Below are 122,321 nucleotides of genomic sequence, written 5' to 3'. Positions count from 1 at the left end.
TATGTGATCCCTAAGCTCCATCAGGAGTGATCCCTGAGTGCAGAACTTGGAATAGGCCTTGACATCACCTTGAGCATCACCCCCCGCCAAAAAAAAAAAAAACCCAAATACTATTTAGGGGGCGGGAACAGAGGCTCAGCGACTGCATAACTGCGGGGGCGGAGCTAAGGTCCTGGGGGGCGGGCCTAGGTCTGATAAACACGGGTTCTAATCATTGTGCTAGCACCTTATTCCAGGGCAGATCTGAGGCTCTGGGTCATCGGGCGAACCCCAATCTTGCGATGCGAGAGGCTTGGGGGGAACCCTGACTAACAAGAAGTCAGGAGGAAGATTTGGGGGGTGTCCTGGGAGCATCTTTTACCTGCCCATCATCTTCCCAGGATGAAGGTGGGGCGGGATGCTCGTTTGGGCTGGAAAGCAACAAAGGCCACGCCCCCGACGGCGCCTATTGGTGGAGGGGCCTGAGCGACAGACGCTCATTGGCCCAACCGGGAGAAGGGGCGGTGCCAGGCGGACGGTGGGCGGGGCCAGACGGTACCCAAGCGAGCATCCTCGGCTCAGCCAATCCTGGCGCGAGGATCGTGCGGGGAGCTCCCGGCAGGGGGTGTCCCGGCACCCCCACACCCACCTCCCGCCTTTCCGGGCATCCTGGAGGAGGATGACCCCGGTGCCAGGCCCGGCGCCGGCCGTCTGATGCCGGGCAGGCCGAGCCGGGGATGCTGGTACCCAGGGCGTTGCTATGGCAACGGGAGGCAGGGCCTGGGGGGGGGACCGGGCCCGGGCTGGGGCCGGGGGGGCCGGCGGAGGCTGTGTCGGGGCGATGGCGGAGCGCGGCCCGGCCTTCTGCGGCCTCTACGACACGTCCTCGCTGCTTCAGTACTGCAACGGTGAGGACCCCCCACCCCATACACACCCCCAAGTTCTGGTCCTCTGGGCTCTCTGATCCTGGCCGCACCCCAGGCCAGATGCTCAGCATCGCCTCCCAACTCTCCATCTTTGCTCCTGGCTAGGGATCCCTTCCTTTATTCCCTCCCGCCCCCATGAGCATCCAGAAATCTGAATAAGATCCCTGAGCCCCCCCCCCCCCAATGCTGATTCCTACTCCACCCTCTTGGATCCTCCCTTGCTTTTCCCTGGTGGGTAGGGGGGAGGGCGGGGTACCCCAGGCAGTTATTATGCCTTCCCGATGTCCTCTCTAGCTTCTGGGACTCTCCTTGGGAAGGGGGTACTTTGAGTTGGGGACCAGGGAGGGTAACCCAAGGACTCTCCTAAGCCCCCCAATTTTGTCTTTCTCTCTGCTTTGGACCACCCCTTCTCTTTCGATAAGCCAGGAGATACTAGAAAGATCCCTGGGGGGCGTTTGGGCCAGAGCAGGGGAGCTGAGGGAGGGGTTTTAGGTGAGATGGGAGGTGTGTGTGTGTGTTTGTGTTGGGGATCTGAGCAAATGAACAGAGGGCGCAGAACAATACATGAAGGGAACACAGAGGGACTCCAGGAGGCCCATATCTCACTGCTATCACTAGGCAGGTGTGGAGGGTCAGATGAGCAGGCCCCCATCTCCACCAGGGGGTCCCCAAGTTGGAACCCCCAATGCCAGAAAGCCCAGAATGCCCAGAGACAACCCCCCAGATCCTTGTTTGGATACAGGAGGATTGAAACCAAGGACCCCACACCTCACTTTTAATAACACCAAGCCTCTGGGGTTCAGTCCTCCTCCTCCTAAAAATGGGTGTGACCTTACTGGTAAATGGGGGTACTGCCAGGACCTGAGCACCAACCCGCTAGATCTATTTCCATCTTGCTGAGCACTTCTTAGGAGTGGGATTGGGAACCTTGCACGCCCCTGGCCCACTTGAGTTAATAAAAAAAACATACTTTTCTTTCTTTTTCTTTAAGGGGTTGATTTACGAAGGGTGGGTCAGAGGGGGCGATTCATCCCTCCCGTGCCACCCACCTCATTTGCAACTCTCTGCACACACACACACCCCGAGTCTTACTTTCCTTCTTTGCAAAAATAACGTGCCTTGCAGGGTGGGGAGAGACCCATCACCCTTAAAAGTTTTTGACAGCGCTCTCATCTGACCTCTGGGATGCCCCACTATTTCTTGGCACGGGTTGGTCCAGCCGGGGCATAGTGGTGCTTGGTAGTGGGCAGGGCCGGCAAGGCGGGGCAGGCAGCGATTGGGCAGGGCGGGCACGGAATGACAGCTGCACTGCAGGGCCCAGCGGATGGAAGGCAGGCCGGGCGGGGTGGCCCCGCAACGCAGGATGGCAGGTGCGACCTCCCTGCCCTGTGGCCTTGGCGCTTGCCCCCTCCACTTTGACTTCCAAGGGGCTGGGAAGCCATGGGGGGCTTCGGCGATGGGTCTGAGTGGTCTGAAGGCGAAGGGGAACCCACATTTCGGATCTTGTCCCACTTGGGGAAAAAAAGGAAAGGAGGGTGATGGATGCAGGAGTTAGTTCTGGCTGCAGAGAAGAGGAAGAGCTAAATTCAGGGCATGGCTTAAGGGTACTGGGTGCTGCAAATAGAAGCAGAATAAAGAAGAGGGAGAGAACCTGCCTGGGGGTACAGTTTGAGACCCCCAAATCTCCCTCTCCCGTCTTTGGCTTCCCAGGGTCATCAGATGTGCAGAGATGTAATTCTCAAAATTTGACACCAGGGGCCGCCAGAGCTCCGTCCTTATTCTCTGGCTCCGGGGCTCGAACCCGGCGCTGAGCCAAGCCTGCAAAAGCAGTGGCTGCGGGTGGGAGAGTCCAGGCGTGAATTTTGGGGTTTGGTTTGGGGGAAAGTCCTTCCAGACCGAGTTGGGCGAGGGATTAGCTCCCCTCCCCAAAGCCACGAAATATCGAGATGAGTCAGAGGCAATGTCAGAGATTCCTTCCAGAGCATCCTCTTAGCATCACTCATAGCATCTGAAACAAGCCCGAGTGCAGGGAGGTTTGTGCTTTGGAGAATCGGAGAACTGGAGAATCGGGGGGACAGAGAGAGAGGAGAGAGAGACAGAGAGAGGAGAGAGAGACAGAGAGAGAGACACACACAGACAGACAGACACAGAGAGAGAGACAGAGAGAGACAGAAAGAGAGAGGACAAAAGAGAGAGACGAGACAGAGAGGAAGGGACTTGCCCAAGAAAAGAGAGAGAGAGAGAGAGACAGAGAGGAAGGGACTTGCTCAAGGTGCCCAAAGACCCACCCTCAGCACACACACACACACACACACACACACACACACACACACACACACACACACACACACACACACACACACACAGAGAGAGAGAGACAGACAGACAGACAGACAGACAGAAGATGGAGACAGACAGACAGGCAGACAAGGAAGCAGACAGGAAGGGACTTGCCCAAGATACCCAAGACCCACCCCCAGCCCCCAGGGGTGCTGCAGAGCCCAGGGACATGCGTGTGGGTGCCAGGACCCAAAGCTGGCAGAGGGAATTTCCTTTGTGCCTTCTTTCTCCCAGGCTGCAGGAAAGGAAGAGGCGTGGCCGGCTCCTCCGTTGCAAGCGGACCCCCACAGACTGGCAGGTCCCCGGGGTGGGTGCGCTGAGGCCCCCAGCATTCATCTGCATGCCTCTTCCTTGCAGATGACAATCTGTCGGGCACGAGCGGCATGGAGGTGGACGACCGCGTGTCGGCGCTGGAGCAGCGTTTGCAGCTGCAGGAGGACGAGCTAGCGGTGCTCAAGGCGGCCCTGGCCGATGCGCTGCGCCGCCTGCGGGCCTGCGAGGAGCAGGGCGCGGCCTTGCGCTCGCGGGGCACCCCCAAAGGCCGGGCCCCTCCGCGGCTTGGCACCACAGCCTCGGGTGGGTGTCACCTCTAGGCTGGACCGGGTGGCTTGGGGCAAGGGGTGAGGAGAGGAGGATGCTCATTGCCAAGACTTTGATCTCATGCCTTCTGCTCTCTTGCTCTCTCTCTCTGAACCCCCACTTTCCATCCCCTGTCCCCCCCAGTGTGCCAGCTTTTGAAAGGTCTTCCCAGCAGGACGCCCCTCAATGGCTCCGGACCCCAGCGCCGGGTGGGCGGCTATGCCACGTCCCCCTCCTCCCCCAAGAAGGACACGACCACCGTGCGGAGGTGAGTGGGGTATCTCTCCAAGATCTTGTACATGCCCTGAGTTGGATATCAGGCACCCCATATGGCCCCACCAGGAGCCATCTCTGAGGGTTTACAGGAGTAAACCCTGAGCAAACTTACCCAGCTCCAAAATCAAAGGACTTATAGGAGATGTGGGAGATGCGGTGGTTTGTATAGGAAGGGCTGGAACCCCAGCAGCCCAAAGGTGCCACGAGGGGTCTCCTCTGCCTCTGTCCCAGCCACCCATTTCAGCTTACTCCTAACTCTGCTCTTCCGTCTCAGTGCTCGCCGCTACTTGTCACCAGAGCGCCTGGCCTCGGTGCGCCGTGAGGACCAGCGCAGCCGCACCACTTCCTCCAGCAGCAATTGCAGCGCCAAAAAGGAAGGGTAAGTGACTAAGCAAAAGCCATGACACGGGGACAGGGTGGGGTGGGGCCTCAAATGGATATGGAGAAGGATGGGTAACAGAGGCTGAGGCCCCAGGTCCCAGGCCACGAGGTGACCACCTAGACTGGGGGTCGTGTCATTCAGAATAGCAAGGACAGAAAAAAAAAAAAAAAAGAATAGCAAAGACAGGGGTCGGAGAGATAGCATGGAGGCAGGGCATTTGCCTTGCTTGCAGAAGAACGGTGGTTCCAATCCCGGCATCCCATACAGTCCCCAGAGCCTGCCGGGAGCGATTTCTGAGCATAGAGCCAGGAATGACCCCTGAGTGCTGCGGGGTGTGACCCCCCCCCCAAAAAAAAAGAATAGCAGGGACAGAGCAGACAGATGGGATGGGGGGGGGCTTAACCTTGAGGTCCTGCGCTGAAGGGGATGCCTGGAGAAGGGGAACAAAAAGGGAGGCTGGTGGGCCCGGAGAGATAGCACAGCAGCGTTTGCCTTGCAAGCAGCCGATCCAGGACCAAAGGTGGTTGGTTCGAATCCCGGTGTCCTATATGGTCTCCCGTGCCTGCCAGGAGCTATTTCTGAGCAGACAGCCAGGAGTAATCCCTGAGCACCACGGGGTGTGACCCAAAAACCAAAAACCAAAAAAAAAAAAAAAAAAAAAAAAAAAAGGGGGGGGGGGCTGGTAAACCTCAAGGGCTGGCAGGGATTGTAATAGTCTGGAGGGTAAGCCACTAGACCACTGGGGTAATTGAGTCCCACTTAGCCAAGGGTGGGACCAGGGAGAAGAGGGGCCATCAGAGGAAAGGGGTGAGCGAAATTTGAGGTGCTGGCTGGGCAGAATCAGAGCCTGGAGACTGACAGCAGGTGTCAAAAGCAATGAACCTTATAGGGGCGGGGCCCCGTTGGCGAAGTGGGCGTGGCCGAACACAGTGAGGACCGGTGGGTGTGGTCAGCACCAGGTAGCATAGTGTGGGCGTGGCCCTGAAAGGGTGTGGCCTGTGAGGCGGGCCCATATATAGATGTCGGCGTAGCCCTAGAGAGGTGTGACCCGGTGGGCGTGGTCCACGAGGGGATTTGTGGGTTGTGGGTGTGGTCAGAGAGGGTGGAGCGTCGTGGGCGTGGTCGGCGCGCTGCGGGCGGAGCGACCTGGGATTTAAACTGTGAAATTGAGTTTCTCTGCACACAATGGTCCTTATGGCCATCATGGCCTGCTGGTGGAACTGAGGGCGTAAAGTCCAAGGGGAGGGGAAAGCTGTTCATAATCGAAAGCTGTGGAGCAGGTGGGATCAGAGGAAAAGGTAGATGAAGTGCCATCATTCTGGAGTGGGGGCGGTGATGCTGAGGCTGGAGAATCCCTCTAAATCAGGACCAGGTTCAAAATCCACACACACGCCTCCACCCCACCCAAAGAACCGCAAACCCTTAGGTCCAGAGCCAGGCACCACTGGCTCTAGTATTACACAAAATAACCAATTTGCTCCTCGCTGCCGCCCTGGAAGGTAGGTAGGTGTTCATAGTATCCCCATTTCCTTTTTTGTTTTTTAAATTTTGGGGGGGTGCTCAGGGCTGACTCCTGGCTCTGCACTCAAGAACCAATCCTAGCGGAGCCTCTGGGGACTGTATAGGCTGCCGGGGATCGGACCAGCTCGGTCCCTGTGCAAAGCAAATGCCTCCCCGCTCCGGCCCTGGGTATCCCCATTTTTCCCATAAGAGAAAACTGAGGCAGGAACCGAGTCATTGGGCCACACCGCTAGGAAGTGGCTGATTTGGGCTGGCACTCTGGCAGACATGCCCCCCGAGAGCAAGATCTCAACCCTCACTTTCCCCTCGGGCTCCGGGCTGCAGAGCCCCAGAGGGCCCCAGCCGGGTTCCCAGGCGGCCTCGTGGGGCGGAGCAGGGCACAGCTCGTCCCCGGGCCGGAAGCGGCGGGGCCGGTCCCAGCTCCACCCCCGGTCCCGGAGCTCCTCCAGCCGCCGCCATGAGTAGCTTTGGAGCCGGGTGAGCCCCCCTGGGAGCCCCCCTTCCTCCCTGCGACCCCCCGGGACCTGCTCCCCAGAGCTGCCCTAACCCCAGCAAGGCGCCCCAGCCAGCATCACTTCCCCCCCACTTGCCACCCGTCCGTGGGAATGTGGAGACACACCCACCCTCTGCTCCCCGGCTTTAAATCTGGGCGCCTTTGGGGTGCAGGCTAAGGGGGCTCGGCTTCTCGCTGCTGTGTGTGATCTCTGGCGCTCGCTGCCTCTCTGGGCCTGTGTCTTAGGCTCTGCACCATCAACCGAGCAAGCACACGGCCTGCAGAGGGGCGGCGCTCAGCCCCTGGCACCCGAATTCTTCCTCCGAGACCCTCACCCCTCCATCCCGGGGCGGGGTGGGAGTGGGGGGCAGCGTGGCTGTCCCTTTGCTGCAAACCCTGCTAATTCAGGTATTTCTTTTATTCTGCTTTTGCTCTTGGTCTGGATTGCCTCCGGGACAGCAAAACCAAAGAAGTTATGTTCAGTCTGGGTAAGTTTTGGGGAGCCTGGATGAAGGGGGGTTGGGGAAGCGGGAGAGAAAGGCCAGAGCTCCAGGTTGGATGTTTATCTCACTTGGCCTCTCCCCCACCCTCTGTAGTTCAGAAAAGGCTGGAGAGATAGCACAGCAGGGAGGGCCTTTGCACAAGGGTTCCATCGGCTGCACCCTCTAAGTCCCCCACAACCTAGGCACTGCTATGATTCCTGAGCGAAGAGCCAGGAGTGACCCCAGAGCATTGGCCCTAAAACAAAACAAAAAGTGAAACTTGAGCATGGAGAGGTAGCTCAGAAGGCTGGGGGTCATGCACATGGGACCCCAAGTTCAGCCCCTTCATACCCTATACCCCTGCTGGCTGTTATAGCCTTAAGTATTCCTGGGAGCTGCCTCCTCCACCTCCCCAAAAAAGAAAGAAATCAGCCTGAGTGGGTGAGGAAGTAGGAAGGGGGCCCGCTAGTGTTGGCTCCTCACATCTGGAGACTGGGGGTGCCCTGCAGAGGATGGCGCTGTGAAAATGTTCCTGCGGGGCCGCCCGGTGCCTATGCTGATCCCTGATGAACTAGCACCCACATACAGCCTGGACACCCGCTCGGAGCTTCCTGCCAGCAAGTTCAAGCTGGACTGGGTGTATCCTTCCTTTTATCTCCCTCCTTTATCTCCAGTGCTCTGCAGGGTGAGGGGGGCATGCGGGGGGGGGGGGTCTACAGCTGGGCCGGCACATGCAAGTCATGTGCCTCCCCCATCCCCAACCTCCCCATCCCAACCCTCATTGCTTTCACCCGTCCTTTTCCCTTCTTCCAGCTTACTGTGGTCTCACGGGGGAGCCTGGGGTCAGGATGGACAGAGAATTGTTTGTTTTCATTTTTTAATTTTGGGGCCACAGCCAATGGTGCTCAGGGGTTACTCCTGGCTCTGCACTCAAAAATTACTCCTGCAGACTCAGGGGACTCTAGAGGATATGGGGGTTGAACCGGGTTCAGCTGCATGCAAGGCAAATGCCTTCCCCTACTGTGCTTTTGCTCAGGTCCCAGATTAGGGGGTTTTCTGAAGGTGCCTTTGCTGTGTTTTTGTTTTGTTTTGTTTTGTTTGTGAATCACACCCGGCAGCGCTCAGGGGTTACTCCTGGCTATACACTCAGAAATCGCTCCTGGCAGTCTGGGGGGACCATATGGGATGCCGGGATTTGAACCAATGACCTTCTGCATGCAAGGCAAATAAATGCCTTACCCGCATGCTATCTCTCCGGCCCTGCCTTTGCTGGTTTTTTAAAAATGGTTTAGGTTGGGGCCGGAGAGATAGCATGGAGGTAAGGCGTTTGCCTCTCATGCAAAAGGTCATCGGTTCGAATCCCGGCGTCCCATATGGTCCCCCGTGCTCGCCAGGAGTGACTTCTGAGCATGGAGCTAGGAGTAACTCCTGAGCACTGCCGGGTGAGACCCAAAAACCAAAAAAAAAAAAAAAATGGTTTAGGTTGGGGCCAGAGCAGTGGTGCAAGTTGTAGGGCGTCTGCCTTGCACGCGCTAACCTAGGATGGACTGCAGTTCGATCCCCCGGCGTCCCATATGGTCCCCCAAGCCAGGATCGACTTCTGAATGCATAGCCAGGAGTAATCCCTACACCAGGTTTGCCCCCCCAATATGGTTTATGCTGTTTATGCCCTCCACAATTCCTCTGAGCACTGACCCCGCTTCCCCAAAAGGGAAAGACTGTGACTGGGGAGATAACTGAGAGGGTTGGGTGCCTGTAATTGGTCCCCAACATCACATGGTTTCCTGCCCCCTCCTCAGCTGGAAAGAAAAGGAAAAGAAAGTAGGGAGCAGGTGGCACTGATGAGGCAAGTGGGGAGATCAGTAAGGCTGGAGCCATAGGTCAGCAGTAGGACATTTGCCTTGCATGTGCCTGACATGAGTTTGATCCCTGGCATCCCATATGGTCCCCAGAGCCTGCCAGAAGTGATTCCTGAGTGCAGAGCAAAGAGTAACTCCTGAGCACCCTTGGCTGTGGCCACAAAAAAAAAAAAAAACCATAACCAAAACCAAAAAACAAAAAACACCTGTCTCTGTCAGCCAGAGGGCAAAAAAAGAAAAAAAAACCAACAACTCAGGGAAATTTGTTTTTCTGTAAGAACAGGACAGGTAGGAGAAGATCTCCTGGGGAGGCTCCCAAGAATGTTCTGGAATGAGGATATTCTGTTAAATTAACCTGTCTACAAGGCCTATGTGACCAGAGTTTGATTTTGGGTTTTTTGAGGTGGGGTGGGGGGAATGTCATGGTCAGTGTTCAGGGTTTTAGCTTACTCCTTACTCTGTGCTCAGGGATCTGGAACTCTAAGGACCAGATAGAATCGGGGTTGGCTGCATGCAAGGCAGGTGTCCTCCTCACTGTGCCATCTCTGCCCCTTGGAGAAACAAAAGCTAGTTCTGGCTGAGATCCTGCTCTTTCAGTGTGAGGAAAACTGGGTGAGACCAAACCTGCCTCTCCTGCTGCTTTCTGGGACGCTACCTATCTCCTTGTTGCTCCATGGCCCAGTTACCCCTTGTATAAAAGGTTCCTGGGGCCGGAGCAGTGGCACAAGCAGTAGGGCATTTGCCTTGTATGCGCTGACCCAGGACAGACTGTGGTTTGATCCTCTGGCCTCCCATATGGTCCCCTAAGCCTGGAGCGATTTCTGAGCGCAGAGCCAGGAGTAACTGCTGTGCATTACCGGGTGTGGCCCCCCCCAAAAAAGTGCCAAACTCATTTTATATTCTTACACGTAGGGCGGAAGAAATTGCAATTTAAGAAGTCCTTTTTTTTTTTACTGTTGTTCTTTTTTTTTTTTTTTTTTTTTTTTGCGGTTTTTGGGTCACACCCAGCAGTGCTCAGGGGTTATTCCTGGCTCCATGCTCAGAAATTGCTCCTGGCAGGCACGGGGGACCATATGGGACGCTGGGATTCGAACCGATGACCTTCTGCATGAAAGGCAAGCGCCTTACCTCCATGCTATCTCTCCAGCCCCTTTACTGTTGTTCTTGGGCCACACCCAGCAATGCTCAAGGGTTACTCCTGGTTCTGAGCCAGGAACTATTCCTGGCAGGGCTTGGAACACCATATGGGATGCCAGGATCCTACCCAGGTCAGCCACACCCTACCCACTGGACTATCTCTCCTGCATTTGAGAAGACTTTTTTTTTACAAGCAGTGGCCTGTCCCTGAGTTTTCTTAACCCTGCAGGTTAAGTAAGCAGCTCTGTTTTCTGGAGAGTATATTGAGGCCAGCAGAGGGGTGAGAGCACTGTTGTAGGGAGTCTACATATGAAACCAGAACCCAGAGCCTGGGCTCAGGTCTTTGTTCCCCCAGTCTCTAGGGTCCTTGGCCATTTGGCATAGCCATGGTACCTTGCCCAGGACAGGGCAGGGCTAGTGACCCTAGGGTGGCCTTCTTAAAAACCCAGAGCTTTGGGCCAGAGAGAGTATGGAGGTAGGGCATTTGCCTTGCATGCAGAAGGCCTGTGGTTTGAATCCCAGCATCCCATATATTCCCTGATCCTCCAGGAGCGATTTTTGAGCATAGAGCCAGGAGTAACCCCTGAGCGCTGCCGGGTGTAACACCCCCCTCCCCCCCAAAAAAGAAAAGAAACCCAGAGCCTCCAGGAGGCGGTAAGACAGATGCCTGCTGGTTCCATCAGGTACAATGCAGCTGGGACTTCCGGGTCAGCTGGTCTCCAGATTATTGTCTCCAAGGTGACCCAGGGTGGAGCCATTTCCAAGGGAACATTTGTTCAGTGTTTTTTTGTTTTCTTGTTTGCTTTGTTTTGTTTTGGGGGGGCCACACCCTGTGTTGCTCAGGACTTTCTCCCGGCTCTGCACTCTGGGTTTACTCCTGATGGTGCTCGGGGTACCCTCTGGGATTGAATCCTGGTTGGCAAGGCAAACGCTGCCCCTTGAGCTATGGCTCCAGCTCCTAATGTTCTTGCTTGGACCACACCTGGCAGTGCTCTACCTCCCAATATGTTCTTTTTGGGGGCCACACCCATGATGCTCAGGGGTTACTTTTGGCTATGCACTCAGAAATCGCTCCTGGCTTGGGGAACCATATACGGCGCCAGGGGATTGAACCAAGGTCAGTCCTAGGTTAGTTCATGCAAGGCAAACGGCCTACCACTTGTGCCACCACTCCGGCCCCTTGTTTTTGTTGTTTTTGACCCACATCCAGTGGTGGTCAGGAAATCACTCCTGACAGTACCTGGGGGAGCCTATGGGATGTCGGTGTCGAACCCAGGTCAGCCACAGGCCAGGCAAGTGCCCTCCCCACTGTACTATCACTCTGGCCTCTCGGAAGCTACTCTTGGCTTTGTGCTCTCAGGGGTTCACTTCTGGGGGTGCTCAGGGGATGCTATGTGGTGCTGGCAAGTGGCCATGTGCAAGGCAAGTGGCCCCCCACCACAGCTTTCTCTGTGGTTCTCCACACCCTTATGATCTGTCCTTGAGCTCAATTTCATCTCAAAGACACCTTTGTCAAAACAGCTGACATTGAAAAGTGCCAGAGTTATTATTTTGGGTTTTATTTGTCTGTTTTCTGGGGGGAAGGAGGGCACACCCAGTGTCACTCAGGTGTTACTCCTGGCTCTGCACTCAGAAATCGCTTTGAGCAGGCCTGGGGACCGTATGGGATGCCAGGGATCAAACCTGGGTCTGTCCTGGGTTGGCCATGTACAAGGCAAACACCCTACTGCTGTACTATCACTCCAGTCCCAGAGGTTAATATTTTGGGTTGGCAGGGGGTGGACATCACTCATCCCCACCTGGAGAGACCAGAAGCAGGTCCCTAGGTCTCCTGAGCTCAGTGGCGGGGGGGTGGTTGCTGCTCCCCAAACTCCTTAACCAGCCTGGGCGTGCCCAGCTATGGCTACCGGGGCCGTGACTGCCGTGCCAACCTCTACCTGCTGCCCACGGGCGAGATTGTGTACTTCGTGGCCTCCGTGGCTGTGCTGTACAATGTGGAAGAGCAGCGACAGCGGCACTACCTGGGACACAATGATGACATCAAATGGTAAGGCCTGTTGGACTCTCAAGCCTGGCACGCCTCATCGCTTGGGGGACCCCCAGCGTGAGTGGCCCGTCTAGGGTGACCTGAATCAAGGCGCGGGAAGTGTACGTGGATTTGATTACAGATCGCCAGTGAACTTACTCGCACGCCTGGAATCTGAAAGTTAGGCCTGGGGTGCCAAGGATGGGGTGGCAGATCCCCAAAAGCCTCTATGTGTTTCTGATCCCTCTTGGGAGGTTTCAGATCTGTTCCCCATACCCCTAACTCCATCCACCCTAGATATCTGAGTCAGAGACTACCAAGTGTGTGTTTTTTGTTTGTTTTGAGGCAATGCTCCCATCTCTGAGTTATGGGGGGAGACCAGGGTGTCACTCCCAGTGGTGTTTCTGGGGGAATCATTTGATTTCTTTTCTTTTTTTTTTTTGTTTTTGGTTTTGGTTTTTGGGCCACACCCGGCATTGCTCAGGGGTTACTCCTGGCTGTCTGCTCAGAAATAGCACCTGGCAGGCACAGGGGACCATATGGGACACCGGGATTCGAACCAACCACCTTTGGTCCTGGATCGGCTGTTTGCAAGGCAAACGCCACTGTGCTATCTCTCTGGGCCCATCATTTGATTTCTTGCATGTAAAGCATGTAAATCCCTCAGTCCATTGAACTGTCATATCTCGGACTCTGGGCCTGAGCCTTGCTTCTGACGCAGGGGACCCACTAAATAACTGCTTGTCAACTCATTCAGTCAGTCTGGACAGTGACCCGGGCTATGTCCAGGGGTCCCTGAGCCCCCTTCTTCTGACATCCTCCCATCTGTTGCCCTCTCTCCTCAGCCTGGCTGTCCACCCAGACATGGTCACCATCGCCACTGGCCAGGTGGCCGGCACCACTAAGGAGGGGAAGGTAACAGTGGGGTGACCCCGAGGCAGGACTGGGAAATGGGGGGGGGGGGTACCAGGGGGTGGGGTGCTCAGGTCTCAGGTAACTGATGTCTCTTTTTCTACAGCCGCTGCCACCCCACGTGCGCATCTGGGACTCAGTTTCTCTCTCTACCTTACATGTGCTGGGCCTGGGGGTGTTTGACCGGGCTGTGTGCTGCGTGGGCTTTTCCAAATCGGTAAGCCCGCCCCTGCCCCATTCTGCCCCCAATCAGGAGCAAGCAGCGCACCTTACACCCGCCCTCTTGTTGATATCACACCTGGAGACCACGCCCCCATAACAATCCCCTCCCAATCAGAAGCAAGCAGCACACCTTAACACCCGCCTTCTTGGGTTGGAGGCTCCTCCCTCTTGGTGACATACACGTGGAGGCCACGCCCCATACATATCCACTCCCCAATCAGGAGCAAGCAGAGCACCTTACGCAGCCCTTTGGGCTGTAGGCCACGCCCTCACTGTGATGTCATCTGGAGAGGTCATGCCTCCTCCCCAGTTGCATTCCAGGAGCTGGGACTGGATCCTACGCATTGGTGGCCTCACAGTCCTGCTTTGTTTGACCTTGGATGTGTCCTCGCATTTCTGATTTGCAGCCAGGCTGCTGGGTGTCCTTCTAGGCCCGTGGGTGCCTGTAGATTGCTCTCCCTTGGCCCATCTCCCTTCCTGAGGCTCTTGGAGGCCTGGTAGGCCCAGGGTTTGCCCTCTGGCCCATCCCTGTGCCAGGGCACTTGGCAGGGGGGCACAGTTGGCAGGTACCAGCGAGATAAGTATAGCAGAGGCAAGTAAGCCCTTAGGAATTTGTAGAGCAATTTGCCATGCCGGCAACAGCCTGGTGTGATTGGCGGACCTGCTGTTTTTCTATTCCTAGTTTACATTTTTATCCAGAGTTTACCCAAGTATCGTCTGCAAAGGATTAACAAAGTGAAAACAACCCATCCACCCACACTGATTTTTCAAAAGCCTCTCCTGAGATCTCAGGAGACGTTTGAGAGCTTATTTTTTGGGGAGAAAGCAATTTATTTGTCAAGGTGTGTAGGTGGAGGGAGCCTTGTAAACTCATAATCATTCACTGATGTTTCACAGAAGACTTAACAAACCCACACTGTTATGTGGATATAACAAATTCAGCTTTATTATTTGGGGGGAGGTTGGTGGGTGGGTTCACGCCCGATGGTGCTCAAGGCTTACTCCTGGCTCTGCATGCAAGGATTACTCCTAACAGGGTTCAGGGGTTCTGATGGGATGCTTTGGGGTTGAACCCGAGTTTGCTGCGTGTTAGGCAGGCGCCCTCCCCTTTGTCATATCACTTCAGCCTTTAGAGTATATTTTAGGATATTTCATGTGATGTGAACCAGGGCTTTGAAAGTCTCCAAGCAGGCCTGAGTGGGGAGGTGCTGGGATGAAGTCTTCCCCTTACACCCCCTTTTCTCCCTTCTTCTCTCCCTAGAATGGAGGGAACCTGCTCTGTGCTGTGGACGAATCCAACGATCACATGCTCTCCGTGTGGGACTGGGCCAAGGAGACCAAACTGGTGGATGCCAAGGTGGGGCGATCATTTGCACCGTTTGTCTCTGGGGTGCCTCTGTGGGGAATGGCAGACTTGTAGGGGTTAGCTTAGAATTAGATCAACCTATGAGCATGTTCCGACTTTGCCTTCTTGGAAGTCATGTGATGTGGGGTGAGTGGCTTGCTGACTCTGAGCCTCAGCGGGGTCACCGGACCATGCTAGTAGTGGGATAATATCTTATGGACTTGGAAGTTGGGGTGCAGAGTGGGTGGGCCTGAGGTGACAGCTGGCAGGACGGCTGCTGACTTCTCATCTCGAGATGACCTGAACTCACATCTCTGGTTCTTACATGGATGGAAAAGGTCAAGAAGTTGCCCTCTTTGAGCCTCCTTTCTCTGACCCATGTAGCTTGAAGGAACTTCATGTCTTGGGGCATTCTGGAGGTTCACTGTTGGGGTATGACTGCATCTTCTTCCTGTTCCTCTACTGAAGTTTTCCCCCAGAGAAAAGATAAAGACACAGGCAACTGTGCCCAGCCCTCTGGCTGGTCCACAGATGGGGTTCAGAGCTTGTGATCCCCAATGGCCTCTCCTCTTTCTCAGTGTTCCAACGAGGCTGTGCTAGTGGCCACCTTCCACCCTACCGACCCCGCGATGCTCATCACCTGCGGGAAATCCCACATCTACTTCTGGAACCTGGAGGGAGGCAGTCTGAGTAAGAGGCAAGGCCTGTTTGAGGTGAGTGTCCCAAGGGTGGGGACAGGCTGGGGCCCCCAAAGAGAGCAGTGTGGGGACACCCAGATCAGCCGGGGAGATTGAGGTACTGAGGTGTTCCCTGCTCAAGGGGAGATCAACACTGCGCTCTGAGGATGGAGCTCTGAAAGGGTTTGAAGACTCAAGAACTCAGGAGCATTTGGGAGGCCATAGAGTGAGGTGGTGCTGGCCTAGTGGTGCCTGCAAAGTAAATGGATGGTGGCCAGGATTTGGGATCAACAGTGAAGAAGCTGGAAGGCAGGAGTGGAAGGGATAGAACAGCGGGAGGGCCTTTACCTTGAACACAGTCAACCTGGGTTCGATCCCCAGCATCCAATAGGGTCCCTCAGAGCACTGCCAGAAATGATATATATATATTTTTTTTTGGTTTTTGGGTCACACCCAGCAGCACTCAGGGCTACTCCTGGCTCTACGCTCAGAAATCACCCCTGGCAGGCTAGGGGGACCATATGGGATGCCAGGATTCGAACCACCGTCCTTCTGCACGCAAGGCAAACGCCTTACCTCCATGCTATCTCTCCGGCCCCCAGGAATGATTCTTAAGTGCAGAGCCAGGAGTAATCCCTGTGCACTGTCAGGTGTGGTCCAAAAACAAAACCAAAAAGAGCCAGAAATGGAGGGCGTGGGGGGAAAGTTACAGGGACCTTGCTGACACAGCTTCTCTGACTCTGGTGCAATTTGAGGCTCACAAGAACACCAGAATAACACAGATGGATGGTTTCTGTTTTTTTGGTTTTTTTGGTTTTGGGTCTCACCTGGCAGCACTCAGGGGTTACTCCTGGCTCTACACTCAGAAATCGCTCTTGGCAGGCTCGAGGGATCATATAGGATGCCGGTATTCGAACCACCGCCCTTCTGCATGCAAAGCAAATGCCTTACCTCTATGCTATCTCTCTGGCCCCCTTGGGATTATTTGATTTTTGGCCACACCTGCCGGTACTCAATAGTTATTCCTGGCTCAGCACTTTAGGAATCACTCTTGGAGAGCTTAGGGGTCCCTATTGGATGCTGGGGATCAAATCCAGGTCAGCCACATGCAAGGCAAATGCCCTCCCCACTGCCTGTCATTCCGGACCCACAGATGGACATCAGAGATATTCCTGGAGGGGGTGTCGATTGGGGTACTGGACACAGTCTTTGGAGAGGGGAAATGCCAAGAACAGGGGCAGAGGGAGATGGAGCTATAGCACAATGGGTAGGGCATTTGCCTTGCACATGGCCCAGGTTTGATCCCTGGCATCCCATATGGTCCCCTGAGCTTACCAGGAGATTTCTGAGTGCAGAGCCAGGAGTAACCCTTGAGTGCCACTGGGTGTGGCCCACCAAAAAAAAGGAACAGGCAGAGAGAGGGAGAGACTGTGGGAAAAAAAGTCAGGGAGGACAGGAAGGAGGAGGAGGCAAGAGTGACCAGAGATAGTGTATTGGAGATGGAAACTCCCCTTACCTACCCAAGCATACAGGAGAGACCCCCAGACAGAATTCCCGGGATGGGTGAGCCTGGGGGCTACCTGGTTGCCTGACTCCCTAACACTCCTCTTCCCTCAGAAACACGAGAAACCCAAGTATGTGCTGTGTGTGGCCTTTCTGGAGGGTGGCGATGTGGCCACTGGGGACTCGGGAGGGAACCTCTACGTCTGGGGCAAAGGTCAGTGACATGCTGCTCATTTGACACCCATCTTTGTCTTCCCAAAAACCCTTTGACTGTGCGTATCTGTTTCCGGCCTGGTCTATGTGGGCTGTTTGTGTACAGCAGCTCAATTCTAACATCCCATCCAGAGAATTGCTCCCAGGTTCCCTCCACCATGTCTTTCTAGGGTGGGGACAAGTGTGGCCTCAGATGAATAGGTTTACCCAGTGTCATGGGTGTTGAGAGATGAATGGGTGGGTGGGTTGGTGGGTTGATGGGTGGATGGATGATGGACGATGGACGGATAGGTGAATAAATGGATGGCTAGATTGATGGGTTAGTGGATGGATGGATAGTAGGTTAGTGAGTTGATGGGTGGGTAGATGGATAGATGGATAAGTGAATAAGTGGGTTGATGGGTTGGTGGATAGGTGAATAGGTGGGTGGCTGGGTTGATGTGTTTGTGGGTTGGTGGATGAGTTGATGGAAGGATAAAAAATAGATGAATGGGGCCCGGAGAGATAGCACAGCGGCATTTGCCTTGCAAGCAGCCGATCTAGGACCAAAGGTGGTTGGTTCGAATCCTGGTGTCCCATATGATCCCCCATGCCTGCCAGGAGCTATTTCTGAGCAGACAGCCAGGAGTAACCCCTGAGCACCGCCGGGTGTGGCACAAAAACAAAAACAAAAACAAAACAAAAATAGATGAATGGACGGGTGGATGTATGGATGGCTAAGTGAATGGGTGGCTGGGTTGATGGGTTTGTGGGTAGGTGGATAGGTAAGTGAATGGATGAACGGACAAGTGGGTAGATAGATGGGTGGATGGATGGATGGACAGATGGATAGATGGATGGAGGATGAATGGATGGATGGATAGGTGAGTAGGTGGGTGAATTGATGGTTTTGTGGATGGATGAATGGATGGATGGGTGGTTGGATAAATGGGTGTGGGTGATGGGTGGAGATAGAGAGATGGGTGAATGAAAGCATGTGTGGGTGGTGGACAGATGAATGGATCGACATGTAGGTCTGTATGTGTTTGAATAGATGGATGCATGGTTGGATGGGTAGATGACTAGGTGTATGTTTGGATGAACAGACAGATATATGGGTGGATGGGTGGTAGGTAGGTAAGGGGTGGAACAATGTTAATTCAGGTGGCTTACTGAGTGGATAGTTGGGTATTTGAGTAGAGACGGTGGGTGGAGGGACAGTGGTGACCAATGGTGTGTCAGCCTGAGAGTTGCAGCTGCCTTCAGGGCTGGGTTCAGAAGAGATGTCCTCATGCCAGCTCTTGCCTCTGGCTCCCTGCAGGTGGGAACCGCATCACCCATGCCATGGTGGGTGCGCACGATGGTGGTGTGTTCGGGCTCTGCGCCCTGCGGGACGGGACGCTGGTGTCCGGTGGGGGCCGTGATCGGCGGGTGGTCCTGTGGGGGTCAGACTACAGCAAGCTGCAGGAGGTAGAGGTAAGAGATGGGGAAGGCCCTGGGAAGGGAGGAGAGAACCCCTGGCGGCTGGCCCATCTCTTCCCACCACCTGCCCTTGTGTTCTGCCCTCAGCTGCCCACCTCTCTCCTCTCTGGCCCACGCAGGTTCCCGAGGACTTCGGCCCTGTGCGCACCGTGGCGGAGGGCCGGGGAGACACGCTGTACGTGGGCACCACCCGCAACTCCATCCTGCACGGCTCTGCACACCTGGGCTTCTCCCTGGTGGTCCAGGTGAGCGTCTGCCATGCACCTGCCTGACCCCCACACCCATCCTCCTCCTCCTCCTCCTCCCGCACACCATGTACCATCCTTCCCCCAGTATCCTCCCTCTTCCTCTCCCATCCCCACTCCTTCCATTTCCAACTCCACCAGGCACACACCCTTCCCTTCTCATTACCAGCTCCTGCTCCATGGCTCACCCCTCATCTAAACCCAACCCCCCAGAACCTGATCCCCCAAAAGTCCCCCTGGGTCTGCACTGACACCCGAGTTCGAACAGTGCTGCCCTTGCAGGCTGCTCAGTCCTTCTCCCTGGCTGTGGAGACCTGGCAGTTTCATGACCCAAACACCAGACCAAGCTCTTGGAAGGACACACCCATTGCAGGACCACGCCCTCCAAACGACACGCCCACAACATGGCCACACCACACAATGGCAATTCCTTTGCCACGCCCACATCATGGCCACACCCCTGTGTCGTGGCCACGCCCTCCGATCAGGTTCAAAGGCCTTCTGGGCTCTGCCTTCTTTTCTCCCTTCACCTCCAGACTCCCCACTTCTGCCCCCTCAAGTGCCAAAAGCCCCACCACTCCCACTCTACCCCTACTCTGGGGTCCTAGAGGTGATTCAAGGGCATCAAGGATCCACAGGGGAAAGAGCCCAGGAGCTGGCTTAATGGCTTAAGATTTCACCCAGGACCAAAGTGAGGTCCTGAGCTCTACCCTGGGACTGTCTGCGTGGCTTCCCCCCACCCCCCACCGCCCCAGGTCCTTTTCTCCCTGGTAATGGGGAGAAGAGTTCCACTGCAGACTAGTGCAGTAAGTCTGCTGGGGCCCCTCACAGCTCTGCCCGCTCGGTGTGTGAGGACCAGGGCTTGGAAAGGGTCTGCACACCTTGAGGAGGGTTCCCAGTGCAGCCTATACCCCGTGCTTCCCTTGTTCATTGGCTGCACCCCTTTTCCTTACAACAGGCACCCTGTAATCCTTGCTGGGCTGCCCAGTTAAGGCTCACATGGGCATGAGGGAGGCTCTGCGCCCCATCCCCAGCTCTAGAACTTGAGATCCTGTCTCTGCCCCCAGTTTCCAAGACTAGCCGGTTTTCCTGGGACCCAAGAAGTGGGGGTGAACAGAAATAGTGGGTAGAATGTTTGCTTGTACACAGCCACCCCCCATTCTATTTCCGGCAGCCCACTTGGTTCACTGAGCCCTGCCAGGAGTGATTCTTGAGTGCAGAGCCAGGAGTAACTCCTGAGCTCAGCCAGGTGTGGCCCCAAAGCAAAACAGAACCAAAAAAAAAAAAAATCTTGAAGAACCTAATTAGATTTCAGTATTTTATAATATTAAAAATACTGGAGGTGCAGAGATAGCACAGCAGTTGGGTGATTGCCTTGCGTGCAGCCTATCTGGGACAGACCCAAGTTTGATCCCCAGCATCCCATATGATCCTCTGAGCCTGCCAGGAGTGCCTTCTGAGCAAAGAGCCAGGAGTAACCCCTGAGCGCTGCCGGGTATAACCCAAAAACAAAAACAAAAAAACATACTTGGGGGAGGGGAGAGAGATAGTACAAAGGGTGGGGCATTTGCCTTGCATATGGCCAACCCAGGTTTGATCTCCATCATCCAGCATATGGTCCCCCGAGCACCTCTAGGAATGACTTCTGAGCTCAGAGCAGGAGTAACAACCCCTCAGTACCACCAGGCGTGGCCCAAAAATGAAAGAAAGCAAAAAAACTGGGAGCAAGAGTAGTAGTGGGTAGGGTGCTTGCCTTGCATGGGTCAGATGTAGGTTCGATCTCCGGCATCCCATACAGTCTCCTGAGCACTGCCAGGAACAATTTTTTTTTTGGGGGGGGGTTTGGGCCACACCCGGCGGTGCTCAAGGCTTACTCCTGGCTTTCTGCTCAGAAATAGCTCCTGGCAGGCTCCGGGGACCATATGGGACATCGGGATTTGAACCAACCACCTTTGGTCCTGGATCAGCTGCTTGCGAGGCAAACACCGCTGTGCTATCTCTCCGGGCCCCAGGAACAATTCTTGACTGGCAGAGCCAGGAGTAAGCCCAGGGCCTGAGAGATAGCATGGAGGTAGGGCATTTGCCTTGCATGCAGAAGGACGGTGGTTCGAATCCCAGCATCTCATATGGTCCCCCAAGCCTGCCAGGAGTGATTTCTGAATGTAGAGCTAGGAGTAACCCCTGAGTGCTGCCAGGTGTGACCCAAAAACCACTCAACCAACCAACCAAACAAACAGGAGTAAGCCCAGAGCACTGTGACAAAAAAAAAAAAAAAAAAAAGGAGGAAAAAAGAAGACTGGGCAGAGAGTTAACTCAGCATGTATGTAAGTGGGTTCACTGAGTTAGAAGTAACCCCCAAACACTGCTGCAAGTAACCCAAAAACTAATAGAAAAACGAGAAAATGATGTTAAATTTACCTTTGGGAGGGGGGTCATGCCTGGCTCTGCCCTTAGGAATCATTCCTGATGGTGCTCAGGAGACCAAATGGATTTTTGTTTTTGGGCCACACCCAGCAGTGTTCAGGGGTTACTCTTATCTTTGCACTCAGAAATCGCTCCTGGCAGGCTCAGGGGACCTTATGGAATGCCGGGAACCAAACCTGGGTCCATCCTGGGACAGCTGTTTGCTAGGCAAACACTCTGCCACAGTGCTATTGCTCCAGCCCCTGGGGGACCAAATTGGATGCCAGAGATTGAATCCTGGGATCAGCCAATTGCAAGGCAAATGCCTTTCCCACTGGACCAGGAAATGATATTAACTTTTATGCTAATATAAATGACTGTTACCTATTTGTGGTTATTATTGTACTAGGGTATTGCAGGGGCAAGGCCATATCAGATTAGGGTTTCCATTTGGCATGGTGTTTGGGATCCTAGCAGTGTTAAGGAGCAAACTCAGGGCTCTTGCATGCAAAGGAAGTTCTCCAGGCCTTTGCACATTCTGGCCTAATCTGAGGGGGGCAGGAAGTGTATCAATGTACTTGTCTGGGGCTGGAGATAGATCCGGGGCCCTGCTCAGACAAGGCCCAGCTCTGTGTTCACCCCCATCTGTGGGTCCCTTCTCTGTCATCCTCAAACATTGCTGGAAATGTTTTCTTTGTGTGTTTTGTTGTTGGGCCATACCAGGAAGTGCTCAGGGCTTACTCCTGGCTCTGTGCTCAGGGATCACTCCTGGCAGGGTTCAGGGGACCATAAGAAGTGCCGGGGATTGAAATTAAATTGGCTGCGTTGTGAGGCAGGCGCCTTCCCCACACTGTACTATTGCTTAGCCCCACTTTTCCAGCATCCAAATGAGCCCAGCAGAACCACATGATGGTAGACAGCGATCGCCCCATTTGGGGGAAAGGTCAGACCAAGTTGCCCAAGTTAGGCTTCCACACTCAGTGCTGGCCTGAGAATCCACACATCTTTGGGGGTACCTTCTGGTTTCCCAGGCCCAGCTGAGACCCCACCCATACCCCACTGACACTCGCCTCCCACTGCACTCGGCCAGCAGCCATCAGGGCTGGGAAGCCTGGAATTCCCTTTAGGGGTTTCTCCAGGCCCTGTGCTGCCATCTTGCTAGGCAAGACCAGCCCTGATCTCGTCTCTGGCCTTGGCAGTGAGCCACGAAGGCCAGACTGGGTACCAAAGCCACTGTGTCCTTTCCGTAGGGCCATGTGGAGGAGCTGTGGGGTCTGGCCACACACCCCAGCCAGACACTGTTTGTGACCTGCGGGCAGGACAAGCTAGTGCATCTGTGGAGCGCAGAGACCCACCAGCCCCGCTGGAGTCGGAGCATCGAGGTTTGGTGTCAAGGGTGGAGAAAGGGAAGGGCCACACCCATCTTGCTGAAGCTCCCCATCTTAAGCCATAGCATGTCGCACCCTGGTTTTCTTTCTTTCTTTTTATTTATTTATTTATTTATTTATTTATTTATTTATTTATTTATTTATTTATGTATGTATGTATGTATGTATTTTGTTTTTTGGGCCACACTCAGGGGTTATTCCTGGCTACACGCTCAGAAATTGCCCCTGGCTTGGGGGCACCATATGGGACACCAGGGAATTGAACCGTGGTCCTTTCCTTGATTAGCGCTTGCAAGGCAGACACCTTACTTCTAGCGCCACCATGCAGGCCCCTCTTTTTATTTTTTTAACTTTATTGATTGAATGATTGATTCATTGGTTTTTGGGCCACACCCAGCAGCATTCTGGGGTTAACTCCTGGCTCTGCACTCAGAAATTGCCCCTGGCAGGCTGGGAGACCATATGGGATGCCAGGAATCGAACCGGGTCCCTCCCGGGTCAGCTGCCTGCAAGGCAGAGGCCCTATTGATAGCTGTGTTATTGCTCCAGCCCCTTCTTTCTTTTTTTTCTTTTTTATTTGGTGGTGCATGGTAACAGGGTTCGAACCCAGAGTATCACACATGCCACAAATCTACTCCAAGGTTTTATCTCCAGACCACTCCCAGTGTATTTGGGGTGTGTGTGTCTTTTTTTTGGTCACACCCAAGCAGTGGTCAGAGGCTGCTCCTTGCTCTCTTCTTAGGGATTGTTCCTGAAGGTGCTTGGGAGAGCCTGGAGTGCAGGGATTGGACTGAAGACTCCTGCATGTAAAATCTGTCCTCAGCCTCTGAACTATCAGGCTTCCTGGCTTTGGTTTTCAAGAGGGGGGTGTTGGGGCTATACCAAGCTATGCCCAGGGATCACTCCTGGTGGTGCTCATTGAGCCAAGTGGGGTGTAGGAGATTGACAGGGTGCACGGTAAGCACCCTGCTGTACAATTGCTCCCACCCTCCAATAGTTTTCATCTCTAGAACACAATTTAAGGACTATTTTTTGTTTTGTTTTGTGTTTTGGGCCTCACTCGGCAGCACTCAGGGGTTACTTCCAGGCTCTGTATTCAGAAATCACTCCTGGCAGGCTTGGGGATGTCATATGGGATATGACATCCCATATGGGATGTCAGGGTTAAACCTGGATCAGCCACATGCAAGGCAAAACCCAACCAGCTTTGCTATTGTGTCAGCCCTTAAACTTAAGGAAGTTTTGGAATAAATGCAGAGAAATATGGAATAGGAAAAAAGAAGACCCAGGAGCCAGAGACCATCCAGTTGTTAGGGTGCTTGCCTTACAGACAGCTGGTCCTGATTTGATCCCCAGCCCTGCATGGAGTCCCCAGAGCACTGGGACGGAGTGACCCTGAATCCCCTGAGCACTGCCACAAAAGACCATGCCCACCCTTTCAAAAATTTTAAAGAGAAATAAATAGGGCCCAGACACCCCCTGAACTAAGTTGAGGCCTTCAACCTGCCAAGTTAACAGTCCACCAGTGAGCCCCAGGGCTCATTGACATGCGCAAGGGAAGGAATTGCTTTCCAGGGTCTGGGGCCCTGGGTTCCAGGAGGGTGGCTGGAGGGGGCTGCGTGTGAGTGGGTTCTGAGGCTGGGGAACACAGGTGTAGGGGCTCAGCTCGCCTCTCCTTCCCCTCCGCAGGACCCTGCCCGCTCCGCAGGCTTCCACCCCAGTGGAGCAGTCCTGGCTGTGGGCACTGTGACTGGCAGGTAAAGTGGAGGAGGGCATATGGGGAGGGCCACTGTCTGCCCAGGATTTGCCCCCTACCCCAGCCTCTTGCAGCCCTCCCTCAATGCATCAAGACCCCTCATTAGGCCCAGCTGTTTCCCAGGCCTTATCCCGGGGGGGGGGGGGGCGGCGGGGGATCAGCTCTCTTCCTTGGGGTCCTCCCTCTCAGTCGACACCCCTGTCTTCTTAAAGATGGATGCTACTGGACACGGAGACGCACGACCTGGTGTCCATCCACACGGACGGCAACGAGCAGATCTCAGTGGTCAGCTTCTCTCCAGGTAAGAGGTGGGGGGAGCCCTGGAGTCCCCCCTCTGATAGACCCCTGGAGAGCCCCCAAGCTGCGGGGTTGGGCGTGGGGCTAGTGGGGGACTAGTGGGGGACTGAGATCTGCGTGGAGGGGGCGGAGCCTGGGCACCTCCTCATGCCCCTCCCTCCCCCAGACGGGGCGTACCTGGCCGTGGGCTCCCACGACAACTTGGTGTACGTGTACTCGGTGGACCAGGGTGGCCGCAAGGTCAGCCGCCTGGGCAAGTGCTCGGTGAGTGGGCCGTGGCCCTCAGCCCGCGCCGCCGCCCCACCCGGGCAAGGGGAGCAGCTTTAACCGCTTTTCTACTCAAGGGCTCATGGCTTCCAGGCGCATCCCTGAAATCCACCTGCTGGACTCGGCCCCGCTCACCTGTCAAACCTAGCCCCGCCCCTCATGTGACCTCGCCCCTTACGTTGGTTGGACGCGCTCCTTCTGTAGCCCCGCCCCTCACGTTAGACACGCCCCTTTGTGTGGCCCAGCCCCTTTGCCTCGAAGCTCCGCCCACCTATTTATACCCTCCCCTGTGTTCTAAGCCCTCTGTATGGCCCCGCCCCTCGCAGTCTGGCCCCGCCCCTGGAGTCTGGCCCCGCCCCCGCGCTCCAGAGGCCTGTCCATCTCTTCCTTTCCCACCTCCTCCTGTCCATCCCTTACCTCTGTATTTTTGTTTTTGTTTTTGCCTTTGCCTTTGGCCCAATTTGGTCTGATTGCGCCCTGCCACACACACACACACATACCCAACTCCAGCTCTGACCTCATTCTCTCTCCCTGCAGGGCCATTCCAGTTTTATCACTCACCTGGACTGGGCTCGAGACAGTAGCTGCTTTGTCACCAACTCCGGGGACTATGAAATTCTGTACTGTGAGTTCTGCAGGCCCTGTGGGAATTTCTCTTGGGGGTGCCCTCCTTTCGCTCTGCATTCAGGGGTGTCTTTTAGTTAGGTTTCCTTTTGTTCTGCGAGCAGAGGCGGGTGGGGAGGACCGAGGAGTGTCTGAAGTTCTATCTCTAGAGATCAGGTTTAGCACTTTTGCTTTTTACTTCTTTTTTTTGGGGGGGAGGGTCACACCTGATGGCACTCAGGGGTTACTCCTGGCTATATGCTCAGAAATTGCTCCTGGCTTGGGGGACCAAATGAGATGCTGGGATTTGAACCATGGTCTGCCCTACTGCTGTGCTATCTCTTTGGCCCCATACTTCTTTTTTTAATTTATTTTTTGCTTTTGTATTTTTATTTTTGGTTCACACCCATCACCTCTCAGGGGTCACTCCTGGCTCTGGCAGTTATTCCTGGTAGACTCAAAGAGCCATATGAGATGTCTGGGATTGAACCCAGGTTGGCTTCATGCAAGGCAAACATCATCTCTCTGTGCTGTTGCTCCAGCTCCCTCCTCTTTGGTTTTTGGCCTCTCCAGCTGACTGTGCTAGAGGACTCTGCCAGCTCTCTGTGGTGTTCCAGACACCATGCAGTGCTCAGAGTCACACCCCAGACGCCCTCACACACTCTAGCCCTGTGAACCATCTTGCCCCTCACTGATCTGGAGTGAGATTTTTCTCCCTAGCAGACCATGTTCTACCCTTTCCTGGCAGGGTGGATGGGGGTGCAGGTTTCCAAATCGATGCTCTGGCTTGGATGAACACCCCTAGCTTCCACCATCCTCAGATAGTCTAAGGCCTACCATGCCCTGAACTGTCACCCTATGTTCCACTGCAGGGGATCCGGCCACTTGTAAGCAGATCACCAGTGCCGATGCCGTGAGGAACATGGACTGGGCCACGGCGACTTGTGTCCTGGGGTTTGGGGTGCTTGGTAAGTAAGTGCTGGGGATAGGAATACCAAGGAACTCTGGGTTTCCCGGTAATTTGACGCTTCATCGATGAACCCAATGCCTGTGCAAGAAGAAAGGGAATAACGTTAGGGTGTTGAAATAAAATGCCACCTGATGTTTATTTGGAGGCTGTGTTTGGAGATGCTCAGGGCTGACTCTTGCACTCTGGAATCGCTCTTTGAAAACTTGGGGACCCTAGGGATCCCCAGGTGTGTGTGTGTGAAGCTTGGGTTGACTGTGTGCAAGGCAAGCACCCTCCCTGCAGTCCTATTGCTCTGGCTCATAAACTTTTTATGTGGGGTTGGAGCTTGACCCTAGGCCACTCTCCTGAAAGACCTAACTGCCACCACCAAACCATCGCTCCCCACTAGCCCTACCCCCCACCCCCACTCCTCTCACCTCCTCCTTGTTGCCCACAGGGATCTGGTCTGAGGGAGCGGATGGAACTGATCTCAACGCCGTGGCTCGCTCCCACGATGGCAAGTTGCTGGCTTCAGCTGACGACTTTGGCAAAGTCCACCTGTTCAGCTATCCCTGCTGTCAGCCTCGAGTGAGCCTTTGGGGGCGCTGGCAATAACTAGTTACATTGGGGGGCGGGACTGTCTGTACAAGGTGGGCAACTGGTCTTTTTTGCTGTTTTGCGGGCCACACCTGGCAGTGCTCAGGAGTTACTCCTGGTTCTGCCTTCAGAAATTACTCCTAGCAGAGCTCAAGGGACCATATAGGATGTCGGGGATCAAACCTGGGTTGGCTGTGTGCAAGGCAAACACCCTTTCTACCCATTATACTGTCACTCCAGCCCCCCATAGTTTTTTCTTTTGTTTTGTTTTTGGGTCACACCTGGCAGCGCTCAGGGGTTCCTCCTGGATTTACTCAGAAATCGCTCCTGGCAGGCTCAGGGACCATATGGGATGCCGGGATTCAAACCACTGTCCTGCATGCAAGGCAAATGCCCTACCTCCAGGCAATCTCTCTGCCCCACCCCCACTCCCATAGTCTATTTTAACTGGAATTTGTTCTGTTTCAGTGCTGAAGCTTTGAAGGCCTTTAAGATTTTTTTTGTGTGTGTGTGTGGTTTTTGTGGTTTTTGGGTCATACCCGGCAGTGCTCAGGGGTTACTCCTGGCTGTCTGCTCAGAAATAGCTCCTGGCAGGCACGGGGGACCATATGGGACGCCGGGATTTGAACTGGTGACCTCCTGCATGAAAGGCAAATGCCTTACCTCCATGCTATCTCTCCGGCCCCGGCCTTTAAGATTTTGGGTTCCTAAAAAAAAAATATTATGTTCCTGCCTGCCTTTTTTTTTTTTTTTTTAATTTTGGGTTACACCCGGTGCTACTTAGGGGTCACTCCTGGCTCTGCACTCAGAAATTACTCCTAGAGGCTCAGGGGACCTTATGGAATGCCAGGAATTGAACTTGGGTCCACCGCATGCAAAGTAAATGCCCTCCCCACTGTGTTATCACTCTGGCCCTCCTGTCTCCATTTTTTTGATTTGTTTTGTTTTGCTTGGGGTGAAACTCTGTGATGCTCAGAGGCTATTCCCAGCTCAAAAGTTGTCCCTAGGGGTGCTTAAAAGAGCCTGCAAAGCTGGAGATTGAACCCAAGTTTGTCTCCCATGTGCATAGCATATGTTGAGCTTTCCCTTGTTTGGTTTTGTTTTTGTTGTTTTTTGTTTGTATTTTTGCGGGGCCACATCCAGTAGCACTCAGGGGTTACTCCTGGCTCTGCACTCAGAAATCGCTCCTGGCAGGCTCAGGGGATCATGTGGGATGCCGGGAATCAAATCCAGGTCTGTCCTGGGTTGGCAGTGTGCAAGGCAAATCCCCTACCGCTGTGCTATCTCTCCAGCCCTCCCTTGTTTCATCCATCATCAGTTCAGGTGTTTGGGTATTTTGTTTTTGTTTTTGGGTCACATCCAGCAGTGCTCAGGGGTTCCTCCTGGCTCTGCTCTCAGAAATCATTTCTGGCAGGCTAAAGGGACCATATGGGATACCGGGATTCAAACCACCGAACATCAGTATGCAAGGCAAATGCCTTACCTCCATGCTATCTCTCCAGCCCCTGGGTGTTTGGTTTTTTATTTTGTGGCCATGCCCTGTGATGCTCAGGGATTACTCCTGGCTCTGCTCTCAGAAATCATTCCTGGCAGGGGTTTCATATGGGATGCTTCAGTAGAACCCCAGTTGGCCATATGCAAGGAAAACTCCCTACCCACTGTGCTATCTCTTCGGCCTGAATCACTTTTTTTTGAGCTGGGCATTGCGGCAGGAAATGAGGTAGAGGATGATTTTTCTTTTCCTTCTTTCCCAGGCTCTCAGTCACAAATATGGTGGACACAGCAGCCACGTGACCAACGTGGCCTTCCTATGGGATGACAGCATGGCCCTCACCACGGGGGGCAAAGACACCAGCGTGCTTCAGTGGCGGGTAGTGTGAGGTGCAGGGGGGCGCCACAGCAGGTGACAGCGCCGCCGGAGTTCTATTTTCGGGAGATGTCTATTGCCGAGTAGAGTAATTAATATATACCCAGAGTATGTCTATAGCAGAGAAGGTTATGGGGGCGGGAGGGCAGATGGACAGACAGAAGTCTCTATTTATCGGGTGGGAAACAAGGGGCACAGTGCTTTGGGGAAATCATCCGGGCATTTGTTTTCGGGGGTGTTTTTTAAGTTTCTTCTTTTGTATCATCCAGAAATAAAGACCACATGCACTGAGATAGTATCAGGGCTCCGGAGTATGTCTGTGTGTCTGGGTAAATGGGGGAACCATGATTGCTTAGTTGGTTGGATTTTTGTTTTCTGGTGGAAGGTTTGGTTCTACACATCCCATGGGTATTCAGGGGACCAGGCGGTACCAGGGATCCAATGTGAACCTCCTACAAGGAAATTTTGCACTTAGCCCTTTGCACTGTCTCTGGCCCCTTAAAACGTGGGTAGTTGGGGCTGGAGAGATAGCATGGAGGTAAGGCGTTTGCCTTGCATGCAGAAGGACGGTGGTTTGAGTTCCTGCCAGGAGCGATTTCTGAGCACAGAGTCAGGAGTAACCCCTGAGCCCCACTGAGGTGTGGCCTGAAAACCAAAAAAATAAAAAAGTTAAAAAGAAGACCTGGGAAGTGGGTCCGTGGGAGATCAAATACCTGACATGTACAAAGCCTGGGATTTCATGTGTGCTTGCACACACAGGAGCAGTATTTTATTGGGGGCTGAGATACAATTTTACATGTGAGAAGCCTGGGTTGGACCCTCGGTACCTTATATTCCCTTGAACAACCCCAAACACTAGGCGGGAAGTACCCTGAACACCGCAGGTGGGAGAGAAATAATAAAGAATATTTACACCATAAAACCATAAATTTAGGGGCCCGGAGAGATAGCACAGCGGCGTTTGCCTTGCAAGCAGCTGATCCAGGACCAAAGGTGGTTGGTTCGAATCCCGGTATCCCATATGGTCCCCCGTGCCTGCCAGGAGCTATTTCTGAGCAGACAGCCAGGAGTAACCCCTGAGCATCGCGGGGTGTGGCCCAAAAACCAAAAAAAAAAAAAAAAAAAAAAAAACACCATAAATTTAGGGCGGGAGAGATAGCATGGAGGCAAGACATTTGCCTTGCATGCAGAAGAATGGTGGTTGGAATCCCGGCATCCATATGGTTCCCCGAGCCTGCCAGGAGCAATTTCTGAGTGTAGAGCCAGGAGTAACCCCTGAGCGCTGCCGGGTGTGACCCAAAAATAAAAAAAAAAAAAATACCATAAATGTTTTGTTTTGTTTTGTTTTGTTTTGTTTTGTTTTGTTTTTTATTTAGAACATCACTCACTTGTGTTTCCTTTCTGGTGTCAACTACAGAGATGGTTTTTGGGGTATCATTTTGGGTTGTCATTTCATGAGGGACATATCAAACCCTAATAGAGGGAAATTTTGGCTACTGAAACCTGCAAAATTCCCTTTGACTAGACAGATGGGGAGGCCCCCCTGGGATGGGGAGTGGCGTGTGGTTCCCAGGACTGATCATGGGGCCTCTTGTACCCCTGACCTATCGTTTCAACCTTTGATCTTTCCTTCCTCCATTTTATTTTATTGGGGGGAGACACCCAGGGTGCTCAGGTTAAGTTTTTCCTGGCTCTGCAGTCAGGGGCTATTCCTGATGGTCCTCGGGGGACCTTATGGGATGCTGAGGATAGAACTCAGGTCCGCCATGTGCAAGGCAAATGCACTCCCCTCTGTACTATCAGTCCAGCCACATCTTTTGATACCCCTATTTTTTTTTTTTTTTGGTTGTGCTCAGGAATTACTCCTGATGGGGCTCAGGGACCATATGGAATGCTGGGGATTGAACATGGCTGGGCCACATACAAAGCAACAGCCAACCCTGCTGTGCTATTATGCTGGTGCTTTCTTCCTTTTGTAGCAGATCTTCTGCCATTGTGACCTTCCTTTTCCTGTGCCATCTCATTCGCCTGGGTCTTTGGACCTGCTGTTCCCTTCCTGTAGCATTTCCCTTGTCTGAGCCTCACAGACTTGAAGAACCAATTAGCCAGAAGCACCCAGAAACCATCTATTTTCAGACTCCCAAGTGTGAGAGTCAGATATCTACAGCTGTAGGGTCCACACCGCCTTTCCTGGGGGCAGGAAAGGCAGAACATTGGGGAGACCGCTTGTCCTGCACACAGCCAACCCGAGTTCATTCCCCTGCATCGCCTCTGGTCCCCAAGCACTGCTAGGAGTGTCCCCTAAGCACATCAGGTGTGTCCCCCAAACAAAACCTTTCCAGATCTAGTATTCTGGCCTTTCCCTTTTGCCCATAGCTGGGAAAAGGGGGGAGGGGGGTGGTGTTTAAAGCACTGGCGCTCTGTCGCCCTCTTCTGCCCAACTTTGGATCTGCCCAGGAGAAAATGCCTAGAAAATTCCACAAGCATCTTGTGGGTGATGCTACAAGGTTTCCCCAGGGCAACTCTGGATTTTCTCCTCCTGTTCTGAAATCCAAGAAACTTCCTGGTGGAGGAGACCGAGCCACCATCAACAGGGTCTTACAAAATCTCCTCTGCCTTCTGTTTGGCTTTGCCCAGAAAGATACTGGGGCCTTTATTCCTCCCAAGGTCCCTTGAGTTTTTTCTTTTTCTTTTTTTTTTTTTTTTTTTGGGTCACATCTGGCAGCGCTCAGGGGTTACTCCTGGCTCTATGCTCAGAAATCGCTCCTGGCAGGCTCGGGGGACCATATGGATGCCGGAATTTGAACCACTGACCTTCTGCATTCAAGGCGAATGCCCTACCTCCATGTTATCTCCCCGGCCCCTCCCTTGAGTTTTATGTTTGTTTGTTTGTTTGATTTTGGTGCCACATCCCATGATGCTCAGCAGTTACTCCCTGCACTCGAGAATTACTCCTGGGGCCAGAGAGATAGCATGGAGGCAAAGCATTTGCCTTGCGTACAGAAGGATGGTGGTTCAAATCCCGGCATCCCATATGGTCCCCCAAGCCTGTCAGGAGCGATTTCTGAGTGTAGAGCCAGGAGTAACCCCTGAGTGCTGCCGGGTGTGACCCCAAAACAAACACAAACCAAAAAACCACCAACTCAGACAATTACGTACATCTTGTGATGCTGGGGGATGTAGGGTCGAATCCATTTTGGCAAGGTGCAAGGCCAGTGACCTCCCTGGTGTACTATAACTTTGGCCCCTCCATTAACATGTTTCCCTTAAGAGTTCAGAGACATAGGGCCAGAACCAGAGCACAGCAGATAGGTTGTTTGCCTTGCATAACCCAGGACTGACCTGGGTTCGATCCCCAGCAAAAAAAAAAAAAAAAAAAAAAAAAAACCACCCAAGGGGGCCGGAGAGATAGCATGGAGGTAAAGTGTTTGCTTTTCATGCAGAAGGACGGTGGTTCAAATCCCGGCATCCCATATGGTCCCCCATGCCTGCCGGGGTGATTTTTTTTTGTTTTTGTTTTTGTTTTTGTTTTTTGGGCCACACCTGGTGGTGCTCAGGGGTTACTCCTGGCTGTCTGCTCAGAAATAACTCCTGGCAGGCACAGGGGACCATATGGGACACTGGGATTCGAACCAACCACCTTTGGTCCTGGATCGGCTGCTTGCAAGGCAAACACTGCTGTGCTATCTCTCCAGGTTCCAGGGGTGATTTCTGAGTGTAGAGCCAGGAGTAACCCCTGAGTGATGCTGGGTGTGACCCTAAAACCAAAAAAAAAAAAACAAAAAAACAAACATAAAGTTCAGAGACATGCAGATGCTTCTCCAAGGTTACACAGCATTTGAGTATAATATTTTCCCTTTTTCAGCGGTTTGACATAATCTCCCCAGGTGGTGCTCAGGGCTTTGCAGCCAGCAATCACTCCCAGCAAGCTTGGTGAATACTATGGGGTGCCAGTGATTGAACCTAGGTGGGTCACATCTAAGGCAAGAGCCCTACTGATTGTACTATCTTTCTGGCCCTGCAGTGCCAGTTTTGTCATCAGATTTCAAAAATTGCTTTGGGGAAGGAGATGTTGTTGCTTATGGTACAGGGCTGGGAAATATTTAATACTGAAAGGGGATGTCTGGGAGAAAGAGTCAATCCCTCGCAATCAGGGAACAGGAGAACACACACAAAAAAATTTTATTTGTTGATTAAATTATAAAATATAAAGTCTAGGGCCTGGAGAGATAGCACAGCGGCGTTTGCCTTGCAAGCAGCCGATCCAGGACCAAAGGTGGTTGGTTCGAATCCCGGTGTTCCCCCCCCCCCCCCCCCCCCCCCCCCCCCCCCGCCGTGCCTGCCAGGAGCTATTTCTGAGCAGACAGCCAGGAGTAACCCCTGAGCACCGCTGGGTGTGGCCCAAAAACCAAAAAAAAAAAAAAAAAAAAAAGTCTAAAGTCCACGTGTTGGGTGGGACCGCCCCCAGCATGGCATGGCGCTGCCTCCAGCCCCTTGGCCAGAGTCTGAAGATGCAAATAATGGTGGAGAAATAATTCACAAGCAGCCAGTTAAAGTTTCATTGGAGTCAGCTTGCTTTTATTCCAAGGCCCTGTCCATTTCTCACATGGCTTTTCTGCTAAGGTTTCTGCTGCCCCTCTCTTTCTTGGGCTTTTTTTTGGGGAGGTTATACTCAGCCACGCTCAGGGGTTTCTTCTGGCTCTACTCTTGGAAATTACTCCTGGTATGAGGCCGGAGAGACAGCATGGAGGTAGTACGTTTGCCTTACATGCAGAAGGACAGTGGTTTCAATCCCGGCTTCCCAAGTGGTCCCCCGAGCCTGCCAGATGCGATTTCTGAGCACAGAGCCAGGAGGAACCCCTGAGCGCGCTGCCGGGTGTGACTCAAAAACCGAAACAAAACAAAACAAAAAACCCCAAAACAAAACAAAAGCAAAAACACCTAGAGCTCTCAGAGATAACTCATAACTCTGCTTTCAGAAATCCCTCCTGACAGGCTTGGGGGGGGTCATATGAGATGCTGTGGGTCGAACCCGTGTTGGCCGTATGAAAGGCAAATGCCCTCCCTGCTGCGCTATCACACTCCAGTCCCCTCACATCCACAATTTATGAGTTCCCTGGGGTGCTTAGTTACTGGGGTGTATCTGTTTGTCACCACTCGTCGGACCATTCCCTCCACCTCCACATTATTTTCTTTTTCATTTTTATTGGAAAAGAAAATAAACAGCCAAAAAGGAATCTGGGCCCCCAACAGCTGTCATTTTTGAGAGTGGACAAGACAAGCTGGCTCTGTCCAAAGTCCTCTACGCAGAAACTAGTTCTCCAGCCTGATTTATGAAGGGCGTGATGAGGATCATACAAGTTGGCAAATATTTGGGGAGCTCTTTTCGCACAGACCTCCGTTTCCTGAAAGCCATGAGGCCCGCATTCCCACCCAGTTTACCAGGCGTCTTGCCGGCACCAGACATGCAACAGCAAACAAAACTGAAAATTGGGGAGAGTGAGCCCCAGGAATCATGAGGTTCCTCAGAGCCAGGGAAGAGGGTGGATGAGGGGGTGGAAGACGGATGAAGGGCAAACCTGGCCTGGCTTCATTCCCACCATGAATTCATTTAAGTTCGGGAGCCATGGCAGGAAGTATTCATGGCTTGCTCCTGGTTCTGTACTCGGGCTTTAGTCAGACCTGGAAAAAAGGAGGACTCAAAGGCTCAAACCCGGGTAGGTTTTGCTGTAGGTCAGTCTGATCACCTTGAAATGATGCCTTTTGTTTTTGTATTTTTGGGTCACACCCGGCAGCACTCAGGGGTCACTCCTGGCTCTACGCTCAGAAATCGCTCCTGGCAGGCTCAGGGGACCATATGGGATGCTGGGATTCGAACCACCCACCTTCTGCATGCAAGGCAAATGCACTACCTCCATGCTATCTCTTCAGCCCCTGAAATTATGCTTTTAAGAGAGGGTCAAGGTCACAGCACTAGGACAGTGGGGAGGGTGTTTGCCTTACATGTGGCTGACCCGGGTTCAATCCCCGGCATCCCACAGGGTCCCCTAAGCCCTCCAGGAGTGATAATTTTTGTTGTTGTTTTTGTTTTTGGGCCACACACGGCAGTGCTCAGGGGTTCCTCCAGGCTCTGCGCTTAGAAGTCGCTCCTGGCAGGCTCTGGGGGCCACATGAGATGCCAGGGATCAAACCCAGGTTCGTCTCAGGTTGGCCGGGTGCAAGGCACACTCCCTACGGCTGTGTAGTTGCTCTGACCCCCTCCAGGAGCACTGAGCCAGGAGTAACCTCCCGGAACAAAGGAAAAAAGAATAAAGAGAGGATCAGGGCAACAGAAGTAGGACAGTAGGGAGGGTGTTTGCCTTGCGTTTAGCTGAGCTGGGTTCGAGCCCGGGCACCCCACAAGGTCCCCTAAGGTGGTTCTCTGAGCACTGTCCAATGTGCCCCCTAAAATCAAACCAAAACAAAAAAAGTGTCTCTGAGTGAGAGCGATTATTTACTTCTTTTCCTTAGACAATCCCCAGAGGGGAGGCTGAACCTGACCCCTTTATTCCATGCAATGACCCTTAGCTGACTTGGGGGTGCTGGAGGGGCTGCACCCAGCCAGAGATGGGCCTGAACAGAGGCAGGTCAAGGGACCATGCAAGGGCACCCTCAGGCGCTGTTCCAGCCCTGGCCTTAAATTCCCCGGCCGCTGCCGGCCTTTTAAGGGGAGAAGGCTGAAAAGGGTTAAGGGGGCGCGTCCTGGGAGGGGTTAACCGGGGCGGGCCGGGCCGGGGCGGGGCCTCGGGGGCGGTTCGGGCCGGGACCCGGGACTTAGAGCCGCCGGGTCCCAGAGCCCAGCCGGGGAGCCTCGGGAAGAGCCGGCTCTGGGCGCCCCGTCCAGCCGCACCCGCAGGTAGGAGCCGCCGCCCAGGACCCCCTGCCCTGTGCGCCCCGTGCACCCTTGGAGAGGTCCGCGCGTCCCGACCGCCTGCCTCAGTTTCCCTCCGCTCAGTCTCGGGGTCCCCCACTCCCTGGCCGGTTCACCCACCTCGGGCCTGCTCTGCTCCCTGCTGTCCCCGGGTCCCGATCACCCCGATTGTCTTCTCTGGCTCCTGCAACCCCCCGGGTCTCCCCATCCATCCATACGCGCCCCTCTCCACCGGGGTGGGATGTCTGTCTGTCCCTCCCTCTGCGGGGCTCCGGGGCGCTCCCCCATCTCTGTCCCTTCTCCCTCGGGGTGTGTTCGTTTCCCGGGGTGTCATCCCACTCCACCCCAGCTCCCCTGTTTGGCGCACCTCGGGGTCCCTCTTCCCTTCCCCTCCTTTCTCCCACTTCTCTGCCCGGGTAGAGTCACCCCCGCAGGGCACTTTCTCCCCTTCTTTCTCTCTTGGTCCCTGCCTGCCACCGGCTTCTCCCTCTCCACCCCCTGACTTTCATCCTAGGGGCTGCTTTGGATTGGGGTGCCGGGAGCAATAGGGCGCCCAAGGACAGGTGGTCTGGGATTGGGACCCCAGAGAATGGCCCTCATCTGCCCCCGTGGGGGGTAGCACCCACCCAACACTCCAATTTTAGGAATTCTTGGCTGGGGGGGCACTTCCTCCCCCCCACTTCCTCCCTTCCAGGCTTTGGCCAGTCACCTTTAACTCCTTCCTGCCTGGGTCTCACCTCCCCCCCCCACTTTATAGAGGGTATCCTGCCCTCCACCTCTATGTAAGCTACCCAAGGGATGGCTTGGGGGGGTCCCTGTATTGGGGGAGTGTTGGGTGTACCCAAATTAGGTGGGTGTACCTGAAGGGTTTGCTTTGAAGCACAGAGGGAAAGGATGGGGGACTGCACCCCCGGAACCCACTGAGGTCAGAAGTCACCCCCTGCATCTCCATTTAGAGGGGTCCTGTCCCCCTGTGCTGTGTCAATCTGGGAATGAAATCAAAATCAGGTTTTGCTGGAGGATCTGGAAGTTTCTTTCTGGGGAGATCAGAGAGGCTAAGAGAATTTTATGATCCAGAACGCTGAAATATAAATCTTTTTTGGGGGGCGCACCTTACCTAGTGGTGCTCAGGGATTATTCTGGATTCTGCACTTAGGGACCACTCCTGGCAGGCTCAGAAGACCATATGGGATGCCAGGATCGAACCCAGGTCAATCATGTGCAAGGCAAGGCAAGAGCCCTCCCTGCTGTGCCATCCCTCTTGCCCCAGGAATGTAATTCACGGATTGGAGAGACTTGGGGGCGTCAGTAGGTAGGGGTGGGGAAGTGGGTGATGGGGAGTTTTCTGATCCAGGGGCTGGAACTTGAGAATTTAAGGACCTTTTCCTTCACTCTAGAAAGATCAGTGAAAGGAATCCTGGCTGCTGGGGAGAATGTTACAGCCAAGGCTCTGAAGCACGCGCCAAACCCTCCTCCCGTCTCCCATTTCACAGCTGGGGAAACTGAGGTACGGGGGTGGGGTGGGAGGTCGGATTCCTGCTCAATTCTGGCCCAAATCTGGAGCCCCAAAGGCTTTTTTGGAGCGTTTTGCTGGGTGGAGGGAGAATGAGTTTCTGAACTTGTTGGGGGAGGAAGGAGAGGGAAGGGCAGTGGGTCCCTGTGGCCAAGCTGGTGTTGGGGAGAAGGAACAACAGAGAGAGGAGGTGAAGTGGGGGGAAGGATGAGCCCCCCCTTCTGTCTCCTGACCCTCCCTGTGAAGCCCACTGTTCCTGTGGACCGGACCTATAATTTGGTTTATGTCTAGACAAATAATAACTCAGCTGGTGTTGATTGGTGTGAGCTAGGCGGGGCGGGGAGGCCAGGGCACCCAGAATTTTTCCCAGGGGTATCCCCCTCCCAGCCCAGCGGGGGTGGGTTGGAAGAATCTTGGGGTTCTGCTGCGACCTCAGCCTCCCTGCTGGGGGTCTGTGAAGTCCCAAATAGACCCAAGTTCCAAAGAGCAACCCCTGGGAAGGAGGGAAGGAAAGCGACTTTACCAGCCACCAACGTTCCCTTTTGTCAGGGAAGAAAAAGGGAAATGGGGCGCATATGCCTTTGCTGAGCGCAAGATAATCATCGCGGCTAGTTTAATAATAGATTATGAAACTGGTAGAATGCCCCCCCAAAAAATTCCAACAGCACTAACAATAGTACTTTCAACTCTTGGAATGTGAGTTTTTGAATATTGGGGAGCTGAGAGGGTCCGAGGGGGCTGGGCCTGGAGAATAATATAACACCAGGGAGAAGGGCATCATTCCACAGGGGCAGGTTTGAGGGAGCAGGTGTGTATGGGGGGAGAACAGAATTTAACCCCCCCCAGAGCTGCACCAACCAAAGGACCACCCCAGGATGCAGATGGAGAATTGGAGGATCCCCCACACCCCAGGACCCTTCTGGGTGGGGTGGGCATGAAGGGGGCTGGGGAGAAATGGGGAAACTGAGGCCCAAACACCGCTCCCCCTCCTCCTTCCCACCCCAGTCCCTGGAGGCCCGGCTGGCTACCCCCCTGATTTCCGCCGGCTGCCAAGGCACCAGGTGGGCAGCGGGGCCCTCATCACATTTCATCTTGTAACATGGAACCGGAGGCTGGAGGCGCAGACGGAGCCTGCTTGGGGGGGCACCCAGATGGGGAGCAGAGGGGGGAGGGGGAGGGGAGAGTCTGCTCAGAAAATTTCAGGCCAAGGCGACTGGGTGAGTGGCTCAGGGTGGTCGAAGGTGAAGGTGGGGGGGGGGTCCATGCTATTTTCTGGTCTTTAGCCGGTGCAGGGGTGACTGACAGATGGAGTGATGGGGCCCCAGCCGCTTCTGACACCCTACCCTAAGGTGGGTGTCCCCTTCTCCCTGTCTTCTCCCCGCTCTCTCTTCCTGCTGCTCTTGGGGGCCCCAAGAGAAGGGCTGGGTGGAGAAGGAGGAATTGTGGTCATGGGGTTGGGGGGGGGGGCTGAGATTTGGGGGTTGATCGTTCAACAAAACAGGGTGCTGGAGGAACTGGAGCCAGGGAGCTTGTTGATGGTGGACACCCAACATTTCTGCTCACTGGCTTTTTTTTGGGGGGGGGTGTGTTTGGACCACAAACCCAGCTATGCTCATCATTTACTCCTGACTCTGTGCTCAAGGGTCGCTCTTGGGACTAGAGGATAGCACAGTAGGGAGGACATTTGCCTTGCAGAAGGCCAACCCTGCAAGGGTTCGATCCCTGGCAGCCCAGATGGTCTCCTGAGCACCACTGGGAGAGATTCCTGAGCACTGAGCCAGGAGTAAGCCCCAAGCATCACAGGGTGTGGGCCAAAAGCAATTGGAATAGAAAGGTGTGTGTGTGTGTGTGTGTGTATGAGAGGGGGGGGGAAGAGGAGAGAGACGGAGGGGGGGAGAGAAAGAGAGAGAGAGAGAGAGAGAGAGAGAGAGAGAGAGAGAGAGAGAGAGAGAGAGAGAGAGAGAGAGCTGTCAGCCCCTCATACCTAGCACCCCAGGAAGAAGAGAGGCTGAGGAAGGAGGGATGGTGAACACCATACTGACTCCCCTCCAGGAAATTAGCCATGGGAAGTCTATTTCCTCTGGCTCATAAGGCTGGTGCCCGCTCAGAGCATAGGGCAAAGAAATGGTCCTGAGAGCAGAGCCAGGAGTCAGCCCTAAGTCCTGCTGTGTCTGCCTTCCCAGCAAAAAAAGATAAACCAATTTCTTCTTTCTTTTCATGACAAAAAATATTTTTCCGCATTAGCTCAAAGGGCCGTGCACATGTTTTCCAAGCGGGAGGCCTGGGCTGGAACCGGGAGGAGCCCGGAGCACTGCTGGGTGTGACCCAAAAACCAGGAAGAAAAAGGTTTCTTTTCTTTTTTTTTTTTTTTTTTTTTTTTTTATTTCTTTAAAAAATTTTTTTTGGTTCCCAAATTGGTTTGTTTCTTCTCACAGCTTGGCAGTGCTCAGAGATGAGTAACCCTTCAGGTCCTGCCCAGTTCCGACTTGATCTCAGGATCAGCCAATGGCCTTCATGGGTGGGGGGCTGTCAAGTTTGAAAGCAGGACACCCCCTTTAGACAGACAGAGTGGACACCCTGGAGGAGGAAGAAGAGGAGGAGGACGAGGGGGCTGGAGAGATAGCACAGTAGTAAGGTGTTTGCCTTGCACGTGGAAGGACATTGGTTCGAATCCCGGCATCCCATTTGTTGATTTCTTTTTTTTTGGGGGGTTAGGTTTTTGGGTCATACCCGGCAGCACTCAGGGGTTCCTCCTAGCTCTAAGCTCAGAAATCGCTCCTGGCAGGCTCAGGGGACCATATGGGACTCTGGGATTCGAACCACTGACCTTCTGCATGAAATGCAAATGCCTTACCTCCATGCTATCTCTCCAGCCCCCAGGGGTGATTTCTGAGCATAGAGCCAGGAGTAACCCCCAAGCACTGCCGGGTGTGACCCAAAAACCAAAAACCAAAAAAAAAAAAAAAAGAGGAGGAGGAGGAGGAATTCTTCAGGTAAAATTGGAGACAGAATGAAGAGGGGAAGGGAGGAGGGGAAGGGAGAAAAGATGGGAATAGAAAGGGAGGGGAGGAGAAGGGATGGTAAGGGAGAAGAAGAGGGGAGGGGAGGGGAGAGGAAGGGAGAGGTTCTTTGAGGCCCTGATCTGGGTGCTGGGTTCTGTCCAAAGCTGGGAGGACCCAGACTGTAGTGCTCCAGCCAAAACAAGCTCTGTCCTTCCATCTCGCCAGGATCTGGAAGCCTCTGGCTGTGGACCTTAGTAGGGTCCACCCCTCCCTCCCTGCTCTCTTACTGGGAACCCCACAGCGGGCTGGGCTCCCCTCCCCACAGTCCTCCCTGCCTTGAATCAGTCTGGAGCAAAGTTAGGTCCACTGGCTCCCTCCAGGGCACCTACTTCCCCGGGACCCTGCAGGATTTGAGCTAAAAGCACTGTGGGTGGGTGTTTGTTTCTTCTCAGGGGAGAGTGTAGGGCTGCCTACAGTGTTTTGGTGGGGGACCTGCTCTGTGTTGTGTTCAGGGAACTCGAGGGGACTGAAAATGGAACCAGAGGCACATGCAGAGACTGCTCCAGCCTGGTCAGAGATCTGCTCTGGACAGACAGACAGACAGACAGACAGACAGACAGACAGAGACAGACAAAACTCTGGGTAGGCAGGTAAGAGACAGGGCCAGAGACATAGCACAGCGAGGAGGGCACTTGCCTTGTATGCAAACCCCCCCTCCCCAGGTTCTACCCTCAGCATCCCATTAGGGTCCCTAGAGACCACCAGGAGTGATTCCTGAGTGCTGAGCCAGGAGGAACCCTTGAGCACCGCTGGGTGTGGCCCAAAAACTGAAAGTAAAAATAAGAAAAAATTTAGACTTAAGGAGAGCTGTGGGAAAGGGTTTTCAGGCAAAGCATACAGTGAAGGGAAGTTTTGTTTTGGAGCCACATTCAGCTGTGCTCAGGGCTTACTCCTGGCTCTGTGCTCAAGGGTCCTGGCGATCCAATCCTGGTCAGCCTTATGTAATACAAATGCCCACCTTATTCTACCTGCTGTACTGTTGCTCCAGTCCCTCTATCCAGTTATTCTTTTTTTGGGGGGGGGGGGTCACTCCCAGTGGCACTCAGGGGTTACTCTTAGATCTGCGCTCAGAAATAGCTCCTGGCAGGCTCAGGGGACCATATAGAATGCTGAGGATCGAACCCTGGTCCATCTCAGGTCATTAGTGCGCAAGGCAAACACCCTACCACTGCGCTATGACTCCAGCCCTGTCCAGTATTCTTTGGAGCCCAGGGTGGGGGGACACCTTGTGATGCTCAGACAGAAAGTACTCCTGACAAGGCAAGCACCCTCTCTATTTTTTTGTTTGTTTTGTTTTGTTTTTGGGTCACACCCGGCAGTGCTCAGGGGTTACTCCTGGTTCTATGCTCAGAAATTGCCCCTGGCAGGCTCAGGGGACCATATGGGATGCCGGATTCGAACCACCGTCCTTCTGCATGAAAGGCAAACACCTTACCTTCATGCTATTTCTCCGGCTCCAGCACCCTCCCTATTATATTCTCTCTCTCACCCTGTCCAATTGCTTTTTCATTTTTATTTTTATTTTTGGGCCACACACATTGATGCTCATGTGTTATCCTGGCTCTGTGTTCAGAAATCGCTCCTGGCTTGGGGGACCATATGGGTTGCTGGGGATTGAACCAAGGTGAATGCCTTACCACTGTGCTATCACTCCTGTCCCCCGCAATTGCTTTTGAGAGAGAGAGAGAGAGAGAGAGAGAGAGAGAGAGAGAGAGAGAGAGAGAGAGAGAGTGAGTGTTTGGGGCCACACCCATTGATGCTCAAAGGGTTACTCCTGGCTCTACACTCAGGAATCACTCCTGGTGGCTCAGGAGACCATATGGGATGGCGGGGATCGAACCCGGGTTGGCCGCATGCAAGGCACACACCTTCCCCTCTGTACTATCGCTCTGAATCTGTCCTGTTACTCTGACAAAAAAGGGGGAAAGGGGGGCCAGAGGCCAGATGGTGCCTCCCACATCAGGACCTTGGACAGGTCTTGGAAACACAGGGCCTCAGTTTGTCCTTTTTTCTTCTTTTAGACAACTCTAAGTGGGTTCTGAAAAAGCTCCTAGCTGGTGCCAGAGAGACAGCTCAGCAGTTGGATGTTTGCCTTGCATGCAGTGAACCCAGGATGGACCTGGGTTCAATTCCCGGCATCCCATATAGTCCCCAGACCAGGAGTGATTTCTAAGCGCAGAGCCAGGAGTAACCAGCATCACTGGGTATGGGCCCCCCTAAAAAAACACATGGCCTCACCCACAAAAAAAGGGCTTAGGACAGAATGATGAGGTGGCCACTCAGTAGCCCCTAGTGATTGTTACCATTGTGCTTATTTATTGAAAGCGGAGTGCTCTGGGTTACAGTGGCAGGCTGGTCCCAGTCCTGTCATTGCCTCGCTGCCTTGCTGTGTATCCTTGGGTTGTCACTTAGTCTTTCTGGTCCATCCCCACCCTCCTGTCTGTACAGTGCCATCATTCCAAGAGCTTTACTCGAACTCCGACCCTGAATTTGATTCAGCCTTTCTTGCTTGTTTCTCTTTTGTTTGTTTTTGGGCCACACCTGGGTGGTGCTCAGGGGTTACTCCTGGCTCTGCCCTCAGGAATTACCCCTGGCAGGTTCAGGAGACCATACGGATGCCGGGTATTGAACCTGGGTCTGTCCTGGGTTGGCTGCATGCAAGGCAAACACCCTACCCACTGTGCTATCGCACCGACCATTTCAGCCTTTCTAAGGGACAACTTAGCTGGCCCCTCAAATCTGTGTTGGATAGGGGAGCTCTATCGGGCTGTGGGCCGCTGTGGGGGACATGTGTGCCCTTTTGTTCTCTCTTCCCACAGGCCGGCTAATAAGACAACTTCAAGCTTTGAACTTGCCAGTGGAGGCCTCCTCAGCAGGACCCCGAAGCCTCACTCACCCTTCCTGTTTTGGGGTAGCCTCTGTTGCTCCCCTCAGGAGTCCTTCCCCTTCCTGCCCTCTCCTTGGATCCCTCCCTTGTTTCTTCATCTCTTCTGGGGCTCCAACGATCTGACCCCATCTCCCTCCTTTGCCTGATCCTCCCAACACCTCCTAACTCCAACCTGTCCTATTTCAACCCCTACACTGATAAAAGGGGGACCTCCCTTCCCCAGACTCTGGTGTCTTCTGGCACTTTCCTCCCTACTGTTATTCCCACTCAGACTTCTGCCACCCTCCTCTAGTGACTGCCCTCACCCCTGCTGATTCTTTCATCTCTTTAAACACACCCCTGCAGCCCCAGTGTCCATTTTGGCAGGATCCCAACCCTCGATTGCTTTGGTCGCCCAACCCTTGACCTAGTAGCTCTGTGCTCACCGGCCTCACCCACCCCCTTTTCTCCCTTCTGCCCACCCTGCCATCTCTGTCCCCAGCTCCCCTGCCCCTGCTCCTCCTCCTCCTCCTCCTCCATCTTCTGTCTTTTCCTCCTCCTTCTTTCTCCTCTTCCATCTTCACTTCCTCCATTTTTTCTTCCCTCCATCTTCTTTTCCTCCTCCTCTTCCTCCATTTCTCTTCCATCTCCTGTTCTTCCTCCATCTCTCCTCCATCTCCTTCTGTTCCTCCTCTTTCTCCTCCTCCTCGTCCTCCAACTTCTCCTCCATCTTCTTCGTCTCTTCCTCCTCTCCTCTTCCATTTCCTCCTCCTCTTCCTCCTCCATCTTCCCCTCCGTCTCCTCCTGCATCTTCGGCTCTTCCTCCATCTCTCCTTCGTGTTCTCCATCCCTCCTGTTCCTCCTCTTTCTCCTCCTCCATCTTCTTCGTCTCTTCCTCTTCCTCCTCTCCTCTTCCATTTCCTCCTCCTCTTCCTCCTCCATCTTCCCCTCCGTCTCCTCCTTCCTCTTCGGCTCTTCCTCCATCTCTCCTTCGTGTTCTCCATCTCCTCCTGTTCTTCCTCCATCTCTCCTCCATCTCCTCTTTCTCCTCCTCTTCCATCTTCTTCGTCTCTTCCTCTTCCTCCTCTTCCATTTCCTCCTCCTCTTCCTCCTCCATCTTCCCCTCCGTCTCCTCCTTCCTCTTCGGCTCTTCCTCCATCTCTCCTTCGTGTTCTCCATCTCCTCCTGTTCCTTCTCTTTCTCCTCCTCCATCTTCTTCGTCTCTTCCTCTTCCTCCTCTCCTCTTCCATTTCCTCCTCCTCTTCCTCCTCCATCTTTCCCTCCGTCTCCTCCTTCCTCTTCGGCTCTTCCTCCATCTCTCCTTCGTGTTCTCCATCTCCTCCTGTTCCTCCTCTTTCTCCTCCTCCTCTTCTTCCAACTTCTCCATCTTCTTCGTCTCCTCCTCCTCTCCTTTTCCATTTCCTCCTCCTCTTCCTCCTCCATCTTCCCCTCCGTCTCCTCCTTCCTCTTCGGCTCTTCCTCCATCTCTCCTTCTTCCTCTTCTCCATCTCCTCCTTCGCCCTTTCTCTTTCGCCCACCTCCCTCCTCGGCCCTCGCCATGTCGCCCTGAGCCTCCTGCCAGGGGGTGCGGGCGGCCGCGTCCCCCCCATGGCCTCCCTCCCGCCCCCGGACATCCGCAGGCCCAGGCCCCCCTCTCGGGCCCGGGTCGGAGCTCGGGCCGCCCGGCCCGCCGAGGCCCCGGGCGCGAGCATGGGCAACGGCAGCCTGGCGCCGGGCGCGCGGGAGGGCGAGTGGGAGGGCTGCCGCGTGGACGCGCGCGTGGACCGCCTGTTCCCGCCCTGGCTGTACCTGGCCGTGCTGGGCGCGGGGCTGCCCACCAACTGCCTGGCGCTGTGGGCGGCGTGGCGGCAGGTGCGGCAGCGCCACGAGCTGGGCGTGTACCTGCTGAACCTGAGCGTGGCCGACCTGCTGTACCTGGCCACGCTGCCGCTGTGGGCCGACTACTTCGCGCGGCGCGACGACTGGGCGCACGGCGCGGGCGCCTGCAAGCTCTTCGGCTTCGTCTTCTACACCAACCTGTACGTGAGCATGGCCTTCCTGTGCTGCGTGTCGCTCGACCGCTACCTGGCCGTGGCGCACCCGCTGCGCTTCGGCCGGCTGCGGCGCGTCAAGACGGCGGCGGCCGTGAGCGCGCTGGTGTGGGCGGCCGAGCTGGGCGCCAACTCGGCGCCGCTCTTCCACGACGAGCTCTTCCGCGGCCGCGACAACCGCACCTTCTGCTTCGAGCGCTTCCCGCTGGAGGGCTGGGGCGCGCGGCTCAACCTCTACCGCGTCTTCGCCGGCTTCCTGGGCCCCTGGGCGCTCATGCTGCTGTGCTACCGCGGCATCGTGCGCGCCGTGCGGCGCAGCGTGTCGGCCGAGCGGCGCGAGAAGCTGCGCGTGCAGCGCCTGGCGCTCGGGCTGCTGGCCATCGTGCTCGTGTGCTTCGCGCCCTACCACGCGCTGCTGCTGGCCCGCAGCGCCGCCGCCCTGGGCCGGGCCCCCCGCGACCGCGCCCGCGCCCGCGCCGACGGCGGCGACGGCGGCTGCGGCTTCGAGGAGCGCGTCTTCGCCGCCTACCACGGCGCGCTGGCGCTCACCAGCCTCAACTGCGTGGCCGACCCGATCCTCTACTGCCTGGTGCACGAGGGCGCGCGCGGGGACGTGGCCCGGGCGCTGCGCCACCTGCGCCGCTGGCTGGGCGGCGGCCGAGAGCCGAGGGGCGCGGGGGCCGCGGCGGCCGGAGCCTCCGCCGGCCTCCACCTGGACCTCCGCCTCGACCTCGACCTCGACCTCGACCTCGACGCCGCCAAGGGGAGCGACCGGCACGGCGGCGGCGCGCCCGGGACCCTGGCTGCCCCGGAGGACCAGGGGGCCCTCAAGATGCTGCCGCTGCCGCTGTCGCCGCCGCCGTCCCCGCTGCTGCTGCAGCCGGAGCTGCAGGTGCAGGTGCAATGAATGGGCGCTGCCCAGCGCCGAGCCCTCCGAGGCCACGCCCTCGTGAGGCCACGCCCATCGAGACTCCGCCCACCCACGGACACGCCCCGTGAACCCACGCCCACACCTTCCCTCTTATGGACATGCCCCGTGAGCCATGCCCTTCAACGAGCTCCTCTCACCTCGTGGACACGCCCCCGCAAACCACGCCCTTCTAACAAACTCCTCCCACCTTGTGGACACGCCCTCCGACAAAGCTCCTCCCACGTCGTGGACACGCCCACACCACCTAGCTCCTCCCCTCTGGCAGACACGCACCCGTGAAGCCACGCCCTCCTTCAGCAAGCTCCTCCCATCTCGTGGACACGCCCTCCAGCAAGCCCCTCCCAAGTCGTGGACACGCCTACCCCACCAAGCTCCTCCCCTCTGGTGGACACACACCCATGAAGCCACGCCCTCCTCCAGGGAGCTCCTCCCATCTTGTGGACATGCCCCGCGAAGCCACACCCTTTTAACAAACTCCTCCCCGATCGCGGACACCCCCTGCAGAGCCACGCCCCTTTCAGCAAGCTCCTCCCACCTCGTTGGCACGCCTCCCGACGCCACGCCCACACCCTCAAGCTCTTTCCCTCTCTCCCGAGCATGCCCCCTTCGACAAACTCTTCTCGAGGACACGCCCACCCCACTAAGCTCCTCCCCCTCTGCCTTTCACTGCTTGGTCCCTGTGGTTTATGCAGATTGCATGTAAATAAGTGTGTGTTCATTATCCTAAAGCAGAATTAGCGAGGGGCTGGCTTGGCCACTGGCCCACCATTCTTTCCCCCCAGGATGCCCTCACATTTCAGCGCCAGGCCCTGTGCTGGCACAGCTGCTAGTGACAGATGTGACACAGCTCTGTGCCTGTGTCCAAGGCAGCACCCTCTCACCCGAAAGGGTATCTGACCTGGTCTGATGGCCAAGGATGACCCACCTGTTGTGGGCTTGTGCAGGTGAGGTGCTACTTTGGTCTGCTAGGAGGCAGGTAAAAAGTGGGGAAAGCTAGCGTGCAGTGGGTAAATGTTGCCCCTCAGGGGAGCTTGGCACAGGTTTTCCCCACTGAGTAGGGCTGATGATTAAAGAGGGCGTAGGTACCTTCATTCAACAGAGATGGGATTCGTTGAGTGAAGTGAGGGGCAACAGATGATCAGGGGCCAGGAAGTGATATGGGATCTGATGTCTGGCCTCAATATGGAGAGTCAGAGCATCGCTTGTCAACTGGGGGAGTTCTGCTATGGTCACCCCAATGGGATATAGCACTGCAAACAGACAAACAAGTGCCAAGGCCCTGGGGTAGAGTGCCTGGATCTTGAGACTCGGAGATTATTAAACAGCAGCTGCCAGTGGGCTGGAACTGAGGAAGGAAGCACTTTGACTTAAAGGTTAAAGAGTGAAGTAAACTGAATGGGGGGTGGGTGGGAGTGGTAGGAGGCAGGGAGGGCAGAACCTGGGACAAAAGGGCAGAAACGGTGGGTGAGAAGGCATTAGACCAGGACAAACATGGTGCTACAGCTAGCCAGGCACCGTGCCCAGCCTCGGCGGGTACTTAGACGGGAATACTGTGATGGTATCACTCTTACCCCTGGGCCCATCCTGGGAAAAGGGGTCCCTAGGCAGCCTTGTGGGAATGATTACAGGATGGGCACCAGAGCAGCAAAGCAACTAGGCCAGGGTCCCACAGTCAGTGAGTCAGTTAACTCATCTCTCTAGTTCCCACGCCCCAGAATGGCGAAGTCCCTGTGCCCTGAGCCTTTGGGATTATTCCCAGAGTGTATGGAGAAGGCTGTGTGGCCCTTCTGCTAGTGACTTTTCTCCCAGCCTCTCATTGCATGTCTAAGCTCTTGATGGGATTCAGAAGGGTCTCTGTCTCTCTCTCTCTCTCTCTCACACACACACACACTCACATATACACCCTGGCCTTGGAAGAGGTTCCTGGAAGCACTTCTCAGAGAAAGGAAGAAGAGGGGGAGGGAAAAGACCACTTAATGGGGAAAATAGTTTTGCAGAAGGGCAGGAGAGTTACTGACATACCGGAAACTGGTGCTTTGGTGGCATTGAGGGACGGAAAAATAAAATTGACCTGGACTATGGGGTTACCCAGCCCGTTTCCTGGTGGCCGGAAAGCTACTAGGATGGAGATATGGGGATGGTGGGGGATGCTGAGCCGGCCTCTCTGGAAAGAGTCCAATGGAAGAATTTCACTCCTCCAAATGTTCATTCCCATTCATTCAATAAATATTTATTAAGCCCCTACTGTGTGTCAAGCCCTATTCAAGGAGTTGAGGAAACAGTGAATATAACATCTTGGGCTCCTTACACATTTGGACTCTGTATTTTTCATACAGGACCATACCCAGCAGTGCTCAGGGCTTACTCCTGGTTCTGCTCTCAGGGATTCCTCCTGGCAGGGCTCAGGAAACTATGTGAGGTACCAAGGATTGAACCTGGGTCACCCACATGCAAGGCAAATGCCCTCCCGCTGTACTATAATAACTCCAGCCTCATTTAGATGATCTGGGGCAATTTTTCCCCCAAAAATATTTGTCATTCCAAATGGAGAAATGGGGGTTCTTTGGCATTGGGGTTTAGAAATAAAGGATGCTCAGGGAGTCAGAGTGGATACCAAGGAAAGCCCTGGGCCCCTGATTTCTTTCTTCCTTTCTTCCTCTCTTCGAATCTCACTACCCACCAGCACACCACCCTCCAGGAATTTCTCTCCACCCCTTCCTGCCCTTGTTTATATGATTTAGCTCCCCGCTGGGTAAAAAGGACAGTCTGGGACATTCCTTAAACTCTTTTCCGGAAACAAATCCCTGGGGACCCTCACCCCACAATGGATGAAGCGGGGCTGCTGGGCAAACAGTCTAAGTCTCCTTTGATACGGGACTATCTTCAGTACGTTGGAGGGGACTTGGAGACTCCTTACCCCCCTCTCAGGGCCTCAGTTTCTCTGTCATTTAACTTTGGTGGGTCAGCAGCAGCTTCTGGGCAACTCCCGAATCCACTATTGGTACTGGAATCAGCAAGAACTCCATGATAAGCCCGGTACATGAATAAGCTGTTTGGGGGCATTGCTTACTGCCTAACTGGTAACCTTCTAAGCACTTGACGGGCTGCGCATTCCTACAGGTTCGTAGATAGCAACCTCACAGCAATGCAATTAATAAGTGCTGTTATGATGTCTATTCAGCGGACCAAGGACAAAGGGTGGCTCAGAGATTTTTTTCCTGATTTTTGGGTCACACCCGGCAGCACTTAGAAATCACTCGGGGGACCATATGGGATGCCGGGATTCGAACCACCATCCTGCATGAAAGGCAAACACCCTACCTCCGTGTTATCTCTCGGGCCCCTGGCTCAGAGTTTGAAGTCAACTCCCTGGAAATCAAACAGATGAGACTCCCAGCTCTGGGTTGCATGACCACCAATAATTCCTCTTTATTTTTATTTTTTTCATTTTTGGGCCAGATCCGGCGATGCTTCTGGCTCTGCACTCAGGAATCATTCCAGCTGAGCTCAGGGGACCCACGCTAGGAGACGACGGGGCTCGAACCCGGGTCGACCTGCAAGGCAAGAGCCCTCCCCGCTGTCCTATCTCTAGCCCCAAGGAAGGTCCCCTTAGCCTCGCCTGGAGGAACAGCAGCAGCAACGGGCCGGGGAGAGTATATTTGCGAATTATTCCTAATTAGGGCTAATTAAGAACCGCCTCCGGTAGCGCCTAAGACCATTTAGGCCCGTGACGTCACGACGCCCGCGGTGACGTCAGAGCCGGGGAGGGCGTGGGAATCCGAGCCCTTTCCCGCCAACGGCCGTTGGCCGGCCACGCCCCCGGACCGCTCACTTCCGCCTCTATTTGCATATCTGCGACGTCACGCGCCCCCACAGCGGTCCTCCGGGCCGTGCGGACGCACGTCGCGACGTACGTACGTACGCACGTACGCGCGCACGCACGGCGGGGGCGGGCGGGGCCGGAGGGCGAGCGCGGAGGCGCCCCGCCCAGTCGGGGAGGCAGCGCGTGCCCGTGCGACCGCCAAGATGGTGGTGGGCGCGTTCCCTATGGCGAAGCTGCTCTACCTGGGCATCCGGCAGGTCAGCAAGCCGCTTGCCAACCGCATTAAGGACGCCGCCCGCCGGAGCGAGTTCTTCAAGACCTACATCTGCCTTCCGCCGGCTCAGCGTGAGTCTGACCCCGCGTCCCTCCAAAGCCTTGCCTTTCCTCTAACCCCCTCAGGTGGTTGCTCGGAGGACGGGTTTCCGCTTCTGGCCAATCACAGCCCTAGCCGTCCAAGCCCTGCAGCCAATCAGGGAGGGTCTCTGGAAGACGTGCAGGTGCGTGGGCCAATAGTAAAGAGCTAGCGTGACTCGGGGGCGGGGCAAGATGCAGCCAATAGGGAAAGAGAGCGCGTGGAGATTGACGTCTCGGCAAGCCAATAGCGTGGCGGAATGAGCCATTGGGGCGGGCTTTCTCGGAATGAGAGGCGTTTAAGGGGCGGGGCCGCAGAGATCCAGAAGGGTCTTTTGGCTGGAGTGGCTTTACTTAACCAAACGCTCCCCTGTGACTCAGTTTACCTGTTTGCCTAGAAGGCCACTGTGCTTTTTTTAGGCCCCAGTTTTACTCCGGGAACTAGGACTGGGTTAAGGGTACGACTCCAGCGAAGTCTGGGATCAGGGAGCATGACCTGAAACTCTGGCAAAAAACATAATTGTAACAGTAGTTAAATTATAACCAGGAGATCATTCAAATGACAAACCATTTGGCTTTGTCTAGGTGTCCTCTTGGCACCTTCAGAGCTCAGACCCAGAGGTTATGCCAGGAAGGCTGCCTGGAGGCGGGCCACCACATTGAGATAGAAGTTTGTAAGCTTTCTGCGGATGGATTACATGAAAAAGATACCTCTATGTGCTGTAGGCCTTTGCAAGCGCAGAATAAGGAAACATGTCATTCCATTTGCTCATTTGGAGAACCACCATTCATTCATCCAAATGTTTATTTAGCCAGTTTCTTCCTCCTTCCTTCCTTCCTTCCTTCCTTCCTTCCTTCCTTCCTTCCTTCCTTCCTTCCTTCCTTCCTTCCTTCCTTCCTTCCCTCCCTCCCTCCCTCCCTCCCTCCCTCCCTCCCTCCCTCCTTCCTTCCTTCCTTCCTTCCTTCCTTCCTTCCCTCCCTCCCTTCTTTTTTTTCTACCTTTTCTTTTTTGGATCATATCTGGCAAATTCCCTTACTTACTGGAATCTCTCTTTCCCTATGACCTCTTGATTTGGGGCAGGGATGAGTCAGAGCTAAGCCCCTGGTCAGGCCCGAAACACATTTGTGCCTGTTTCTCTGTATCTCTAGCCCCTTGTTCTGAATTATGAGTCAGCTCAAGGATTAACTCCGTCTTTCTGTAATTTTCTTTTTAATTTTTAATTTTGGTTTGGGGCCACACTGGCGGCTCCTGGCTCTGCGCTCAAAAATCGCCATGGCAGGATCGAGGGACCATGTAGGATGCCGGGAATCGAACCCTGGTGGTACATCCCGCGTCAGCCATGTGCAAGGCAAATGCCCTACCGCTGAGCTATTGCTCTGGCCCCAATCTTTATGCAATTAGTTTTGTCTTTGGTGCCATGGATGGCACCAGGGTTGGCAGACCACATGCAAGGCAAGAGCCTTACTTTATGGACCAACTCTTGACACCATCTCCACACTGAAAACTTTTATATTTTTATTTTATGGGTCACACCTGGCAGGCCTCAGGAGTTATTCTTGGCTTTGCACTCAGAAATCACTCCTGAAAGACTCAGGACAATGTGGGATGCCAGTGATCAAACCCGGGTTGGCCACGTGCAAATCAAACATCTTCCCTTATGTGCTATCACTTCTGTCCCTAAAAACTCTTTACAGGGGCTGGGCGGTGGCGCTGGAGGTAAGGTGTCTGCCTTACCTGCGCTAGCCTTGGAAGGACCACGGTTCGATCCCCCGGCATCCCATATGGTCCCCCAAGCCAGGAGCGACTTCTGAGCACATAGCCAGGAGTAACCCCTGAGCGTCACCGGGTGTGGCCCAAAAACAAAAACAAAAAAATAAAAACTCTTTACAGCAGGGCTGGGCAAGTTTGGGCCTCTACGTACCTTTGTGTGCTCAGGGGCACAGGGACAGCCCCCCCCCCCAATCTGTCCTCTAGGTTGTGGTCTGCACAAAAGTATGTGCCTATTTCTCTCTGTCAGTGGTGCTGGCTACTCTCTGTTTCATCCCTTTCCTCCACCATCAGAGTCACCCCAAACCACCCATCACTGCCTTTGATCTGGGACCCTTTGGGGAAGCGAGCTGGGCTGGACTTCGCCCCCATGGCATTGTCATTGGAAGGCCCATATCTGTATCATCTGGTATGTCCCCCTGGGGCACCTTAGGCTGTCCTATAACTTGTGTGGTTCCTTAAGGGATTTGGGGTCAGACGAACCCTCATTCTTTCCCCATGGGCAGAAACACCCAGCAGTGTGCAGGGAGGAAGATGGCAGGATTTCCCGAGGGGTTTGGGGTCAGAGCTGGGTGCCTCCAGAGCTCATTCCCACCCTGTGGCCATTATCTATCTCCCAGATTCACCCTCACCACTGCCCTCAACCTCCACTGATGCCATTTTCTGGCACCCATTTTGCCCCCAGCGGGCCTGATCTCTGGACACTGCGCCCTGCCCTTGACCAAGGCTTTGTGTTCCCAGAAGAAGCCAAAGCAGCAGGATGGATGGGTGCTGGGGCAGGCACTTCTGTTGGACTTGGGGACCATATGGGATGCCGGGGATTGAACCCAGATTGGCCGCGTGCAAGACAAACACCCTCCTGGCTATGCTTTCACTCAGGCCCCTGGGAATGATTTTCTCCCCGTTGGTTCTCTCACTCTACCTTCATGGACGGAGTCATTAGTTCTTGCTCTGCTGTTTCCATTGTGTGTTCTGGGCAGGTCACTCTCTTTCTGCACTGTGGCTGTTCTCAGGGACTTTGGTACATATAAGAGGGAGAGGTTGAAAGATGAGAAGGGGATGAGGAAAGCGCCAGGCAGACAGAACCAGCGAGAAAGGAGAGAAATGACCAACAGGACACTTATCCCGCAGAGCTCAGAAGGACCTCAGAAATGCCACATCCCAGGGGTGGCTCAGAGGGCTGAGTGCAGGGTCTGATGCAGGGACCCCAGGATGGATCCGTGGTGCTGAGCAATGTTGCGAGTGCCCCCCCCCCCAACAAAAGCAGGAAACAAGCAACCGAAAGTCAACTGCGGGGTCAGAGTGATAGCACAGTGGGGAGCACATTTGCCTTGCATGCAGCTGACCCGGGTTCGATTTCCAGTACTCCATATGGTCTTCCCAGCCTCTCAGGAGTAACTCCTGAGTGCAGAGCCAGGAGTGACCCCTGAGCATCACTGGCTGTGGCACAAAACAATAAGAAAAGTGGGGCCAAAGCAGTAGCATAGTGGTGGGTGGGTATTAGCCTTGGATGCAGCTCACTTGAGTTTGATCCCAGCATTTCATATGGTTCCCCCTAGTGTGCCAGGAGTATTTCTGAATGGAGAGCCAGGAGTAACCCTTGACTGCCAGGTGTGACTCAAAAAAGTTGCCCAGCTGTGCTCCTGACAGTTGCTGAGGCCACCCATCCGGGGAAGACTGGGGTGTTTTTATTTTTATTTATTTTTATTATTATTATTATTTTTATTATTATTATTATTATTATTATTATTATTATTATTATTATTTTTGGTTTTTGGGCAACACCCGGCGGTGCTCAGGGGTTACTCCTTGCTGTCTGCTCAGAAATAGCTCCTGGCAGGCACGGGGGACTACATGGGACACCGGGATTCGAACCAACCACCTGTGGTCCTGGATCAGCTGCTTGCAAGGCAAATGCCGCTGTGCTATCTTTCCGGGCCCGGTGTTTTTATTTTTAACTCGCTTCTGCGATGTTTGGCGTGTGCTCTAGCACTCAGCGACTGTTCCCTGGAGTCTATTTATAATGTTCTGGACACCCATCACTTAGCATCTTTGACAGACGGCAGTGTGCTCTGACTTCTCAGCCACTTTTACCCCACTTCTCAGCAAAGCCACATTTTCCTCATCCTGGGTGCTCAGCAGTCCTGGAAGAAGACTTCAGAGGTGGTTTCCAAACACACAAGGGTGGAGAGAGCTCAGCAGGAAGGGCATTTGCCTTGCATGCAGTCGACCCAGGTTCCATCCCCAGCATCCCATATGGTCCCCCGAGCGCCCAGAAGTGATTTCTGAGCAGACCCAGGAGTCAGCCCTGAGCACCCCCGGGTGTAACCTAAACATCACCCCCATCCTGGACCAAGAAATCCAAAATATACAAACTCAGGGCCCAGGGATCACTCCTAGCCCTGTGCTAGGAACACATGACCCCAGGGTCACGCTTGGTAAAGCTCAGGGGGCCTGATGGGGCTGTGGATGGGACGGGATTGGCTGCATCAAGTGGAGTGAGACCCTTGAACCCTGCACCATCTCTTGGGGGCGCCCACACTGTCCATTTCCTCCTTCAGCCCCCTCCATGCAAAAGCATGCGATGGGCTTTTATGCAAACACTTAATATGCGGGAGGTTGTGGGACTTCTGGACCTGGAGTCTCTAGAAGTCTCTTCCCTGCGGGGCTGGTTCTCTGCCTCCAGAGACCTTTCCCGCCGAGCTGCACTATGCGGAGAGGACAGCAGAGGGCGCTAGTAGCAGCCTTTTGCATTTGGTTTCAGTCCCACCGTCAAAACTTGGTTTCTGTCACTTTAATTATTTGGGTTTTTTTGGTTTTCCTGTTTTCTTTTTCTTTTTAAAATTAATATCTTTATTTAAGTACCACGATTAGAAACATGTTTGTAGTTGAGTTTTATTATTTTTTATTATTTTTTAAATTTATTCTGCATTTTGGGGTCATACCCAGCAGTGCTCCAGGGCTACTTTTGCTGTTGGGGGTCACTTCAAGCCGCACTAAGGGGGTTGTGAGGTGCAGGAGATGTAGCACATTCTGCTAAGATACCTCTCCAGCTCTCTGCACTTGATTTCCTTTCTCTCCTCTTCTTTCTCTCTTTCCCTTCCTCTTGTGGCATGCAGGCTCTGCCCGGAGAGCTTATCTCTCCACCAGCACCCCAGAGCTCTCTTCTTGCATCTTCTGGCTGCTCTGTGGAGAGCTGCCCCGATGTGCAGCCCCTTAAGCAGTGCCCATCACCCCAACTGGTCTCTCTCCCACCTTACTACCAGCTTCTTGATTGTTTCTTGTTCTTTGTTTTGTTTTTGGGCCACACCGGCAGCACTCAGGGATTACTCCTGGCTGTCTGCTCAGAAATAGCTCCTCACAGGCATGGGAAACCATATGGGACGCTGGGATTCGAACCAACCACCTTAGGTCCTCGGTTGACTGCTTGCAAGGCAAACGCCGCTGTGCTACCTCTCTGGCCCCTGTTTCTTGTTTTTATTTTGGGGCCATACCTGGCAGTGCTCGTTCTCAGGGTCGGCTCTGCTTATGCACTCAAGGATCTCTTCTGGTGGGCTCGGGGCACATTGTGGGGTGCAGTGGGGATCAAATCCAGAACTCCATATGGTTCCCAGAGCCCTGTCAGGAGTGAACCCTTTGAGCAAGCCCCGAGCATCACTGGGTGTGGACCCTCTAGAAACAAAAATAAAAAGGGTGAGTGGGAGGCAGTCACCTCGTCACCTCTCCCATTCCTTGCCTCTCCCGCCTTCACAGTTTTGTTCTGACAGAAAGGCTAAGGGGTTTGTTTGCATACAGTCACATCAGCGTCAGGACTCAAACCTGGGGCTCTGCAGGACCCTGCTGGGAGCAGCCTCTCTGGAGCATCTTCCTTCCTGCTTGGGGGCTGCCTGGACCCCATTATGTTGGTCTCTCCAGGTTAGGGTGATACAGAGGGCGGGGATCCTGTGTGGAACAGGGACTTGCTTAAGAAGCTGAGTGCTTCATTCATTCAGCAGATCTTGACTTGGTGCCCGGCGACTGCCAGGAACCGTTGGGCAAGAATGACTAACTTGGCAGGGCTCAAAACCCAGCGCTTGCTTCCCGGAGCCTTTGAGGACCCTCTAGAGCCCCGCCTGAGCGGGTGTTCTCCGCATTGGTCAGTTTGGCGAGTGGTGGGTGGGGCATCCTGTCTCTGAGCCAATCGCTGTGGCCCTGGGGATGAAGCGCTCTGATGATTGGCCAGTTTCGGAGGCTGGTCCGTCCCTCCTGAAGCCTCTCCCGGAGATGGCTGGGAAGATGGGATGCCCCAGGATGCTGGGCCGGCCATCCTCAACCTCGGGGTTCTCCCTGAGTCACTGTTGCCCCACAGGTCTGCTGACACCCCGAGCACTGTTGGGGAGGCTTTCTGGTGGCTGAAACGCCTTCAGGAAAGGGCAAGTGGAGCCAGGCTGGCTCCAGGCTGGGTAGCCCCAGTGCTAACTTAGATTTTTGCAGGTTAGGGAACAGACATGGCCATGCTCAGGGGTGATGCTTGGGGCCATGCGGTGCTTCCTGCATGCAAAGTATGTGGCAGCTGCAGCGCCCATTGAGTGCCAGCTCCCTGCCCCTCACCCCCAGGCCAACTTTTTTTTTTTGGGGGGGGGAAGAGGGCACATCTTGCAGTTCTCAGGACTTACTCCCGGCTCTGTGTTTAGGATGACTCCTAGCAGAGCTCAGCGGACCATTTGAGGTGCTGGAGATTGGACCCAGTTTGGCCTTGTGCAAAGCAGCGCCCTATCCACTCCATATTGTTGCTCCTACCTCTTTCCTTTTTCTTATTTTTTTTTTTTTCGTTTTTTCTTTGGCTGTGCCAACTTCTTTTTTCTGTTGTTGTTTTTGGGTCCTATCTGGAGGTACTCAGGGCTTATTCCTGGCTTTCCACTGAAGAGTCACTCCTGGAGGTACTCAGGGGATTAAAGCTGGGTTGGCTGCATGCAAAGCAAGTACCTTCCCCACTGTGTGATAGCTGTAACCCCTGGGCTTTAGAAACAGCCTTCATGGAAACGTGTCCATATTGACGCAGGTGCAGAACTCAAGTGTGTGGTTCTGTGTGTTGACCCGTGCAGCCCATCCAGGACAGTCAACATCTCAACACCCCAATCTCCCTCCTCACCTGCTTATCACTTGTCTGACTTCTTTCTCTCAAGATGACTTTTCCTTTCCTCATCTTTGTTGTGATCTGGGGTCACACCTGCCCTGAGCTGTGGAGTCTGAATACTCAGCTGGTGCTTTGTCATGGTGGCACTCCTGCAATGCCCGCGGGTCACCATGATGCTCATGGGGGTTGCTGTGTGCTTTCTGGGGGTACTGTGGTGCTCATGGGGGTCTCTGGTGCTCGTTAGGGAATGCTGTGGTGCTGGGGGTGCAGCTTGGCGGCTGTGTATCCCATTGCCTGGTGTCCTGCTCGCTCAGGGCTTTGCGCACAACTGCAGTGTGCCAGGGGCCATCCGGTCCTGGGCAGTGCAGGGCTGAGAGGAGGGTAGGATTTGAGCTCCACCAGCTGCACCAAGGGGTTCTTATTTAGTGGGGTACATTTCTCAGGGCTTATTCCTAGCCCTGTGCTCAGGAGTCAGGACTCGAGGAGCTCATCTGGGGTCCTGGGAACAAACCTGAGTCAGCAGCGTGCAAGGCAGGCAACCTCCCCACTGTGCCTTCCCTCCAGCCCCTTATTACATGATTTTGGGGGGAAATGTATTACTTGTCAGTTGGTTTTATTTCTTTTCTGATTGGGGGCACACCCAGCAATGCTTGGGGTCATTGCTGGAGATGTTCAGGGGACCACACAGACCTGGGGGTCAGATCTGGGTTCCCACTTGTGTCAGAGCCTGCACTCCAGTCCCCTCCCCATTCTTGCTCTGTATGCAGCAGAAAGGGTCCCCCTCATCCCCCCATTCTCTATCCCTACTTCCCCTGGACACCAGGTCCTGGAGGGGGTTATGCCTCAACCCCGAATCTCAGGGGGATGTGTCTCGGGTTTCCTGACTTCGAGGAGTTCTGAGCCTGGGTGGGCCAATCCACCGTATTAAACATAGTTCTCCCCACAGCACTGTTGGGAGTGCACGCATGATTGTGTGTGTTGTTGTGTATGCTTGTCTTTGTCGCTGCTGTCAACGTGTGTGACTGTGCAGGCAGGTCTGTATAGCTGCTCCAAGTGTCGTGATTGAGTGCTTGTCTATCTAGCTGCTGGGTGAGCATGTGTGATTGTGTGTGGTTGTGTGTGCGTTCGTGTGTGTGTGTGTGTGTGTGTGTGTGTGTGTGTGTGTGTGTGTGTAGCTCCAGGGAGGGCATCTGATTACACATGCATGACTGTGCATGCGTGATGATAGCTGACGGATTACCCCGTGCCTCTCCATCTCAGAGCTGCTTGTAAAAAGCAAAAAAAAAAAAAAAAAAAAATCCTTTCCCCTTTGAGCAGTTTGAATTGACAGGAAAATGACCCGTCACACAGTTGCCAAGTCCTTATCACTCGCCCCAGGCTGGTGCACGGGGGCCCTCAAGCCCTGCAGACCTGGGCCCCATTCCAGGGCTGCTCTGGCCCTTGTCAAGGTCAGTGACCTAACCTCTCGGATCAGTTCATCACTTCATGGCCCCATGTTCTTGCTGGTCTCATGTCTTTCTTGAGGTCCTGCCTCTTTGGCATGCATTCCTAGCAATGACACCATGTCAGGGGTGAGCACCCACAGCCAGTGGCACCCGGGGCCTTGTGAGCAAGTGGCATCTATTGGGGACTCCAGTGCCAGGTCACACTATCTTCCCCTTCAGTGTTTACATGGCTTCTTCAGCTCGAAATGGGGGTGGGGGACTCGGAAGCACTCTAAGATTTCCAATGAATGGCTTCTCAGTGGACCAAAAACAAACAAACAAGAAAAAAAAAAAAAAAAAACCAGGACAGCAGTCAGGGTGCTGCTGTGAATGGGGCTGATCACAGTCTGACCCCGGCACCCCATAGAGCCCCTCAGCACAGCCAGGTAGGGCTTTGAAACCAAAAGGAAAAGAAAGAAATTCCTATGGGATGACCTCACTCACCCCAGGCTACCTTAACTTGGTGCCTTTCCCAAACTCTACTAGGCAGTGCTTGCAGACCCCATACTAGACTTCGCAGGTTAGTTTTCTTGCTCCTCTCCCTGGGCTGCTTCTGGAAACTTCTCTGATTAGCTCAGCCTTGTGTTGCCCTCTAGGCTGCTGGTTGCAAACGGAAGGTGACTGTCTGGGAACCCCCGGGCACCTGGACAGTGTCCTCAGTGGAGGAGGGAAGCAGGGGGTGGGTGCCTTACTGGAGCCCCAGCCTGCACTCTGGAATTTCCTGCAGTGTCATGGTCTGATGTGTGAGTGTCCTTGGGGTGCCCTGCAGCCCATCTGGGGCTCCAGTTGCACTGGGCCTGGGCAGGCCAGAAATAGGGGGCTCCTGGCAGGCTCCTCAGTGCCCCCCCCCCCCCGTCCGCCCATGTCTGCATTAGCTGGTATCGCCCCTTGCTCCTCATGTGCATCTCTCCCTAATGTGTAGTCTCATCTCCTCTGCCCCATTACATTCTCTTCTAGTTCTTTTGGGTTTTTTTTTTTTGGGGGGGGATACACCCAGTGATGCTCAGGGATTACTCCTGGCTCCGCACTCAGGAATCATTTCTGTCTGTGCTTAGGAACCCTGTGGGATGCGGGGTACCGAACCTCGGTCAGCCATGTGCAAGGCAAACACCCTCCCAGCCACAAAGTTTTTATTGAAACAAGATAGTTTTTATTGAAACTTATATAGGAAGATGTGTGTGTGAGAGAAAGGCAGCAGAGAGACAAGCGAGTGAAAGATGCTTTCAAGGGAGAAACTAAGCGAGTCTTTTTTCTTAGATGTCAGAACAGAAACCGGGGCCCAGAGCAATAGGACAAGGGGGAAGACGTTTGCTTTTGCACGTAGCTGAGCCAGGTTTGACCCCTGCATCCCATAATGGCCCCCAAGCACTGCCAGGAGTGATCCCAGGGTGCAGAGCCAGAAGTAAGTCCTGAGCACTGCTGGGGAAGGTCCCAAAACCAAACAGAACAGAAAGAGGCAGGCTTGGAAGGTGATGTAGTGGCAGGGCCTGGGACATATGTGCAGGAGCCCACAGAACTTTCCGGGCACCTCACAGTCCCCCAGCACTTCCTGGAGAAGCCCCTTCCCCCCACTGGGCATTGCCCAAATAGAGTCATTTCCTGTTAGCTCGGGGGGGGGGGGGGGGGGGAGAATGTTCCACACAGATAAGAAAACAGAATAGGAGAGTGTGTGCTCACAACCCCCCTCTGGTTAATATTGGGGCTTGTCCTTAAGTCATGGCGGGAGGACATCTGGAATGTTCTCGAACTGCTTCTTGGTTTTTTCCTTGATTTTTTTTTGAATGGACTCATGGCAGTTATGGTGGGAGTCATTCCTGGTGGGGTTCAGAAACAGGGTTCAGACTGGGGTCGGCCACCTGCAAGGCAAGCGCCTGCCCCCTGTACCATCTCTCCGGCCCCAAACAGGCTTGGTCGTGGTTTTTTATTTATTTTGGGCCCCCAATCTTAAAGGACCCCCAGGGCCCAGTGTGGTGATTCTCAGCCAACTGGGCTGTTAAGGTCAATGCTCAGGCCCTGCTGAAACATCTTCAATGAGGCGGAATATACATACCCCCACTTCTAGGGGACGTGCTGTTGGAATGTCATCGCCCAGCAGTAGGAACTCAGCGTTTGCCAGGGGCTTCTCTAGCCTGGCCCCGCACCTCTGCGACACCCAGAGTCAAGTCAGTCAGTTGTTTCTCCAGCACCTGCATTCGGCTGCCCTCTTGGTGGGTCAGGGAGACAGGCAAAAGGAGGCAGCCGGCCCTGGTTCCATACCCAGCAACACAACGGGGCCCACAGGAGTGGTCTCTGAGCACCACTGGGGGAGGCCAAAGGAGAAAGGAAAAGGGAAAATAAAAAATTTGGAAAAGAATAAGAACCGGGAAAATGAAATACCTTCTACTGGGCAGCAGACCTTGGTGCCTGGACTGCCCCGAGCTGCCTCCGAGGCCCCAAAGGCAGCCGCAGCTCCAGCGGTACAGCCCGCCAGCACAGGAACCGCACCCCTCCATTCTTGTGTCTTGATGGAGTCGGGCCACCAGCACCAAAGGGGGTGAGGCCCCTATGCTCAGAGTCTCCCCCTAAAAAACAACAAAAAAAAAACCCAGCTCAGTCCTGAGGCTTTTGCCCTCCCACCCCCAAAGCGCACCCCTCTCCTGAACGGCTTTCAGGCTTCTCAGCCAGGCCAGGGGCCAGAGCACAAAGGGGAAGGTGCTTGCCTGGTGCGTAGTGATCCCCAGCTCCACTGATGGCTCCGTGAGCACAGAACCAGGAGTCAATCTTGGGCACAGCGCCAGGAGTCAGCACAGAACCAAGAGTCAGCCCTGAGCACAGCATCAGGAGTCAGCCTTAAGCACAGAGCCAGGAATTAGCCTTGAACACAATGCCAGGAATCAGCTGTGAGCACAGAGGCAGGAGTCAACACAGAGCCAGGAGTCAGCCCTGAGCACAGAGCTAGGCGAGGCCCTAAAACCAAAACAAAGTAAACAATAAAGGATGCCTGGACAGAAGAGAATTAAGGTCCGAGCTCCTGCTGCCAGGGAGGCCGGCGCAGTCCCCCTAAGACACCCCCAAAGCAAGTACAGGGCATGCCCCAGTGCTGACACTGGACCTGCCCGGTGCCAGGGGGAGCGGGGCCGAGGGTGGGGGGCGCCCAGAGCCCGAGCTGACCCTCTCTCCGTCCGTCCGCCCCGCAGTGTACCACTGGGTGGAGATGCGGACCAAGATGCGCATCATGGGCTTCCGGGGCTCCACCATCAAGCCGCTGAACGAGGAGGCGGCGGCCGAGTTGGGTGCAGAGCTGCTGGGCGAGGCCACCATCTTCGTGGTGGGCGGCGGCTGTCTGGTGCTGGAGTACTGGCGCCATCAGATGCAGCAGCGCAAGAAGGACGAGGAGTCTCGGGCCGCCTGGGACGCGATGCAGGCCGAGGTGGGCCGCCTGGCGCTGGCCGTGGAGGCGCTGCAGGCCCAGGCCTCCCCCCACGGCGCCCTGGAGGAGCTGCGCGGCCAGATGCAGGAGCTGCGGGCCCAGCTGGACGCCCAGGGCTCGTGCCCGCGCCGGGGCTAGGACGCATCTCCAGACCTGCACGTGGACTTGAACTTGACCCGGACACGTGACATGAGGCCTTCTTCCCGGGTGTCAAGGCAACTCGGGAGGGGTCACCCTGCTGGCCGGCTCCTGTGGGAACTGTCGTTTGGGCTCATCGCTCCCTGCCTCACCCCCAAATCACAGCTCCAAAGCCTCCAGGACATGTGTCTCAGCAGGACATCTGGCCAGAGGGACAGTGGACCCCAGATTTGAGCTGTATCCACTGTGCTCTCCTGGGGTACCCGTCCCAGAACCCCTCAAGCTCCTTCCTCTGCCATTGGCCTCAGGCCCTGAAGATGGGGCTCACAGACCCTTTCCAGGGGCCTCCATTGGGCCCTCTACTCGATCACTGTTTGCTGTGACCTCCAAACATTTCCCCTTTCCCTTCCCTGAGTCCAAGGCCAGGCTCCAGCTGAACCCCCAGCTCTGCCCGGTACTGGCGCCTGTGTGCTGAGCCCCAGAAGGCCTGTGCTGGACTAGCCCTGTGGACTCCCATCTGCTGGGCAGTCTGGGGCCTCCAGCCTGCAGTTTCCCCAAACCCCTGGGCCTGGAGTGAGCCCCTGGGCTTTTCCTGGTGGCCTTCCCGCAGGCTATCTCTTGGGTGCTGCCTGGTCCCCACCCCCACTCTTGCTGCACGAGTCCCCCCTAAATGCAGCAGAGCCCCTCTCACTTTCTTAGTTCATTTCCTGCAATTGCATCCACAGAACACACAGGAATTTTCTCACTTCTTGTCGGTTATTCCCAAGATCCCAACTCAAGGGGTGCATGGGATACCACCCTCTCAGACTTGGGGTACATCTGAGTCTTGCCAGCTGCTAGGGCCCTAGGGCCTCTCTATTCTGCTCCATCCCTGTCCGAATCTTTCACAGGCTAGGGTATATCCCTGGTTGCCTCCCAAAGACCCTTTTCTGAACAACCTCTTGATTGCAGGGGGGTCAGGACATGGATATCCCTCATTGGGGTTGGGCATGCTGCTCAAACCACAACTACCCCCAGATCTTCCCCAGAAGGGGAAACAGGCCTGGGGGGGGCACACCAAGGGTTCTCTGAGCCTCAAAGTCAGTGAGGGGCAGGGTAGGAGTACAGTAGAGGTGAAGGTTAGGAGAGCTGGGGAAGGTCCCCAGGTTATCCTGGGTGCAGTGGGCAGTGTGCTGTGCAGTGGGAGGTGTGGGTTTGCATGGAGTTCTCAGGAATTGCAGAGGACTGGGGTGTCCCTAAACCCCCTTCAGAAGCCCTCAGTGACAATGTGGCCACCAGGGTCCTCCTCTCACAGGGCCAAGTGAAAGGGGAGGGCTTCCTCCCTAGACCGGAACCACAGAGAGACTGGGCTTCCAGAACAGCATCTTTGGCCCTCCCAGAGGCCAGGGGGACTCGAGGAGGGGGTCCCAGGTGAGGTGTCTGGAAGAGGCCCGGAGCATTAGGAGAGCTACAAGCATGCACAATACCTGGAGTCTATGGGTTCCCCTGGCCAGGGCTGTGTCCTGTCCCTCCCCTCATATCATGAGGAATTAATGGTCATCATCATTGACGACATTTTTGTCTGCCCTCACATACAAATCTAGTGCCACCGCCCAGCAGAGCCCTGCCCTGACCAGCGGGAATCGTGGGGTGGTGCAAATGGAGGGCGTTTCCGAGCATTGCTTTGGAACCCCTCCTGTACTGAGGTTTTTCAAGTCCCCCAGAACCATTTTCTTTAGTTTGCCAGGAGGCACCGAGAGGGAGTGGCAAGAAGGAGATTTTTCGGACCAGTGTTCCCATCTCTGACTTAGCACTGTCCTCACATCTGCAGGCCCAGCCTCGCCCGGGACAAGTGTCCTCACCCTTGGCCAGTGTTTGGGAGGGAGAAGTAGAGCGATGAGAAAAATCCCTGATTCATTTCTGAGACCAGGTATGGTTCCTTGCCCTGGGGCCCACGGAACAGACATTTGTGACTTGGGCGAAGGGGGAGAATAAATTTGTAAATGAATGTCTTTGTCATTCTTTGATGCACTTACACTTTTGTGTTTCTTGCTGACATAATCTCTTAACCTAAGATTAAATAAAACACCCTGCTGGTGGAGCTGGAACAATAGATGAGACCGGTTGCCTGGCATATGGCTGACTAAATGGGGTTTAATCCCCAGCTCCCCACACAGTCCCTGAAAAAAATACCGGCAGAAGCCAGAGACAAATCAGTAGCTCAAGGAGCTGGAACACATGTGCTTTGAATGCAGGACACCCTGTTTCAATCCCCAGCACCTCCTGGAAGTCAGAAGTCAATCCTTAGTACTGCTGGATGTAGCCCCAAACAAAAAAAAAAGGCTTGATTTTAAGAAATTGGGGTAAAGGTGCTTGACTTATTTGAAGCCAACCCCATTTGGATCCCCAACATAGCCAACAGCAGTTCTGAGCTTTGCTGGGTATGACCTGCATAACCTTTCACTGTGGGACAGGAGCAATAGAACAAGGCAGGGCATTTGCCTTGCATGCAGCCAACCCAGGACAGACCTGGGTTTGAGCCCCAGCATCCCATATGGTACCCTGAGCCTACCAGGAGCGATTTCTGAGCGCAGAGCCAGGAGTAACCCAAGCGCTGCTGGGTGTGGCCCCACAACCAACCAACCAAACAAACAAACAAAAAACCAAGAAAAGAATTTCTCATTTGGCAGGACACAGGGTTCATGAACTGAGCAAAAGCATCAGCACATAGGACCCAGGTTCGAGCGCCAGCACTGCACAGTCCAAGAACCACCAGGAGCATCACCAAAAGGGCCAAATAAAGGGCTGGAGTTAAGGCATTGGACTTGCATGTGGCCCCCCAGTTCAACCCCTGATACTATGGATGGTCCCCCAGCACTGCTGGGAGCAACCTCTTAGCACACCCTGCCCCCTAAAATGAGAAAAACGGGCTGGAGAGATAGCATGGAGGTAAGACATTTGCCTTGCATGCAGAAAGACGGTGGTTCGAATCCCGGCATCCCATATAGTTCCCCAAGCCTTCCAGGAGCGATTTCTGAGCATAGAGCCAGGCGTAACCCCTGAGCACCAACAGTTACCCAAAAAAACAAACAAAAAAAAAGAGAGAGAAAGGGCCCGGAGAGATAGCACAGCGGTGTTTGCCTTGCAAGCAGCGGATCCAGGACCTAAGGTGGTTGGTTCGAATCCCGGTGTCCCATATGGTCCCCCGTGCTTGCCAGGAGCTATTTCTGAGCAGACAGCCAGGAGTAATCCCTGAGCACTGCCGGGTGTGGCCCAAAAACAAAAAAAAAACAAAAAAACAAAAAAAAAAAAAAGAGAGAGAGAGAAATTATTACTGAGAATTCAGCCCTGTGCCAGATGGTTCTGGGCCATGCTGGGGTCTCCCTGACTGAGATGCCCCACCCTGCCTCAGGCTTCTCAGGTCCCCAATGCTTCCTCCCCCCTTCCCCCCATGTAAAACAGCCTCACCTCAGCATGTTCTCCAACCCAAGCACCACAGGGAGGCCCTTAGATTCCAGGCCCTGTGCTTCAAAGCCATCAGTCTGCACAGCAGGGTCTGGTTTCCCTCAGCTGGCCCCGGGTTCCCCGCCAGCACTGCTGGGGACCCATAGTGCCTCCCCTGGATTTTGCCTCCTGCAGCTGCCAGGCCTGATGGGGCATAAGATGAAGTGTCTTCTTGGAGCACTGGGCAACCCTGGCCCCCCCAAAAAGAAGCAGACCTTTGGACTGTTGACTGAGCACTGAGCTCATACTGGGAAGTGACCGGGACCCATAGCAGGACACCCCCCTTCCCATATAAGAAGCAGCTAGGAAGGGGAAGAATGCATACCAGTCAGAATCTCTGGAAAGGAAGCTCCCCCCCAACCCCAGCCACCCTCCAGCTGATTCACGGAGATTTCCTTCTTGTCTCACTCACCTAGGAGAGGCATCCCCTTTACCTCGCCCGCAGCAGAGCTGGGTGTGTGATAAACTCACCCTGGCCTTTAAAGATGAAAACGGCCCTAGAGGTGCTGAAACTCAGGCTTTCCCCAAGGTACTCGGCTTCCACTCTCAGCATCCAGCCAGGACCTGGAGCACCGCCAGGTGTGACCGCAAGACCAGCAGGAAACGCCAGAGTGATAGATAGGACAGTGGGGAGGGCGCTAGCCTCACCTGCGGACAAACCAGGTTTCAATCCCAGTTTCCAGAGGGTCCCCCTGAACACCACCAAGAGTGGTGCAGATCCAGGAGAAACCCCTGAGCATTACCAGCTGTGGCCAAAAACAAAACCAAAAAGAAAGAAACAAAAAAACCATGAAAACCGGGACCCAAGAGATCAAACTGTAGCAAGATCTCGCCTTTCGTGTTGCCAATCCTAGTTCAGTACCACACCACACCACCCCCCCCCCATAAGATCCTCTGAGCACTGAGCCAGGAGCAAGCCCTGAGCACATCGAAGTGTGGCCAGAAGCAAAAAGTCACAACAAAACCCATAGTTATCTGTTCCTAGCAAGGGTTACTTAGGTTTAATATTATGTTCTAGTTGCCCTTACTGTGTGCTGGGACTTTTCCGTTCTGTTTTGTTTCATTAAAAAAAAATCTTCAGGGGCTGGAGCAGTGGTATAGCGGTAGGGTGTTTGCCTAGGACAGACCATGATTCGATCCCGATTCCCCGGCGTCCCATATGGTCCCCCGAGCCAGGAGTGATTTCTGACTCCAGAGCCAGGAGTAACTCCTGAGTGTCAGCGGGTGTGGCCCAAAAACAAAAACAAAACAGAACAAAAAAATCTTCAGGGCCTGGAACAATAGTATGGCAGCTGGGGTGCCTGCCTTGCACATGGCTGACTCTGGTTACTTCCATCCCCCTCACCCCATATGGTGCCCTGAACCCTACTAAGGCTGACCCTTGGGCACAAGCCAGGAATAAGGCCCAGAGCTTCTCTTTGTGGTCCCAAACCAAAGCAAATCAGAAAAGACACTTTCCTGACAGGTGAGTTGGTTTGAAGGGCTGAAACACGAGCTTGACACACAAGAGCCCTGGTTTCATACCCAGGATGACACCAGCCGCCCAATACCACCAGTGGTAGCCCCTGAGCACTGCTTTGGGTAGGCTAAAATCTTTAACAGTCCCCCCAAAAAAGTGGGGGAAGGAGGGTAAGGAAAGAGGAGGAAGTGGGAAGGAAACTGAAAGGAGGAAGAGGAAGGAAGGAACTGAAGGAAAGGAAGAAAGGGAGGGAGAAAAGGAAGGAAAGAGGGAAGGAAGGAATGGTGAATTGGTTTAGGCTGCTGGAGCACTGGCTGTTGCTCAAGGGATGTGGAGCTGTAGATGGAGGAGCAGGAGCAGCAGGATTCTAGCTGGACAGTAGGTCACCTATGGCCAGCCTGATGGAGAAGACGGTGGACTTTCAGGCAGGAGGGGAAGGTCTAGAAGGTTCTGGGTGGTTCTGTGCTATTCTGGGTGGGTGCCTCCCTGCTTGCAAGGTGGAGCAGACAGGTTGGGGGAGCAAAAGGTGTGGCAAGTCTGAGGGATTTTGCCCTGTGCACCGCCTGGGGACGAGCTGCCCTGAGAATGTGGGTAGTCCCCTGGACCCCATGGGGGACTGCTTGGAGGCCCTACCCTACAGCAGTGATCTTAGATTTGGGGGTTCCTCCAGCCTGTCTTGTCTAATTTTGCCCAGGTCCTTTTGCAGACCTGCAGGAAGGAAACTAATGGAGGTGGCAGGCTTGGACTTAGGATCTGAGTTTGAGGCTCTTAGGGTCCCCAGAGGGCAGTGTACAGGTCAGACCCCAAGACTTCAGCCAAGTAAGCGCCCCATTAGCGCCCCCAGGATGCCAACAGGTCCCTGAAACTGGGCAATGTTTCTCTTAGAACTCAAGTCCCTTTTCCATCGCAAAGCATCCCACAATCAGCGAAACCCAGCTCTCTCTTAACTAGAATCTGCAGTCCAGTTGGGGTTGGCTTGGTTTGGTTTGGGTGGGGGCATCACTCCAGGAGTGATGCTCAGGGTTCTCTCTGGCTTGGGGGGGGACCATGCAGTGTTGGGGAGAGCACCCCATCTGCAGAGCTCTTTGGATATCTTTTTGTTTGTTTGTTTGTTTTTGGGCCCACACCTAGTGACGCTCAGGGGTTAGTCCTGGCTATGTGTTCAGAAATCGCTCCTGGCTTAGGGGACCATATGGGATGCTGGGGGGTTGTACTGAGGTCCGTCCTATGCTAGCGCCAGCAAGACAGACACCTTACTGCTCCGCACCACTGCTCCAGCCCCCCTTATCTCCACTCTTAGAGGCACTTTGCAAACCCTTGGGGGAAGCAACTCACTGTCGGAACCAGGTTTACTTGAAAACCCTCTTCTTCCCCTCTCATGGGGGTCCCTTGCCTGGAACCTTTCTGTGCAAAGCTTCAGGTGACCTGAAAATGCTTCATACCTGCCTCACCCTGAAAACTCTGCAGGCTGGCAGAGCTCCCCCAAAAGGCCAGATGGAACTCACTCCTGCCTCAAACCCAGCAGTGTTTCCTCTTGTCACTTGGGGCCCATCCCGCTCATCCACCTCTTGGGATGCTCCTCGGCTCCGGTCCCCCAAAGCATCTTTGGCATCTCCGCACTCCAGGCTTAGCTGGAGCACCCTGTATACTGTCAACACCCAACACTCACCAACACCCACGTATGTGTTCACCGTCAAGACTTGATCTTGGGCCCGGAGAGATAGCACAGCGGCGTTTGCCTTGCAAGCAGCCGATCCAGGACCAAAGGTGGTTGGTTCGAATCCCGGTGTCCCATATGGTCCCCCGTGCCTGCCAGGAGCTATTTCTGAGCAGACAGCCAGGAGTAACCCCTGAGCACTGCCGGGTGTGACCCAAAAACCAAAAAAAAAAAAAAAAAAAAAGACTTGATCTTGGGCCGTATCTCTCCAGCCACAACCCTTGTCTGCCCCTTTCTTTCTTTTTTCTTTTGGTTTTTGGGCCACAGCAGGCAATTCTCAGGTTTTACTCCTGGCTTTGCGCTCAGAAATTGCTCCTGGTTTGGGGGACCATGTGGGACGCCCAGGATCGAACCAAGGGCCATCCCAGGTTAGTGCATGCAAGGCAAACACCCTACTGCTTGCGCCACTGCTCCGGCCCCGTTGCCTGTCCCTCTCATGTCAGTTGTACACTTGATTATTTGCTGCAGTTTGATTTCGCTCTGCTTTGTTTTTTATGTTGATTTTGTTGTTTGATTTGGTTTTTTGGGGGGTCACATTCTTTGGCGCTCAAGTTTTACTCTTGGTGGGCTCTGGGGACCTTATGAGATGCCAAGAATTGAACTCAATAAGGCAAACGTCCTCCCTGCTGTACATTCTAGCCTCAGTTGTTTGATTTTGGGGCAACACCTGGCAGTGCTTTGGGGCTGACTCCTTTTCTGTGCTCAGGAATCACTCCTGGTGGGCTTGGGGGACCATATGAGGTGCTGAGAATCGGACCTTCTGCATTATCTCCTCAGCCCAAGAATCTGCTGTCCCCAGTGAACGGCTAGTGTGTTATTTGTTTGTTTGTTTTGTTTTTTGGGGCTACACCCAGTGGCACTTGGATTACTCCTGGCTCTGCGCTCAGAAATCGCTTGTGGCAGGTTCGGGGGACCTATGGGATGCAGAGGAACAAACCCAGGGTTTGTCCTGTGTCGGCCACGTGCAAGGCAAATGCCCAACTGTGGTGCTACCACTCTGGCCCCCTGACTGTGTATTTTGCATATATGAGACCAGGCTTCTATCTTCCCTCCACACCTCAAAAGAAATCAGTAAATAAAGCTGCCAGGAGCTTTTCTAGCTACCAGAATGTGGACTGAAGAAACACCAGACTTGATAGGAATCTCAGGACCTGAGCTATAATAGCACAGCGGGGAGGGCATTTGCCTTGCACACCAACGACCTGGGTTCGATCTCCAGCATCCCATAGGGCCCCTGAGCACCACCAGGAGTGATTCCTGAGTGCAGAGCTAGGAGTCAGCCCTGAGCACCTTCGATGTGGCCTGAAAGCCAGGGTGAGGGTGGTGGTGGCTGGCATCCAATTTTAGGGCCTCTCATTGGGATGTGGGACTTGGGGGTGGGTGGGGAGTGGGGGCCCTGTCCCCTGACCCCTCTCCCCCATCCGTCTGTCCATCCCTCCCCACAGTGTACCACTGGGTGGAGATGCGGACCAAGATGCGCATCCTGGGCTTCCACGGCCAAACCGTCAAGCCGCTGAACGAGGAGGCGGCGGCCGAGCTGGGCGCCGAGCTGCTGGGCGAGGCCACCATCTTCGTGGTGGCCTGCAGCTGCCTGGTGCTCGAGTACTGGCGCCAGAGGGCGCAGAGCCGGCGCCTCGAGGAGGAGCAGCGGGTCGCCTGGGACGCCCTGCGGGCCAAGCTGGACCGCCTGACGCAGACCTTGGAGGCGCTGCAGACCGAGGGGCAGCTGCTGCAACTGCGGACATCCCCCAAGTTCCCCTCGTCCCTGACGGCGCCCCCAGCATTGCAGCCTGAGTCCCCCACTTTGCAACCAGCGCCCCCAGCATTGCAGCCTGAGCCACCCGCTTTGCAACCAGCGCCCCCATCATTGCAGTCAGCGCCTCCAGCAGTGCAGCCAGTGGCCCCAGCATTGCAGCCTGAGTCCCCCACTTTGCAGTCAGCGCCCCCAGCAATGCAGCCTGAGCTCCCCGCACTGAAGCCAGCACCCCCCACATTGCAGGCAGCGCCCTCGGAACCCCTAACATCGCACTTGGAGTCCCTGACGGTGCCTTGCGCGTCCCCTGGGCATCTGATACCACCCCCGGCAGCTCCCGAGGCTGTGCCCCTAAGGGCACCCCAAGCTCCTGAGTCCCAGGACTAGGAGCTCAGAGTTAGTGGGGATAGGGGGTGCCCAGCTGGGCCAAGACAGGTTAATGGGGGGGCTTGTTTCCTCTCAGGAACCAGCAAGGCCTGGGTCCAGCCAGCCCTGCTGGTGATTTAAATGACCCCAATTGGGTAGCTATGCACCCCAGCTATCATGCACTCTCAGCTGGCATCACTCAGGGACCCCCTCCCCACTGCCTTTCCATCACTGGGGGGGGTGTTGCATTGACCTATTGGCCAGGTGACCAGGTAGCCCCCCCCTTGGAGGGGAAAATGGGTCTGACTCAGGGCTGCCACATTTCAGTTATTTTATTTGTTAATTTGTTCAGAGGTTTTGGGGCCACATCCAGTGGCCATCAGGAGTTACTCTGCACTCAGAAATTATTCCAGCCAGTCTCTGGGGACCATATGGGAAGCCCGAGAGCACTCCGGCACTGTTTCAGTTATTTTTTAGATTGTTAGTCGTATTTTGATTTTTTTTTTTTCTAAAGGGTTGGAGGCCATACCAGGCCTGGCTTGGGACTCGAGTGTCCCCTGGCCATGTCAGCAACGGCAGCTACCTGCACTGCTGGGTCTGTGTCTACCTGTCCATCTGCAGACCATTTCTTCTGTTCTCAACATCACCTGCCCGGCCCTGGACCAATTGATGTCATATCCAACCGAGGCCTCTGGTAGACTTACCAGTTCTAATGGGTCACTGTCTTCTCCCCAAATCTTCCCTCCTCCCTGCCTCTGAACCAGCCCCTCCAGTGCTATTTATAGTTTTGGGGTCACACCTAGAGGGATTCTAGAGACCATATGTGGTTCTGAGTGTCCAACCCAGGTTGGCTTCATGCAAGTGCCTTAACTCCTCTATCTCCCTGCCACCACCACCCCACTTAAACCAAGAACCCCACCCTATGCAAGTGGACGCCATGAAGAGGCGGTTATCACCTACCCACTGTGTATCCTACCCCATGGGCCCCAGAACTGTCCTGTTTCTGTGACTGACCCTGTCTTATCATTAAAGAAATCTTAAATATATCGGCTTTAGAATGTCTGAGTCTCGTGATAACATCTGCAAAAGGAGTTGCTGGAAATCAAGAGGCAGGGAGGGATCTGATGAGAATGGCAAAGTGCCCCATGAAGGGAAACTGAGTCACAGTGAGGGGATGTAAAAGATCTAGCCCGGGCCACCCCATAGGGAATGGGGTTCTGGCTTTTTACTGTGGTGAGACTGGGTGTTGGGGGTGGAGGGGAAGAGGGGACTGGGATAGGGGGTCACGTATAGGTGGAAGGTGGGGAAGGGAAGTCCCTGGGAACAGAGGGAAGTCCCCCTTTGCTCTCACCACTATGCCCTTCAAATGACTCCATAAGTCTTCACATTTATAAAACATCATTTATTCTGCACGGGTCCATTTTCCATAAGCTAACAGTGAAAGGAGGAGAGAGCTCCTCTTCCTCTTCCTCACCCCCTTTATAATCTTTTTCTGGGGGGGTAAAAACTGGCCTGTACCCCCAAACCTACTCAAATGTAAAGACAAAAAAGAAAAACAAAAACAACAAACATAAAAACAAAATGACAACCAAAAAAAAAAAAAAAACAAAACAAAACCTAAAACAAAAATCTGAGGTTCCAAAAAGTTACAGCATTTTAATTCCTCATAGAAAAGGGTAAAGAACCAGAGGGAAAGGGAATTCCCTGGGGTTGGGGGACCCCCCAGCCTGGTGGGGTTCCCCCTCTTTAAATAGCTGTCCCAAACTGGGACAAGGTGGGGCTACAGCATTTAAAAACTCCCCACACCCCCGTTTTATCAAAACCAAAGAGAACAAAAATTTCCCTCCCCCGCAACCCAAATATATATATATATATATTTGTTTTTCTTAAAAAAAATGTTTTTCTTTTATGAAGGCATTAAGCGTTAAAGTGAATGTAGAACAAGGGGACTGGAGCGTTCCTTTCTCCCCCTCACTATGGGCCTCCTTGGTACATCCCCAGCAGAGGACCCGCCCCCAAGGGGATGGCAGAGGGGAAAGGACCAAAGGAAGCAGTGGGTGGGGTTCCCCAGCCAATCAGCAGCCCCTCAGCAGCCAGTTGGGGCGCAGGTGAACTGCCAGGGACCCAGGGTGGCCACAGCCAGCGGGAATATTCCAAGTGGGACGGGGGGGGGGGGTGGAGGGGGGGAGTGGGGAAGCTTCATTCCTGTGTGGTCCTCGGCCAGTTCCAAATCGAGGCAGGGAGAGCAAGGGGCCAGGCGGGGTACAGAGGGGAGACACAGGCTCTTCTGGGGTCCTGTGGTCAGGGGGAACCCCGCTTCCTCAGCTCCTGGACAAAGGCTGGAAGAGAGCAGAGGTCAGAGGTCAAGGCTGAGCCCCTCCTGATCTACCTACCTGGCCCCCATGCAATGGAAGTCGGCCTCACCTTCAATGATCTCTTCTTTCATCTTCTGCAGTTCCTTCCTCACCTCTTCCAGAAGCTCCTAAAAAGAATGAGTTGATGTGTTTTGGCTTGGTGGCCACCACCATGAACCGTTGGAAGTGTTTCCAAGAAGTAACCCCCTACTCCCCAACACCATGCCCCATGATGTCCGTGAGCCGGCCAAGGAGTGATGGGAGAACTCAAGGGGACAATCTTGGCCCCAGAGGACCAAAAGCCAAGTGTTGCGGCTAGAGAGATAGCACAGTGGTAGGGCGTTTGCTTTGCATGTGGCCAGACTGGGAAGAACTTGGGTTTGATCCCCAGCATCCCATATAGTCCCCCAAGCCTGCCAGGAGCGATTTCTGAAGCACAGAGCCAGGAGTAACTCCTGAGTGCCGCTGGGTGTGGCCCAAAACTGAGGGGGGGGGGAAGCTAATGGAGCTGGAGAAATAGCATGGTAGGGCGTTTGTTTTGCATGCATTCGAACAGTGGTTCGAATCCTGGCATCCCATATGGTTCCCTGAGCCTGCTGGGGGCGATTTCTGAGTCTAGAGCCAGGAGTACCTCCTAAGTGCTTCTGTGTGTGACCCAAAAACCAAAACCAAACAAAAAATTCCAAGTGCTGGAGGGCATCTGGTGCCAGGGCCGACAATCACAGTCGTGGGCTGCAAACTCTAGGCACACAAGGGATTCTGGGTACTTGTGGGCACCAAGGGTGACATTAGGAAGGTCCCTGGTATAGAAAAGGGGGCGTGGTGACTGGGCCGTCCTTGTCCTGCCCCAACCTCTTCATTTTCTCATATTACAAAAATAAGGCTTGGGGACCAGAGCGATGGTGTAGCAGTAGGACATTTGCCTTGCAAGTGGCTGACCCAGGACAGACTATGGTTTGATCCCCCGATGTCCCATATGGTCCCCCAAGCCAGAAGTGATTTCTGAGTGCATAGCCAGGAATAACCCCTGAGCATCAACTGGGTATGGCCCAAAAACCAAAACCAAAAAAAAGAGGCTTGGACCACAGTGCTAGCAGTGTGGAGGGCTTTTGTCTTGCACAAGGTCAAACTGGTTCTGTCCCTGGCATCCCGTTATGGTCCCCTGAGCACTGCTAGGAGCAATTTCTTGAGCAGTCAGGAGTAACCCGAGCCCAAAAACCAAAAAAAAAAGAAAGTGAGACTTGAAGACACTCAGCTGTGCTCAGGCCTTATTCCTGGCCAGAGGAGCGCCCCGTCCACTGGAAAACTGAAAATTGGGAAAGGATTTTCTAAGTACCACAAAGCAGGTCAGTGGTAAGCACTGAACCAAGATGTCTCTTTTTTTCTCTGGGGGCGGGGAGCCTCACCCACAGAACCCCATTCTCCTCTCCAGCTCCTGCCCCAAAGCTACCTGCTTCACTCTCTCCAATTCGGACTCCTCGCCAGAGCTATGTGTCGGGGGGTGTGCCTCGGACGTGGTCACAGACGAAGAGGCCTTCATCCTGTGAAGGTGGATTAAGGCCAGAAACAGGGTCAAGAAGAGCCGGATTTGATACCCGGCATCCCATGTAGTCTCAGCATCCAGGCCAGGAGAGATATATGAGCCCAGAGTTGGGATTAAACCCTGAACACCCACCCCAGACAAAAACCCAGAAATGAGGTGGGAAAGTTTGCCCCACCACCATTCCCTCACCCCGTCTCCAGCTTAGGGTCCCCTTAATGTACCTGGCCCTCACATTAAGCAGACCCCAATACTGCTGGGGTTCCACCCCCCAATGCCGGCTCACCTTGGCAAAGTTGTGCTATTCTTCTCCCAAGGTCTCCGCACAGATTCTGGGGGGAACAGGGGGCAGAACCAGAAATCAAAAAGATCAGGGACCAGAAATGCCCCACATTCGCTTTTATTATTTGGGGGTGTGTGGCCTGGGGCTCACATCCTGGCTCTGTGCACAGGGTGGTTCTGAGGGTCAAACCAGGCATGACCATATATATATATATATACACCCCTGTCTCTCTCATGCAATTTCTCCCCAACACTGTTCTAAGGGCTCATCTCAGCGAACTACCATCCCCAGAATATTCTGCGCGGACCCCCCCCCCCCCAAGAAAGGGCTTTAGCTGGAGAGCGGGGCATCCTGGGACTTGTAGTTTCCCGGTCCAGGCTGGGGCGCAACTCACCGCTGTGGACCGGGACTCGGGTCTCTGGCTCCTCCTGCTGGTGGAAAATGAAATCGTCAGGAGCCAGACTCCGGCCACGCCTCTGCCCTTGACCTGCTTCCAGGTGCCACACCCCACTTCCTCCCAGTACCCCAGAATCAGAGGCGCAAACAAGCCCTGACTCACATTGGCAGATTCATCCTTGGGGGGCTTCTCCCCAACTTGTGTGGCTTTCCTTCTGCAGCAGGGAAAACAGAAACCTTGTATTGGCCGCCCCCTTTTACCCTCAGCCTCAACTAAACACCCCACCCAGAGTGGAAGGGTCTTCAACCTCTGTGGGTCTGTACTGGGGTTTGGTCAGACTATGGGGGTTCATCCCTCTGGGTCCTCCCATTGGAGAACTACAGGTTTCCGCAGAGGATTTGCCTACGGCCTCTGAGGTTGCAGATTCGGAGACAAGATCTCCCAAGGCCTTCAATGGCTGGGTTGGTTCTATTCTAGAACATTCTACAGGTGAAGGTGATATCAGCGATCTAGGATGGTGATCCCTAAGGTGGCTTCAATGTGGGGGGCCAACCTTCACCCCAAGAACACAATGGTGAAGAGCCACCGGTCCCCACTCCCAGCCGTACCCAATGTTCTGCAGCTCCAAGGGGTTACCAGGATTTTCTTACATGCTCATAGCTTACTCGTGACTCCATGCTCAGGGATCATTCCTGGCAGGGCTCAGAGGACCTTATAGGATGCCAGGGTTTGAGCCCCAATTGGACCCATTCGAGACCAGTCCCCTCCCTGCTGTAGTCTCGCTCCAGTCCCACTCCAGAACCTTCTAAGGGGTACAGAATGGTACTCACCTCCGGGCCAGCATCGCGTTCATCTCTTCCATCAGCCCCCCGCCAGTGCTCCTACTCTCAGTTTTGGGGCCTGAAGGCCCCCCTGGGGCCTCCTCCTGCTGGAGAAATCACAAGGTGGGGCTTCCTGTGACCCCCACCCCAGGATTCCGCTATTGTGCCATCATCCCACCCCACCCCGGACACCCCCTCACCTTACTGACTTTCCTGAGTTTGGCTCCAGCAATGGCTGCGGCCAGACCGGGCGCCCCAGTCCCTCCGCCACTGGAACCCTGTGCTGTGGGGAGGGGGGGTGCAGGGGGCGGACCTCCCCCGGATCCGTGGCTCACAGCCGAGGTGGCTGAAGGGGGCAGGCCTGAGGGAGGTGGGGGGCCTGGAGGAGGGGGTGGCCCGGGCGGTGGGGGGGGTCCTCCAGCGGGAGGGGCAGGTGGGCCTCCTGGAAGGAAACACATGGAAAGAAAAGAATGAATGGGGGGAACTAGACTTATGGGAGGGGGTCAAAGGGGAGCCCGCTGAGAGGCCCCTCACCTGCATTGGAAGCCCGGCGTTCACGTTCCATGTGCTCGGGAAGACCGGGTGGCTGCCTAAGAATTCAAAATGGGGGGGGGGAGTGTCACTCAGGAATCCCAAAGGTAACGAGACCCCCTGAAAGCCTTCAGGGCAGGGTAGGGATGATGGGGCGTGGCCTGGAGTGTCTGAACCACAGAACACTTGAACCTCTGGACCACCAGGTTCTGGGACTTTGGGGGACCCGGAAGTGGGGTGTCAGGACCACATGCAACTCGGAAGGGGGGATCAGGAGTGTGGGGTTTGGGGTGGGGTGTCTGCAAACAGCCCATTTCCAGTCCTTGGGGTATTAAAAGTTCCTGGAAGCTCAAAGTGGGGAGATGCCTGCACTCTGGAGCCCCCAACCCACAGCCACGGGGCATCATCGGGGTAATGGGTGGGATGGCCCCACCTTTTCTGCTGTTCCACCTCCTCCGGGGAGGGGCCGTTCTGGACCGACCAGGTGGGAGGTGGTGCGGGGGGCGCAGGCCCACCTGGAAGGCGAGAGGGAGAGTGGATGAGTCATTGAGGGAGAGTGGGTGAGTCACAGACCTGCCCTGGAATCCCGCCCGGGGCACCCACTTCCTCCTTCTTGGGAAGAGCCACGTTAGAGGCCTGGCATGGCCCTGAGCCCCAAGGGCAAGTGCCCCGTGATGAGCCTGAGGAGGAGTCTCAGATTAGGGTGAGAAGTACCCTAGGGGTCTTCACTAGCCGCAAGGCTGTAGTCTGAAAATACAGTAAGAACAGAACTGCAGACCAAGCTAGGCTGCACCTCCCTCAGGCTCCTGGGGTTCCCCCCTCAGACAGGCCACCTCTCTTCACAGCCCCTGAGACACAGGAAGCAAAGAGCCGTGCTCTGAAGTCATATAACTTAGACCAGACCCGGAAACAGCAGCCTTAAATCCCCAAAGTATGACCGGTCACCGGCCAGGGCCTCACAGGGAAGCTGGTTATAAATGCAGGGGTCAAAGTGATAGCCTAGTGGGCACAGCATTTGCATTGCATATGGCTGACCCTGGTTCCGTCCCCGGCACCTCATGTGGTTCTCAGAGCACAGCAAGGAGTAATCCTTAAGCATAGAGCCAGGAGTAAGCCTCTGAGCTGGTGAGGTTCCAAAAAACAAAACTAGGGGGCTGGAGTGATAGCACAGTGGGTAGGGTGTTTGCCTTGCACACTGCCCACTGGATTCGATTCCCGTATCCCATATGGTCCCCCGAGCCTGCCAGGAGTCATTTCCGAGCACAGAGACAGGAATAACCCAAGTGCTGCTTGGTGTGGCCCAAAACCCAAAACCCAAACAAACAAACAAAAAAAGTAGTTATGATGCCAGAGACCACAGCAGGTAAAGTGCTTCTTTGTATGGACTGATCCAGGTTCGATCCCAGCACCCCAGATGGTTCCCTGACCACTCCCTGATGGCCCAAAGTTACTCTTTTTTTTCTGTTTGTTTGTTTTTGGGTGACACCCGGTGACGCTTAGGGGTTACTCTTGGCTATTCGCTTAGAAATCGCTCCTGGCTTGGGGGACCATATAGGATGCCAGAGATCGAACCTAGGTCTATTCTATGTTAGAGTGTGTAAGGCAAATGCCCCACCGCCTGCGCCACTGCTCTGGCCTGGGCCCAAAGTTACTCTTACAAAATAAATGCAGGTGGAAAAAAAAATGTAGGTGGGACCAGAGTAATAGTACAGCTAGTAAAGCATTTGCCTTGTAAACAGCCAACCTATGAGGAACCTGGGTTCGATCCCCACGGAGCCTACCAGGAGCAATTTCTGCACAGAGCCAGGAGTAACTCGACCACTGCTAGAGTGTCCCAAAATAAAATAAAATAAAATAAAATAAAATAAAATAAATACAGGGAAGTCAGGGATGGGTACCCCACATATGTCACACCCTTAGTTCAAGTGCCCACAATGCAGGCAGGTCCTAGAGTACCACAAGAAACAGCCATGGGGAGATTGACAGCCTTGAGGTCCCCACTATGGCACCTGGTCTGATTGACAGAGTAGAGCCAGGAGTGACCCCCAAGACCTCTTGAGCACCTTGGGAGTGGCCCGGCCCACCCAGTCCAGCCCAGCTGAGCTCGAAGCAGTGACCGAGGGGTAGTGGACTGTACAATCCTGACCACCGATGCTGCCAAAACCAATGGCCATAGGTGCAGGATGGCACCAGGGCACAGGACAGGGCCTGCGCCTCTGGACATAAACCAACTGGACCCACTCAGTTTGGGGAGAGGCGGGGGCCTCTACACTGGTGCTGGGAAGCCAGAGACACACCCAGGGATGCAGGAGACGGAAGTAGGAACGTAAGTCCTGCCAGGCTGTTCACAGGTCTTGGAGCTTCTCCCTAGCTCCTGGCACTGTGGGGATTATTTTATTTTATTTTTTTGACTTTTGGGTCACACCCGGTGGTGCTCAGGGGTTACTCCTGGCTCTGCGCTCAGATGCTGGGGATCAAACTTGGATCAGCCGAATTCGAGGCAAGTAAGTGCCCTCCCTGCTATGCTATTGCTTTGGCCCCAGGATTTCATTTATCCCTGTTCTGGATTGAGGGCCATACCCAGTGTTACTGGGGGGTCGTGTTCTGGGTTTTGTGCCACAAGGGATCAAAGCACGGTCGGTGCCTGCATACACAATTCTGCAGCGTTCAGCCCTTTGAACGTTTTTTTATTGGGTGTTGCAGGGATTTGGGCTACACCCTCAGGGGGTACTCCTGGAGGTGCTGTGGGACCATAGGGGCTGCTGGGAATGGAACCCGGGTCAGCCACATACAACGCAAATGCTCTCCACCCTGTGCTATCACTCTGGGACCCTCTATGAGGGTCCAGGGCGCAACAAAAGCCTCATCATTAGCCACGGGAACAGGCTCATCTCTTCTACAGATGAGTAAACTGAGGTCTGGGTGGAGGAGAGCAGGGGTCAGGGGTCAGAGGTCCCCCGGCCCATTTCTCACCTTCCAAAGCTTCTAGGGCGCTGGCCATGCCGGCGGCAAACTGGGCCGCATCCTCCTTGCTGCCGAAGTTGAGGCCCCATACTTGGCGGGCATCCCGCCACTGGTGGAAGTTGGGGGTGGCCTGGTTGTACTTGACCCCCCGGATGATGGCACAGTTGATGACCACCTGGTAGCAGGGGCGGGGGAGAAGAGTGGGTGAGGGGGTGCGGCCGGCAGGGGGCCCCTGGGCCCCCGAGATGGAGGAGGAAGAAGAAGGGGGGACTTACCTGTTGGTCGGGTTGCATCTTTCGGCCCACGACCCGAAAGGAGTTGGCCGTGGGGTTGTGGTAGATCTGGACGCGGCTGAAGGCCTGGGGGCCAGAGCCTGCGGGGAGCCAGCGCTTGTTGCTGTCATCGTATAGCATTACTGTGGCCCGGCTGGAGCAGACGACGGTCTCACTGTCAAGGGAGGGGGAACACAGGAAACGACGGGTTAGTCCTGGGGCCAACCACTGGCTCCATCTGGGGCCGAGTGATAGCACAGTGGGCAGGGAGTTTGCCTTGCCTATAGTTCGAACCCCAGTATCCCGCATGATCCCTTGAGCCTGCCAGGAGCGCAGAGCCAAAAGTAACCCCTGAGCGCCCCTGAGTGTGGTCCCCCCAAAAAAAAAAAGTAGAGAAGGAACCACTATGACAGTGACAGTTGAAAATTGGTCATTCAGGTCAAGAACTAGGTGCCGGTCCAGCTGAGCTCGAAGGAGAGAAAGGGATATTCAGGATGCCCCTTCAGAAACAGTATTGTAGGGGAGAGAGGAGAGAGGAGAGGAGAGGAGAGGAGAGGAGAGGAGAGGAGAGGAGAGGAGAGGAGAGGAGAGGAGAGGAGAGGAGAGGAGAGGAGAGGAGAGGAGAGGAGAGGAGAGGAGAGAGAGAGAGAGAGAGAGAGAGAGAGAGAGAGAGAGAGAGAGAGAGAGAGAGAGAGAGAGAGAGAGAGAGAGGAGGGAGGAGGGAGGAGGGAGGGAAAGAGGGAAGGAGGAAAGAGAGAGAGCATGGAGGTAAGGCGTTTGCTTTTCATGCAGAAGGTCATTGGTTCAAATCCCGGCATCCCAAATGGTCCCCCGAGCCTGCCAGGAGCGATTTCTGAGCGTGGAGCCAGGAGGAACCCCTGAGTGCTGCCGGGTATGATCCAAAAACCAAGAACCAAAAAAAAAAAAAAAAAAAAAAGAAATAAAGGGTATTGGCCAATGTATAACTGAAATTCAATCGGAAACATCTTTGTAACTGCATTTCATGGTGATTCAATGAAAGGACCTATTTGATTAAAGGTAAATAAATAAGACAAAAAGAGAAATACACCGAGAAGAGAGAAATGGCCCAAGGAGAGACGAGGGAAGTGGATAGACGGAAACAAGTATAAAATTGTGCCTCCGGGGGCCAGAGGGGTGGCACAGCAGTAGGGCCTTTGCCTGGCAGGCGGCTGACCCAGGACAGACTGTGGTTCGATCCCTGGTATCCCATATGGTCCCCCGAGCCAGGAGTGATTTGTGAGCGTAGAGCCAGGAGTAACTCCCGAGCGTCACAAGATCTGGCCCAAAATCCAAAAGAAGAAAAAAATAAGTGCCTCAGGAGGGAGCAGAAGATGGGGAGACAGGACAGGTCTGGGCAGAACCCAGAGCTGGCGAGAAAATGGACAGACAGAAGGACAGGAAGGAATGTCACACGAGGAGACAGAGCAGGAAGGCGAGACGGGTAGAGACAGAGACTTGTGGGAGTCTGGGACACGCAGGTCAGGGGGCACCCTTGGGGGTGCCCTGACCTCAACGGGCTCGCAGGAGGAAGTCCCGGCTCGGGGAGGGAACAGTCAAGTTGTCTGGCCGACAAGGAGCACTTGCTGGCTCCCAGCTCTGCCACTTCCTGCCACCCACCCCGCCATCCGGTCCCAGCTCCCAGGGCCATCCGCAGACACTCCCTGCTCATGGGACACGTCCTTGACAGGCACAGACTGGGGCAGCCCCCACCCCACCCTCCTGGGCCTCCCTGGCCAGCTCCCCAGCTGTGGCCACAGGCCAGGGCCGGCCCGGGAGGACTTCCTGGAGGCGGCGGTGGCGGAGGCAGCAGCCACTTGGCCTGGCAGGGAGGAGTTAGCGGATAGGCTCAGAGTTCAGGACCCAACACCCACAGACCCGGGTTCAAAATTCCCGAGGCAAAATCTACTCCATATGACTCATGCCAGCCAGGGGCCCTAACCACTCAGGGGCCTGGAGGGGAGGAAAATATATTCTCTGAGTAGGGCAAATCGCAAACCGGGGTACGCAGTGCCCCCCCTCTCATGCTGCACATCCCCCTGTGGGGTTCTGACACTCTGAGGCTCCCTTCCCCTCCCAGTGCTTACATTCAGGCCAGACAGGAAGTGACTTGCCCAAGGTCACACACACACCGCAAGGGGAGTTACGGGGAAGTGACCCCCCCCAAGCGGCAGCACCCCACTCCCAGCAGCCTTTTCCTGAAAAGAGGAAGTGGGAACTCAGAGGTTTCCAGGGAGCAGGAGGACACCCCACACAAAGGCTGTCGCCCCAGGGGCTGAGGCAGGGCCGGGAAAGTCCCTGGGTGGACCCAGCCCTTGGCAACGACTCTGATGCTGAGGACGGGAGGACGCTTAGACCCCAAGTTTGCCATCCTGGTGCCAGCTCCCCTAAAAGCATCCCGCAGAGCCATCGATCTGGCCAGCCGGGCACCGTGCCAGCCACAGCGGGAGGCTGATGGAAGCCCAGAGACAGTTACTTGGCTCTGTCACACAGCACGGGAAGAGCAGAGCAGGGATTCGAACCCAGGCCATGGGGTACCATGGGGTAGGAGCCCCTTCCAGCCTGCTAACCAGGTAGTGGCACTGGGGGTGGGGGGCTGTTCTGGCTCCCACCACACCCAGGGGGCGCAGGGCTGGGCCACACCTGCCACTCACACCCAGCCTAGCAAGCTGCACTTTGCCCTCCTTCAGGCCCTGCCTTCCTCAGTGTCGGCCTCGGGGTGACCCCCAACCCAGTCCAGTCCCTCCCCAGGCTGAGGTGTCTACACCCCAGCAGCCAGCTGAGGGCTGGAGCAGCCGCTCAGCTGGGGAGCACTTGGCTGGCCTGTGTGCGGTGCTGGCTCTGCCTCCACAGACAGAAGGACAGGCACAGACACAAATTAAAACCACAGCCACAGGCCGGAGTGATAGCACAGCCGACCCAGGTTCGATTCCCGGCATCCCATAGGGTCCCCCAGGCCTATGTTTTGTTTTTGGGTCACACTCGGCAGCTCTCAGAGGTTCCTCTTGGCTCTGAGGTCAGAAATCACTCCTGGCAGGCTCGGTGGACCCTATGGGATGCTAGGAATCAAACCCGGGTCCATCCTGGGTTGGCTGCGTGCAAGGCAGTCGCCCTCCCACTGTGCTATCACTCCAGCCCCAGAGGTTCTTTGTGAGCACAGAGCCAGGAGTAACCCGACTGCCACCAGGCATGGCCCCAAAAATAGACCTATGGGGGTGTCCTTTCCCTCTTTGGGCCACACCTCATGGTGCTAAGGAACTGAACATGGACTTCCCACATGCAAAGCACATGCTGGAGCCCTTTGAGCATCTTTTCCGGCCCCAGGAGGGGACCTTTACTCCAAGAGCTGAAAAAGGGGAGCACACAGGTCAAGGAAGCCCCAAGGCAGGTCTAGTTCTGACAGGTAAAAAGCAGCAGGCCCAGGGCCCGGAGAGATAGCACAGTGGCATTTGCCTTGCAAGCAGCTAATCCAGGACCAAAGGTGGTTGGTTCGAATCCCGGTGTCCCATATGGTCCCCCGTGCCTGCCAGGAGCTATTTCTGAGCAGACAGCCAGGAGTAACCCCTGAGCACCGCTGGATGTGGCCCAAAAAGCCAAAAACAAACAAAAACAAAACAAAACAAAACAAAAAAGCAGAGGCCCTGGGGCTGGAGCAGTGGGCGGTGGAGCAAGGTGAAAGGCAGATGGGCCTCAGAACACTGAGCACTATCTATAGAGCACTAAGCTGGGCGTAGCACCCCACCACCACCACCACACACTATCACCACCTCCCCACAGAACTGCTAGGTGTAATAATAGCGAGAAAAAACCCACCACAGAAGGGAAGGAAAGTCACTTCTTCCGAGAAGCCCTCCCCTGGCTGCCCTCTGGACACCCTCCCTTTCCTCTCACACCACATTCCAGAGCTGTGAAGCATCAAGACCCCCCAGGGCAGAGTGTTTTCCTTTATGTCAGAGCCTGTCTGTGCCCCTGGGCTCTTGAGCCCAGCACACAGCAGTGGGCATGGGACAGTTGTTCAAGGAGCCACCTGTCAGCACAGTGGCAACTGCCACAGAGGGGGGCGCAGGGCTGCCCCAGACCTGATCTGGGCCCTGAACAGGGATTTCCAAAGAGCCTGGACAGGACCTCCAAAGAGAGACCCAGGTTCTGGGCCTTTGGACAAAGGAGAAACTGCAGGAACAGAGAAGAAAAGCCATTACAAAAGGTCATACAGCAAGGAAGCAGAGGCTGGTCTCTGGGCCCAATCCCACCCAAATCTGAACATCTTATTTTTTTGTTTTTGTTTTTGTTTTTTGGGTCACACTCGGCGGCACTCAAGGGTTCCTCCTGGCTCTGCTCTCAGAAATTGCTCCTGACAGGCTCGGGGGACCATATGGGATGCTGGGATTCTAAACCACCGTCCCTCCTGGATTGGATGCTTGCAAGGCAGACGCCCTACCGCTGTGCCATCTCTCCGGCCCATATTATTTCTTTTATTTTGGGGCCACACCAGGTAGTGCTCAGGGTTACTGCTGGTGGTGTTTAGGGGTCTATAGGGGCTGTCTCTTAGAAATCACTCCTGGCAGGCTCGGGGGAACCGTCTGGGATGTCGGGGATCGAGCCAGGTATGCCAGAACTTCCCAAGGGGGAATTCTTCCCCGGTGAGGTAGACAGCGGTGAGTGTGCGAGCGGCAGTATGTGTGTGTGAGCGAGTGCGAGCGTGTCAGGGTTTTTGTTTTCCAAGGTGGGGAGGCTATAAATACCTCCTCGCCCAGAGGCTCGTGAGATGAACCACTTTGTGGGGACCCAGCTGAGGTGCTGACACAGAGGGCGGGTGAGGGTGAGGGGGGGTAGTGAGGGAGGGCGGAAGGGCAGACTCAGCCGTTTGTCCACCCTTTGAGAGAGTGGCTTATTTTTCCTTTATTTTATTTTTTTAGTTACTTGTTTACTTTTGGTTTTGGGGCCACACCCAGCGGTGCTCAGGGGTTACTCCTGGCTCTGTGCTCAGAAATTGCTCCTGGCAGGCTCGGGGAACCCTATGGGATGCCAGGATTCGAACCATCGCCCTTCTGCATGCAAGGCAAATGCCCTACCTTCATGCTATCTCTCCAGCCCCTATTTTTCCTTTTTTTAAATTTTTGGGCATGCCTAGCTGTGCTGGGGGACCATATGGGATACAGGGGATGGGGCCGGAATGACAGCACAGCAGGGAGGGCATTTTGCCTTGCATGTAACCAACCCAGGTTCAATCTCCAGCATCCCATGTGGTCCCCTGAGCCTGCCAGGAGTGATTTCTGGGTGCAGAGCCAGGAGTGACCCCTGAGCATCACTGGGTATGGGCCAAAGAGCCAAATAAAAAAAAAGAAATAGAAAAAGGAAAAGGAAACTAACACTGGACCAGAGAGATTGTACAGCAGAGAAGACCCCTTTCCTTGCACAGAGCCAACTTGGATTCGATCCCTGGTACCCTAGAGGGACCCCAAAGCCCCCTGGAAATGATCCTTAAATACCTCAAACCAAGCAACTGCAAATCAGGAAATGAATATGAGAGAGAGAGAGAGAGAGAGAGAGAGAGAGAGAGAGAGAGAGAGAGAGAGAGAGAGAGAGAGAGAAAGAGAGAGAGAGAGAAAGAGAGAGAGAGAGAGAGAGAGAGATGGAAGATCTAAGCTCACCCCTCTGCATGGGGCCAGGGGTTCAGTCCTGCCTGGTCCCCTAAAACCCTCCAGGAGGACCTTCCAGTTCACAGCGGAACCCCTTGAGCATGGAGGAATGTTATCCAAGGAAAACAAAATGAAAAAGGAAGTTAGGGGCGGGCGGAGCACAAGAGTATGTTTAGCATTTACCCTGCAATAGCTGGAACCCTGTGACCCCCTAGCATGGCATGCTTGAGCTGGGTCTATGGGGGGCAACATATCACGTGGAGTGGCCCCCTGGACCCCTGACCATTGCTAGGGAGCCCCATCATTCCCTAGACAAATTCACACGAAGAGGGAGAGGCACTTGCCTTGAACACACGGTTGACGTAGGTTTAATCCCCGGCATCCCACATGGGGCTCTGCCCTACGCAGGACTAACTCCTGAGTAAAGTGACCCCCTGAGTACCATCAGGTGTGACCCCAAAAGCAAACAAAAATAATAACCTAAAACATTTTTTAAAAGTGGACCCAGGAGATAGTACAGCAGGTAAGGCGTTTGCCCCACACAAGACCAACCTGGGTCCAGTCCCTGAAACCCCAAATGGTCCCCTGAGCCCATCAGAAGTAACTTCCGAGCACCGAGCTAGGAGTAACCCTTGAGCATCACCAGGTATGAACCCCTCTCCACAAATATTTGTATTAAACTCTAGAGCCAAATACTACAGGGGCTAAATATATTTGGCTTACATACAGGCTGACCTGGGTTTGATCCTGGCATCACATGGGGTCCCCCTGAGCCTGCCAGGAGTGATCCCTGAGCCCAGAGCCAGGAGTAAGCCCTGAGCACCATCTGGTGTAACCCCCAAACAAGAAACAAACAAAAAAAGAGAACAAAAAATAAGGCTTTAGGGGTACAGCGGTAGAGTATTTGTGGCTGACCCAGGATGGACACAGGTTCAATCCCTGGCATCCCCTATGGTCACCTAAACCTGCCGGGGGTGATTTCTAAGTGCAGAGCCAGAATTAACCCCTGAGCGCTGCCAGGTGTGACCCCCCCACCCAAAAATAAAAGAACAGAAAATAAGGCTATAAATCAGGCAAAGCAAACTAGGAAAACCCTACAGCCAGGAAGAAGATGAGGCTGGGGGCCCTGGAGGACCCAATGTTCCTTTTGGGGTGGATGGGCCTCTCACCCTGGCTCTGAAGCAAGAGGACCTCAAGTCCCTGCCAGCTCAGGACATCCCCCTCCCAATAAGTAGCTCCGCCACCCACCCACCCACCCCCCATTCTGGAACATTCCAGCACATGCCATATCTTCCAAAATCATCCTCAAAAAATGGTCACAGGGCATCTCTTTCAAGGATTTGAGGAGATAAGCAAAGCCCAGGCGGGGGTAGTGGGGTGAGAGGTAGCCTGGAATGCGGCTCTGCTTTCAGGCAGAGAGGCCAACAGGAAGGAGCGAGCGGCTCATCACTGGAGGTAATCAAGCACAGTCACTCGGTTTGCGCAAACCTTCCAGCTCTGACGCCAGCCCTTCCTTTCCCGCCTCGAACCCCCACCCCACCCCCACGGAGTCCTCAACCAACAGGCGTGTGACCCAGGCCCACCCCCCCCAACCCCCAGAAACTCCTTCAAACCACAGGCCTTTGAGACAGTCAGGTCACAGGTCTTCGGGTCAACCCCGGGTTCCCTCTAGCTCCTGTGGCCCTAGTGAGCCCCTGTTTCCCCTAAGTGAACAGGCGGGGAAAGTGGCACCTGGGGGATTTCTTGCCTTTATATCTGTTCTGCGGGGGGTTGGGGGGTCCATCACTCCCTGGCGGTGCTCAGGGGAGCCTATGGGAGGCCGGGGATCCAACTCAGGCTATCTCTCTCCCCTGTCTGCTATGGCCCCTGGGAGGAATGCTGCTTGCTTATCTGCCATACCTGGGAGATTACAACAGGGAAAAATAGGAGTTTGATTTTTTAAAATCTCTCCAGAACTGGTTTTATTCCTCATGTTTTCCTAAGAAACAACCCCAGATTCCCTCCCGCTGACTTGCCTGATTCCAGAACTAAACAATTGGCTAATTGTTTTTAATTGAAGAGCCTCAGTTTCCCTGTCTGTAAAGTGGAGGAATGGGGAAGAGACTCGAATCCATTCCATCCACCTCTTCTTGCAAAGGTCCTGCAGATTAAAAGCGAACCAGGGGCCAGAGAGATAGTACAGCAGCAGTGCGTTTGCCTTGCATGCAGCCAACCCAGGAGACAGAGGTTCTATCCCCACATCCCACATGGTCCCCCAAGCCTGCCAGGAGCAATCTCTGAGCGAAGAGCCAGGAGGAATCCCTGAGCACCGCCGGATATGACCCCCCCCCAAAAAAAAAAACCTCCAAAAACCAAAATAAAATAAAATAAAATAAGAGTGAACCAGACAGACACCAAGCAAACACAGACAGGGCTGGGCCAGAAGCGGCCGGAGGCCCCATCAAAGGGCCTCTGATTGCTTCTGAATAAAAGAGCACCCAGCTCATGAAGGAACCCCATTTGGGACAGCAAAGAAAGGCCCCCCCCAAATTGCTTTTTAACATCCTTTTCTGCCTCAAGACAGACCTCTGCCCCGCTTCCTCATCTTCCCACAATCCCAGCTCAGAGTCCAGACGCGGCAAACACTCGACAAATATTTGTCGAACTGGGAGAAAAGGAACTTGAGCTTGTGATTTTCCATTTGGGCCCGTCCCAGCCTCAGATCTCCCAGGGCTGCCCCCCAAATAAATTCTCTCTGGCTATAGGACAATCTCTAGTTGGGGGTCTCTTTCCCAGCTGTGTTCAAATGACAGGAGCATGGCTAAACTGTGCCCCCCTAATTTCCCCCACCTCAGAGAAGGCACACAGTCCAAACCCAGGATGTAGGGTGTGGCTTGGTGCAGGGAAGACACCCCCAAACCTGCCCCTTGGAGGTGGGCACCACCCTTGGGGGGGCAAATGCACCCCACAAAACTTCTGCACATACTCCCCACTAGGAGGCTGGAAGGTTGGCCTCCCTCCTCAGTTGTGGCCCGTTGGATGGGGGGGTCCTGGGGGAGGGCCAGGGCCTGGGCTGGAGTGGGGGTTCGGGCTGCCGGCCCAGACACTGCTCCTCCTGCCCTTTTAAGGTCCGCACTGCCAGCAGCCAAGCTGACTCGGACATCCGCCATGTGCCTGGGACCGGAAACAGCAGGGTGGGGGCCGCCCCCAGGGGTGCAGTGTGTCCCCCCTATCTGCCCCCTTCCAAGCAGGGGTGAAGGCAGCGGGGGGCTTCAGCCCCAGAGACTTGGTGGCTCTAAGAGGGCAAAGGGAGTCCACAGGGAGGCCCTGACCTACCACCCCCAAACCCAGCTCCCAATTTTTCCAGCCAGATTCTGTGCAAGTCAAGAATAAAAAAAAGAAAGCAGAGAATTCTCCAAGGGGCATGAAATTGGGGGGCCACCCAGGAGTGGGGTGAGGGGTGAAGGGGAGAAGGATGTGGGCACCAGGGGGTTAACCCCAGGCGGGTTCCACCCCCCCCCTCAGAGCCTCCCCATCAAACTGGGGGCTTGGGAGCAGGAAGTCCCCGAGAGAGTGGAGGAAGGGAGATAAGTATTGTCAGGCTCAGGGGGGCCCAGGGGAGAGATTATGGGGGGGCCAGGAGGTGGGGCGTGCTGGGGGGATAGCTAAATGCAATCCTCCAGCCCCCCCCTGGGCCCCGCCTTCAGGTGATCCCAGTTCTATCTCTCAGAAAGATATAAAATTCCCAAGTTGGGGGGCTCTGGGGGGGGATTGGGGTGCACCCCAAAATAAGATTCCTGGTGAGATGGCCTAACTCTCTAGGGAGCTGGGTCCCAGGGGGGGGGAAAGAGGGCTGTGTGTGACCTTGACGCTGCCCAGCGGGGTCTCTGGACCACCCCCCTCAGCTCCTGCACCCCAGGAAGCTCTGGAGAGGCTTAGGGGTGCAGCGTAAGTGGGGGGGGGCTAGGCGCCAGGCTGAGGCCTGCAGCTCCCCACCGGCCCCCCCCCAAGCGCCAGCTGTCTGGACAGGTGAGTCAGGAAGACAAAGGCCCCCCTTCCTCCCCCTCTTCCCCAGCTGCCGCGCCCCCTTTCCTCCCTCCCCAGGGCCACGCAGGTGGGGGTGCGGGCCGCCCTCTGGGCCCAGGCCGGGCTGGGCAGGGGCGCCGCCCTCTCTGCTCCCTCCCTCCGTGCCCGGTTCCAGGCAGCTCAGCTCGTGGGTTCAGGGCGTGTTGGGGGGAAGGGGAGTCCCGGGGGTGGATCCTGGGGACCCCCTGGGTCAGTCTCCCTTTCCCCCCAAGAGAAAGAACCGGCCCCCCTAAAAAACAGGGGTGAAGTACCCCCAAAGTTAAGAGGCGAGGTCCCACACTGCGCTGGGGTGGGGGGGACTCTGTCCAGAGCCAAGTCCAGCAGAGACCCCCTGCAAACTGAGACCTCCAGCCTTACTTAACGTCCCTTCTAGGTCCTGGGGACCCCCCCAAAATCCCAAGTGGGGTGGGGCCTCAACCCCCTCCCCTGGCATCTCATCTCATCCGTGGTGAGAAAGAAGTCTGCCAACTTGCAGGAAGAGAGAAAAAAGTCTTTAACAATAATCTAATAAAAAATTCCGGGAGTCCTGGGAGCGCACCCCAAAAATGTCAGGGCTCCCAGGAACACCCCCAGGGGCCTCATCCCGAGTCTCAAGAGCCAGGGGGGAGGAAGGGATCGGGGCTCTGGGGCTCCGCTAGGACGCGATCGGCCTCCAAGCAGGGGCTCCCCCAAGCCTAGAGCCCGGAGCCCCCCAAATTCCAAGCCGGTAGCGAGCTGGGGGGGGGGTGTAAGGAAAGTGGACAAAGGCAGGGGATCCGGGGCCGAACCGGGGTTGGGTCCGGAGGCTCACCTCATGGTGACTCGGCACGCGCGGCGGGTGCTCCCGGGGGGCGCCCCTGGATCGAGCTTCGGGGAGGAGGGCTGTGACTCAGTTTCCCCCGGGGTCCCGCCCCATAGAGTCGGGCTTGCTGGGGAGGGGGGCGACGTGCCCGGATCGGGGGAGCCCCGGGGTCGCGGGTCCTGGCCTGGGGGGGCCCGGGGGGCCTGAGGGGCCTGGGGGTGCCGGCGTGGGGTCCCTGGTGCGGTTTGGGGGTGCGGCGAGCCCTCCCCGGCGCGCCCCCTCGGCCGCTCCGCTCCACTGTTTCTCTCTTACTCGCGGACTTCGCTACATTTCCTTCCCAGTTCCACTCCCGCGCCCACAATGCCCCGCGCCTTAAAGGGGCCGCGCGAGATCAGGGCGCCTGGGGGGGCGCCTGGGGGGGGGCGGGAACCCCCACTTCCGCTCTCTCCACCCCCCAGGACGCACCATTTCCTAGGAGAGAAGCACAGAAGGAGGGCCAGGTGTGCAAACTTGGTGGCCAGGTTTTTGGGGTGCTCTTGATGGCCCCCCCATGATTGGGGGTGGAAATGTTCAGTGGTGGGGGGCTCTCCCTGGAGGAAGAAGGTTCTTTCTCCTTTGCCTCTTCTCACCCACCCAGACTTTTTTCTCCAGGTCTTTTATCTTCTGTTTTATTTTTTGGGGTTTTGGGGGAGACAGCAGAGATGCTCTCAAAAATGCATGCCTCCAAATCCTACTTGGGGGTGAATGTGGGGGCTCAGAGATATACTAAAAGGACAGTGGGGAGAGTGATTGCCCTGTTAGGGTTCCAGATCCGGCCACTCCACATGATGGGTCCCCCCCAGGAGTGTACACCTCCTAAGCAAACAAATACGCCCCCCAAAAATTCCTCCTTGGGTCTCACCCCACTTTTTAGGAGCCCTTAGAAACTTGACTCCCCATTGCCCCCCTGCAAAGATGGGCCCCATCCCTTCCACTGCCCCCAAACCCAGCCAGGCCTGGAAGGTGAGGAGGAAGTGGGCCCCGGGGGGGCGCGGCCGGCGGCTGACTCACCGCCGCTGGGGGCGGGAGAAGTCGGGGTGCGGCCTGGGGGGGGCTGGGACGACGAGGTCCTGAGGTGAGGCCCCCATGACCCTGTCCCCACTCGCGATCGGGGCCCTGTCTCAATTGCACCCTGCCACAGGGGCCGGATAGACCATGCAACAGCGATCTGGGGGTGCACGGAGTTGGGGAGACCTTCCCCCACGCTTGGGCTGAGCCCCGACCCCCTCCCGGGCTCCTGCAGCGAGGGCACACCCCGCGTGACGTCATAGGCCACACCCCTCCTTTTGAGCGCCACCTGGCCTGGGTGATGATGGGCCCTAGCCCCAGGCCTGGAGCCTGGGAAGGCATTTCTTTGCCAAGGGGGAAACTGAGGCCCGGAGGCAGGGCAAAGTGCACGGGCTGTGGCCATCGGTGTCTGAGGTCTCCCCAAACCCCAATAATTCTTAGGTGCGAGCTACTGTTTTGGGGTCCCACTCAGGGTGGATTTTGGGGGGACCCTATGGGATGAGGGTGGGGATTGAACTCAGGCCTCTGCTTTCAAGACAAGTGTTCTATCTGCTGGATTCTCTCCTTCTGGAACCCCCCCCCCCCCACACACACACACAAACACACACCCCGGTTGTGGAGTCTTTGGGGGCTGAGGTAGAATTGGATCTCTGTCAGTTCAGTTCACAAGTCACCCCAGAGGGAGAAAAACCTACCTTGTTGGGGGGCCTTGAGCCTTTCTCTCTCTGTCTCTGCGTGCTCCTCTGTGACAGCAGAGGGGTGTACTTCTGAGGGACCCCAACACCCCAGACAATCATCCTTGAAACTTCAAGTATTTGAGCTGGAGAGGTACAGGAGAATATATGGCCTTGAATGGTTGAATGTGGAGGACCCCAGTTCAAAGCCTGCCCCCCAGCACCAAGTATGTTTCCCCAGGCATCTCCAGGAGTAAGCCCTAAACACTGTTTAGTATGGCTGACTCCACCAACACCCCCCCAAAAATAAGAAAATTCAAGTACTAAATAGCCAGGTTTGGGAGCCAGAGCAGTAACACAGCCAGGAGGGCATTTGCCTTGCACATGGCTGACCCAGGTTCGATCCCTGGCATCCCATATGGTCCTGAGACTGCCAGAATAATTTCTGAGCGCAGAACCAGGAGGAACCCCTGAGTGCCACCGGTGTGATCCTAAAATATATATATAATGTCTTTGCGACCCAGGACTTATGGTGGTTCGAATCCCGGCATCCCATATGGTCCCCTGAGTCTGCCAGGAGTGATTTCTGAGCAGAGGCAGGAGTAACCCCTGAGCTTGCTGGGTGACCCAAAAACAAGCCCAAAAAATGTGTTTGCAGCTTTTTTTTTTGCCATGGGTGGTGGGTGGGGTGTTCAGGGCTTACTCCTAGCAGGGCCCATGGAGCCATTTGGAATGTCAGGGATCCAATTCGGGACATCTGCGTGCAAGACAAATGCTCTACCCGTTGTACTATCGTTCAGCTTTTTTTTTTTTTTTTGCAGCTTTTTAAAAATGTCAAGAGTGGCCAGGAATGTAGCTCTGTGGTCATGCTACTTTGCACATATGAGGCCCTGAGTTTCATCCTGGTCAGCAGGGATTAAAAAAAATTTTTTTGTTGTTTTTTGGGTCTCACCCATCATCGCTAAAGGGTTCCTCCTGACTCTGAGCTCAGAAGTCACTCCTGGCAGGCTCGGAGGACCATACGGGATGTTGGGATTCGAACTGGGGTCTATCCAGTGTTGGCCGCATGCAAGGCAAACGCCTTTTACCTACTGTGCTATCGCTCTGGCCCCTGAAGGGGAGATTTTTTTTTTTTTAATAAAATGTAAACATGGGGGCCGGGCGGTGGCGCTAAAGGTAAGGTGCCTGCCTTGCCTGCGCTAGCCTTGGACGGACTGCGGTTCGATCCCCCGGTGTCCTATATGGTCCCCCAAGCCAGGAGCAACTTCTGAGCGCATAGCCAGGAGTAACCCCTGAGCGTTACTGGGTGTGGCCCAAAAACCAAAAAAAATAATAAATAAAATGTAAACATGGGGCCGGAGCAATAACACAGCGGTAAGGCGTTTACCTTACAAGTGGCTGACCCGGAATGGACCTGGGTTCTGTTCTCAGCACCCCACATCCCCACATGGTCCTCCGAGCCTGCCAGGAGCGGTTTCTGAGCACAGAGAGCCAGGAGTGACCCTGAGCACCAGCGAGTGTGCCAGGCGTGGCCCAAAAATCTAAATAAATAATTTTTGGTGGGTCATACCCAGCAGCACTCAGGGGTTCCTCCTGGCTCTATGCTCAGAAATCACTCCTGGCAGGCTCAGGGGACCATATGGGATGCCGGGATTCGAACCACCATCCTTCTGCATGAAAGGCAAACGCCTTACCTCCATACTATCTCTCCGGCCCCCATAAATAAATGTTTTTCTTTTTCTTTTTCTTTTTTTGGTTTTTGGGCCACACCCGGCGATGCTCAGGGGTTACTCCTTGCTGTCTGCTTAGAAATATCTCCTGGCAGGCATGGGGGACCATATGGGATATCGAGATTCGAACCAACCACCTTTGGTCCTGGATCTGCTGCTTGCAAGGCAAACGCCGCTGTGCTATCTCTCTGGGCCGACAAATGTTTTAATAATTTAAATTAAATGTAAACACCAAGGCCAAAGAGATAACACGGAGCTGAATGCACTTGCCCCATGTACAATCCTGACACCACATATGGTCCCCAGAACTACCAGGAGAGGACCCCCCCCCAACCTCCTGTGTCAAACTAGGAGTAGCCCCTCAGCACCTCTAAGTACTAGATGCTACCCCAAATCCAAAATTAATAAATTAATTCTCAGGGCTGGAGAGATTATAGTATAGTGTGTAGGGCACTCGCTTGGCATATGGCCAATCCCGGTTGGACCCTTGATATCCCATGTAGATTCTTCCTAAACACCCCCCAAGCATGATCTCTGGGGCCAGAAAGATAGTTCAGTGAGTAGTACCCTCATGGCTGACCCGGGTTTGGCCTCTGGTGCGCCATATGGTTCCCTGAGATGACCAAGGGTGATTCCTGAGTGCGGAGCCGAAAGTAACCCCTAAGAATTGCCGCTGGGTGTGGCCCAAAAGCAAACAAACAAGGGTGACCCTTGAGCACAGAGTCAGGAATAAGCCCTGAGCACTGCTAGGTGCGGCTCAGAAAGAAAAAGAGCGTGGGGCAGTCAGAGCAGTGGCGCTGAGGTAGGGCGTCTGCCTTGGACGTGGCTGACCCAGGATGGACCTGGTTCAATCCCCGACGTCCCATATGGTCCCCCAAGCCAGGAGCGATTTCTGAACGCATAGCCAGGAGTAACCTCTGAGGATCACTGGATGTGGCCCCAAAACAAACAGCAACATTTGCCCCATGCAGGTCATCCAGACTCCTGCACTTGAGAAACTCTTATTATTTACTTGTTAATTTGGGGGTTTGGGGCTACAGGCTGTGTTCAGGGCTTGACCCAGGTTGGCCACTTGCCACCACCACCACCCCATTTCACCCCAGAATGCAGATCACATGCAGCAACATTCTTGGGAATTGAATAAAAGTTGTGCTGGGGACCGAACTGAGGGACATTAGAAACTAGGCAAGTGCCTGCCCTCTTCAAGCTCCCTAATCTTGCTGAGAAAAGGGAAGCAAGAAATTCAAACCCCCCAAAACCCCCAAAAATTTTTTAAAAAAGGGCCAGAGAGATAGCCTCGCATACGGACCCATAAGGTCCCCCTGAGCCTGCCAGGAGCAATTTCTGAGCATAGAGCCAGGAGTAATGCCTGAGTGCTGCTGGGTGTGACCCAAACCCCACCCCCTCTTCAATTAAGAAATTCAAAACCACTTCAAAAGGACGCTGGACAGATAGTCCAGTGAGGAAGGCTCTTGCCTTGCATGCAGCTGATGACCCAAGTTTGATCTCCAGCACCTCACATGGCCCCCAAGCCCTGCCAGGAGTTAATTCCTAAGTGCAGAGCTGAGGGGAAGCCCTGAAGTCCACCAAATGGGACCCTTTTCAAAAAAAAAAAATATATATATATATGAAATCAAAAGGTTTTCAAGGGGCTGGAGAGATAGCATGGAGGTAAGACGTTTGCCTTTCATGCAGGAGGTCATCGGTTCGAATCCCAGCGTCCCATATGGTCCCCCGTGCCAGCCAGGAGCAATTTCTGAGCGTGGAGCCAGGAATAACCCCTGAGCACTGCCGGGTGCGACCCAAAAACCACAAAAACAAAACAAAACAAAAAGGTTTTCAAAAGAACAATGAAGCAACTTCAAAGAAGGGGTATGACAGGAAAGAGGGAAGAAATTACCAAAGTGTTCTTGTGCAAAATCAAGCCTAAAAAAGCGCACACAGAGGGCTACAGAGCATGTGCACTTGCCTTGCACAAACTGACCGCAGATCTGATTCCCAAGACACTACGGAGGTGACCGGAGCGCCCCCCCAGGTGTCACTTCTGAGCATAGAGCTAGAGGAAGTCCATCCTTTTTTTGGGGGGGACCACATCCGGCGGTGCTCAGGGGTTACTCCTGGCTGTCTGCTCAGAAATAGCTCCTGGCAGGCACGGGGGACCATATGGGACACCGAGATTCGAACCAACCACCTTTGGTCCTGGATCGGCTGCTTGCAAGGCAAACACCGCTGTGCTATCTCTCCAGGCCCAAGTCCATCCTTTTTATTGTTTGTTTGTTTTTTGCTTTTGGGCTACACCAGGCTGCACTCAGGAATTAGTCCTGGCTCTGCACTCAGAAATCACTCCTGGCAGGCTCGGGGGACCATATGGGATGCTGGGGTTCAAACCTCAGTAGGCCATGTGCTAGGCAAACACCCTCCCCGCTGTGCTATCCCTCCCGCCCAACCCAGGTTAATTTTTTTTATTTGTTTTGGGGCCACAGCCAGAGGTGATCAGGGCTGACTCCTTGCTCTACGCTAGGGATTATTCCCGGGGGGGGGGGGGCGCTCAAGGGTCCATATGGAAAGCCAGGGATGGAACCTGGGTCAACCATATCCAAGACAGGTGTCGTCCCCATTTGTCTTGCATGCTGCTGCCTCAGGTTCAATCCCCAGGAACCCATATAGTCCCCTGAGCACCGCCAAGAGTGATTTCCTGAGCACAGAACCAGGAGTAACTCCTGAGCAGTGCCAGGTATGACCCCCCCCAAATATAGAAAATATATTAAAAAGGGGGCCGGGAAGGTGGCGCTAGAGGTAAGGTGTCTGCCTTACAAGCGCTAGCCAAGAAACGGACCGCGGTTCGATCCCCGGCGTCCCATATGGTCCCCCCAAGCCAGGGCCGTTTTCTGAGCACATAGCCAGGAGTAACCCCTGAGCGTCAAACGGGTGTGGCCCAAAAAAAAAAAAAAAGAAAATATATTAAAAGCATAAAAATATCTAGAGTAATGTCTCTTCTTCCCTGGCTTTAGGACTTTTTGGATGGCCAGGAGGTGCCCGCTTTAGTGTCAGAACTCACGTACTTGCATTCACATGTCTGAGGCCTGCATACTTAGCATTGGGAGTTCAGAAAAACCGAGTGGCTGGGTGTGTGGGGCCAGGCCAGGGCTCCCACTTGCAGCCTCATGCTTGCAAAGCAGTCTCCAGATCGCTGAGCCATCCCTGGGCCTTGCCACACTTCCTTATCACACCCCTTCATCCCTTTCTGTTTTCCTCTGGACACTTCTCAGTTGTCTTGAGTTCATCCATTTAAAAAAATTTTTTTTTTTTGCTTCAGGGATCAGATCCAGTGGTGCTTAAGGGGGTGAGTCAGGGTTCTATATTTGAGGGTGATGCTGATGGTACTCAGGAAACACATGTGGTGCCAGGAATCAAACCGAGGTCCTCATTGCCTGCATGCAAAACAACCTGCAGTTGGAGCCAGAGAGATAGCACAATGGTTAGGGTACTTACCTTGCACATGGCCGAACGAGGTTTGATCCCGGCATCCCATAGGGTCCCCTGAGCTCCCCAGAATTTTATTTACTTATTATTATTATTTATTTATTTATTTATTTTTTGGTTTTTGGTTTTTGGGCCACATCGGGCGGTGCTCAGGGGGGGTTACTCCTGGCTGTCTGCTCAGAAATAGCTCCTTGCAGGCACGGGGGACCATATGGGACACCGGGATTCGAACCAACCACCTTTGGTCCTGGATCGGCTGCTTGCGAGGCAAACGCCGCTGTGCTATCTCTCCGGGCCCTATTTATTTTGTTTTTGAGTCACACCCGATGACGCTCAGGGGTTACTCCTGGTTATGTGCTCAGAAATCGCTCCTTGCAGGCTCGGGGGACCATATGGAATGCTGGGAATTGAACCACCATCCCTCCTGGATCGGCTGCGTGCAAAGCAAATGCCCTACCACTAGCACAAAATATTTTTAAAACTTTTGGATTTTTTTTTTTTTTGTCTTGGTCTAAAAGGATGGGACTTCCCCTGCTGAAAATTTCTCTGCGGTAGAGAAGTGGAGGAAGGGGAAATAGCATTCTGGGGTTCCTCCATCTCTAGTCTTCCTTCCTCTGCTCTGTGGGGCCCCAGCTGGTCAGTGAGTCCCCCAGAAGAACTGTCAGTCCTCTGAGTCTGCCGCTGTGCTCACTGGGGGTCCAAGGGCCCTTTCTGGAACCCAAACCCGGAAACACGATGAATAAGGATCCCCCTGTGGTTGACTCTCAGCATCTACCCCCTTGGATTCTAGAAACATCACTTCTCTATTCAAAAAAATGTAAGGGGAAATAGGGTTTTGAGGCCGGAGCCAGTAGGACACTTACCTTGCACGCTATCCACAGGTTTGCTCCCCGCATCCCATAGGGTTCCCTGACCAGCACCAGGAGTGAGTCCTGCGTGCAGAGCTGGGAATAAGTTCAGAGCACCTTTTTAGGGTGGGATCCCAAAACAAACAAAAGGGGTGTATTGGGGTCACACCCTGCGTGGATATCCCCTCCCCCAACTTCTTATTTATCCCACCTGAATGATCAGAACTGCCCACACCTGGAATGGGCAGGTAGAGGAGTTTGCAGAGGGGAGAGTGAGGCAATAAGAAGGAAAGTTAGAGAAGTGTAGGGGAGGCATCATCATCAGAGATTCAGCATTAGCAATTGAGCATCAGCAAAGAAACAGCGGCAGTAGCATCACTAAAGGGAGTTAGTCAGCCTGGAAGCCAGTTAGGAAGCCTGGAAAAAGAAGCTGAAATGGAGACAGAGGCCCAGAGAGCCAGAGGAGTAGAGAAGTGGCTGCTAGGAAAAGGCTTAGTAGAGAGGCCATGGGAGGAGGTGTGTATGGCGGAAGGGACTGTGAAATAAAGCTGGCTGACTCCTGGAACTTCATCTGTCTGCTTTGGGAATCTCTCTACCCTCACTCTGCCACCTTCAGACTCGCCAGACCATAGGGGCTGTGGGAGCTGGGTCGAGTCCAGTAAGGCCTCACTATCTGCACACCAACCCCAGGACTCATTAATTTATATTAAGACAACCCTGCAGAGCTCAGGAGTGCCCCCTGGTGTTGCCTTGGGTCGCAATGTGGTTCTGGAGATGGAACAGGGGTTCTCTGCAAGAGGTTATTTTTTTTATACCTTGATTTATTTATTTGATTGATTACTTGGCTTTGGGGCCACACCCAGCGATGTTCAGATGCTCAGGGGTCACTCCTGGCTCTGCATTCAGAAATCGCCCCTGAAAGGCTGGGGGACCCTATGGGATGCCAGGAATCCAACCTGGTCCCTCCCAGGTTGGCTACATGCAAGGCAAATGCCCACTGCTGTGCTTATCTCTCAGGCTCTTCTGCAAGAGGTTAAAGCAAGAGCCTTAACCCCTGACCTATCTCTGTGGCCCGCTATTGTCTTTCTTTTTTATTTTGAAAGGTCACCATTCCAGATCACCATTCCTGATCTCTCAATCTCTCTGCTTGGAGGACTCAGCTTCCATGAGCAACAACATACTTTTGATCTGGCCAATCAGACAGCATCTAGCCTGCCGTGTTATATATTCTAGCCAATCAGAACCAGCAGCTAGGGCCAGAGAGATAGCACAGCGGTAGGGCGTTTGCCTTGCAGGTGGCCAGGGACAGACCCGAGTTTGATCCCTGGCATCCCATATGGTCGCCTGAGCCTTCCAGGAGCGATTTATGAGCACAGAGCCAGGAGTAATCACTGAGCACCACTGGGTGCTCAAAACAAAAATAACGAAAACAGAACCAGCAGCTACTGGGGGGAAAAGGCTGAGCATCCTATAAGTAGGAATGTGTGAGTGAACAGTAAGATCCCAGGGATGAACCAGGAAACCCCAGGTCCAATTCTATCCTGTGACTACAGTTGCAGTCCAGCATTGGAGGCCTCCTCAGTACATGGGCCAGCAAGTTCCCTTTTTTCTTCCCAAAGTTGATCACAGTTTAAAGACGCCTGAAACCTCCCTCCTTCAGCTGAGAAGGAGCACTCAAAGGTGCAACTTACCCCAATTTCTTTTTTATTATTTTTTGGGGGGGCACACTCGGCCACACTCAGGGTTACTCCTGGCTCTGCGCTCATAAATTGCTCTTGGCAGGCTCGGGGGACCATATGAGTTGCAGGGGATCAAACTGGGTCTGTCCTGGATAGGCAGTGTGCAAGATAAACACCCTACTGCTGTGCTATTGCTCTGGTCCTTACCCCAATTTCTGGTTTCATATTTCTTTTTTGGGGGAGGGGGGTTTGGGCCACACCCAGTGGTGCTCAGGGGTTACTCCTGGCTGTCTACTCAGAAATAGCTCCTGGCAGGCACGGGGAACCATATGGGACGTCGGGATTCGAACCAACCACCTTAGGTCCTGGATCGGCTGCTTGCAAGGCAAACACTGCTATGCTAGCTCTCTGACCCCTGGTTTTATATTTCTTCCCTGACCCCAAACCCAGGCCTAAGTTTAGTTGATTCTATCCCAGCACACTTTGATTTTGGGGTGGGACATGCTCAGTGCAAAGGGCTTACTCCTGGCTCTGCACTCAGGAATCACTCCTGGTGGTGCGAATGGGAAGGGGACCATATGGGATGCCAGGGATGGATTGATTGATTGGGTTTTGGGCCACACCCAGTGATGCTCAGGGGTTATTCCTGGCTCTGCACTCAGAAATTGCCCTGGCAGGCTGGGGTCTGTTGCCCATCTTCCATTCTTCTTGTAACCTTACCTGCTAATAGGCCTGCCCATTTCTGGGAGGGGTCTTTGGTAGGTAAAAAAAGGTTTGGGCGAAGGCCAGGGGGAGATTGGAAGATTATGGAGGAGAGAAGCGGCAGGAGGAGAGATGACTGAAAGAAGCTAAGATGCAGGGCAAGCTGAGGAGAGCATGCTTAAATAGGTTTAAGATAAAATAGGCCACACATGTTGGCCAGGGCTGAATAAAGATGCTATCTCCAGAAGCCTGACTGTCTGTGAGTTTTCTACCCTGAAAAAGTTTTCTACCCACTATCCTGAAAGCTGCTGACCCACCTGCTGGAGGGAGTTGGATACACGTGGTCTTGGGCTGGAAGAGAAAGGCCTCCATCACCATCCACCACCATCCAAGCCCATCCAAAGAGCTTTTATGCAACATACAATATTCTCACAGGGCCAGAGAGATAGCTCAATGGACTGAGTGAAAGATTTGCGATCAGGGGCCCGGGTTGTTGGATACCTCATAGGTATCTTGAGCACTGCCAGGAGCACTCCCCAAGTATCCTGGCTGGAGTTGCTCATGAGCTTTCTGAAGTTTAATAAACTAAATACTCCTCACAATTAAAATACTGTTGTTGCTGTCATGGAGGAAATACGGTATTGTACTCTAGTAACTCTGCAGAGTCACCAGGGTACCCAGGCTGTGTGCCCAGTTACCCCCACTTCCACCCTGTTCCCCAGCCCTGCTCCAGATGTCTGCAGCTGTCCCAGGGGCTCCTCCAGGTCTAGATTCCGATCTAAGGTGTGGCTCTAAGAATCTTTTTCCCTCTTCCCTATGGCAGGAACCCAGATTGTGCAGGTACAGGGCAACCTGGGCTGCCCTGTCACCTGTCATTTCCAAACCCCAAGTCCACCTTGACCCAAATAACGTGGATGTGGCAGGAGTGGTCTGGGGAATCCAGCACAGTGGCAGTCTTCCACTCACAGAGGGGCCCTGACATCTCCGACTTTGACCGCGTGGCATTCGTGGCCTTCGCAAAGGCCAGAATCTGCAGCTGCACGCCTCGCTGGATGCATCGCTGATCGTGGGAGGCCTGCGGGCCCAGGACGATGCCAACTACACCTGCGAGGTGGCTCTCTTCCCTGATGGGAGCATGGGCAAGCGAGTCCAGCTTCAAGTGCTCTGTGAGTGCTACAAAGGGGTGTGACTAGAAATGGTCGTGGCACAAAGGGTCGTGGTCACAGGAGTGCGATTGAGTGGATGTGGCTTTTTAATAATGCCTTTATTTAAACACCGTGATTACAAACATGATTGTAGGAGCCGGATCGGTGGTGCAAGTGGTAGGGCTTTTGCCTTGCACATGCTAACCTAAGACGGACCACGATTCGATTCCCTGACACCTTATATGGTTTCCCCAAGCCAGGAGTGATTTCTGAGTACATAGCTAGGAGTAATCCCTGAGCATCACTGGGTGTGGCCCCAAAACAAAACAAAAAAACCAACAAAACAAAAAACAAACATAATTGTAGTTGGGGTTCAGTCATACAAAGAACACCCCCCCTTCACCAGTGCAACCTTCCCACCACCAATGCCCCAAATCTCCCACCTCCCTACCCCCACCCGCCTGTATTCAAGATAGGCTTTCTACTTCTTTCACTCATTAACATTGTCATGGTAGTTGTTAGTAGAGTTATTTTTCTTTTTTTTTTCTTTTTTTTTTTTTTTTTTGTGGTTTTTGGGTCACACCCGGCAGTGCTCAGGGATTATTCCTGGCTCCAGGCTCAGAAATTGTTCCTGGCAGGCACAGGGGACCATATGGGACACCGGGATTCGAACCGATGACCTCCTGCATGAAAGGCAAATGGCTTACCTCCATGCTATCTCTCCGGCCCCTGGAGTTATTTTTCTAACTGCACTCAACACTCTTTGTGGTGAGCTTCATATGGTGAGCTGGTCCGTCTGGCCCTCATCTTTGGGCATTATAACAATAATATCTTTTATTTTTCTTAAAACCCATAGATGAGTGAGACTATTCTGCATCTCTCTCTCTCTCCCTCTCTGGCTTATTTCACTCAGCATAACAGTTTCCATGTCCATCCATGTATCGGAAAATGTCATGACTTCATCTCTCCTGATGGCTGCATAATATTTCATTGTGTATATGTACCACAGTTTCTTTAGCCATTCATCTGTTGAAGGGTGTCTTGGTTGTTTCCAGAGTCTGGCTATTATACATAGCACTGCAATGAATATAGGTGTGAGAAAGGGATTTTTGTATTGCATTTTTGTGTTCCTGGGTATATCCCTAGGAGTGGTATAACTGGGTCATATGGGAACTCAATTTTCTTTTTTTTCTGGGGGAGCCTTTCGGTGGACACCAGAAGGCCTGCTGGACAAATTTTAAAAGAGCTGTAACACTCAATTTCCTTTTTTTGAGGAATCTCCATATTGTTTTCCATAAGGGCTGGACTAGACAGCATTCCCACCAACATTGAATGACAGTTCCATTCTCCCCACATCCCCGCCAGCACTGATTGTTCTTGTTCTTTGTGATGTGTGCCAGTCTCTGTGGCATGAGATGGTACTTTTTGTTGTTTTGATTTGCACAGAATGGGCGTGGCCTGTGTCAGTGATGGGTGTGGTCACATGGGGCGTGGCTTGGGGCAGAGTCACTTAGGGGCGTGGTCCAAGGATGGGGATGTAGGCTTGACTTGGGGCATGGCTATTGCATGAGATGGGGGCAGCATACAAAATAGGGAGGGGAGGGGAGGTTTCCCTCCCAGCTGAGTTTTTTTTTTGGCCCCCTCCTTTTCTTTTTTTGGTTTTTGGACCCCCACCCAGCAGTGATCTCGGGCTCTGCACTCAGGAATCACTCCTGGTAGGCGCAGGGGGACCCTCTGGGATGCCAGGAATCGAACCCAACTCGGCTGAATGCAAGGCAAGTACCCAAGAGAATTTTTTTTTTTTTTTTGTGGTTTTTGGGTCACACCCGGCAGTGCTCAGGGGTTATTCCTGGCTCCATGCTCAGAAATTGCTCCTGGCAGGCACGGGGGACCATATGGGACGCCGGGATTCGAACCGATGACCTTCTGCATGAAAGGCAAACGCCTTACCTCCATGCTATCTCTCCGGCCCCCCAAGAGAATTTTCTATAACTAATGAATGACCCAGTTGGACAGGAGTTCTGTGGAGCCTCAGGTTTGGGGATCTCCACCCAACAGGCTGACTGAGAGGAAGTTGGGATTGGCCCGACCTCCTTTAAAAGTCATTGACAAGTATATAGTAGTGTTCAGCCAGTTCCTTCCCTCTTCTTGGAAACCCCAGGGCAGGGCACCCCCATCCATGGTCTGTAAACGGGGGAGGGGGGGAGAAGTCTGAGCTGTCTCCATGCTGCTCTTTAAGTGCAAGGGACCCTGGGATCTCATCACCTGGAATCCTATTATCAGCCCTAGTGCACAGACAAGGAAACTGAGGCACAGGTATACCAGTGATCACTTAACCTGCTCAGAGTCCAAGCTGGGATGAACCTCGTGCTCCTGCACCCCCAGGAGCTGATGGCAAGTGAGGCTCACCTGACGTGTCCCCTGTGCTCCTCCCCATAGCAAAGGCCCAGAATGATGTTCAATCCCTGGAGGTCACCCAGAGTCTGGAGCCCATGACTGTGGCCCGCTGCATTTCCACTGGGGGCCGCCCGCCTGCCAACATCTCCTGGATCTCGGCCCTAGGCAGGAAGAACAACCAGAGCCAGGAGCCAGGGCCCCTGCCTGGCACAGTCACCATCATCAGCCACTTAATCTTGACTCCTTCGAGCGAGCTCAACAGCAAGACAGTCATGTGCCGGGTGGAATAGGAGAAGCAGGACCCGGTTCAGTTGTCTGTGAGTCTCAGCGTGTTTTGTGAGTGCACCTGGCCACCCCATGACACTACCCCATGGGACCCCCCCAATGTCTACACCATTGTCCCCCACAGTGAGAGATACTTCGGGGAAACGGAGATGGACACTGGAATATAGGGTCAGTGGTAGCCTTGGGAGCAGATGAGGGGTGCTTTCTATTTATTTGCTTAAAGAAGGCAGTTTCCAGGTTAGGAAGCCACTGTTGATTTTGGAGGGGGGCCTGAAAAGGGGCTGAGGCCAAATAAGAGTGGGAATCTCTGGTTTGTAAAGTTACCCCAGACAGCTTTCAACTTTATCCTTGTGATTTGTATCCGCTCCCCCACTATTGTCTACACTTGCCTACTACCACTCGAGACACCACAAGCCAACACCCTCTGGAGCATCTATAAGGCTCTCCTGGACACACCCCACCCCCATCATCCTACATAGTCTACACTGCAGACTCAACACCTCCCGTGGAGGGTAGTGGCTGCACTGATTCTTTAGGACACCATCTATACTGGACACTTGGTTGTAGACTGGAAAGGGAGCTCCAGGGACTGCCCACTGCCCCCTAGAACACACACAGAGCCCCACTTCTCAGAGGCTCCTTGTCAGAGGTGATGTGTAGAAAAACATTAATTATTGAGTTATGGATGGAGGTGGATGGCGATGGGATGAATGGAGAGGTCTTTCTCTGCTGTCCTGGGCCACATGCCTGCAATTCCTTCCTTCCAGCTGCGGGTCTTAGGGTGGCAGCGAGGAAATGATCCACAGACAGTCAGGTTTCAGGAGATATGAAGCTTTATTCAAGGCCCTAGCCAACACGTGTGGCCTCTAAGCTTTAAAACCTTTTACGCCAGCTCTGCAATCAAGTCTGTCTCTTCTCCCTCCATCTCCCACAGAATCCCCCCAATCAATTTCCTTCCTGCCCCTCAGGCAATCCTTTTGTTACCTACTAAAGACCCCTCCCAGAAATGGACTGGCCTTACCATCAGATAGGGTTACACAGGAAGATGGGGAAGGGGTGACTGTGATGGTTTAGAATGACATGTAACATGGAGGTGGGGCACTCGTGGCTGGAACTGCAGGACTCATCAGAACCTTTAATGTGACTCGATGTGAGAAAGGTCCCGGCCTTTCTTCATGGCCAGGCCCGCTGCCCCCCACACCTGTTTCTTAGGGGCTCAGGGGCAGGGTCCCCTGAGCCCTTCTGTGCTCTGCTGCCTCCCAGCCTCATAACCCTCAAGCTTCTGTTCTCCCAGGGAACTGACCCCTGTGGAACCTGAACCTTACATGCGTGTGTGCCCTGCGGGGGTCTCCTTTCTCTGAGTCTGTCCCTGTTTCTTTCAAAGTTGTTCCCCAGGTCAACATCTCCCAGTCCAATGACATCGAAGAGCAGGGCCACAATCAGGCCACCCTGACCTGTGACGCCCACGGCAACCCAGAGCCAGAAGGTTATAACTGGAGCACGTGAGTGCTGGGACCTGATGTGGGTCTGAGAGGGGACTGGGAATGGAATCCTGGTCTGAGGGAGGAGGCTGGGAAATAGAATCTTGGTCAGAGGGAGGAGCCTGGGATGATGGAATCTTGGTTTGAGGGAGGAGGCTGGAGGCTGAAATCCTGGTCTGAAGGAGGAAGCTTTCAGGGATGGAATTCTGGTCTGAGGGAGGAGAGAAAAAGCAGAAGAGATGCAGAGAGAGTCCCCTTTGGCCAGCTCAAAGATGACATGGCATGTGGGCAGGAAGCAGAGCTCAGGGGGTGTGTTTTGGGGGTCACTTATCCCATAGCAGTAACAAGACTTTCCAATGAAATATTTTTTTTTTAAATTATTACACATGGGGCCTGAGAGATAGCATGGAGGTAAGGCGTTTGCCTTTCATGCAGAAAGTCATTGGTTCAAATCCTGGCATCCCATATGGTCCCCCATACCTGCCAAGAGCGATTTCTGAGCGTGGAGCCAGGAGGAACCCCTGAGCACTGCGGGGTGTGACCCCAAAACAAAACAAAACAAAAAAAGTATTACACATACTTTCAGAAGGGATTAGGCCAGGCTGCAGGTACCCCAGATTTTTAGGGTAGCTGTTTTGTGCCTGGCCGTACCCTCCCCACACTCTCCTCTTTGCATTAAGCCGTGCTCAGATCAAAGGTCACCTGCACCTCAGTAGGTGAGTCATTTTCTCAGTCACAGCCCTGAGAACCAGAGCAGAGGAGATAGTAACTGGTAATGGGGTCTCAGGAACCGGGACAACTCAGGGAAATTGCTTTCTTCTGAGCAGAGCAGAAGTTCTAGAGATGCTGAGGTGGGGGGTGGGGGGGTGGGGGGGTTGGGGGGGAGGGCTTGTTCCAGCAAGAAAATTGTGCAAGTATTTAAAAAGAAATTGGGGCCATGTATCTGTGTCAAGATTTCCTGTTAATAAGAAATAGTTGATCTATACATATTAACATTGTAAAAAATTCTAGGTAAAGAAAGATATTTATGAGGTCAGAGTGATAGCACAGTGGGTAGGGTGTTTGCCTTGCATGCAGCCAACCCAGGTTCCATCCCTGGCATCCTATATGGTCCTCATATATCACTCCTGTAGAAGTGATTTCTGAGTGTAGAGCCAGGAGTAACCCCTCCTCCCTCCCTCCCTCCCTCTCTCCTTTCTCTCCCTCCCTCCCTCCCTCTCTCCTTTCTCTCCCTCTCTCCTTTCTCCCTCTCTCCTTTCTCTTTCTTTCTTTCTTTCTTTCTTTCTTTCTTTCTTTCTTTCTTTCTTTCTTTCTTTCTTTCTTTCTTTCTTTCTTTCTTTCTTTCTTTCTTTCTTTCTTTCTTTCTTTCTTTCTTTCTTTCTTTCTTTCTTTCTTTCTTTCTTTCTTTCTTTCTTTCTTTCTTTCTTTCTTTCTTTCTTTCTTTCTTTCTTTCTTTCTTTCTTTCTTTTTTTTCTTTCTTTCTGTTCTTGGGTTATACCCAGCCATGCTAAAGACTTACTCCTTGATCTGCATTCAAAAGTCACTCCTAGCAGGCTCAGAAACCATATGGGATGCCAGGATTTGAACCGGGGTCTGTACTATATTGGCTGAGTGCAAGGCAAACTCCTTACCACTTTGCTATGGCTCCAGCCCCTAGATTCACCAATTTTCTTTTCTTTTTTGTCTTTTTTTTTTTTTTTTGGCCACACACATTTGATGCTCAGGGGTTACTCCTGGCTAAGCACTCAGAAATTGCCCCTGGCTCCGGGGGACCATATGGGACGCTGGGGGATCGAACCACGGTCCTTCCTTGGCTAGTGCTTGCAAGGCAGACACCTTACCTCTAGCGCCACCTCGCTGGCCCCAGATTCACCAATTTTCTTTCTTTCTTTTTTTTTTTTTTTTGTGGTTTTTGGGTCACACCCGGCAGTGCTCAGGGGTTATTCCTGGCTCCAGGCTCAGAAATTGCTCCCGGCAGGCACTGGGGACCATATGGGGCGCCGGGATTCAAACCGATGACCTCCTGCATGAAAGGCAAACACCTTACCTCCATGCTATCTCTCTGGCCCCCCCAGATTCACCAATTTTCATACTGTCTTTTTACAGTATCACCTGGAAAGTCTGCAATAAACAGTACTTGCTGTATGTTAAGTTAAATAAAAGGTCCAGTGGTGGACACAGGAAGGGGTGAGGGGAACAGGAGCAGAAGGGGAGGGGAGAGTCTACACAGGCCTGAGAACTAAAGATTCTGGATGGTCTGAGAGGAGGCCTCAAGTCCCCTGAGTGGTTCTGGGAGTGAGAGGCACAGTTGGGTGAGGGGTACTACAGGGGCCTCTGACCTTGGGGCACAGATGCAGGAGATTTCGTGGGGTCCTCAGTCCCTGCCCTCTGCCTCCAGCTGAGGCAGTGCTATTATTATTATTTTATTTTATTTTATTTGGTTTTTGAGTCACACCTGGCGGTGCTCAGGGGTTACTCCTGGCTGTCTGCTCAGAAATAGCTCCTGGCAGGCACGGGGGACCCTATGGGACACCGGGATTCGAACCGACCACCTTTGGTCCTGGATTGGCTGCTTGCAAGGCAAACTCCGCTGTGCTATCTCTCCGGGCCCTATTATTATTATTATTATTATTATTATTATTATTATTATTATTATTATTATTATTATTTGGTTTTGGGGGTCACACCTGGCCACGCTTAGGGGTTACTCCTGGGTCTGTGCTCAGAAATCGCTCTTGGCAGGCTAAGGGGACCATACGGGATGCTGGGATTTGTACCGTCGCTCGTCTTGGATTGGCTGAGTGCAAGGCATACAGTGCTCTCTCTCCAGCCCCTCCCCTTACCCCTGTCTAAATGATGCCATTAAGGTCAGATCCCAACATGTAAAAGTTGCTGGTGAGGTCGGATCTCAGGCAAGTAGACTCCTCACAAAGAAACAACCACAGCCACTTCAGGAGAGTAACTCTGTTTATTGGAGGTGAGAAAGGGCTATTTATATTAGGGGAGAGTAGGGTGTGGGCTCTGTGTCAATCGGGTAGGATGTGAGAAGGGATTAAAACCGGGTGTGTGCTTCTGTGTTTAGGGTGATGAGTAAGGATGATTAGGGTAAGCAAGGTGTGTTCTCTGGTGTTAAAACGGGATGTGTGCTTAAGATGACTGACATTGCTGTGTCCCAAGGACCATGGGGCCCCTGCCCCCTGTGCTGAACCTCAGGGTGCCCGGCTCCTGCTCCAGCGTTCAGAGGAGCCCATCAACACCACCTTCATCTTTCGAGTCTCCAACACCCTAGGGATGGCCCAGGCAACCAAGAGAGTCAAGCTACCAGGTGAGGAGCTAGTGGGGAGCACAGACAGACACCCCAGGAGGTGACCAGCAGGACTGCCTCTAAGAGAGGGCTGGGGTCCCTGGTGAGGAACCCTTCAGTTGCCAGAATGCTCCCTCCCTCCCTCCTAACACCTCTTTCCGGAGAAAGGCCTTTCCCGGGATAATGCCAAGCTCGAGCATTGCAGCTGCTGGAACATACTTCCAAGTTGGCCTAGAAAATGGCTCATTAGGGAAAAGGTCCCTTTAGTTTGATCAAAACTAGGTGCCTGGATTGTATGTGTAATCCAGGGTCTTTATTTTCTCTTTATTTTCTCACAAGGCAGCGGACCTGCAGGTTCCCATCACACTGTTAAGTCACAGGGCGGGAAAGAGAATAACACTTTGAATATAGGTCTGCCCAAAGTCCCAGGGCTGCCTTTCATTGGTGAGCTCAGGTCACATGATCCTAGTAAGCAAACACAATAGCCAAATGGAATGGAATGCTCTGATTGGCCATTCCTATGGTCAAGTCTTGAATAATAGAGACCTGGAATGTGACTGGGGCTATTGAAAAGGATGAGGGGCTATGTTTGCTGGGTAGGGGGAACTCCAAAATCTGTCCTAAATCCCTGTTCCTTCTCTCCAGGATTATCCAGAGAACAGTCACAGTCACCCTCAGCTCTCACAATCATCCTTTCTGTTGGGATAGTACTTGTGGTCCTGGCAGGGATCAGATTCCTGATTTGGTGCTGCTGTTTCAAAAAGTCCCATGAGTGTCTCCTCTTTGGAACATTCCCCACTTGCCTGTCTGGCCTGAACCTCCCAGAGCCTCAATCCCCATCTGAGCCATAGGCCTATGCTAGTTTCTCTACTTGATCCCTGTCCTAAACGGGAAGGGGAGGGGGATCCCCTAATCCTGAGGTCCCAAGCTCCAATCCCTGACAGCCTGTGACTTCCTGATGCATCCTTTCTCTGTCCCCAGGTCAGAACTGACACAACTTCTCCGAGAATGGGGTAAGTGTGGTGTAGGATTCTGAGATGGGGTGAGAGGTCAGTACAAAGTACCCGACATTGTGGAGGCTTCTCTCAAGAAGCACCCTTTTTGGTGCACCCAAAACCTACCCTTGTGCCTACAGACATCCCCCCCACCCCCGTAGTTATTTTAATGTCAGAGTCTCGTCTGTCTGGTCTGCACTGGGACCTGGTCAATAATTGTTTTATTTTTGGGACTACACCTGGTGTGCTTAGGGGCAACTCCTGGATGTGTGCACAAGAATTAGTGCTCAGAAAATCATATGATATTCTGGAGATGAAATACAGGTCAGCCACATGTAAGATAAGTGATTTAATAACTGTCCTGTGGCTCTTGCCCCAGCAGTGTGTGTTTTAATGGGCACCCCTGCCGAGACCATCATGCCCACATCTGGAGAAGCTGCCTGGCTTCAGGGAGAAGGATCTCAGGCCTGCACCTCTGGGACACTGAGCTCCAGGGACGGTCTGGGTGGTTGTGTCTGAAAGGACCTCGCAGGGGCTGGAGAGATAGGACATGGGGAGGGTGCTTGCCTAGCACAGGGTTGGATCCCTGGCATCTAATATAGTTCTGTGAGCATTGACAGGAGTTTTTCCTTAGCACAGACATAGGCGTAATTCCTGAGAACTGCTCTGTCAAGTTTAGGGGAAAAATTGAAAAGGAAAACTCCCCTGAAAGGGCCTTGCAATAAAATTCGCATCTTTCCATGCTGGTAGGTCTCCTATGCCTTCAGTTCTGCAAGGACTGAAGTCGGCACTACCTGAGTCCGCCGGCAGAGGGCGCGCGGTGCTGGGACTGACCTGAGGACTCTGGGGTTGCAGCTGTCATGGGACAAACCCCCCCCCCCCAAGACTGACACCTGCCCAGCCAGCCCTCAGGGGCTCCCCTCTGCCTCAGGACACAGTGCGCATATCCCATCTTGGGGTCTCCAGCACCACCCGTGAGCTCTGTCTGGGCTAGAAGGACTCACAGAATTCAGCAGGACTGTGCTGGGACCCTGTGGGATCAGGGTCCACAAAGGGAAAAGCACAGTGGGGTTCTGGGAGACCAGCTCGGATTTCTGCTGGTTATCACGTGGTTTCTGCAGAGTCCCAGCGACCTCCTTCTCCAGAACCCCCCGCGTGCCAATCCACCCTTCGTGATTAGAGATTCTACTGGGCTCAAAGTGGACAGCAGGAGACAGGACAGCAGGAAGGGTTCCTGCTTTGCACGTGGCCAAACTGGCTTCAATTCTGGCACCCCACTTGGTCTCCAAGCACCTCCAAGAGTGGTCCCTGAGTGCAGAGCCTGAAGTATCCCTAAACATTTCCTGGTTGGGCCAACCTTGGCTTCAGCCCCAGCTCAATCCAACTGACACACTTCACCAGGCGCCCAACATCACACAATGTGTATAGACTATCCACTGTGACCCCCAATTCCCTTCCCTGTCCCTCTAAAGTAAACAGACTCTGCTATGAAGTGGGACATTCCCAGGGTTAGAGTCAATGCCTCAGAGCCAAAGTCAAGAATCATTCTTCCTATTAGAGCTTGTTCCATGCAGGAAGCCTCTAAGAATTAGACATCAGTGGGGGGTTCCTGGGCTGAAGCACCTGCCTTAATGCGTGAGGCCCTGAATCTGATCCTTGAGTCCCCCCATGCCCTGAGCTGGGCCCAGTGACTCTGTTTATTCTGAGTCCTCCCTGGGTGGCAGCACTGGCATGATCACATGGTACAGCCAGGGCGTGGGATTAGCACAGCTAAAGAATGGGGCCTAGGTGAGTCCCACCATTCAGGACCCCAAACACTAAAAGACCCCAGAGTCAATGAACACCTGTGAACACCACAGCAAACTTGAGCCGCACAACCAGCATGTGTGGTACCCCCCACTCTTGTGAGCCCTACAACCTGTATGCATGGGATACCTCACCCATGTGAGCCCCCAAATCAGCACATGGGGGGCCCTATCCTGCACAACCAGGTCACATTGGCAGTCCAGTGTCCACATGTGGGAACCGTGGCTGGTGAAAAGTGGCACATACACAGGGACGAGGAAGTTTCCTTTTCTTCGTCTATTTTCCACCACTCTTCTGAGGTCCCCTTGCCCCTGAGGGACCCTGTGAGCCATCTCAGTACCAAGTCTTCTCACCTGTGGAACCTTGACTCAGCCCTTTTACCTCAGTCCCAGCTAAAGACTCCGTTAAAGACTCAGGGGGGCTGGAACAGGCAGCACCGTGGGGAAGGCACTGCCAGCATGCAGCCGAAACAAGTTCAATCCCCGACACCCAGATGGTCCCTTGAGCCCCTCCAGGGTGATCCCTGTCTCAACCAGCAGTAAATCCTGAGCACAGCATGGGAGCACAAAAACTAAGAATTATTTTGGGGAAGACTGTGGAATGCGGAGTCTGAATCACCAGCCCAGCTGCCCGGGACAATGCGGGATAATATTTATTTTGAGTTGTTAAATTATAAAGATTTAATTTATATATAATATATATGAGAGACAATAAACTAGTGATCTGACCTCTGACCTGGAGTTTCTTGGTTCTGCTTCTGTCAATTCCACTGCCCCATTACTAACAGGGACTGAGACTGTTGATGCCACATCCGGACCCTCCTTTCCCTCCAGCCTCCCTCCCAGCTGTACAAGGACACTGGGTTCAGCCATCAGGTCCCTGAGGACATCCAGGAGAAGGTCATGACCCAAGGCCCTAAATTCATTGTCCTGCAAATGCCTTTGTCCAGGTCAGGGGCTGTCACAGGCTCAGAGTTTAGGGCCCAGATGTCTGAGACCATCATTGTACACCACTGTGCCCAGACCCTGCACCCCCGAGTAGCTGAGACTCTCCAAGGAGGGTGTTTATCACAGGTACAGGGAGGGAGGAATGGGGGAGAGGGGGTGGACAGACAAATGGGGTGAGTGGAGGAGGGGGAAATGCAATAATGGAAGAGAGACAGATGGATGGAAGGGAGGATGAATGATGGTGGATGGGCAGATGAATGCTGGCTGGTTAGATGGTTAACTGAGGAGGGAACAGCAGACAGCAAAATCAATGATGGACATGCAGAAATTTCACAATAGGAGACAGGGTTCAGGAGGTCTTCAAGTGGGCGCTATCACCATGAGGATCTGGGATGGTCTAGGAGAGTAATTACAGGGGCCAGAGTGAGCAGTGGATAGGGCATTTGCCTTGCACATGGGTAACCCGGGTTCAATCCCCAGCATCCTCTATAATCCCCTAAGCCCAAAGATCAACCCTGCCAGAACTCAGAGGACCATATATGATGACAGGATCGAACCCAATCCTTGGAACAGTGGGCTTAGGAGAAGAACATTCAAGTGTGATGGTCCCAGTGCAGGGAGGAAGAAAGACACTGGGTTCCTTCCAAGGTCTCCTTGGCACTGACAGGGGCAGGAGGTGCCCAGATAGGCTGTGCTGGGCCCCCTGCTCAGGGGAGGGTCCACAGGAAAGTGCCATTGACTCATGAGCTGGCACAGACCCAGCCAGAAACTGGGATCCAGGGAGTGGGAGGAGATAGGGAGGAAGGAGGAGCCTGAAACCATAAAAAAAAAAAAAGACAGAAGACAGTTATTGAACTATGTTTCCCTTGAAACCCCCCTCTCTTGTTTACTTTAAACGTTTTTGCCATACCTGGTGGTGCTCAGGGTTACACCTGGCCAGCTCGGAGACCATATGGATTCTGGGATCGAACCCTTATTGATCTTATCAAAATGCCCTAACCGCTATGCTCTGGCACTCTTGTGGACTTTTAAAATTTCTATTTCCCAGGAAGGAGGAAGCTTGAAAGCAAAAATGAGGCAAAAGAAAGAGACTGTGATTGACCCCCAAAGTACCCCTTTCATGCTGCTTTTATTTTTCTTGCTACTTTACCTCCTAAAAAAGTGCTAATTTAATGATACCCAGCTTTTCCTTGTGGGGAAGAAGGCCATGAAAAAAGGAGATTTCTGCAAGGTTGGCCTTGAATATAAAAGGAAGTCTCTGTTTAGAGACTTGTGTCCCTGTTGATATGAGTGTTGTGTCTGTAAACATTTCCATGGGATTATTACGTTATGACCCTACCCTGATTGGTGACTGTGCCCTACCCTAGGGTGTGACCTGGCATTCTGCTCCCACCCTAGGGTGGTACCTGATTATGATATATAAAAGCAAGGGTCTGTGGAAGGCTGGGGCTTTTGGCTGGAGCTGATTCTGGGGCTTTTGGCTTTAGTCTTGTCCTCTGAATAAAGCCGATATTTTCATTTGAAATATAGACCACAACCACCCAACGGCAATGATTTTCCTTAGAGCCAAACCAATTAGTTCAAAACAAGATGGAATAATCCACTTGACTAATATAGAACCAATGCGTATGGAAAAAAGTGGCACAATCCACATGACTAACCACAGAAACCATCTAATGGTCAGCAGAGGAAATTTCCAATAAAGCATTTCACTTACAGTTATTGAGGGTCCAGGTTCAGCCTGTTCGAGCGCCATTATGTTGCAATGAGCACAGGAGAAAGTCATCCAGGTCAAACGACCTGTCCAGGCTAACAGTGCCACAAGCATTGCAATTACTATCTTTACATACTTTTTGATTTAATGATGCCATGAGCAATGCTATGCTATCTTTACATGCTTCCTGATTTACTGATGCCATAGGCATTGTAACTGCTATTTCCCATACCATCCAAATCAATGATGCCATGTACCTTGTGACTGTGTCTCTGCATACCATCTTGTTGCTGTAATGTCTAAACTGTATTACCCACATTCTGTTTCCCATCTAAAGTTTGCCCTTAAAAGCCTTGTCCCTACCTTCAATAAACGAAGTCCATTGCTCTGACAACGCTTCCCTGGGAGTGGTCTGTGGCTCACACAGTCTTCTCTCTCTTTTCCGAGTATGGCCTGGAGGCCACGGGCTGGAAGAGATCCTTACCCACCCTTGCATTGGCCTTGTTGGGGGACCTGGTGCCAGAACCCTACACTCCCTGACATACTTCTGGGGAGCACAGGAATCAAGAACAGGGACCTCCCGAGAGATAGCTCAGCGGTGTTTGCCTTGCAAGCAGCCGATCCAGGACCAAAGGTGGTTGGTTCGAATCTCGGTGTCCCATATGGTCCCCCATGCCTGCCAGGAGCTATTTCTGAGCAGACAGCCAGGAGTAACCTCTGAGCAACGCCGGGTGTGGGCCAAAAACCAAAAAAAAAAAAAAAAAAAAGAACAGGGACCTGTGTATCTGGGCCTGTCCCACTTCATGCCTAATCACAATGTCAAATTCTGGTGACCTGCAAATAATTCACCTCTCTCTCTTACACACACACACACACACACACACACACACACACACACACACACACACACACACACACTCGCACACAAATATGCTCTTTGGGGCAAAACCACCACCTCCCACAAAACCCAGTAATATCCCTGCCAAGAGAGGCAGAAGAGAATGTTCTATGCGTTCCAGGCACGTGTTGTCTCAGGCCCAGAAATGGTTCTGCAGAAAGGCATCTTGATGGACCTTGAAAGGACAGTGATGGGTGCAGCTCCCAGGGAAAGGCCCCAGAATGTCTTCATGGCAACACCTCCCATTGCCCGCTGGGTCCTGGGGAGATGGCTGGGTGTTGTATATGAAATCATTTCCATAAGAGTATTCTTTGCCTGTTGTCCAGGTGTGGACGCTGTTGAGAGTCAAATAAATAGTTTGGGAGCGAGGTGTTCAGGTTTTTTGGCAGTTTACTGGCTGGCTCCAACTTTTTTACCCCTTTACCCTCCTGTCTGTGTGGATTATTTGCTGCGGATAAATATTACCAAGATCTCCCCCCCAAAAAGGGGATCAGGGGATGGGAATCAATTTATCATTCTGTGAGCTCTTTTAGGATACACAAATAAATAAAGGAGTAAACGGGACCCCACAAATGGCGCACGAACCTGCTGAACCTGGACCCTCAATAACTGTAAGTGAAATGCTTTATTGGAAATTTCCTCTGGAGACCCTTGGATGGCTTCTGTGGTTAATCACATTGATTGTGCCACCTTGTTTCAAACACATTGGTTCTGCATTAGTCAAGAGGATTATTCCATCTTGTTTTAAACCAATTGGTTTGGCGCTAGGGAAAATCATTGCCGTTGGATGGTTGTGGTCTATATTTCGAACAAAAATTTATACTCCAATACTTGCCTCTTCTGCATTGTCTTTATCCGTCATAGTTTGTGGAATTTCTGTGTTGGCTAATATTGTTATAGGTATTGGCTGGTGTTTAGGAAATAGAAAGTGTAGAAGCAGTGAAGTTAAAACCAGTATGGATAATAAGGAAATCTAGCCGATGAAAATCCAGACCAAGGTGCAGGCTGACGAATCCAGCCCCACCATCAAAAATATAGGCATTATTTTTTTCCTGCGAACACTACAACTGGGGAAAATAATTTAGAAACTCACAATCCAAATCCAAATCTTAACACTAATGACCAACCTCCGGTGCTAAGTCCACAAGTGAATCCTGATTCTGTTCACAGAATTGGATCACATAATAGTGCTGACTCAGACAATGAACCACATGCTCGAATTAAGGCACCTACTCCACATTTCAGGCCTCACAGCTCTATTCAGAGTAATTTTGTTAATCCAGCCTCAGTCTAGTTACACGGAGTAAATGTTTCAATCTATGAACCCCTTGAGATGGAAGATTGGTTTAAAAAAGCATGTAAAGATTTCGGTCCAACATCACCATACTGTGTAGAGTTACTAAAATTTTGGTGTCATAAATTACCTTGGAGTCTGTATGATTTAAAAAAAATTGCAGGGCTGGAGAGATAGCATTGGAGGTAAGGCATTTGCCTCAAATGCAGAAGGTCGGTGGTTCGAATCCCGGCAGCCCATATGGTCCCCTGAGCCTGCCAGGAGCGATTTCTGGGACTCAAGCCAGGAGTAACCCCTGAGCGCTGCCAGGTGTGACCCAAAAACAAAAAAACAAAAAAACAAAACAAAAAAAAATTGCTGACTTATGCCTGCCATCTAAACACAAACCGAATGGGAAATGTTTTATTCAGAAGGTATAAAATCCAAATTATATAGCCAGGATGGAACAAAAAAAGAAGTGGCAGGGGTCAACCTCTTGTATGAATTATTGATGGCAGAAAATCAATATGCAGATGTCCAGGCACAAGCTGCTTTACCTAAAGAAATCTTAAAAATAATTAAGGATGGGCCCGGAGAAATAGCACAGCGGCATTTGCCTTGCAAGCAGCCGATCCAGGACCAAAGGTGGTTGGTTCGAATCCCCGGTGTCCCACATGGTCCTCCGTGCCTGCCAGGAGCTATTTCTGAGCAGACAGCCAGGAGTAACCCCTGAGCATCGCCGGGTGTGGCCCAAAAATAAACAAATAATAATAATAATAATTAAGGATATTGCATTGTCTTCACGGGAAAAAATTGATACTAACAGCACTGGTGAAGGAACCTTTTTAAAAATTACCCAAGATCCCCATGAGCTGTATGTAGAGTTTGTGGGTACATTTAAAGATGCTCTGAAAATACAAATCAAAAATGAGGAGTTGAGAAAATACCTAGAAAAATGTCTGGCTTATTATAATGCAAATTTGGCCTACAAATTAGTATTGGCTCCTTTATAGAAAAAGGCAGATTTGAATGATTTTTTGTATGCCTGTTGAAATATCTATGATATGCCCCAACCCCCGTCACACTTGAACTTGGTACAAACCTTCACAATTACCAAGGGAATGATGCCTTTCTTCTACTGGGGATAAAGCACTTTCAGGAAACCAGGGCTTTGCCCAAAATGCAGAAAAGGCAACACTGGGCGAAAGACTGCAGATCCGGAAACCTCGTTGATAATAATCTGAGGAGAGGTTTCAACACAATCCCCCGGAGGCAAATCAACTGCTACCATTGTGGAAAACATGGGCCTGTCAAAAGAAATTGCCGACTTCTTTTAAATTCAGCTCTTTAGAACCCACATTGATGCAGGGAAATGCCCACAGGGCCTCTTCCAAATCAGGGGCAAAGCCCTCAGACAATAATTCTTCCCAACCAAGCCCAAGGAAATTCATCACAATTAGGGAATTAATTCACGCTACAAGGTCTGGGAGTGCTGGATTGGACATAGTATGCCCAGAGGACATTACAGTTTACCAGGAGCATGCCCTCATATATTTAAAAACTGGCATTGTGGGCCCAGCACCCCCAGATACTATGGATTAGATTCTTGGCAGAGGTTCCCTCAACATAAAGGGTATATCAATAACCACTGGTGTCTTTGACTCAGATTCAATGGGAGAAATCATTGTAGTTATTACCGTACCAGTTACATGGACCTTTAAAAAAGGGAATGCGATTGCCCAAATCGTGATAGTACGTTATGTCAAATGTGGAATTCAGATAAGAAAAGAATTGGAGGTTTTGGAAACACAAATCCTGAAAAACACAACTTATCATCAGTGTCAAACCATTATGGTAAAGTTCACTAAGGACACTGTACTTTATACTGTAAAATTGCCACAAGACAACACTGGATCAATTTTGATGACAAGAAGATAAAAAAAGTCCCTAAGACATTGGTGAAATCCACAGCAGCATACATCCTGTTTTATACTTCTCAGAGATCTACAATGAATGCCAGATAGTCATTTCATTTATTTGTCAATTGTTATTAGTGCTTTATGGTTCTTTTCACAGGTATGATCGCTGAATAGGATGAAAATGATGGATCCCTTAGAAATAACTACACAGAGAACTACCATAATCATGTCAATGAATGAGGGAACTGGAAAGCCTGTCTGGAGTACAGGTGGGGGTGGGGTGGGGTGGAGGGAGATTTGGGACATTGGTGGTGGGAATGTTGCCCTGGTGAAGGGGGTGTTCTTTACATGACTGAAACCTAATCACAATCATATTTGTAATCAAGATGTTTAAATAAAGAAAAAAAAAGGAAAAAAAAAGAAAATGATGGATCCCCATTGCGTTTGCTTGTATGGTGCATTTATGTCTTCATTTCAGTATTGCTCTAGGTCACAATTAATCAGGAAATTTTACAATATAATTAGTATTACTCAAGGCTCACCTGAGAGAAAAATCCCTCATCATATTAAAGTTGTTATATGACAATGTATTGAGATATACTTATTTGACGACTTTCATTCTTTTTTTTTTTTTTTTTTTTTGTGGTTTTTGGGTCACACCCGGCAGTGCTCAGGGGTTACTTCTGGCTCCATGCTCAGAAATTGCTCCTGGCAGGCACGGGGGACCATATGGGACGCTGGGATTCGAACCGATGACCTCTTGCATGAAAGGCAAACGCCTTACCTCCATGCTATCTCTCCAGCCCCGACTTTCATTCTTTCTTTCTAACATCATTTTCTTATTTCCCTCAATTTAGGCTTCAAGACGGAAGTGAATTCATAATTTTGACATAACAATACTTTTTAGGTGGACTCTCTTCACAGTGCTCATTATCTATGATTGACTACTATAGAATTACTGTTCTATACTTGTATTAGTTTTTCATGGTCGTATTGTGCATGAAATTTTCTTCAGATTTGCTCTACTCTGCCTTAAAAAATATATATATATATACTGGGAGTGGGCAGGGCTTCAGCTAAAGTTATTAAAAAGAGGTGCGCTGGAAAAAATATTTTTTGTGAATCTGAAGTTACTCATCTAAACAATTTGCTGGCTATTGTAAAGCGCTTTTTGTTGATTCAGCTGAATTTTTTCTTTTGCTCTATTTTGGATACTTTTCAACAAATATTTTTTGGTAAGTATGAGTGAGTGTTATGGCCATATATATATATATATATGAGCGGTAACGCTCAGGGGTTACTACTGGCTGTGAGCTCAGAAGTTGCTCCTGGCTTGGGGGACCATATGGGACACCTGGGGATCGAACTGTGGTCTGTCCAAGGCTAGCGCAGGCAAGGCAGGCACCTTACCTCTAGCGCCACCGCCCGGCCCATGGCCATATTTTTTGTGAAGTCTGTATATGTATGTCTTGTTATGTGTCTGTCTGTTTTGCATATTTTGTATATAGTTCCCTTTTCCTAACTTTATCTTCCCCAATTTATTCTTATCCTTCCCTCCCTCCTGTAGTCCTTAACATTCAATTTTCAGGAATCCTTTCACGTGTACAAATCATGTTCTTCACCCACAACTACAAGCCTCCTGATCTTGGCCTGAGGAAGAAATTCTTGACTGTTGGAGTTTTGTACCCTGTACCAAGCTGCAACCCGCTTCTCCAGACTCATCAAGTGTCTTTGGTTAGACATTTTGGAGTTCCAGACTCCTTATCTTTACAGATTGGTATTGGACTCTGTAGACATTTCACCTTTTGTATTTTTCTTATAATTGTAATCCTTTGAATTTATGTTTTTTTTTTTTCCCCAGGAGTTCAGAGCTTTATTGCAGCTGCCTTCAGAAGTGAGTGAGTGTGCCCCATCGCCCCCTTTCCAGCTCTGGACAGATGAGGGTTCCGATAGATATCTCAGTCCACATCGGCTCTCCGGCTGGTCTTGATGGAAGCGTTTATTCTCTTCTGTCTCAGCCTCTCCCGGTTCATATTCTCCACCCTGGCCTTGTGCAGGGCAGCACTCTCTTGGGACGGCTCCGGGGCCGGCCGACTGGCTTCGGCAATCATGTCTCGTATTTTCTGGAGGCACTGGGCCAGATTGCGGAACTGGTAGCGGCTGCATTAGGAGGTGAGAATCAACTCGCCTGCCTTGTTGATTTTATTTCTGTGCCTTAGGGCTATCTGCTGTCTCACAGGCTCTGCAATCCATTCAGCGCTTGCAAGGTGGAACCTGACTTCAGCCTTTGAATTCACTTTGTTTACGTTCTGGCCCCCAGGACCACTGCTCCGACTGTAGGATATCATCAAGCGATCTAGAGGAATGTCACTGCTGGCTTGCTTGGCCTCATTCGGGATCCTCCAGGCGGTGTCGGAGCCCCGGGACTCGGGGTAGAGCTTGTCCAGGCTGTAGATGCTCTTGAACTCGGTGCCGTCTACCCGCCTGTGCAATGCCCGGTGCGATGGCAGCCATGCCCCGACTCTGCGCAGGCTCCAGCGAAGACTGCAGGCGGCTGCCATCTTGGCGTCTCGGACTACTTCCGGGTCACTTCCGGTGTCTGAATTTATGTTTGATGCTACACTTCTTTTGACTATTGTAATTAATATTTTTTCCATTTGAGTTTTTAATTTTAAGACTTGATATATTACAATAGGGTTTTGCTTTCTTTGCTTTAGGTTAGTGGGTTGGATATTGTTGTCAATAATTTCCTAAATGATATTTTTGTCTGTTTTCGTTTTTTTTTTTTTTTTTTTTTTTTTTTTGCGTGGGCGCATTATAGGGAAAAATAGTAGGTTCAAAAGGAGATTCTTTTTTTTTTTTTTTTTTTTGGTTTTTTTTTGAGCCACAACCGGCGGTGCTCAGGGGTTACTCCTGGCTGTCTGCTCAGAAATAGCTCCTGGCAGGCACGGGGGACCATATGGGACACCGGGATTCGAACCAACCACCTTAGGTCCTGGATTGGCTGCTTGCAAGGCAAACACCGCTGTACTATCTCTCTGGCCCCTCAAAAGGATGTTCTATCTATTTTGGATGGACCCTCAAGTTGTTGTTGTTGTTGTTGTTTATACAGGGAGGTTCTCTGCCTTAAACATTTTGTTTTGGTTTGTGACTTAAGCTCCCGTCTATAAATAATCGGCTGTACTTGGCCGTACATCAATTTCGGATTTTCTATGGACTTCTGCCTGAAGTAAGAACTTGGATTAAGTTCAATTACCTATTGATCATCATTATAGTGGCCCCCCCATTGAGCAGGGGGGTGTGCCTCTTCCTCCAAAGTAAGGGCCTAAGTCACTGCCCCCAAAGATGGGCTTTCTGGTCTACCTGGACATGAATGGAAAATGTGTTTCATCCCGCCTGCTACACAGCCTTTCTAGCATCTCTT

The 122,321-nt window shown here is 53.4% G+C and overlaps 4 protein-coding genes, 1 long non-coding RNA gene, 1 other non-coding gene and 1 pseudogene across 6 annotated transcripts; 4 read left to right on the top strand and 3 right to left on the bottom strand.

The window, feature by feature from the left end:
- The first annotated feature begins 758 nt into the window (after positions 1-758).
- On the top strand, positions 759-29,003 carry EML2 (EMAP like 2). The gene is made up of 22 exons (XM_049787244.1): positions 759-887; positions 3,603-3,821; positions 3,969-4,092; positions 4,375-4,479; positions 6,956-6,984; positions 7,488-7,617; positions 11,872-12,021; positions 12,846-12,915; positions 13,019-13,129; positions 14,396-14,491; positions 15,058-15,192; positions 16,774-16,873; positions 18,173-18,327; positions 18,453-18,578; positions 22,232-22,363; positions 24,059-24,126; positions 24,338-24,426; positions 24,589-24,686; positions 25,227-25,314; positions 26,165-26,260; positions 26,699-26,829; positions 28,593-29,003. The coding sequence occupies exons 1-22, from the start codon at positions 821-823 to the stop codon at positions 28,716-28,718; spliced, it is 2,445 nt and encodes an 814-aa protein (XP_049643201.1). The 5' UTR covers positions 759-820; the 3' UTR covers positions 28,719-29,003.
- Positions 29,004-36,816: 7,813 nt separating this feature from the next.
- Positions 36,817-43,623, top strand: LOC126028294 (uncharacterized). The gene is made up of 3 exons (XR_007502416.1): positions 36,817-36,927; positions 37,013-37,122; positions 43,010-43,623. It is a non-coding gene; the product is annotated as an uncharacterized LOC126028294 (long non-coding RNA).
- Positions 43,624-44,664: 1,041 nt separating this feature from the next.
- Positions 44,665-46,014, top strand: GPR4 (G protein-coupled receptor 4). Its single transcript, XM_049787527.1, has one exon. It carries the CDS (start codon positions 44,665-44,667, stop codon positions 46,012-46,014), a length of 1,350 nt encoding a protein of 449 aa, XP_049643484.1.
- Positions 46,015-50,004: 3,990 nt separating this feature from the next.
- On the top strand, positions 50,005-62,158 carry OPA3 (outer mitochondrial membrane lipid metabolism regulator OPA3). The gene is made up of 2 exons (XM_049787309.1): positions 50,005-50,206; positions 61,757-62,158. Exons 1-2 carry the CDS (start codon positions 50,065-50,067, stop codon positions 62,125-62,127), a joined length of 513 nt encoding a protein of 170 aa, XP_049643266.1. The 5' UTR covers positions 50,005-50,064; the 3' UTR covers positions 62,128-62,158.
- A 10,920-nt stretch (positions 62,159-73,078) lies between these two features.
- Positions 73,079-80,376, bottom strand: VASP (vasodilator stimulated phosphoprotein). Its single transcript, XM_049787526.1, has 12 exons — positions 80,071-80,376; positions 79,805-79,970; positions 77,265-77,346; positions 76,835-76,890; positions 76,501-76,742; positions 76,310-76,404; positions 75,642-75,693; positions 75,477-75,510; positions 75,086-75,131; positions 74,710-74,800; positions 73,330-73,387; positions 73,079-73,244 (listed from the first exon to the last, which is right to left on the bottom strand). The coding sequence occupies exons 1-12, from the start codon at positions 80,374-80,376 to the stop codon at positions 73,207-73,209; spliced, it is 1,266 nt and encodes a 421-aa protein (XP_049643483.1). The 3' UTR covers positions 73,079-73,206.
- A 22,697-nt stretch (positions 80,377-103,073) lies between these two features.
- On the bottom strand, positions 103,074-103,135 carry LOC126029293 (U7 small nuclear RNA). Its single transcript, XR_007502915.1, has one exon. It is a non-coding gene; the product is annotated as a U7 small nuclear RNA (small nuclear RNA).
- A 9,979-nt stretch (positions 103,136-113,114) lies between these two features.
- On the bottom strand, positions 113,115-121,474 carry LOC126028573 (peptidyl-tRNA hydrolase ICT1, mitochondrial-like; annotated as a pseudogene).
- Between the last annotated feature and the right edge of the window lie 847 nt (positions 121,475-122,321).

The sequence above is a fragment of the Suncus etruscus genome, chromosome 14 (assembly GCF_024139225.1).
Source record: "Suncus etruscus isolate mSunEtr1 chromosome 14, mSunEtr1.pri.cur, whole genome shotgun sequence".
In the NCBI taxonomy this organism is placed as follows: Eukaryota; Metazoa; Chordata; class Mammalia; order Eulipotyphla; family Soricidae; genus Suncus; species Suncus etruscus.
This window is presented reverse-complemented; position numbering and strand designations above follow the sequence as displayed.

Coding starts and splice junctions, on each gene's coding strand:
- EML2 (XM_049787244.1), top strand. CDS start 821: ATGGCGGAGCGCGGCCCGGCCTTCTGCGGCCTCTACGACACGTCCTCG. Junction 3,822..3,968: donor GCTTGGCACCACAGCCTCGG/GTGGGTGTCACC, acceptor TGTCCCCCCCAG/TGTGCCAGCTTTTGAAAGGT. Junction 7,618..11,871: donor AAGTTCAAGCTGGACTGGGT/GTATCCTTCCTT, acceptor GGGCGTGCCCAG/CTATGGCTACCGGGGCCGTG.
- GPR4 (XM_049787527.1), top strand. CDS start 44,665: ATGGCCTCCCTCCCGCCCCCGGACATCCGCAGGCCCAGGCCCCCCTCT.
- OPA3 (XM_049787309.1), top strand. CDS start 50,065: ATGGTGGTGGGCGCGTTCCCTATGGCGAAGCTGCTCTACCTGGGCATC. Junction 50,207..61,756: donor CTGCCTTCCGCCGGCTCAGC/GTGAGTCTGACC, acceptor TCCGCCCCGCAG/TGTACCACTGGGTGGAGATG.
- VASP (XM_049787526.1), bottom strand. CDS start 80,376: ATGCGGGATACTGGGGTTCGAACTATAGGCAAGGCAAACTCCCTGCCC. Junction 79,971..80,070: donor AGATGCAACCCGACCAACAG/GTAAGTCCCCCC, acceptor CCCTGCTACCAG/GTGGTCATCAACTGTGCCAT. Junction 76,405..76,500: donor AACTCAGGAAAGTCAGTAAG/GTGAGGGGGTGT, acceptor TTTCTCCAGCAG/GAGGAGGCCCCAGGGGGGCC.